General features: G+C 34.1%; 24 protein-coding genes across 29 annotated transcripts in view; 9 read left to right on the top strand and 15 right to left on the bottom strand.

Moving 5' to 3' along the window:
• Positions 1 to 256, bottom strand: part of Bma-klp-12 (Uncharacterized protein) — a gene marked incomplete at both ends in the record, with an annotated part of 21,667 nt that extends 21,411 nt beyond the window's left edge. Inside the window, one exon of the mRNA XM_043073671.1 lies at positions 222 to 256. Within this exon, the coding sequence (XP_042929605.1) occupies positions 222 to 256 (35 nt within the window). The remainder of the gene's footprint in view (positions 1 to 221) is intronic.
• Positions 257 to 3,300: 3,044 nt separating this feature from the next.
• Positions 3,301 to 5,754, bottom strand: Bma-sup-18 (Uncharacterized protein; the record flags this gene model as incomplete). 2 transcript variants are annotated; one of them, XM_001899322.1, is made up of 7 exons in its annotated part: positions 3,301 to 3,486; positions 3,669 to 3,764; positions 4,098 to 4,209; positions 4,512 to 4,632; positions 4,842 to 4,945; positions 5,335 to 5,438; positions 5,560 to 5,754. In XM_001899322.1, the coding sequence occupies 7 exons, from the start codon at positions 5,752 to 5,754 to the stop codon at positions 3,301 to 3,303; spliced, it is 918 nt and encodes a 305-aa protein (XP_001899357.1). The 2 variants fall into 2 exon arrangements, with proteins under 2 accessions (XP_001899357.1, XP_042929604.1); XM_043073670.1 differs by having other exon boundaries at positions 4,110 to 4,209.
• Positions 5,755 to 9,603: 3,849 nt separating this feature from the next.
• Bma-dnj-14 (Uncharacterized protein) lies at positions 9,604 to 11,304 on the top strand (the record flags this gene model as incomplete). Its single annotated transcript, XM_001899323.2, has 7 exons — positions 9,604 to 9,674; positions 9,779 to 9,920; positions 10,085 to 10,234; positions 10,461 to 10,586; positions 10,709 to 10,807; positions 10,939 to 11,013; positions 11,269 to 11,304. The coding sequence occupies 7 exons, from the start codon at positions 9,604 to 9,606 to the stop codon at positions 11,302 to 11,304; spliced, it is 699 nt and encodes a 232-aa protein (XP_001899358.2).
• Positions 11,305 to 13,421: 2,117 nt separating this feature from the next.
• On the bottom strand, positions 13,422 to 20,575 carry Bma-cho-1 (Uncharacterized protein; the record flags this gene model as incomplete). Its single annotated transcript, XM_043073669.1, has 11 exons — positions 13,422 to 13,672; positions 13,915 to 14,118; positions 14,315 to 14,522; positions 14,589 to 14,695; positions 14,834 to 14,962; positions 15,200 to 15,329; positions 15,547 to 15,699; positions 15,997 to 16,145; positions 16,264 to 16,354; positions 16,564 to 16,736; positions 20,392 to 20,575. The coding sequence occupies 11 exons, from the start codon at positions 20,573 to 20,575 to the stop codon at positions 13,422 to 13,424; spliced, it is 1,779 nt and encodes a 592-aa protein (XP_042929603.1).
• Positions 20,576 to 23,895: 3,320 nt separating this feature from the next.
• On the bottom strand, positions 23,896 to 26,042 carry Bma-abhd-14 (Uncharacterized protein; the record flags this gene model as incomplete). Its single annotated transcript, XM_001899326.1, has 5 exons — positions 23,896 to 24,013; positions 24,197 to 24,414; positions 24,599 to 24,733; positions 24,865 to 24,987; positions 25,926 to 26,042. The coding sequence occupies 5 exons, from the start codon at positions 26,040 to 26,042 to the stop codon at positions 23,896 to 23,898; spliced, it is 711 nt and encodes a 236-aa protein (XP_001899361.1).
• An 868-nt stretch (positions 26,043 to 26,910) lies between these two features.
• Positions 26,911 to 27,825, bottom strand: Bma-mrps-25.2 (Uncharacterized protein; the record flags this gene model as incomplete). The annotated part of the gene is made up of 3 exons (XM_001899327.1): positions 26,911 to 27,173; positions 27,444 to 27,609; positions 27,739 to 27,825. 3 exons carry the CDS (start codon positions 27,823 to 27,825, stop codon positions 26,911 to 26,913), a joined length of 516 nt encoding a protein of 171 aa, XP_001899362.1.
• Positions 27,826 to 28,451: 626 nt separating this feature from the next.
• Positions 28,452 to 30,065, bottom strand: Bma-mrps-25.1 (Uncharacterized protein; the record flags this gene model as incomplete). Its single annotated transcript, XM_001899328.1, has 4 exons — positions 28,452 to 28,840; positions 29,264 to 29,495; positions 29,581 to 29,786; positions 29,957 to 30,065. The coding sequence occupies 4 exons, from the start codon at positions 30,063 to 30,065 to the stop codon at positions 28,452 to 28,454; spliced, it is 936 nt and encodes a 311-aa protein (XP_001899363.1).
• A 1,278-nt stretch (positions 30,066 to 31,343) lies between these two features.
• Bma-egl-19 (Uncharacterized protein) lies at positions 31,344 to 48,588 on the bottom strand (the record flags this gene model as incomplete). The annotated part of the gene is made up of 40 exons (XM_001899329.2): positions 31,344 to 31,531; positions 31,615 to 31,784; positions 31,880 to 32,077; positions 32,178 to 32,436; positions 32,778 to 32,883; positions 33,011 to 33,156; positions 33,330 to 33,425; positions 33,709 to 33,913; positions 34,354 to 34,578; positions 34,667 to 34,835; positions 34,938 to 35,029; positions 35,203 to 35,268; positions 35,366 to 35,555; positions 35,903 to 36,189; positions 36,324 to 36,525; positions 36,836 to 36,982; positions 37,075 to 37,235; positions 37,346 to 37,600; positions 37,900 to 38,023; positions 38,292 to 38,435; positions 38,718 to 38,802; positions 38,931 to 39,144; positions 39,534 to 39,626; positions 39,811 to 39,928; positions 40,391 to 40,492; positions 40,614 to 40,737; positions 41,130 to 41,242; positions 41,360 to 41,477; positions 41,669 to 41,750; positions 41,816 to 41,903; positions 42,013 to 42,116; positions 42,375 to 42,526; positions 42,878 to 42,963; positions 43,106 to 43,241; positions 43,658 to 43,764; positions 43,886 to 44,025; positions 44,294 to 44,399; positions 44,582 to 44,745; positions 44,882 to 44,973; positions 48,582 to 48,588. 40 exons carry the CDS (start codon positions 48,586 to 48,588, stop codon positions 31,344 to 31,346), a joined length of 5,661 nt encoding a protein of 1,886 aa, XP_001899364.2.
• A 2,749-nt stretch (positions 48,589 to 51,337) lies between these two features.
• Bm6949 (Uncharacterized protein) lies at positions 51,338 to 52,074 on the bottom strand (the record flags this gene model as incomplete). Its single annotated transcript, XM_001899330.2, has 2 exons — positions 51,338 to 51,477; positions 51,858 to 52,074. 2 exons carry the CDS (start codon positions 52,072 to 52,074, stop codon positions 51,338 to 51,340), a joined length of 357 nt encoding a protein of 118 aa, XP_001899365.1.
• Positions 52,075 to 54,248: 2,174 nt separating this feature from the next.
• Positions 54,249 to 55,431, bottom strand: Bma-lin-33 (Uncharacterized protein; the record flags this gene model as incomplete). Its single annotated transcript, XM_001899332.2, has 3 exons — positions 54,249 to 54,371; positions 54,755 to 55,016; positions 55,331 to 55,431. The coding sequence occupies 3 exons, from the start codon at positions 55,429 to 55,431 to the stop codon at positions 54,249 to 54,251; spliced, it is 486 nt and encodes a 161-aa protein (XP_001899367.1).
• Positions 55,432 to 66,753: 11,322 nt separating this feature from the next.
• On the bottom strand, positions 66,754 to 67,089 carry Bm14432 (Uncharacterized protein; the record flags this gene model as incomplete). The annotated part of the gene is made up of 2 exons (XM_043073668.1): positions 66,754 to 66,877; positions 67,037 to 67,089. The coding sequence occupies 2 exons, from the start codon at positions 67,087 to 67,089 to the stop codon at positions 66,754 to 66,756; spliced, it is 177 nt and encodes a 58-aa protein (XP_042929602.1).
• Positions 67,090 to 68,984: 1,895 nt separating this feature from the next.
• Bma-fkh-7 (Uncharacterized protein) lies at positions 68,985 to 75,549 on the top strand (the record flags this gene model as incomplete). 2 transcript variants are annotated; one of them, XM_043073666.1, is made up of 6 exons in its annotated part: positions 68,985 to 68,996; positions 69,454 to 69,543; positions 69,802 to 69,978; positions 73,591 to 73,908; positions 74,500 to 74,859; positions 75,187 to 75,549. In XM_043073666.1, 6 exons carry the CDS (start codon positions 68,985 to 68,987, stop codon positions 75,547 to 75,549), a joined length of 1,320 nt encoding a protein of 439 aa, XP_042929600.1. The 2 variants fall into 2 exon arrangements, with proteins under 2 accessions (XP_042929600.1, XP_042929601.1); XM_043073667.1 differs by lacking the exon at positions 68,985 to 68,996 and having other exon boundaries at positions 69,520 to 69,543.
• Positions 75,550 to 78,090: 2,541 nt separating this feature from the next.
• On the top strand, positions 78,091 to 79,705 carry Bma-rab-28 (Uncharacterized protein; the record flags this gene model as incomplete). Its single annotated transcript, XM_043073665.1, has 5 exons — positions 78,091 to 78,219; positions 78,385 to 78,450; positions 78,639 to 78,803; positions 79,165 to 79,316; positions 79,534 to 79,705. The coding sequence occupies 5 exons, from the start codon at positions 78,091 to 78,093 to the stop codon at positions 79,703 to 79,705; spliced, it is 684 nt and encodes a 227-aa protein (XP_042929599.1).
• Positions 79,706 to 82,356: 2,651 nt separating this feature from the next.
• Bm2850 (Uncharacterized protein) lies at positions 82,357 to 85,488 on the top strand (the record flags this gene model as incomplete). The annotated part of the gene is made up of 9 exons (XM_001899336.2): positions 82,357 to 82,479; positions 82,570 to 82,779; positions 83,227 to 83,367; positions 83,708 to 83,876; positions 83,966 to 84,096; positions 84,172 to 84,249; positions 84,618 to 84,856; positions 85,000 to 85,184; positions 85,328 to 85,488. 9 exons carry the CDS (start codon positions 82,357 to 82,359, stop codon positions 85,486 to 85,488), a joined length of 1,437 nt encoding a protein of 478 aa, XP_001899371.2.
• A 529-nt stretch (positions 85,489 to 86,017) lies between these two features.
• Positions 86,018 to 88,348, bottom strand: Bm2851 (Uncharacterized protein; the record flags this gene model as incomplete). 2 transcript variants are annotated; one of them, XM_043073663.1, is made up of 7 exons in its annotated part: positions 86,018 to 86,116; positions 86,206 to 86,395; positions 86,703 to 86,831; positions 87,238 to 87,357; positions 87,618 to 87,790; positions 88,001 to 88,079; positions 88,251 to 88,348. In XM_043073663.1, the coding sequence occupies 7 exons, from the start codon at positions 88,346 to 88,348 to the stop codon at positions 86,018 to 86,020; spliced, it is 888 nt and encodes a 295-aa protein (XP_042929597.1). The 2 variants fall into 2 exon arrangements, with proteins under 2 accessions (XP_042929597.1, XP_042929598.1); XM_043073664.1 differs by lacking the exons at positions 87,238 to 87,357; positions 87,618 to 87,790; positions 88,001 to 88,079; positions 88,251 to 88,348 and having other exon boundaries at positions 86,703 to 86,821.
• Positions 88,349 to 88,592: 244 nt separating this feature from the next.
• Bma-mrps-24 (Uncharacterized protein) lies at positions 88,593 to 89,524 on the top strand (the record flags this gene model as incomplete). The annotated part of the gene is made up of 4 exons (XM_001899338.1): positions 88,593 to 88,709; positions 88,838 to 88,969; positions 89,149 to 89,223; positions 89,330 to 89,524. The coding sequence occupies 4 exons, from the start codon at positions 88,593 to 88,595 to the stop codon at positions 89,522 to 89,524; spliced, it is 519 nt and encodes a 172-aa protein (XP_001899373.1).
• Positions 89,525 to 91,352: 1,828 nt separating this feature from the next.
• On the bottom strand, positions 91,353 to 96,677 carry Bma-ntl-4 (Uncharacterized protein; the record flags this gene model as incomplete). Its single annotated transcript, XM_043073662.1, has 15 exons — positions 91,353 to 91,573; positions 91,731 to 92,242; positions 92,392 to 92,479; positions 92,701 to 92,935; positions 93,304 to 93,394; positions 93,833 to 93,948; positions 94,189 to 94,267; positions 94,463 to 94,591; positions 94,796 to 94,968; positions 95,227 to 95,328; positions 95,462 to 95,563; positions 95,653 to 95,761; positions 95,818 to 96,020; positions 96,211 to 96,279; positions 96,648 to 96,677. 15 exons carry the CDS (start codon positions 96,675 to 96,677, stop codon positions 91,353 to 91,355), a joined length of 2,259 nt encoding a protein of 752 aa, XP_042929596.1.
• A 985-nt stretch (positions 96,678 to 97,662) lies between these two features.
• Bma-xpo-3 (Uncharacterized protein) lies at positions 97,663 to 104,583 on the top strand (the record flags this gene model as incomplete). 2 transcript variants are annotated; one of them, XM_043073660.1, is made up of 25 exons in its annotated part: positions 97,663 to 97,707; positions 97,830 to 97,906; positions 98,033 to 98,155; positions 98,230 to 98,362; positions 98,489 to 98,599; positions 98,929 to 99,012; positions 99,252 to 99,366; positions 99,447 to 99,592; positions 99,684 to 99,763; positions 100,010 to 100,103; positions 100,193 to 100,314; positions 100,654 to 100,765; positions 101,047 to 101,175; positions 101,507 to 101,566; positions 101,690 to 101,809; positions 101,972 to 102,066; positions 102,149 to 102,248; positions 102,469 to 102,668; positions 102,753 to 102,831; positions 102,999 to 103,202; positions 103,439 to 103,625; positions 103,762 to 103,940; positions 104,141 to 104,244; positions 104,326 to 104,401; positions 104,506 to 104,583. In XM_043073660.1, 25 exons carry the CDS (start codon positions 97,663 to 97,665, stop codon positions 104,581 to 104,583), a joined length of 2,853 nt encoding a protein of 950 aa, XP_042929594.1. The 2 variants fall into 2 exon arrangements, with proteins under 2 accessions (XP_042929594.1, XP_042929595.1); XM_043073661.1 differs by having other exon boundaries at positions 104,172 to 104,244; positions 104,506 to 104,518.
• An 82-nt stretch (positions 104,584 to 104,665) lies between these two features.
• Positions 104,666 to 106,632, bottom strand: Bm10989 (Uncharacterized protein; the record flags this gene model as incomplete). Its single annotated transcript, XM_043073659.1, has 5 exons — positions 104,666 to 104,753; positions 104,836 to 105,057; positions 105,414 to 105,589; positions 105,681 to 105,735; positions 106,439 to 106,632. The coding sequence occupies 5 exons, from the start codon at positions 106,630 to 106,632 to the stop codon at positions 104,666 to 104,668; spliced, it is 735 nt and encodes a 244-aa protein (XP_042929593.1).
• A 1,834-nt stretch (positions 106,633 to 108,466) lies between these two features.
• On the bottom strand, positions 108,467 to 116,018 carry Bm10988 (Uncharacterized protein; the record flags this gene model as incomplete). Its single annotated transcript, XM_001899342.1, has 17 exons — positions 108,467 to 108,786; positions 109,559 to 109,900; positions 109,997 to 110,174; positions 110,271 to 110,435; positions 110,643 to 111,011; positions 111,155 to 111,495; positions 111,601 to 111,706; positions 112,103 to 112,197; positions 112,307 to 112,455; positions 112,602 to 112,876; positions 112,997 to 113,321; positions 113,469 to 113,563; positions 113,781 to 113,969; positions 114,136 to 114,219; positions 114,496 to 114,944; positions 115,102 to 115,574; positions 115,975 to 116,018. The coding sequence occupies 17 exons, from the start codon at positions 116,016 to 116,018 to the stop codon at positions 108,467 to 108,469; spliced, it is 3,999 nt and encodes a 1,332-aa protein (XP_001899377.1).
• A 3,019-nt stretch (positions 116,019 to 119,037) lies between these two features.
• On the bottom strand, positions 119,038 to 120,902 carry Bma-ced-2 (Uncharacterized protein; the record flags this gene model as incomplete). 2 transcript variants are annotated; one of them, XM_001899343.1, is made up of 7 exons in its annotated part: positions 119,038 to 119,181; positions 119,443 to 119,520; positions 119,619 to 119,753; positions 119,881 to 120,033; positions 120,310 to 120,420; positions 120,521 to 120,602; positions 120,739 to 120,902. In XM_001899343.1, the coding sequence occupies 7 exons, from the start codon at positions 120,900 to 120,902 to the stop codon at positions 119,038 to 119,040; spliced, it is 867 nt and encodes a 288-aa protein (XP_001899378.1). The 2 variants fall into 2 exon arrangements, with proteins under 2 accessions (XP_001899378.1, XP_042929592.1); XM_043073658.1 differs by lacking the exon at positions 120,739 to 120,902 and having other exon boundaries at positions 120,521 to 120,532.
• Positions 120,903 to 121,048: 146 nt separating this feature from the next.
• Bma-set-23 (Uncharacterized protein) lies at positions 121,049 to 122,253 on the top strand (the record flags this gene model as incomplete). The annotated part of the gene is made up of 4 exons (XM_043073657.1): positions 121,049 to 121,186; positions 121,443 to 121,556; positions 121,622 to 121,787; positions 121,988 to 122,253. The coding sequence occupies 4 exons, from the start codon at positions 121,049 to 121,051 to the stop codon at positions 122,251 to 122,253; spliced, it is 684 nt and encodes a 227-aa protein (XP_042929591.1).
• A 1,453-nt stretch (positions 122,254 to 123,706) lies between these two features.
• Bm5320 (Uncharacterized protein) lies at positions 123,707 to 124,724 on the top strand (the record flags this gene model as incomplete). Its single annotated transcript, XM_043073656.1, has 3 exons — positions 123,707 to 123,899; positions 124,242 to 124,358; positions 124,561 to 124,724. 3 exons carry the CDS (start codon positions 123,707 to 123,709, stop codon positions 124,722 to 124,724), a joined length of 474 nt encoding a protein of 157 aa, XP_042929590.1.
• A 7,313-nt stretch (positions 124,725 to 132,037) lies between these two features.
• Bma-lad-2 (Uncharacterized protein) lies at positions 132,038 to 140,396 on the top strand (the record flags this gene model as incomplete). Its single annotated transcript, XM_001899346.2, has 25 exons — positions 132,038 to 132,101; positions 132,460 to 132,574; positions 133,092 to 133,279; positions 133,505 to 133,690; positions 133,837 to 133,974; positions 134,070 to 134,169; positions 134,309 to 134,496; positions 134,692 to 134,826; positions 135,203 to 135,355; positions 135,699 to 135,859; positions 136,157 to 136,277; positions 136,386 to 136,545; positions 136,735 to 136,853; positions 137,131 to 137,264; positions 137,338 to 137,415; positions 137,506 to 137,781; positions 137,858 to 137,981; positions 138,064 to 138,182; positions 138,287 to 138,470; positions 138,544 to 138,663; positions 138,786 to 138,953; positions 139,249 to 139,377; positions 139,486 to 139,671; positions 140,068 to 140,233; positions 140,363 to 140,396. The coding sequence occupies 25 exons, from the start codon at positions 132,038 to 132,040 to the stop codon at positions 140,394 to 140,396; spliced, it is 3,546 nt and encodes a 1,181-aa protein (XP_001899381.2).
• Between the last annotated feature and the right edge of the window lie 2,017 nt (positions 140,397 to 142,413).

The following is a 142,413-nucleotide window of genomic DNA, read 5'->3' as shown; positions in this document are numbered from 1 at the left end:
AAAATGAAACTGAAACAAATGACACACGCTATTTCTTACCTATTTCTATCTTTTCATAGCGGTTTCGTTGCTAATTGCCCTACTTCTGTAGGTGTAAATAAAAAGACAACTTAGCAGTATTTTGAGTTGTTATAGGAAATTAGGCAGAAATTTAGCAAGAGTTCCTTCAGCATTTCAGCCTTCAACAATAACAGTGTGGATAAAATGTTAGGAAATATCACCTTACTGCAACGCGCACACAACTTGAGTCGTCCATTTGTGTGCAATCAGCTTTTTGTTAGTACTGAAAAGTGTTTTGTAGTACTGAAAAATGGCAGTTTTTTCGTATTTGAAATTGTTTTCTGACAAACTTAAAGTCCCGTCACTTATTTTACAATTCAACAAATGGATTCACGAGTTTTTTTTGACGAAAATAGAAGGAAAGAGTTGGATAACTTCCCAGAGAAATATAAAACGAATGGACAGAAAAAGGAATGTATAAAGAATATCACCAGCGAAATGTTAACCACAGATTATAATGAGAATTAGCGAAACACATCTATAGTTTAACTAGTTAAGTAAATGTAGCGACAAAGAATTCACATCTTAACCACTCCATAACGATCATACTACAACAACGCGCTATACTAACCCTTATATTATAAAATACGGAAATATGATAAATAGGAGAATAACTGGCCAATAATCCTTTTTTTTTTTATTCTGACCATTATCCAGCGTTATTCGAGGGCCAACAGTAAGGCTGTAAATGAAGAGAGGGAGGAATTCTCCGGTTCGCAACATTGCTGTCGCTGTGTCCTCAATCTGACCATAGACAATGCAATGGCTACTCTGATTACTTTGGTCACTCTGACAACTCTTCCTCCTACATACCCTGTCCTGCTCTATCTACCACCCTCTGATACTGCCATTTCCCTCCAATTAAAGCTTTCTCGTCACCTTTTCCAACCAGGTATTGTTGCTGTATCTATTAAACTTTCCACGACGTTATATTTTGCAAACAACAATACTTCTCGCTCATCTTCAGGGTTCATTATATTTTCTCTTCTCACACTTCTCACCCAAATGGTGAATACGATGGAGATTGTAATGACATCCATGATGACTCTCACAGCACTGTAGCGAAGAACTTCAAAAATCATCATTGTCATTTCCCAATCTCTCGGCAAAATGAAGCTGTCCTTTCAAATAACCATTTTCATCGGTAATGACATAGTTACAAATGGGACGTATTGCAGAATGGGATTCATCGGGGTCTAATTCTAGCTATTAGACTATCATCAGTCGATGAAGGAAATGTTTTCAAAAATTTCGAGACGATTTTACATTCGCAGTGGATGACCACTCCGTCATTCCTGTCCCTTCAATGAAAGATAATGAAAGAATTGAATTTGACTTTTTTTGTCGTTATTTGGGTATTTGGCTAGTGTACTTTGTGAACGTAAAACTTCACTTTCTTCAACGGATCTGACAAAGTAAGGCTGAGTTAAAATAGCGCAATAACAAACAGAGAAAACATCTGTTCATTTCATTCAGGAAATTTTACGAACATAAGAAGGATATAAAGGATAAAGGAGACAAAAAAAGAAAAAGAATGTATGACTGCTTAAAGTAAATTATTTTATGACAGCTTCACATATATTTTATGCCTCTGATTATGAAATAGAATTAAGAGTTAATAGAAGGAACAGTACGTTAAAAGTAGCGCTGTCATCATTGATTAATAAACACGATGGAATGAACGTATTTTGCTTACCTAATAAACAGTCATATATAATAATGCATAATAAGACCACAATGTTTCAACTAATTCTGATAAATAGAAATTTCCTAAATCAACTTCCAGTCTTAATAGAACGTTATAGCAGCTAAAATGGCGGAAAAATTACTCCTTCAATCTGTAATACCACCAAGAGAAGAAGGACAAATGGTCTAAAAACTAAAAGTGAAGATATACAGACACGAAGAGACAAATGTTCACTGAATGATTTGATGAGCACTGAAATATCAGCGAATCTTTTATAAGTGTGACGAGTACTTACAGAAAATTAACGTTAAAAGAACAATTACGAAAGCAAAATTATTTAAGAATTACAAAAATAAAACTATTTCTTCCCCAGTGTTTCGTTTTGCTTTTTGTTGCAGTTGTTAAATCTTAAACTTTCTGTTTGTCAGCTAGAATTGATGTTGGTGGACGATTCCATGAGTTACTTACGTATGCATGAGCAAGTTAACAGAAAAAAATAATGCTTCAGCGCAAAAAAGCCTGTTGTTTTTCAGTGAAGCACTGATGGTAGTCATTTAATATATATATAATCGGAATTCTTTATGGTACCAGCAACTTTCTTGAAAAACCTAACGCATTAGAATAGAAATAAAATGATGTTCATAATTTTTTTTTGCTACAACGTAAATGCCATTTATGACATTTTTAACACGTAAAAATATTTCCAGCTTTGAAACATGGAAAACTGTATGAACGGGAATAGAATACGTCGAAAATAGGTATAGGTGAGTAACAAACAGGTGATTGGATTGTTTGATGAATGTTCGTTCAATAACGTACCGATAATAGTACGTTAGAAAATTGTTCTCATAGATTAATCAGTTTTGGAAAGTGCTCTTTAAAGTAGAACGAATTACTTTATCTATCATTTTATATATTTCGTGTCACTCGGCAAAAAGATCAATAATATGAGCAGGTTATAGAACAATTAATGTATTTAATTTAAGAAATTCCAATTTTTTAATTCCATGTTTTGTTTAAAACCCAAACAATAACATAGCGTTCCCCATTTCTGCATTAATAATTATTATATTAATCTTTTGAATTACTTTAGAAGAAACTGTAGTTAAGATTCAGCCAAAAACCTTGCAAATCAGTGTCTTTGCACCAAAATAATCAAAGCTGCGTGGAAATTCTGAATACCATCCATTATATTAATCTTTTTCTGTGTGATAAAGTGTTATTGTTTAAACTATTACAAATAAAATGTTATTGTTTAACTATTTGCCTCAATTTATTCATTGACAACCTGCAGATGGAATGAATGTTTCATATATGCAATAAATAACGTCTTACTTCAGGATGCAAACCCAGTTTTTTTTTTAACTAGTATTAATTCTGATATAAAAGGATTATTAATTCCAATATAAAACAGTTGGCTCATTGAGTAATTCTTCCTCATTATATCCTTTTCTTTATCTTTTCATTTTCACCAGACACACTCACTTCCAGAAAATATGAAAATTTTAGGGTTTTAAAAACGATTGGATTATTACAGGAAAATAATAAGGTCGTTATACGTAACATCGAATTATTTCTTCAACGGATTTACGTTTAAGATCAGGTACGGTAACGTTTTTGGCTGGAAATCCAACCGGTAAAAGAAGAAAAACCTCTTCGTCCGGTGGTCTTTTCAGGTGTTTTCGAATTTTTTCACCACCGTATAATGGATAGGTGATTGAAGTAGCTAGTCCTGCATCCTGGAAATATTTTTAGATTTCCTAAAAAAAGTTCAGCAATTGAGATCATTGTTAGCACCAAATTAAATAAGTTGCCTGGAAGATTTTCAATAATTTAGCACTCAATCTCTAAAAGGCAATTAATAAAAATATATAGATAGAAATTAAAGTGAAGCAAACTTTTAATAATACTGCAAAGTAACCTGAAGAGCTGCGATTAAAATGCCAACTGTTATACCGATACTTATTTGATTGTAATGCGTTGAAGTCAACTCATTTGAATCATTGATCAAATGAGCCTGAAACTTGAATAGATGGTTAATTAAGTATCTAATAACTCTATAAAGATAAATTAAATTTAGCTATTCAATAATTTATAGTAGATAAAAAAGTAAAATATGTGAGAAAAGATTTTTTTATTAACAATAAACGAAACAAAAATTGGATATAATTGAATTTCTTAAATGAAATTTTGATGTGAAAGGAATTAAAACTTTTTTTTCATTCTATTCGTAAGACACTTTTATCACGCTATCTTAGCTAGGAATTAAATTGGCTTTACTTGCAATTCTTAACATGAGAACTGGTAATAAATTAACATTATGCTTTCAAATAAAGCGAAACAAATTAACTGTAAATTCTACTTGTTTCATCACCACAATGAGATGAGGGGCTTCAGTAAGATATGGTTTGGACCATATAACTTTCAGTTCTGCTATATCCAGCACCCAATCAGCTCCCATCCTGAACAAAAACACTCTTATCACTGGACGATATCATCTCTCTCGATGACATAATAAGTCGGATATTAATTCAGATTGAATATCAGACTTTTAATTTGTATTTTCAATCGAATGTGCATGCCTTTGTTAAAATTATTTAACTGACTTCCTGTCCAAATATATGTTTTTATATGATTCCTGATCACTTAGACGTATAGGACCCATTAGATTTCCTGTGAATCTTTATTGTGAATCTTTATCAGAATTAATAATCTACTTTGCAACAAAATTTAAAAGTTAATCAAGTCATAAGTTTCCAGAAACTTTTTGCTATAAGTGCTTCGTTCTTCCTCCTCAATAATCTTTCTTATCGTAGCTTTTACTCCATAATTACTGATTACGCAAAACATCCATGGTTGCAGATTGCCTGCACTCGGTGCGGTACCTAAAAAAAATTTTCAAATTTGACAGCGAATCCATCCGAATATTGCCAAATTTCTTGGGTTTTCAATTTTTTCGATTCCGTTTTGAAATTTCAATAAAATTACTTATACTTAAACAAGTCAATTGCTCTTTGGTATCCCCTTTTGCATATTAATTGTTTTTGCGGTATTTAAAAAGCTGATTAATTTCAATTTGATGATTTTGCCGTACCTGCTGATTTGATGATATTTTGAATCAGTTTCGAAGGTACTGGACGAGGACTAAATTCTTGAATACATCGTCGCATCTTCATATTTTCATAGAACAGCTGAGACCTTGGGTTTTTTTTTTAAATTGAAATTTCAAGTTTCAATTGGATGTTTTCAGGTTTAATTCAGAAAGTTATTATTTTTAAGAAATGGAAATAATGGAGAAACAAGAAAGACTAAGTATTATAAATATACGAAACATTATTATAAAGTTTGGTTGCAATAACTTATATTAGCTATAGTTAGGTAATGTTGTCATAAGATAAGGCTTTTTTGGATTTAAAATGAGATTTTATTTAAATTAATTAAATTTCGAGAAGGCTAGTTTAATTGGTGGACAAATCAAATGGAATTCTTCGATAACTGAAAATATGCATCTCATAAGGTCCAACTAAAATAAAATTCTGTCAGTGCTGAGCAACATTTAAAACATTTTAATAGGAAAACTAAACTACCTCAATAAGGCTTCATCGTCATGCAGACGCAAGCGATGGTATGGTACCTTCTTTATGCCAAAGACCTCTCCATAATTCACGACACTTTCGATAACATCGCCTATCTGTTAAAATTAATTTTTAAACTGATGCGCATAATTGCCGTTTCTAAAGTATTAATGCATGCTGTCATGACTTTAGAAATATGATAACATATGGATGCCAGCATTTCTTAAAAGCTGACACCTGTTTGTCAGTCACTGGTGCTTTCGGAATGAATTTTCGTTCCTGTACCGTTACAACCGTATTTTGCTTCCGGGCTTTAGTTAATCGGAACAATGATATAAGTTGGGCGATGACAAATGCAATCACAAGTGTTAAACAAAACACATTGGTGCATGAATGTACAACTTCCCATCGCCAATTACCTTCCGTTAACATCTGCAATATTATGAGAAAGTTTGCTTTCCATCTTTATTCCTTTATCTGCTGATATTTATTAAGTTATAAATAACTACTGAACGCGAGAAAATGCGTGCCAAATAAATGAATCGAACTAACAGCATCAATTTCTTTTTCATCACAATACTTGAATGATTTTTTAATGAAATGGTGACTGTATCTAGGATGATTAATTTTGATAGAGAGGACTTTTTACTTCTGAAATATTTTTGCGCTTGAATTTATTCATATATTAGTATATGTTTTAAAAAATTCAATGGCAATTTCCGTAAAACGATTATTTGATGCGTACGAGAATAAATGGAAATTGTAATAATTTATATATCTCATTTTTACTGTTAAATTTGGAAAGGAACAAACATAAAAGATGGATTTTTGAAAAAAGGTCATTCAACTGATGGGTGGAAGAATGAAAGTGAAGGCGACAATAAAGATATGCTTAGGTTTGTATTAAAATTCTTAATTTCAATTTTTTTAAAATTAAAAAAAAATAAATTTTAATATATGAGAAAAATACAAAGCAGAATTTATAAACTGAGAAGAAATCTACTTCGCAAAAATATTCTTTGAGAAACTTTCACTTTCCCTAACTTTCAACAAGCTATTTATCAAAAATTAAGCCGAAACAGAAAAAGGTGTATTTTAAAATATTGCACAGTTTTACTACTGCAGCACACAACTTATACAACATCTTGCTGTCACACGTATTTATTCGATAACGCCCGAACTGCTTGTGCATTTAGTGTAATATAACTACTGCAGAAGGCGTCATACAGCTTATCTTTTAGAAGTAGATGCTGATGTCAGCTGTTTAATCACTCAGGTTAGCACACTTGCTAATTGAACTTTTGGTAGTGTAAATTAAATCTTAGCCGATTGTTGTGTGTAGTACCTTCTCAACTTGGTTGGAATTCTCAGGATGTATGCTACGCTATATTTCAGCACTCTTCAGATGCTGTCAGTTCCATTTCAAGGTAAATTGGATCTAATATAAAATACATATAAATTAGGTTTTATTTTAATTAATGAAGCTATTCTTGCAATGAAAATTCTCACATACTTTTTTCTCGCCAGGTAATAATTTCGTATATTTGAGGAAATAGAGAGGAGAGAAAATGAGCAGAAGAATAATGAAGGTAAGCAAAAGAGGCGATAAATTCATATTATAATACAATAAATATGCCTTGCACAATTTTTTTTGCCATGTTAAATTAGAATAATAAAGTAGTGCAAACAAATTGATAAAACAGGTACATTCTGCACATATTTAAGTAGAAAAGCAAAGCAAGAAGGACAAATTAATAATAATGCTGCTAGGTTGGTTCGTAAAATTGGCAAAGTACTGTTTTGAGAAGTTGGATGATATTCAGATTTAATCCATTGTTTCGGTGATGGTATGTATCAGTGCATGGGTTGCAACCCTTGTTTAGAACAGAAATTTTTAAATGAAATATTAGGAGGGATCTTATCACTTTCAGAGCATGCAAAAAGTGATCGTTTTAAAATGATTTTGAGTAATTTCATTACTTCACTCCATGATTTCCCTTTAATGTTTTTGTCTTCAAAAGGAGTTTCATTAAACTTGAATCAAGCAACTCTTCTTAGCTATGCTCCATTTTCAATTTTAAGTAACTATTTGAAGAATGGAAAAAAGATATGCATTGGAGATGGTCCATGAAATGTTCAAGTTCATGCTTTTTTGAAAACAGTAAGATAGTGAAGCGTCATCAATTTACAAACTAGAAGATATTTGTCCGGCAGGAATCTTAAATTGGATTACTTTTTGCAAGCTGCACTGCCAATGATAAGAAGAATAGAGGAATGTAAGGAGAACAGAGCATAACGATCATCAATATAAGAGAGAATAAATTGAAGTTGACGAACCGTAGTTGTTTAGATAGAGGCATGTGGATGTGCAAGCCGAAGCTTTAAGCATCCACCGCACGCATATTTATTTATGCGCAGCAATAAATTGCACATTGTAATAGTGTACATTACATCAAGGCTCTCTCTATTCGCACCTGTTCTCATAACTTTAAGCAAAAACTAAAGAATGGAAGGGAAATGCGTTTTTATTTCAAACTGCATAAATGAACTTATCTCTTTTGCCTTTCTTAGCTTCTACTCTTTCTCTCTCTTCATCTCTAACTTCATTTCATATTAAAGTAATATTTTGTTTATTTGGATCTTAATTTTAGATTCCTCTCTAAATGAACTCCTCATCGCTATGGTATCTCACCTTTCAATATCCTTTTTTTACCTGTCTTTGCTCATACTATTCTGAAAGGTGAAGTAAATATATCGTTGACAATGTCGTGTCATTCTATCAAAAGCTACTTGAATCTTATTGAATGCCAAGAACTGAAACATTCTTTGGGAAGCATTTCTACTTTTCTTCAGGAGTTTCTTAATTAAGAAAATTTAAGTAAGTTGACTGTCGAATTAATGCATTATTTCATGATAATTTTTGAGAGTTTCAGTCATATTTCGTATTCACTATTCATTTAATTTATAATGAATCTTTTCAAAAATTTGAAAGTAATGTTTCGCATTGATCTATTATTACAAATGAGCCGTTGTCGGTGCCCTCAACTTTTGTCAAACTTATTTTTTTTTTAGCTAATTATCATACCAAACTTCACATTTTATGAACACAGAAAAATGAATCAAATGAAGGCATTATGATTCACTTTTTCCATTTCTCGTGCGAACACATTTTGTACATCATATAATGTTTTTATTTAAATGCGCCATGGCAATATTTTTGGCTTTCTAATTTTATTGGAGTAGACTTTAGTTATATACAAATCTTGCTTATCTAAATACCTTATTATTAGCACAATAATAACAGCTAGGCACATATGGTAAAAGTATCGTAGAAGCTTTAGTCGAGATCACAGAATGCCTAATATGTTATCTATCAGGCTTTATGTCCTAATGAAATTTGGTAGCATAGCTTGACGTATCTAACTGTCCAAAGTAAAGATTACCATAAAATACTCAAAGAAATAAGCGTGGAAGGACTCTACCGTGACCACATTATGAATTATCAAGAAGAATTAATCCTTTTATTATTTCAGTACTTAATTGAATGAAAATCTAACAACCAGTGAGAGTATTCCACTCCGGGAAGTAAAAACAAAGAATTAAAATTCAGTCCTCTAGACGAACTGTTCTGGGATGTAAATAAAATATAAAATATCTAAACAGCTTTCACAAATTAATAAAAAGCTTTGTTCTCCTTCCTCATGTATAAAACCGGTCTTTATTCATCGCTGATTTCTGACAGAGTTCACCATCCTATTATAGGGTTGATGGATGGTTTTTCTTCATTTAATTTACGATCAGTTTTATATTGCTTTTGTATTACTTCTCTCTTGCAGTCAATCCCCACTTATGATTTTTATCAAATAAGCATTACACAAACATATGCCAAAAAGTAAAATACAAAGACGAAATGTCCATGTGCACTGTCACCGTAACACTGTTTGAATATAACGGGACCGCATTTCTTCAAGTTGGAGATGTGTGGGTAAGAAGAAGTTTTTCCTGCAACTCTTCTTGCTGTTGTCGTTTTCGTTGTCTTCGTAGAATGACTTTGTGAGATCGCTGTAACTTACTCTGGTGACATTGTCACTGTTTAAATCCGAGAAAGTTTGCTGACGTTGCCGTCCTCCACTTATTCTTTCTGGTATCTGTAGCTGTACTTGTTCATTTCATTGAAATTATTTTATTCTTGCGTAATATTTTTTTATTCTTACCACTACCTACTTTAGACATGCAAGTAATGTAAATGACGTGACTATTTATCGTTATTTATAGCAAGTCATGGTATCACCATCAGACTTGGGCGAATCCGACTCACAAGAAGATGAGAGGTCTAATTCAAAACAGAAGAAGTAAGTAATGAGAATTCTGTTTTTATATATTAAAATTCTCTATATAATAGTTTGAATGAATTTGTTGCAAAACCCTCCAAGTATTCTAATCATATTGATTCCAGAACAAAAGGACCTAGTTTGTATGAAATTTTGGGTATTACAAAGGATGCGTCAGATGATGATATCAAGCGTGCTTACAGAAAACTAGCCTTGAAGTGTCATCCCGACAAGAACTTAGAGAATGATCCGGAGAAAACTGAACGCGTTGGTTTTGACGAACTTTGAGCTGATTTCACTTTCAATGCGTATAATATATAAGGAATTCATCCGTTTAGAATTTAATTTGATGTAATATTTGCAGATAACTTTAATGTAAAACAGGAAAATGTTGTTCATATTCAAGAACTCTAATTTCCGTCATCCTTCAGTTTAAAGAAATCAATCATGCACATGCTGTGCTGTCGGTACCAACAAGACGTAAAGTATACGATAAATATGGAGACGTGGGTCTGAAGTTAATGGAACAGTTTGGTGATGACGGTGCTGTAATCGGTTTAGCTTTCAAGCCCTGGTTTAAGGTATAGCTTATTCAAATAAAAAAAATTTTTTTTCAATAAGCAGTAGCGTTTATTTTACATTGAACAAGATATTTTTATCTTCATTTCATACCTGATTATGTTGTTGTGTATCTGAGACATGAGATTTGTTCCATACTCACAGAACAAGTAAGGACTCTTCGATAAGCCATGATTAGAAAGTTAGAGGAGTATGTAAACAAACAGTGATTTGTTATGGTTTTTTCAGTGGGCGTTCGTCATTTGTGGTCTTTCGACGTGTTGCTGTTTCTTTTGTTGCTGTGGTTGTATGTTTTGTTGCAATTGTTGTTGCAACTTTTGTTGTGGCAAATATAAACCAAAAGGATTTGATGAGGTTTCCCTTTGTTTCTTTACTTTGAAATATTATGATGAGTACTGCACTGAGGACTTTTTTTTTTCTTGTTGTTGTAATGTTATACTAAACAAATTAGTAGTGAATTGATCCTAATTATCCAGGAAGGATATATGGGAGAAAGTGATGCAGAACAGGAGACAAATGGAAATGCCTCAGTAATTGTTGGCCAGCCAGAAGAATCGAATATGTTGCCGAAAAGTGTAATTTATCTGCATCTTTGCTGTGAATTTCAAGAATCTTGTAGAAAATTATGTTTCTTTTGTTTTGATTTTATTCCATATATCCCTGTTCAGTGTTTTTGTTGCTCTATTACATCTACTTCCTTTTTCAGAGAAATGGCGATGGAAGCCTACAAACTGCTGAAAGCTCAAATGAAAATCTTTGTGATCATCCTGCAAATTATCCAGTAAGTTGTCATACAAACAGTGAAGCTGAAGCTGATCCTGAAAATTGAATGACTTCAGGTTGGTGTTTGCAGTTAATTAATTACTTAAACTGTACTGACATCGTTAACCTTGAGTTTCATTTGCTTTAGCTGCGAAAGGGAATTTCAGAAGCACGTAAATGAAGTTTTTCCTTTAGTTTCAATTCTTTTATATTAAAATCAACTTTCATTATGTTTTATTGTTCCGAAGTCTTTTTCATTTATTTTAATTTACAGTTGACAATGTTTTTAGGAGGTGGTGATGTAAGATGATGTTTATAACAAAAAGTCTTGAATTGAATGCGAATCATTCACGCTCAAATTAAAATAGTAAATAGTGGTAGTTAGATAAATTGTTTAGTAGTCATAGTTTTTACATTTTTTTTTCTTGATTTGTTATCATTATTCCCTTAATTTTTTAATGAAAGCGTATGAGAGTTAGTGTTTCTTATCTTTTCATCGATTTTAACCACACAAAGCTTAGTGTTTGCAACTGTTTTTGCTTGTTCCAGGTTATTATAAATATTCCAAGTGAAGTTTTCTCTGTGAATTTTTCTTGCTTTCCTAATCAGGAATCAGTTAAATGGTCCTTTGCAGAGTTGCTTATTTTAGTAGTTGGTTCATCATGTTTACTTACGTTTAATCATCATAGCATATTTGTTTCTCTTTGTGTCTTCGACTGTTGATATTATAAGGTGCAGATCTCACTAGATGTGTGAAACCTGAATTTGGATTTAAAAAAAGAAAAATGTGATTTGAAAAGAACAGATTTGTAGATTAAATTTCCAACCAGTAATCGGATATGTTTATGTGCATGCGAATTAGATATGTACGTGTGAGTAAGTGCATTAATGTTTAGTTCTATCCAAGAGATTTTAATATGAATTCTGTGGTGACCCCACTTTGCGTTTGTGTTTGCTGTCGATTAATGCTGTATGCAAGATAATGTAAAATTTATTTCTTTCGAAAAAAATTTTGAGGGATATTTTGCATCGTTTTGCAGATGCCTTACTGATCATTTAGATTTCTCTCAGGTTATTTTCCCAATCTGATGGGATTTCTGTGTTTCTGGAATACTCCTTTTAAGTATTTCCCTCATTCATTTGCTCATATTCTCTGTAAATACATGCATTATTAGTAGTGATGATGTCTTTTTCATGTTATCATATATTGCTCTGTATTACAGTCTAATTCGAGTCTAGGGAATTGAAATGTCCTGGAGATTGGATGACATTCAATTTAGCGTTATAAATTACAGATAATGAATTGAATTTTAGCGGGTCGAAATTATGTCGACAGATCATGTTCCTTTTTTTTTCCTTTTTTGGATAAGAGAAATACATACGATTAGCATAATGGAAAAGTAGTGATAAATGAGGAAAATGTACAGAATATGTGAGCGAAAGCATGATAAATGTATTGTGTTGGCGCTGGATAAGCGAGATGATATTCTGCAAAGAAAAAAAATTTCTTTAAGTCACATAATGAGTAAAAACCTGTTTGGTAATGTAATCCTTCACTTGGCAATAAGTAAAAATTGATCATATAGCACAACCACTTAAAAATGTATTAATCTTGAATTTTAATTGGATTTAATGTATAATCTCTTAAAAAGTGGGAATCGCCCCCTAGTTCCGACAACTATTCAACACTGTTTTCTAGGTTTCATTTTCATGCTATGTCGTGTATTCCATTGGATGTAACTCAGGCACTAATGCGTGCTCAGTTTCTTTGTTTTTTATTAAGGATTAATTAATTAATTATCACTCGATGTTGTTAGGGATCTGTTACCTTTCGATGCCTTATTTATTGTCAGATAATTACGATAAGTATTTATTTATTAATCCGTGTAAATGCATTGGACATTTGATTGTTTTATGATTATATTGTTTTTCTTCACTGCTGTCGTTGTGATTATCAGTCTTGAATAACAAGTAAACAATGAAGAAGACATTTAACGATATTTTATATTATGTGACATAATAAGGATCAGAGTGTATCATGGTAAAATCATTATTCGTGATTTTCACAATCTTTTAAAACTTTGTATTAGTTCAAAACGCTAAGAGGAACTAAGCTGTAAGAATAGAGTAGAGGACTGGTGAACTCATTTCCAGAAAAACAAGCAGATCCATCATATTTGGTCAGGTACCTTCTGTGAATGATTTCTCGATTTGAGCTAATTGAGGTTTGAAAATTATAGAGGAATATAATGGGAGCTATGAAATAAAACTTGTGTTTTCATATTCATACAAAATATCGGTGTTAATAGTTAATGTGATTCAGGGACGTTTGCCACAATGTGGCAGGCATTTGACTGACGGACAGATATATATCCTTGCTTTCGAAGACTTCATTTCCTTGTTGGATTGTGGTGACTGGCTTATATACTATATATCTTTACTTAGTGTTAGGTAATCTTTGTTATTGGAGGGTTGTAGCGTACTTAACTCTGTGATCGTTAACGTTTCAGGTGGTTTCAGAAAGTTTCTTCTGGTGTAGTTATCACCTGAATCTTTTGCTCTCTGCGCATTTAGTGTTTCACTGCTTACGTTAAAACTGACATCTGAATGCAGCGCAATGCGTTCGGGTGGTATATTAACGACACACTTCAAGAAATCCATTCCGACTGGTAATATTCCTAAATGTCAGCAGTTGGTAAATTCAAATATGCAAATTTTCTGATTCAAAATCGCAGACAATGAAATGAAACGCTGCGGAATTGAAAACATTAAATAAGGAGATCTATCTTTTCCGTGTAATTGTTCTGGTTAAATACTGAACAATTTGAATTCCATTGTTTAAGGCTTTGCAAATGGTTTCGATGAACTAACTAGATTATACTAAGAAAATGGCACCAGTTTTTTCAAAAATTGAACTAACCATTTGCGAATAAATATTCGGAAAGATAAGAGGTTCCAATGCAAGCGATGAATGAGCCCAACATGGCCATTGTTCGAAACGGGAAGAACTGAGTCCCTAATATCGTACCATCTTCTTTAATCACTTCTTCGTACATAGGGTAATGGATAAATGCTGGGAAAGAAAGAAGTGGCTCGCCTCCAGATAGCCTTAGCAATAATCCCACTGCAAATGATTTGTTTTTAACTTTATATAAATAAGCAGCGCATAAAAAATGTAATCGGAAACTTAGATTTTACTTAATTTCTGGAAGCTTATAGCTTCGAGGAACATTGTGAATACTGGACTCCAGAGACTACAGTTCGGCATGCTTTTTTTCATTATCATTTCGACAAAAGGGATACATCAACAATAAACCTACCGATATAACCAGTGACTGATCCGTAAGTATTGGAGTGCTTGAAATATACAACACAAACAAGTTGTGGAAAAAGTATAACGTAGACAAGATCTGCACATAGATACCATAAGCCGTAAATGCTGTTTATTGTAAGCGCCATTAAAGTTGCACAGAATCCAACTGCTATAATTGCAATACGCATCACACAAATCACCTCTTCTTCATGGGCCTGAAAAAAAAAAAAAAAAAAACTTCTTTAAAAACATATATTTTTTAATATAGATGAAAAACCTACATTTGGGCGGATAGCCAGCTTCCATATATTGTGTGCAAACATAGATGCTGCTGAAAGAACCGAAGAATCAGCGGATGACATTACTGCAGCTGATACTGCACCGAGTCCTGAAATTTATCTATGGACTTCAGCTGACAGTTTTTGTACATTCGAAAGTATTTAATCGAAATGCAATTAAAACGAGATTTCTATAAAATCAGATCTAAACATAATAACTTAAACGTTAGAGCTAATATTAAACTAGCCGATGAATGCAACCCATTTTGGAGTCAAGTGCTGAAAAACTAGTGGCACAACCATATTTGTCTGATCAACAAGAATTGATTCGCTTTTTGTGCCATTGTTCCATGGATTGTAATTGGTTAACCTCCAATCTATAAATTTATTCTTCTAAATTACTTTGTCCTCTCATAAAAGCAACTTCTGAAGCGTAATTCGAACAATGTGAACCAAAAACATTTTAACTAAGTAATAATGGAAAAACTAAAGTCGTAAGCCTCTTCTCGAAGATTAACCTACGATATTGCTGAAGAAGTGGTGCGTTATTTCCAGTGAAGTGATTACGCAATTACAAGTATGTGTAATTTAATATAGCTGACTCAAATATTAACCAGTATTTCGAGCAATGGCTCCGATTAAGGCAGGTGGTATAGCCATCAAAATACAACCAATACCCGCCACAAATGATAACTTCTGCGCACCTGATGATGATTTTGATGATAGTACTCGTTGAAAATATACCTTAAAATTATGTGTTCTATTATTTATCTAACATGAATTAGAAAGGAAATTTTCAGAATTTTCAGAAAAAAAGTTTGCCGGAATGTTTGTGTCTGAAAAAGCATATTCGTGAAAATCAGAGGACAATTAGAGTTTAAACTACCAAATTATTGAATTTGGTTACATCAAAACTTGATGTTTTGGGAATTTAGAAGCAGAGAATAAATAGAAAACTAGCCTGCCAGGGGATACCACCAAAAATAAGTAGCAGCATGCAGTCTATCCACAGTGTCGTTTCCTTAAATCCGCCAATGGTACCAATCCAATCCGCTGCATTCCTTGATAAATCTTTCGTTTTATCTTGCAACAGTGATGCTGGTACACAAACCCACTGTAAATGATTATATTGTTCTCTTGTAATCGTAACTTCAGACTATCATTCATCATCACTGAAGCTATTTTGAATGAATTCGTTCTTTGGCTTCTAAAGGAGACAATAAATCGTCAGAACCTTGTCTTCATTTTATCTCTAGGTCTAGACTTAATTATTTCAGCAGACTGGCTAGCAACTTTTATAAAAATCACAGATGGAAATTATAATATATATTACTAGAATCAATGAATTAAGACTGCAAGAATTCTCTTGAAAATCTTTTTGTCTCAATAATTCAACTGATCTACAACGAACCAAGCCGACGAATATGCAAAATAGCTGTACAACATCCGTGTATGCAACAGCGTACAAACCACCAGTGAAAGTATAAAATACTGCAATTATTGCTGATATTATTACTGACAATGTCATATCAATCGCTAGAATCACTGATAATGTTGCTCCTGAAATCGAACAGTGAAAAAAGAATCCTTGTGAAGGAATTACCTGTAATATTTCCAAAAGAAAATCTTTAGAAATATGCAATTCGATTCAAAATTGCGTCATAATTTATAAACTAACCAAGAGCTGATAAAATCGCAGCTGTCCAGAATACTTCCCCAAGAAGAGCAGGGATGAACAGAAGACCACCAACTCTTTGGCCATACTTCACCTGCATGAACAAAAATTTATCAAGGAGATCAGGTTAATTCATCTATAACCTGATCCAAGGATGTTTTGTGACGATCATTTTCATAAACTTAAATTAATTTTATAATGATTATAAAATTGCCAAAGTTTTCTATGGAAATAAGAGAATGCATGACTTTTTCCACGTCCAATAATTTAATAATAAATTATTCAGAATACCCAGCAGCATACCTGGAATGGATCCAACATTGTGATATAGCCTTCATCACGCATCTTTTTCGCAAAAAGTATGCCACCAATGACTAGTGATAATGCATAACCGAATGGCGCTTGACATCCTAGAAGACCGCCATTGTAGAGCGCTTCTGCAGTACCATTGATATAAGCTCCACCAACCCACGTTGCTGTAAAAGAGATCAGCAATAATTCGTTAACTTGAAGTGATACCTGCTAGGAAAAAGTAATGATTAAAATTGTTATAATAGCAAAATTTGTTAAGGATAAATGATATTATAAAGTATTTTTGTTCTAAATGCGATTTCAAGATTTTAGTTTCTCAGTGTTATCTTACTTTCTGACCTGAGTTTTTGTCCACAACGTTAAGGAGTTTCTCGAAATTTTCAATACCTAATGTTTTCGTAGTAGTTAAAAAAAATGAAAGAATACGTCAGTCTGAAATCCTCTAAGTAGCTTAGTTTAATATTATTTCAATTTTCGCTTTTGCACTTTAATTTTAAAAGTGACACAAAATAAAAAAGAAGATTAAGTAGATGTAAAAGTAAAACACTGTTTGCAGCTTCTTTCAGATATCTTTGAATACCAACATCTTTTAAAAATCATTGCCGTTTTGAATTTTGGCAACAAAAAGCTCATTTCTCACTTTTTTTTTTTTTTTGATGTTGTCGATAGTGCATAATTTTCCAGACTAAAATAACAGATCTGAATCAAAGGAATGAATGGTGAAAGACTTTGATTAACACTGTCTTGAATTTTGAAGGAGGCTCTGATATTGGAAAAAGAAATGGGCGTAGATTGAGATCATAAATTTTGTCGCCACACTATTCTCTAGAAATTGAACAGCAATTCTTCAAAAGAAAAAGTTCTAAAATTAAATAAAATATTTATCGTATATATAATTTGCTTAGTTAAAACATTTCTGAGTATTATTATTTTGTTCACATTTCTAATACAAATTCTCGTTTATTCTTCAGGCCTAAATTAGAATTATCAACACCTCTTCATAGCATTTGTCGTCAACACTGTTAGCAGAAGCACTGCTATTATCAGAGCTAAATTTTTGTCCGAAATCAATGAATACTTCTACGTTTTGATATAAGTATATTCATTCAGCATTTCCTTACCTTAAAAAATCCATATCTTCTATTGTAGTATTATTCAAGATCATAAATTAAAAAAAAAAAAAGACGAACAGTTGTAAATTTTTATTTTTTCCTCTAAATAGAAATAAATTTTCTATGTAACAATATGTGTCTTAATCTGAAAGTTAAATGTATTGCGATGCAGAAACTTTTTGAATATTTAATGTCAGAACGTGAAGCATAGGTCTTTCAAATTTTCATAAATTCTATAACTGCTGAATTATTATCAGCAAATTTGTTTTCAATATATTGAAAAAGGAACAAATATAAAAAAACATAAAAGATGCACTTAAGCGCCCTCCCAAACCATTAATGTTCACTTCTAAAAAACTTTCTAACTTTAAGAAGACTAGTGACGCAAGAATTAAACATTAAACTTATTGAAAAATGACTTCAACAAGATGGTTAATAATATCTGTTTTCTTTATTTTTTTTGCACGCCATTGTTTTGTCTTCAATGATCGTCTGAGGAATCTCATTCATTTTTCAAAATTTGTAGAGTGTAAACAAATATTTATAGGATTCTATGTTCACGAGCGACGATTACTGAAGTTAATTTTCAAATATGGAACTTTGTCAGTTTTCACCAGCCTATTCTTTTTTTGCATTTTGAATATAAAATTATCTTACGATTTAGTATGCTTGGAAAATGTTATTGTTACTGTCATTTCTTTTGCTGATTGAAAGAACTGTAATGATCTCGAATAAGATTACATGAAAATGCAAGCTTAAAAAGTGGTGAAAACAGTTGTTTGTTTGTTTGCTGGGAAAAAAAGAAAAGGAAAATTTTCAGTAGAAGTGAGATGGAAAGACTATAAATGATCTAACTATATGGAATGAAAATGCTGGTTAATCATGTCTGACTTATGTTTTCCGGATGAATCCTGAATCTGCATCTTCTAAAACTATTCTATCTGTGATGGTATTTGTTGCCTTTAGTGCCACTACTAGTGCTGCTGCTGCTCTTGTTGTTGTTGATAACTGCAAGCAGAAATAGAAATAAAATCTAAGAATTGATCGCTTGCAGTTGAATTGTTTTCCCATGAGATATTTGAGATTCTCTAAAGCCATTTACCACAAATGCCATTTAAAAGTTTAATACTAACCAACTAAAACATATATATATATATATATATATATATATATATATGCTATATATAAGCCTTAAAATACAATCCATTTCATTTCCTACTCCAACTTTCTCCAAAAACCAAATATCGCTCCCTCAACTCAGATAAAGGTGACTTCCAACAAATTTTGCATGTTATTTATGGACAGAATCCTTAGAGAGCAATAATTTAAATGAAAGTATTTTTTTTTTACGTTGATCACCTTGAAAGAAACTTCCTGAAAGGTGGTGAAAATTGGTACATACTGGTTATTCAGATACTAATAGATTTATTCTGATAATAAATAAATTCGCATAACATTTGACCTAGAAACTCTGAATTTTGAACTTTTTTTCATCTAAATAAGAATAAGAAATGCCTAGATGGAAATGGAAGATGAACACAATGATTATGAACATATGTATATATATATTTTACTGATTTATTTTCTCGGAAGAACTTTTTAATTATTCAAAAGGTTCGAATTCACTGAATTATTGCTGCATCAATTTCGTGTGTGTGTCTGTATTGAATGAACGAATGAACGAATGAACGAACGAATGAATGAATGAATGAAACGAATGAATGAATGAAACGAATGAATGAATGAAACGAATGAACGAATGAACGAATGAACGAACGAATGAATGAATGAATGAAACGAATGAATGAATGAAACGAATGAATGAATGAAACGAATGAATGAATGAAACGAATGAATGAATGGAGTATTTCAATCTCTAAGAAATTACAGAAAATTTTCTCATTATTTTATTTTCATTCGAATTGAATACAAAATCTCAAACAATCTCCCTTACACAGTAAAAAACTATTTTACCAGTTATTTAAATTGCAACCCTTCCATTAACCAACAGACATTCTCATATGAATCCACACTCATTATTTCTCTTTGATTTATGAATAATTTGTATGAAATACTCAACACCAAACAATTCAGTTCATTAGAATCGACATAATCTATTGCCAAACACATCAGAAATATGCTTTATTTATTGCCTAAACTTAAAAAGATATATGGTATGGAAATAAGTATTTTCAATCACCGACAACAAATATTTTTTGATTGAACTAATTTTGTGATACTTTCAATTTATATATGAAGTATTTTTCAGACATACAAATGACGAGTTTCCAAATAAGTCTTTCAGGCACTGGAAGAGAGTGAGAATAACTTGTTTGTTCAAATATTAACCTTAAAAAATGAACTTAAATTTTCGAACATTGAAGATAAAAGTTTATAAAATAATTATAATCTAAGACACCTTTTCCTACATAAAAACAATTCCATACACAAATTTTTAAAAATAGAATAAATCAAAGACGACCAGCATAAAAGATTATTAGCACTTACCTTACCAATTTTTCATCAGAAAAAGTGGAGAAATTCAAAAATATGATTATTTCTAAAATACGCAAATTTCAAGAAAAAGCATTTGCATGATTTTGGAACGTAACAACAGGACAACAAAGATCAATTATATTATTTGCTATATTTAATTAAATTTTCGAAATACTCGTAAACGTTTAAATAATCAAAATTGAATGTTTACCAGTCATCGTGAAGATACCTACTAAAGTACCAATATTTCGGCCTGCCAGCATAACCTCTTCAGTTTGCTCACCATCAATGGACATTGAGTTGACATCTTTCGCTTTTCGGCCAGCCCAAATGCCGACAATAAGAATCAGCAGGTAAAAGAATACAATAGCTACAACGCCCAAGTAATCAATCATTTTTTTAATTTAGTGTTGATAATCAGGAACACCACCAGCTTGATGTGATTTTTTCATTTTTCCTGGCACAGATTTCTTTTCGGATTCTAAAACTGATTTATCGTAAGTCCAGATAATAGATTTAACAATCGAATTCATTCATATTTTTAAAGAGAAGAACTATCAAACATATTACTCCTGAAACTAATTAACCATTTATAAATGAGCAAGCAATGATTCAAAAATCACGGAAATACAAAACGTCTGAAAATTATTGAAACTGTGTTTGATAATTCATCTGCTAATGTAAGTTATTTCAATAACTGCAAGCTTGCAACTCCAAATTTTCCCAGCTTTTTTAATTGGGAAAAAACGATGTTTTTGAACTGGTTCAATTTCGTCTTCAGTATGCCTAATTTGCACTTAGCATACACATACAATTAATTTATATTCCTCTTATACTCAAGAAGATTGAAGTTAGCGTGATGTCACTCTATAAACATTTAAAGGCAAACAATCAGTTCTATTGAAATCCGCCTTTTATTAGCTTCAAAACCTTTTTATTGAACATAGTTAAAGCACACGGATTTGTTGAATTTATGATTATCCATGCCTCTTTTTAAGTTTGAAAAAAGGAAGACATAAAGGATAGTCCTGAACTCATTAAAAAGTCCGTAATTGTTGTCAAAATAATTACTGCCTAACAATTTGATGTTCACGTTCCAAAAATTGAAGATAGAAAAATATGCCTTCGTCCTCCGTTTTCTCTCTCTTGTTTGAGGAAAAAAATCACATTTTAGTCTTAAAACATTGGAATTCAACAAACAGTATTAACCATCAATTATTTTAATAGTAGACATTTAAGGAATGCCGTATCCGTTGCTTTTAACAAAACTTTTCAATTCTACAACAGCATACATCATCAACTTATTAAAATCTAAAACATAATTTGTCAAATTATGTCGTACTGTGCCAAATGATAGTTGACAACATTGGTGAGTATGTTATTTATAATAAATAAAAGTTTTTATCTCAATTTGCACAAAGCAACAACATTTAGTCATTGAGGAACTAATCTTTTATATATAAAAAAAGGTAATTAAATTCTACAAGTTAAAGACAAAACGAATGAATATTGTTTCGATTCTCATGTAAAATGTTTACATGAATTTGAATGGTATATGAGACCATTTCGTTCCTTCGACGATGAAAAATGATAATGGCTTAGGATAAACAATTCATACCGAAAGGGAAATTGATCAGTTGCTTGGATACATGATAAAAAAAAAATCGACGAAGAGAAATTTCTGAATTATGTGTTTAGAAACAAATGAAAATTTTCTATTTACTGAATAGTATAAGTTGAAAAACATGGATGTAATTAGTTTGATTCAAGCATTTCTTTGTTTTTTTTTTCTTGCTAAATCGTCACTACGCAACTTTCAGAGAAATTTGAAGCATATATTTCTTGTTTTTTTTTTTGAACATATGAAAATATTTGGGAAAATAAATGCAATAATGGTTTTGTGTAAAATTTCGAGCCTTTGCAGTACGAGTGACGAAAGAACCTGAAATGCTTTGAGAATTCACTGGAAATTCAGTAAGAGAACTTGGAGGATTGAAATTCATGGGAATTTTTAGATTAGCATTTGCAATTATATAAAATGTAGTGTAGTTGAAAATATTCGTTCAATTTTTTACGCAATACTACTGCCAAAGAACAATTGAAGTATTAAAAGGAACAGGAGAAGTGACAGTGATTGACTGAATCTTTAAATCTGAATAAGCTTTAGGAAGGAATGAAATGATTGTTCTATTTAAGGTACAGAAATATTTTTATGGCAGTATGATGAATGCTCATTGAAATATTGAGAATTGGGTGAACAAAATCGGTGAGTGAAAATTTTCTGGAATGACTTAGGGAAGGAAGATGGTATATGATGGAGGTAAATGAAATATTCATCGCGTCGTGTCCATTGATGCTCTAACTGAAGGCACGCTTCTACATCCCAAAGAAAAGGGACTCTAATGAGGTGAAGCTTGAGCTTAGTCCTTCCAAAGCACAGCTCCGCCTTCTGCCTTTTATTTAGCTCTTCTTTCTTTCCCTCATTTTTTCTATCGTGAATCTCATCCACTGTCCAGTTAGTTATTCATATCCCTCCTATATATAAATTTCAAAGTAGCACTGACCAGATCAGATAATGATGAAAAATAGTGCACTCATGTACCATACACAAGTGGATAAACACTAAAACGCTCAAAAGAAGTAGGTGTTTTATTTTATGAAAGAGGATGGAGACGGAGTTCAAATTCCTATTTCGAGCACTCACTTTTTGGCGGTACAAATTATTCAAATCTGTACCTTCCTGGAAGTCATTCACAGGAAGAAAACATGATCCAGTGCAAACACCATCTTTTAGATATTTACTTGGATAAAATATGGAAATTATAAAATTCAGAGAATGCAAAGGATTAAGTAGTAACGGATCGGAGGAGAGGAAGAAAAATCTGTGTGCAGTAGGCGTAAGATGTGGCAAGCCCCAAGCAGCAAGGAAAAGGAGAAAATGCCTCAGCGATGATGTATCCCTTTTGGCTATTCCAATTCAATTATTCCATTCAATTCAACATTTTAAAATGCTTCTTCTAAGCTGAGTTGTTTACCACTTAAAAAAAAAAAAAAAAAAAAAAACCATTCTTTACCGCTAGTTGAGAACTTCTATCAGTTTCTAGTCAATGATTTAAGTAAATAATTTGCCGTCCTAACTCATCTCAACCTTTCCCTAAAGTCTTCCTCAATTTTAGGAAAAACAAACTGAATTTCGCCTTACTCCATTAAGAAATTCTGGCCTTCATGCGTTGTGTTAACGAATTCAACAAACGGCGCTCTAGAATCTCATTTCCTTTTTTATCAAACTCATCAAGTATTAACCATCTTAATCAGCCTCTTCCCATCGTAATATTCAAGCCTTATACATCGATGCACAATTCACTTCATCGATTTCTTTAAATTTTTGTCAGCAGATGGTTATGTAATGCTCATAGCCATAAAACTGTTTAAGTCTTTAAATGCTATAGTGAGGGGTCGTGACCTTTCTCTTTGACTTATTTCTTTGAAACAGAAAAACATTACATACATATAAGCACACACAAATGAACTGATTTATTTATACAGAAAAGCGATAGAACTCCTCACACGCACAAACATTAACTCAGCACTAACATAACAGAGCTGTTCACTGATGAAACATATCTACACAAACTGAAGTTTCAAAACATTTATACGGAAAATTGCAAAAAAAAAGAAAAAAGAAAAAAAAGGAAAAAAAAAATAGGGGAAGATATTACAATGAAGGATCAGCGAAGGATTCCATAGTTTCAAAAAAATTAAGACAAGCTGACTGAAATGCAACTGGGTTACTGAGGTAACAAGCATGTCCTGCTGACGGTATTCTCAAAAGCCTGAAAGAAAGATTAAAACAAGATGATTATATTTATCATTAGAAAAACTGCGCCGAAGACTTAATTTCACGTGCACTTAGATGGAAGTAGAAAATACACAGATGAAAAGAGAGAAAGAAATATTTTAAAAGCTTTGATTCAGCAAACAAATGTGCAAATTTTCAAAAGAAAAAAAAAAGTTACTTGGAATTCGGTAACCTGCTGAGACTAGAGGCTGCACTAGGTCCGAGACTGGTATCACTTTCACCCCAAATTACCAGCACTGACGTCCTAATACTTTCGGGATTTATTGGCATTACATTTGTGTTCGATAGTGCAACTGCAACAACGCAAATTATCCGATTTGTTCCAAGTAATGGAACGATATACTGTCCGGCCATACTATGTCCAATAATTATGACCTGTAATAACAAAGAAGAGATAAACCGGATAAAAGAAATTCGATTATAGCATTTACAAAAACCAATCTTCGAAGAAACTAAACCAAAACAGCTTAATTTGGTTGAAGAGAGCAGCAAAAACTTGTCAGTAAACATTTTTCATCATAATATCCCTCTCCCCTTTCTTTCAGGAGAAAAAAATTACAGTTTCGAGCTCAAGGGCATGCATAGCAAGAGGAATTATCTCAGCTTTTTTGGAATCTGAAACTGTAGGTCCACCAGTTTTACCACAACCAGGCATATCAAACGCTAAACATCTGTATCCAGCAGCAGAGAATACCTGAAAGAGAATTAATAAGCTATATTAATATATAATTTTCCAACTTATTCATAGAAATAAATTGCTTTTAAGAAGCTTAAGACATTTTAGATGGAAGAAAAGTCATCAACAATCTAACATCTGAAAACGACCTGCATCGTGGAATTTTCCAACCATGTTGATGATGAAAATGACTGGCCATGAATTAACAGAATTGTTCCTTTATAAATAACTTCTTGAGGGGGGACTGTTTCTCGGAAAAATATTTCGTATCCCTAGAAAGAACAATATTTCTGAGGAATACTGGAACCGCCATAACTAAAAAATTTTGTTCCTGGATGACTAACTGTTGTGTTAACCTCTACATAACAGTGAAACTATGTTTTAAAATCAAAAAAATTACGTAAATCTGGTTCCACCGCCCAACAGACGGTGATTCCACATTCTTAAAGCAAAAAATGAGTATGCTTTTAGTCAAGTATAAATAAAGAAAATTTTGAACATAAAACGATTTTTTCTGCTCAAAAAAATTCTGAAAGTTTTTTCTAGTTAATATCAGAAACCAAACATTCAAAAAACATTTGTGATGCACAAATAAGCATCAGGAAATTGACAAACAAGAAAAAGTGCCCACTGTATCAAAAAAAGGTAAGAAAAAAAAAAATCTATACATAAAGACAACCAGAAATATCTCTGCTTTCGGATGGCGAATCCAAAGTGTAAATATCGTTAAAATAAAAAAACTGACAATTCAGTCGACCTGTATCAAATTAAGTATCCACTTCTTTAAAATTCGCTAAATTCTTCCAAATAAAGCTTAAAAATTGAAACTGATCATTAACATACCACGCATTACCTCAAGAAATCAAATTATGAAGTGGTAGGTTATGACAGCATTTACAAAAAGTATTTCCAACTCATTTCCCCAGAAATCTAATTGATTTAAAAGTTCACCAAAGGTAAAATATTCAATAAAAACTAATAGAGGTATGTATGAATGTATGCATAAACCTTCATTTTATGTTCTGCTTCTCAGTACTGAAGGACAAATTAACCCAAACTTAATCATCAGTATCTATTTGGTTTTCGTCAATATTGGAATTGTTTAGAAAGCAATACAGCACGTACACGCATAATGACAAAAAAACTGATGGATGACAACGTCTTTTAGGCTTCCCTCGAGATTCTTACACACATAAGCATAGGAACTTACCCCAGCAAGAAAAGTTCCTTCGGTTGGTCTGACTGTCTTTGAACGCCACAATACTCTGTTCGGAATCGGCTTTTGGATGTCAAGTGATCGTACGATAGAGTGTGCATAGGTATCCATAAACTAAGTTTAAGAATAACCCATAAGCCTTGCGGCTTTCCGTACGCTACCCATAAGCTTTACGGATTTTCGTAAGGCTTATGGATTATTCTTAAACTTAGGATAGTTATTCTTTTTTGGATAGTTATTCACGCTCTACATTACGTCATACCCATTATTTGATCATTAATGAAAATGAATTGGGGAAAACTCTTGATTAGATAAAGAAATAATACCGTCCAGGCAGTGTTCAGTAACATTACATCACATCATATAAACGGCGGTAAGCTGCACATTGATGATCACCCTTATCTATAGGTTCTTTTTAGTTCCAAAATTAAACATAAATTAGGAACAAGACATTCAACCAAAATAAAAACCTCGAAAAAAAAAAAATAGTGACAAACCACCCGTTGAGATTTTAGCAACACCTGGTGGAATGTCCTGTTTTGTTTCTAATTTCTTCTTGTCTTGATGGATTACTCCTTCATAGCTCATTAATAACAAAAAGTAGGGGAGACATCCGAAAAAACGGCACAGCAGGTTTCTTGCAAATTATGTAAATAATTTTTTATTTCTCAAAATAATGGACAAGTCACATAATTCCAATCCTTACAAACTCTGGATGAGGAAATCGCTTTCACAATACAGTACTTGCTTTTTATGTGTAATTTACTTATAGTTCAAGCTGTTGAGGCAACAATACTTCCATGAATTTATCGGTCACGAGGTAACTGGAAGATCAGCAAATAATGAATTAACTCAATGCTTCATCAAATTTTTATTTTGCCTATCTAATAATAGTCTTGTTGCCCCTAAAATCCAAAGATTATCGTAACAGAACAAAAATTGGGCTCACATAAATTGCAGAGTAAAAAAAGATTAATTTCTAGATATTATGATTCCATCGCCACTTCCCTTTCATATAATCAGGAGCATAAAGCAGTGAGGTACATGGATGCTGGCCTTGTATTTCACAAATACATTCCCTCTTACACTTCCTCCCAAATAATGACTGATCGGTCCTCAACATTTTCTCTAAACGTTCTCGCCTCAACGAAACTTTCGTTTTACCCAACGTTGTCCGAAACATTTCCTCAATTTCCTCGCGGGTTTTGCCTTCTAAATCGAACAACACTTCACGACCATCATCTGCAATACTCCATCTCGTTCGGAAACACAATTCTGGTGAATATTCTTCCTTAATCTTACTATTCTTATCATAGTGTCAAGAATATTAAGTTACGTAATTCACTATCACAGACAACCCACTGCATGTAATAACAAAGAATGCAATAAAAAAAAAAAAAATTAGAAATACGAATACTAAATTTGATAGTAGTATATAATGTCATTTTATGGGAAACCATGTTTTCAAAAACGATAATCCCACAAAAATTGAGGGAATTTCTTAAAACTGACCTAAGAAAGCCTTCCCAAACGGTACAATGCTAATGTTGGTGAACCGCACCAACTGAACATATGGATTATTGTACTGTAATTGAGCCCAATGCCAGAAAACAAATTCTATAACACCTTTATGTCGTATGTCATCTCGTGGAAACTGCTTATAACCGATAGCAAATACCTGAAAACACACAGATCCACAAAATATTGGTAAAATGATAAAGTGAGCATTCCGAGATGACAGGAATCCCTCATAAAATTTGCACTGAACATACAAATGCTTAAGTAATTTAAAATGAAGAAAACCAACCTTTACACGGTCCCTGAATTGTATTGTACCTTGTTGAAGATACAAATACGTACGCCTTAACGGTACTGTGCCAAGCTTAAATGACATCAGAGACAAAGAACAAAGAGAGAGAAAGAGGGACAAAGAGAGAGCTAAAGCGTTTCTAGCACCGTCCAGGCAAGCACTCGAGAACGTTAGTACTGCACTCACAGCCTTTAAATTGCAATATAGTAAATTTTGCTTTGCAACATGAACCTTCAACCCTATTCTGTTACTACAGTTAAATCACGATATGCTATTCAATGTAGATTCTAAATTACGAAACTTTCATATAACAGTTCTTCCCATGACATTTCCGTATTCGTGTAACCCGTTTACTTATATCAGCTGATAACAATTTTTTTTTTTTTAAATAACATATATAAAGAAGTTATGAAATAATATATGAAACAAACAACTGGACAGTGCTGAAATAATTTTTTCCATTTCTTAATTAGTAAATATTAGAAAATTAGTAAAAAAAATATTTTCGTACAGATCTTAGCAAAGATATCTCATTAACAGTGGTAGCGATTAAATGACGCCAAACTCACAATGTATATTATTGAAACTTTAATCGAAATAATAAGACATTACTGACGATTAACACCATTAGAACAAATCAACAGCTAGAGCAATGGCTAATAGTCATGGAGCTCCTAAACTTAACAGAACTCAATCGCTATTATAAGAATTTAGGTAAGATCAACTACAAAATTAGAAGTGCGATTACATCTACAGAACAATTTATCCATACGCAGTAACCACAACTCAACATTATTTGAATAATATGACTGTTTTCTAATAACAGAATATGCAAGAACATCAACTAGCGTTGCAGCAACATTTGGAACCAGATAATCGTGATGGCTTAAAGCAATACTCATTTGACGACATAAATTATTTTCACTACGTCTGTTCAATAGCACATCATCTATCAATTGTAACCAGTAATCCATGTGAGTACAAATATCTGCATGCTCCGAAGCCGTTGGATAAAGAGAAGTCAGTGTACCAAGTAACTTCCAAACTGAAATATGCTCTGACACCTTCGTACCATTTATTTCGGCAACGAATTTTTTATCTGTAAAATAAGGTATTAACAGATGGGCAACAAAGTATATTAATACAATCTTAGCTACAAATTTACATAATCTAATCACCATTAAAAGCAAATGAATAACACATAATTACTTTTTTCTGAAAAACCAAAGGCTCATTCGAAAATTAGATTTGTTTCCTATCCCTATTCATGGAAGGGTATCCCGTTAGAAAACTAAACAGAAATGATAACTGGGAAAAAACCTGCTTCAACAAATCTGAGAGGTAATTTTTCTGTTGAAAATTCTATTTTTCATTGTTAGTATAAAAAAGTTCCATAGCCCTCAAATCCTTTATGCAAGTCACATCTCTGTAATAAAAAATGAGGTAAGAACTTAGAAACTACCGTATTACGCAGTGACGAACATTGCTGATATGCTTACATAGACAAGAAATTACAACTTACTACTAGATGGTTGCAGTTTAACAGTACAACGTGGTGCACTGATTCCATCATTTAATCCTTCAAACCGTATCGAAGTTCCCATAGTAACTTTCGCTAAATTTTTCAACCACAGCTGTTCAATATCGCCAACAAGTGTGATCCTACTCGTGGGATATTTTACGGTTTTGAAAACAGTTAGTGTTGGAGAACAGCATGCACCTATTTCCTCTTTTGATAAAGTATTGACTTTACTCTGGAAAGTAAATCATGTGAGTTCCTGAAAATTTTGTTTTGCTGTCCAAAAATGCGGTAGTTAAAGTTAGAGTTATAAAGTTAACCTTCCTGAATGCAAACTGTTGTTGCAGAACACTAGGGATGGCCTTCGATTCTTTAAATGTTGTCTTAATTTTTACTGAAGATGAAGAACAGTTTACTAATGTCTTATTCAAATCATCAATAAATGCTGTAAGCTGTTCAACGAGTTTCAGCTGATTTCTGTTGATGATTTCCCTCAAACTTTCTTCCATTGCAAATTTGACACCACCTGTAATATTCCCTATCGATTTTCTACATACAATAGGTAAATGGGGACCATAAAAAGTTCTGAAATACTGTGAATGAACTTCCAGAATCCCAGTAAGTTATACAGCAACTGTAAAACTACCACAGTGAATATAATAATATAACTCGAAATGGTAGGATTAAGTAACATACCACCAGTAGGGAGAACAGCATGATAATTCTTTACTGGATACATCACGTCAGAAGGACGCATATTTTCATGAAAGTTCAGATACGGTCTAACAGCATACATCTGCTGCATCGTTCTCGAAAAGACAACCTAAAATGATTATCTTCCTAATCACAACAAATGTAAAGAAACAGCGCTTGAATGAAAATGAGAACGAATCCACACCAAACTCTCTGTATGCCAACCGTCCACATATCATCATTTCCGAAACAACCACGGACTTTTGCAGCTTTCCGAAACTGACCTCCCTAAAACTTATAAAAAGAATCCTGAGTCGCCGTACCATTCAGGACTTTTTTCGAATTTAATCTTTCCCAAAGAGATTATATAAGTATGCTCCGATTATCTTCTTACTTCTCTCCCTCCCTCCTCCTCCTGTTTGACATAAGCAATGTTCAAGCAAAGTTCTATAAGACGTGAAAAAGTGCCAAGTCTTAATTCATTTCGTAGTGAAAACGACTCATTCTCACTGGCGATGTTTCTGAGGCACTGCATCATCTGCTCTCAGATCATTTTTGGAGCAGATAAGAAGTTGAAAGTTAGACTTAGATTGAATTTAGTAGAGTCACGTGGGGCGAGTTCATACTTCTACCTTTTTGTATTTTGCATATTAACATGCATGTGGTACGCGTTTATTTTTTTGATAGCTATATATACAAATACTTATTCATATCTGCATCATGCTTCAGGGTTAAAACGAATTCTCAAGTGGGCCATTTACAGCAAATGAAGATGACTGTATCCAGTTTGTAGATACCTGAACTACAGAGTTCATTTTGTCATTTTACTCTCTTGCGACATCTTATTCTGAGAGACTCGTATTTTAATTTTTAATATAAGTTTCGGTTTCGTCTCAGCATTTCTTCGAGGGTACGATATTACGTCAAACCAGTTTATTAGCACCATATTTGTTCAGAGACAGCACTCTCGAACGCTTCAGTTTTCAAGATAAAACCACTACAAGAAAAATCTGTACATAGTAGCAAGTGAAAAAATGAAAGGACACTTCAAATACAAATTATTATATTTCTATGTGTCTTCCTGTTACAAGTTTTACATTTCGTATTTTACATTATCGAATAGCCTTTAATGTAACTTGTCATAAAAGGCAGACATTTATTTAAAAATGAAGGGAAAACTTTGGACCACAGTGAAATGAATAAGACCTGTGGCACCAATCCGAATCTTACATCACACAAGAACATAGAGGGTGTAATTTGTTGAGCAAATCATTTTCCATCGGCTTTCACCAAAACTTTGAAGGACAACTATAGCCGTCCATGCAGCTTATTTCAAGAAAGCAGAGAAAAGTTAAGAAGGAATCTTCCAGATAGAAGCACTATTCCAGAATTATAACGTCGTAATAAAGAGATCGTCTTCAGGAGCTTCTTGTGACGGTGCGGGTCTCAGAAGCGCCCGCGCCGAATATCTGTTGAAGTCTCGTACTTCGCAACGCTCCATACCAAGGTGTTCCATGTAACGTGCATCTGCCAGTGTTGCCGCTGCACTTTCAAGCTCAGATTCTTCCAGTGAATAGGCTAAAAGATACGGTAATTGTTTCTGGTATTCAAAAGATGTGGAGAATACAAAATCACTTTTTTTTTCGACAATGACACGTTACCTTCTGCAATTTCTCGTCGTGCCGCTTCAACAACACGCTCATCCATGTATCTACCCAATGCCAAGGCTTCACCAACAAGACGTCCAGTTAAGCCCTCTTCATTTCTATCTGGCCTTAACACTGGTCTGTTTGAAAGAGGTAGCCGAACTGATTTCCCATCTGGTGCTGGTCTAAATGACAATTAGGTATCCGCTTAGCAATCTGAACTATTTCGGAATTTCTACGGAAATTACCATAAAGTAAAAATTAGCTAAGGTTAGGTTACCTGTATGTGCCTTCAAAAGCTTCACTTATATCGGCTGGCACACCAGCAATGGCCATTGCTTGATTTCTTGCTAGCATGAAAGGTTTTCTTAAGCCTTTCCCAGGCCTACCATTGTTCATCCACGTCTCATCATTTCGTAGTCTATTCGTGTCTCTCCTTTCGCCCCATTCCTCTTCTTCATCTGTATCCAAAGGCATGCTGTGAACAGAATTTATTAATTAACGTTGTAATGTTTGATCAATATGAAAAGTTATTCTAGACTGTGGCTTTTAGAAATTCTAAATGAATTCAAACAAACCTTCTGTTGGCCAGTATATAATGACTTTCAGCATTAAGAGCCAATCGTGACACAAGTAAATCATTTTCTAATAATTTTTGATTAAAGGATATATTTGGAGAAGGTATTTGAGGTAGGCGTCGTTGTAAAACACCACCGTTGGAACGTGCCGAAGGTGGAATATTGATTGAACAGTTAGAAGTTAAGTGGCCATGGGCTGTTACTGACACCATGTCATTATTACCATACAATGAACGTGTTGGTGATAGTTGATTGTTGGCTGAAATTATTAATATCTTTCAAAAGCATAGTTATGCTTCCTGCTACAGGGAAGGACTAATAATCACTAGCGAGTAAATGAGCTTGTTTTAAAATGTATCTTTTCAACAAATTTCAAAACTTAGTGTCACCAAAATTCGACAGCAGGTAGACAGTTGCAGTGTATATCAGTTGTACTTTTCTAATGTTTTGATAAAAAAATATCGCACTTTATATGTGATTTAAATTTACTTATATTTAAATTTAACTGTGAAGTTGAGATCTTTCAAAAATACATGTTACATACGTACTGATTTTTTAAATTCAAAAAATAAAAGTTTGATGCAAGTTTAGAAAGCACACCAGTCATTGAAAGTGATCGAGTTGTTCGGTCTTCACGATAAATTTGATTCGCTCGGGCCGAACCACCGAGTGCCGAAATGATGTTGTTGAAAAGTGAGTGTGGACGCTGGAAATGAATTTTCATTTTTTGTTGAAGTTAAAGCTCATTTTCTCAACAGTAAAGTCTTCCCAAAAAATCCAAAAGAGACCCAATGTGCAAACAACAAAATTTTAAAAAACCAAATGAAAACAACTCTGTGTTGAGGTTCTTCGACGTCTAACGTGAAGTCAGTTTCCAAATTGCCAGAAATTGCTCGCTTTAATTCTGGTCCAATTTCATGCAGCGTTCGCAAGCCTGCTTGTAAAGCCATTGCTTGTGAGGTCTGTTGCGGCACTATTCCTTAAATTAAGCATAAATCTTATTGTATACGAACTCATCTAATCATTAAAAACTGTAATAAAATCGCTTTTTCCTCAGTTTCATATCACGGAATTTTTCTGATCCCTTATGCTCACAAAAATTTTTGTCTGTTACTTTATCTCATGAAGAAAACAATATTAATGGCTGCTTACCTTTGGATTCCAGTTCTTTTCTTTTTTTAAATCTACGAAAATAATCTTGAATCAGAAAAGTGGCATAAAATTTTCCAACAGTAACGTCATCGTCTCCTGAAGTGAAGGGAACTTTTTCAGGGGTAGAATTCAATTTTTAATTCAAATTTCAACATTTTTTGAATAACAGTACCCAAAAATATTACGTTTCAATAGTTGAAGAGAAATACAACATCGTTTTATAATTTTATATTCCGTATAATTGCTTTTTATACCAATAGATGGTAAGCAACAACGACGTTTTTCTAATAAAATATTTAGGAATTTGATTTTAGAATAAAATGCAATAATAACATAAAGTTTTAATCCAAAATTCATTAAACTGTAGTAAAAGCATCACTTCCTGCAGGTGGCACTACTTCATCCAACATTTTCTGTGGGGTACGCTTCCAAATTCGACGGATGGCTGATCGTAATTGTTCATTTACTTCGTCGATATTACCTTCTGTGTAAATTTTTAAATTTGTTCGTACCAGAGCAAACAGTGTTGCATTAAAACACACTGTGCCATCTGAATTCAGTGGCATATTCATTGACACCAAACGCTGCAACCTTCCCAATGTAATACTTAATAAAGTATGGTAAAAAAATTTATATGAAGTTGAATTTAGCTGTGAATTCAGCTCTGGCCAACTATATAATCGTTATCTCATCTAAAATACTCTTCCCTCAAAATATTCTTTTGCGACTGCTGCTTTTCTCATAAATTTGTAATATAAAACACTTCCCTTTCAATCAAATGACGCTGGCAAAAAAAGAAACAAATGCAAGCTAATTCAAGCAAAATGATTTGGATTAGGTAAATTACAAATAAGTAATAGTTAACGAAGGAGCTCTACTAAAAAAGTTCAAGCGCGGATAAGTTGAACATGAAATCACTACCAAAGTATTTATATTGTAGCGAGCAGTGAAATAATTTTGGTGACCTTTTGGGTAAAGATCAATGAAATTGAAGGTTACTAAATTTGGATTTCATAAAAAATACCTTGCAAGCAAGTCGGTGTGGACAAAGTTTACCAAATCCTAATGGTGGTGAAATTTTACGTAACAGAGTAACGACATCCAAATGCTTTATTCGTCCTTTTGCGTCTGGATCATATTCTGACCATAATCGGACAAATTCTTCTAGGTGATGTGGTCCAAGGATACTCCAATCTCGAGTTAAGTAGTCGAAATTATCCATAATAACTGCCACAAACAAATTTATGACCTTTAAAAGAGCTTGTGCAAAAAATTAGAGTTAAAGTTAAATTCATTTTTTTAAAGTTAAACGTTTCATTTTTACAAGTTAAGATTACCAAGAAGGAACAAAGCATGAAGAATGAGATGAAATACGGATAGGCGAAATCCACACCACATTTCGCATCTGGATTTTGCTTGTAGTCATCACTAGCCGGATCACATTTCACTTCATCTCTGTCCGAACAAGAAAGCATTATCTCTTGCCAAGCTTCACCGGTTGCCGACCTATTACAATTTTATACATTAGACTTCCATATTTCTACTAATCATGCTGAGAGAATTCAACTTTCGATAAATTAAATCTGGCTAAAATTGGCAAAAAAATACCGAAAAAGGACAAGTACAGCAGCAGGAAATGTGTGAAAGTTGTTGTTGCGATGAATATGCGTCTCATCATTTAATGCTACTTTCCCAAATACCTAAAAACACTGATTACTAACAGGATTTATTGATTAATAAAGTTTAATGTTAAAGAAAAATGCCACCAATCTTGTTTGCAACAACTTCAAAATTAAAAAATAATAGGAACACTTTAAAATGAACAACATCGCATTTGAGTCGAAAACCATTTAAGTTCATCGAAAAAATATACCTGCATCCCAATAACGGCATAAATAAAGAATAACAAAACGATTAGAAGAGCAACGTACGGCAGCGCCTGTAAAATCAAAAATTAATAAGTGATAAAATTAGATGACAATGTTCTTAAACGAAAGTGAATTCTTAGGTTCTTAAAAAGCATGTTAAATGCAAACCTGGAAACTCTTCATAAAAGTCCATAGTAATGTTCGAATACCTTCTCCTCTACTTAACAATTTCACCAACCGCATCACACGGAAAAGACGAAAAAAATTAATGCTTATGATATTTGAGCCAGGCGAGAGCTTCCCGTAAATAATATCAATAAATGAACCTAACACAATAACAAAATCAAATGCATTCCACCTGCAAAATGGAGAGATATAAGTTGAATATTCAATATTCGAAAGCTCAGAAACTTGCAAGTTATTAAAATGAAAAAGCACTGAAAATGACAATGTCTTGCTTGCTCCTAGGTTGGTTACATCCCCAGAAGTTTCAATTAAAAAACTATGTGTTGAAAAGCCAAGGTCAAGTAAGGTTAAATATATTGGCTGACACATGAAATATCGTTTCGCGTAATCCTGTTTCCATCAAATACACGCAAGACCAGTGCCAGGCTCAAGGTGAGAAGGGAGAACAAATGACTTGTTTGTTTATTTTACTTTCTCACAATGAAAAAGAAAAAGTTTTGAAACGAGCAAAAATCTTACCTGTCTCCAAAGTAATTTTTGGGATTTAAGGCGATGATTTTAAATACTGCTTCAAGTGCGAAAACTCCCGTGAAAATAAGATTGAGCACATCGAGTACGTGGTCCATGCCAGGATCTGGAGGATAATGTTTCATCGCCAGCGTAGTCGTGTTAAGTAAGATGATGATGAATATGACATATTCAAAGAACTGCGACGTTACGAACCACCAAACACGATATTGAAAACGATTGCGAGGTATATATCGCCGATGTGGTTTTGCTTTTAATGCAAATTCAATACACTTACGCTGAAAATATAGCAATCAAAAATTTAAATGATAAGTAAGAGGAGGCAAAATGTACACATGTGGCTGAAATGTCAAAAGATTTTCCACAGAATTCATGAAATGATTTAAGTTGTCAAGCAAACGCGAAATCTTACTTGATTTTTGTCTAGCTCACAATTTTCATATTCTCTTTCTCCTTCATTTTGGAAAGTAACGATAACGAAACCAACGAAGATGTTCATCATGAAGAATGCAATAACAACAATGAATGTGATAAAAAATATAGCAACCGCTTGACGAGCATTATATACTGGGCCATGGTCTTCTTCGTTGGAGTTTATGGCCACATACAGCAGACTGAGATCATAATTATTTTAATGCGATCGACAAGACTAACCTGACCTCTATGCATCATTTTCTATTTACTGAGACCCTAACACGCGTCGAATGAAGCCAGTTCCACTCTAGTCTATTCCACCCGTTATTTCAAAATCGCAGACGCATCATTTCAGACAAGATGTTTTCTTAAATACTTTTTTCTTCAGATTTTTGAAGAATACAAATAAAAGATTCAATTCAATAGAGTAGTCATGGAAATTCATGGAATGTTAGTTATACACGTTTTTTGCTGGAAAATTGTAAGACCAATTCAAAAAATAAAACTCACTCAGGCCAACCTTCAAAGGTGGAAACAACAAATAGCGAAATCATAGCGTCACCAACGTTATCGAAATTAAAATCATTCTTAATCCATTCACGTCTCATTCGCAGAGGTTTCATAGGATCACCATCTTCATAGGCCAGAAATTCACCTCTATAATAAAATATAGTTAATCAAATAATTCACTGATAGAAGAGACAACAATATTTTTTCACTCGATTTCTTTTAATAAAATAGGCATCAACCTGCATTCATATTCAGTCATCTTCGACTCATCAGTGCAACGGAAGAAAGTACCCTTGAATAGTTGTACGCCAATAATGGCAAACATGAACTGCAGCATGAATGTAACTAACATGATGTTACCAATCGTTTTTACCGCCACAATAACACACTGTACAACGTGCTATAAAAAGGTTATTTCCTTATCGTTGAAATTAAATCTCTTCTCAACTTTTAACAAATTTCTAGTTTCGTACTTATCGAAATGAAATGAATTAGGGTAAAGCATGCAACCTTAAGGCCTTTGGCTCTATTGATTGCCCTCAATGGTCTCAACACTCGCAGAACTCGAAGGATTTTAACAACAGATATAGCGTCTGATTTGAGGACGAAAGATACAAGAGACACAGCGACAACAAGAATATCCAGCAGATTGAACGCATTTCGACAAAATGAACCTTTGTGAAACATTAGTCCATAAACGACCACCTTCAGCGTTATTTCAACAGTGAATACCGTGGTGAAAAAGTAGTCGAAATAATTCAGAATCTATAAGAGCATAAAAACTTCACAGTTCAAGAAGACAACACTTATACAGGCTTTACTTTTTTAGTAGTATTATTCTATTTGGTACTACACCTACCAAACAGATACGAAAGAAATCCAATATATGGGACACAAGTCATAAGTTACCAATATTTGAAATTTGGAACTCTTAACTATATAATCATATAGCATATTTAAACTATATCATATGAACTTGATAAGACAGTACTCAAAATTGCTAACAAACTAGATGACAAACAAACATAACCATACTGTATTAAGTAAAGCTGAAAATAACCTACTGTATTACGGGGTGATTGGGCTTCTAGAGGATCTTCTGCTGCAAGCATTGCACTGGACACGAGAATGCATATCAACACACTGTTTGTGAAGTAGGAGTGGTTGACAATTTTATTACAAAATACTCTGAAACGCTTTAAATGATCCACAAAATAAAAAATATGTTTTAGAAATTTAAAAGAGATAACAGTACTGACAAATTCAGGTATCAGCAAATAACAATAAAGTAACTTTCCCAAGTAAAACAAAGGTATATTGTTATTCCACATTATATTTTTTAAAAAATTCATTCCGATCGAACTTCGTACTTCTCGGCAGATGTTCATATGTTATTCCAGTGAGATATTGAGGAAATTTCTCAGTTTTAATGTTTATAAAGCATTTAAAAGTTCACCGAAAAGGATTGGTATGAGAAAGAATGAACAGTGATGAAGCTTTCGGGATAGGTTTTTGTTGTTTGGCAGTAACCAATTCTGACATCCGACGTGGTCGTGCAGTTATTATTTCGCCGCCTTCCTCTTCTTCTTCCATAACTATTCTGAAATTAATTTTAATATAATTCTGAAAATTTACAGGATTTGAAATTTCGCTCATAACTTTAGCAAAGTTAACTAAACATTATCTAGGTAATATCACTACATAGCTAATCACGTAGGACATGTTGTATGCAGAACAAAACGAATCGAAGTGATTCTCGTTTTCAAATAACTTAAAAAAAAAGACAAAAATGGTAGCCCCAAATTCGTCGCTGATAATGCGTATTAAACGTGTCATATTAACCGAAGATTTCAACAAATATTAAATGTAAGCTGGGAAAAACCTGCTATCATCTCTCGTCTCCTCATTACCATTTTCATCATATTTTTCATCCTCATAGTCATCTTCCGCCACTTCTTCTTCAACTTCTGTAACACCATCTTCAGTCGACTTGAAGTGAGAATATTTATTTATTAATGGGCTTTAGAAAATTGTTTGAAAGTTTAAATCAATGCCCTCAAATCATCTTAAAATATTAAGGAAGATAAAAGTATACCTGCTTGTTCTTCTTCTTTCTCAGCATTTGTTAAGCTGTCTGCATCGGCTAAGTTATCAACCGCAATGGCAAGGAAGACGTTGAGCAATATGTAATTACCACAAATGAATAAAACAATAAAATAAACGGAAACAAGCACGCCCCATGAGCCAACACCGCCAAATGATGCGATACCGTTATACATTACTGTATTCCAGTCTTCACCAGTTAGAATCTAAAATATATACTAGATTAATAAAAATACAAATTATATATATAGCATAATGTTATGGAATTAATTAAATTTAGTTTTGTGTAAATATTAAACTCGAATTTCACAATTCTGTTCTGTCATCACTATATTTTATTTCAATACTGAATTAATTACCGCTGCATATGATAACTGACTCGCTTTCAAAAACATAAAAGAGGAGTTCTGAGTGCACTGGGACAAACAACACATTGTTTTTTCAAATGTTGACTAGGATTTTACATCTCTAATTTCACTGTACTTCATTAAGTGGTAATGGTCGGTGCTGCTAGTAGCGTTTGGCTTACATTGTCTAGTCCAAGTTTTTTTTGAATTGCTCACTAGAAAAAGAAAAAAAAAAAGTCAATAATTACCTGAAAAACAGTCAATAATGCTTGAATAAATGTATCGAAGTTTGCACGTGGTTTAGGATTCATTGGGTTGAAATTAAATTTACCACCAAATACCTAGAATCAAAGCATTAAATTTATACTAAGCATCTGAAGTTAAAGTTTTGAGAGCCTACGAATTTTGAAGCTACTTTGAAGTTGTGAGATAACCTCAGTCGTATTTAGTTTGCGACTACATCACAAATAAGAAGATTCAATATCACAAAATTTGTGGGAATCTTAAGACCCATCAAATTATTACCTGCATTCCAAGTAAAGCGAAAATAACTATAAATAGAAAAAGGAGTAGCAGAAGTGACATAATGGAGCGAAGAGAATTGAGCAGAGAAGAAACAAGGTTGCGCAACGAGGTCCAGTACCTGCAATTCATTCGAATGTTAATTATCTAATTCACTCTTCTAAAGATCCCGACATCATACTATAATACGAAAAAATAACGCCTGAGTAAGTCAGGAATATATGATCCGAAGCATTGGATAAGCAGAGATAATAATGTTAAATGTTACTTAATGAAATCTGAATTTAGCTTAACCAGGTGGTATAAGGAAGCTACATAAAATATTATGTTTGAGATTTTCAAAACAATAATTTGTGTGGATTTTCCTCAAAGCATTGTAGGCACTCATTCTGTGATTTTTTTCTGGAAGAATATGATACGAGTCACGTCAGTGTTGTGGTGCTGCAATCCTTTTAATTGAAAATGTATCATTCTAGAAAATCCAGCAATATAGTCTAAAATTTTAAAAATAACTAACTCCAAAAATTATGCAAGCAGGAAAATGTCTATTCAATAAGTCAAAATATAGTTAATTCCAACTTACTTGGTAACTTTGAATATTCTAAGAAGACGAGCTGAGCGCAGTACAGAAACACCCAACGGCTTCATCAGATCAAAATACACAAGAACAAATTCGACAATAGAACTGAGAAGAAATGTAAACAATAGAGTGATTTAAACATATTAAGAATCTTAATTTTACAAAACTGAATAAGAACAGCAACTGAACTACTGGAAATAGAAAAGGAAATCGATTATTCACGAACCTTATAACAACGAAACAATCAAATCTGTTAAACTGTGACGTCGTGTAAGTTGTCAGCCCGAGTGAATACATTTTCAAAATCATTTCCATTGAAAACAATATAACAAAAAATAAATTTGCCACTGCTAAAACAACAACTTTGAAACTATCACTTCGTTGAAAAAAAAAGGAAAAAGTACTTTCGCGTAACTAAAAGTTGAAAAGCTTTCAAACCAATCCCCAAATAAAGCAATTGTTTTTCCCGTCTAGCAAATTTAATTACCAATTAAAATGAAATATTATTTCATTGGAAGAATAGATACCATTCTCATAAGTCATCTTTATGTTCTAAAAGGAAACTGGGATGTAGCAGGACCCTTAAATCAGACTAATCAATATAGAAGTTACCTTTCATGATCATTCAAGCAATACTATTAATGACTATTAAAGTTTATGAGTTTATAGCAAGAATGAGAATGAACCTTTTTTCCGGAGGAAGTGACTTTTCAAATACTATTAATAAAATACAAAAACAAACTTTGGAAATGATCAAGCCATGGTTCCTGTTTGTAGTGCTCGGTGGTTAGAACAAGTGTATTGAGCAATACTAGAACAATCACAAGCCAGTAAAATGTTTGCGATTTTACTAGCCTGAAACAAAACTGAAAATATAATCAATCTTCGATGAAATGATCTAATCATTATTTAAATTACAAGGACAGAATAAAACCAATAAATTCAGAAGCAATCATTAAAAATTCGTCCAACCTTCGACAACCACGTCGACATCGCCGATTCAATTTCTGCATTCTACGTAGTCTTTTCTTCCACCATGAAGGTCTGGAATCATCTGTTTTCTCATCGGTCTCTTCATCAAGCTCTTCACCTGTAGCATTTACTTTCAACTGTTGATGATTGTTTCTCATGCATAATCAAACCAATTTTTTTTTCAAGTCAATCGCTTAAAAACAATGTGAAGACACTTTTGAAAATAATCTTTTTTTCTCTAATAGTACAACAACATAATGTTTTATAGCAACACTGAAAAAGGGTTTGAAAAGGGCTTAAAATTCATACCGTTAAACTGCTGCTCATCCTCCTGTTCATCATCATTAACGGGTTCAATATCCTCCGCCTGATTAATCCAATCCAAATAACCCTATAGGTTTAGTATTATTATAGCTTGTGCGATTTATAACCACTAAAAAAATTCGAAAAACATACTTTTAAATCTTCTTCAAGTTGCTGTTTTTCTCGAAATTTCTGGAAAAGGCCACGAGCTCTTGCTTTTTCCCTCTCTTTGGAAAATTCCCTGAAAATAGAAATTTAATCCCGACGGATCAAATAACAACAAGTGAGCTGAATAAATTCCAATAGAAGGTACAAATAAAAATTATACGAATGTCAAAAAGTATACAAACCCCGAAAGTACACCAAGCACCAAGTTCAGCACGAAGAAAGAGCCTAAAATAACGAGAGTTACAAAATATATCCATGGCCATTCTCGACCGACTGCATCATTAACCTGAAATATAAACAGCCTCTAAAATTCGTAAGGGTAATTTTTTATAAAAAGGTTATTTGGAAGACAACATGTAAAAATCTCATCTAAGTTTTGGCTTCGAAGAAATATGAACTGTAATATGAATCGTGAAAATATCATCAGTTGCTGATGATAATTTGCTAATTTTTCGAGATAAAATCCATTGATTAAAAGACTACAATTTTTTTCTTTCATTTCCAGTAATTATAATTCAGGATTCGAATTTGACTATTCACCAACCCAATACATTACATCAGTCCAGCCCTCAAGTGAGACACATTGGAAGACAGTCAACATGGCCAGGCCAAAATTGTCGAAATTTGTTATTCCATTATTTGGTCCTTGCCAAGATGTGTTCGACGTACAGACCCAGTGTACACCTTCGTAGTGTCCTGTTCAAATTTTATGAAATTGGAATTTTGATAATGTTTCAATCATAAAATATATCATAATTTTAGAGAGATTAGAAGTCCGTCAGGCAAGTAACTTATTTGAATATTTTCAATGTTAGCAGTAGGTGAATCCCTCTTGACAAGAAACTGATGGAAGTATATGACTTGTCATTGCATCACAATCCAAAAGTTTTCATATCAAATTGTCAAGTTGTAGAGATCATCCTAATGATTTCATCCATTAATGCAAAAATTTTGTAGCAGTAGTGCTAACCCTAAAGAAGTTTCATGATCGGTAATAATATTTGAATTCTCTAATTTCAGATGAAATTTCAAACAAAGTTTAATTACCATTTGGTTGGCAGTGGAATGCAGAAGATGCAAAACCACATGTTGAAGGCGTATGCTGCGCTAGCTCTCCAGTCGTTGGGTCAAAGCTAAAATGAGCTATTTTTTTTTTCTTTTTAAAAGAATATTGAACTGGAGATGGGTTTATTACACAATTTTATAGCAAATTCAATTTTTATTTCACGTAACTTCAAATTTTTAGGAAAGCTGCAAAGTTTATAAAAGAATAACCATGTTGAATGAAGTTTGCCACAAAACAATTCCAGTCCAATTATTGCGTATATGATAATAACAAACATGACTAATAGTGCGATATGAAGCAATGGAATCATAGCACGAAGAATTGCGTTTAACACAACTTGTAAACCTTCAACTTATTTCCGTTTAAATCAATGAAGCTGATATTTCTGCGCATTTTCACTTTTTAAATAATTCGTAATCTATGCTTTAAAATATATTTTAAATTTCTATTTCCCTTCATCATTTATAAACCAGCCACATTATAACGAATCGATGATGTAATACACGACAGAATATTTCTTTAAAAAAAAGCCTTTTTTCATATTCACTTCCCTTTTTCTTTTAATTCTGGATCCCCAGAGTGGAAAGAAAATGATCAACTTCTAGTATTTATTTTTAACGAGACTATACAGTATACTATTCCAAAAACTTGAATTTCTTTTTAAACGAAGTGTAAAATGTGCAATTATACTCAAATAATTATAATAAAATGTTTGCAAGCAGATCCTTCTAATTATAAACATGCGAATGTGATAAACTAACTAGGCACTCCAGATACAAGACGCAAAGGACGCAATACTCGAAATGCTCTAAGCGCTTTCACATCAAAACCTTGAATGTTCATCCTGGATAACGCCGTGCTCACTAGTCTGTAATCATAAATTAATCATTTTTACTCATTTTCTATTAATAATAAATTAATATGACTTATATTCGCTAATCATGTGGATGCTTTCTCGACTTTTTAAGCAGCTCGGAACGAAACTTTACCCAATAACAACGATGATGAAATCGAGTATATTCCATGCGTTCCTGAGGTAGGCACCAGGATGAAATAAAAATCCTAGTGCAATAACTTTTAACACGCATTCTATTGTAAATACAACTATGAACAAATACTCTATTTGCTCCTGCAATTATAAAAATATTAATTACATCTGATAATTCAACCATGTTGAATTAGACTTTTCCAAATTTCATACTAGCTTCTTTTTTCTTCATCAACTGGCTTAAGATCAACAGCACACTGTTTTTTTTTTTTTTTTACTTAGTTGCTAGTTGCTTGACCAATACCAAAATCTTTACCAATTAACAGTGTCTGAAATTCTGCTCTCGGTAAAAATGCTCATAATAATAGAACACATTTAAGATCAGCAATTTGAAAGATTATAAAATAACCAAAATAATATTTTTCGTGTCAGAATCTTGAGCAGGATAGGGTTGATAAACAGCCAACGCGATGCAATTTGCACATATCATCAACAAAATTAGCCATTCAAAGGGTCTGAAATTTGGAATTTTACGGTAATAAATTATATAATACAATATATTGAACTGAAAAACTAATACAAATATGGAGAAAATTGGGAAATAAAAGGACAACAAATTTTGCTTGTCCGTAAAATGGAAACAGTGAACAAACGTTCTCTTCCTCCTGTTATTTTATCACCAATTAAAAGACTTCACCTCCATTCAACAATGGTTATACAAGCCTTCCTGAGGGGGTTCGAGAGTGTGAGACACAATAGCGAGCGTTCACTCCTCTCTACTACATTATTTTGTCGCATCGGTTTACGTTGTTGCTGCCTTTTTTTTGCAGCTTCCGATTGCGATGTGGCTGCAACTGCCGCCTGAAAAAGTATGAAAATATATATATAATTTAAAGTTATATTATATATTACTTTCCTTTTTTTGAACAGCAGAAATTTTTCCAAAGAAATTCTTTCAAAACTTTATGTTTTATACCAAGAATACAAAAAAATTCACTTGAAGCGTTTGTTGCCACAAATCGGATTTGTGTGGATCTTCCGCATGATGGTCGTCCTCCTCCGTTGAGGACGCCATCATACTAACTAACACTGAAATTTTAATAATTATTTCAAGAGTAAACAAAAAAATGTAACTGGTACCAAAAAGATGTGATTTTTTCTCCAATGTGTCATACGATACAAGAAAATGTAATGATGAGAAAGGATAATTAATGGTTGGAAGTAAAAACTGTCAAAGCATAGAAATAGTTCTATCAGTTTTTGAAAACTTCAGCTTTTCAGTAAATACAGAGAAAAAGCAAATCGATTGAAAGGAAAAGCTGCAAAGAAGCAAGACAAATTGAGATCCCTGAATCCATACACTAACAGTTTACGAGAAAGTAAGAGAATTAAAACCTGAAAAACTAAAAAAACGAACTGTATAATAAGAGTTGACAAGTTAATAATTCTTGCTATATCTATACTCACTATTAGTTGATTTTTGACAAATAAACTTGACTTTCATTTCATTAGTTCACATTTCATTTTTTCACAAATAAAATATGGAAGAAATGAAATTTGAAAATTAAAATGAGAAATAGGCGCAGCAAAACCATTAGTGTTGAATGTTAGAAACGGTTTCGTTTTTGAAATTTACCATGAATCGGTAACTGACAGGAAATTGGTGGGTTTTGGGACCAAAATGAAGGCAGCTCAGGTTTTGCTCAAGTTTGAAAATGTCTCAAGATTTCTGAGACTTTAAAAACATGCACTTCACATTCCCAACTTATTTAGTAAGAGTGTAAGTAGACTTCAACTGGTTTGTGGATGAATTGGATACACGTAAAGTATGGTACAAAAACGGTGATTTAATGTTATTATGATAACGGAAAGAATAGTTTCACCCAATTTATAACCAATTGCCAAAGAAGAGAGTATCATGAACACTTTAAATCTACGGATATCTGAGACCCAAAATCATATTTATGCTTTGTATTCTAGAAAAAAATATTGGTTAATCAATGAGGGTGATCTTAGTGATAAAAGTGGAGATATCTCTGATTTCCCTAAAATGAACTCATTGCCGCAGTGCTTATATATACAAATTCCAAATCTTCTCGACAGAATTTGTATCATTTTGGAAAAATGAAAGATGTGGTTGAATTTCGATTAGATAAATTAAACATAATATTAATTAATTATAACTGCTATTTCTCTTTTTTTCTATCAGGCAAAGGGTTGAATTTGTGCATTTTTTTTTTTATGTTAGAAAATTCGCATATTGCGAATTGGAAAAGTCAATGTTCAGCGTAGCAGAATGCATTCCTGTGCAAATATTTTTTCCTTACCATAATAAATGAAAATTTTTGGAATACTCTTGAAATATCTAAAAATTTCTAAATGAATGCCTTCTGATTAACTCCTCTGAAATCTCTCCGGTAAGATGATTTTAAGCGAAACGGAAGGAATATTCGCAACTATTTTACAATTCTTTTCAACGGCCTTTTTTTCCAATTGAACATTTTAGAAGTTTGGAGCATATTTTGCAGACAGCAATTAAGATAAAAAAAAAAAAAAAAACCACTTTATACATGAGTGAGGTGAAGCCCACACTTTTTTGGAGTACAGAATTTTCGATGTTATCAAATCTAGATGGTTAAAAAGTTGTTTACTTAATTTTCAACTTCTTAGTTTAACTCTATTTTATAGGTGCTTATTTTTGCTGATGGAAATTACCAAGTCGACGAAAAGTGACTGCACCAAGTGGTAGTGAATAGTTGGTGTAAGATGCAAACAAACTGTGATATCGTTAAAAAAAAAAGGGATGAAGAAGCAGAAACTTCACATGACAAGTGCAGGGAGAGGGTTTAACAAAGTCAGTAGTAAATCAAACCAAAGTCTAAAACTTGTCAACACTGACTGCGGATACATCTCTTTAACTATTAGATTTAGTCGCAAATGGGGTACAAATGGAGATATTATACAGTTATCAAAAGTGTCGTAAACTATAGAAATAATCATTGCAATCCATAAACTCACTGATAAGCTTAATTAATGTGTTTTGGTTTTCAAAAAACAGACACACTGGTCCTGCTTGGTATAACTGTTGCAAAGCAGTCCGCAATTTTCCCAAGTGACAAATTATTTCGAAACTCATTCCTAAAAAATTGCAACTGCAATTTATGAAATGTTTTTTTTTTTTTTTATTAAATATGTTTCCGAAATGAAATGAGATTCTACTATAAAGGTATCAAAATTAGTAAAGACTTTCTCTAACAAGCAGTAATCAGGATTTTAATACAGAATTTTTTTTTTCTTACGAAGTAAAAGAAAAAATATTTAAGCATGGTTTTCAAATAATACGTGCAGCCAGGAGGACATAGTAAGGACAGCTGAAAGAAAATTGAATCACTGAATCCCCCTGAGGAGAATGTCCAATTAGGTTGACCGGAACTATAAGCTTCCTAATTACCACAAGTTCTGTTCCATACTGAATTGTCTTTTTCGCCACTGCTTTTGATAAATGAAAATTCTAATGAAATACCACGATTTTTTTCTCCCTTTGTTTCCCACTTTTTAAAAAACATCGCAATTACTGCAAGTTGGGAATTTTTTTTATCATAATAAATCGAACACAGAAATTTAATGTCCTAAACACATTCAAAGGAAAATAAAAAAATGCTGAAAAATAGTTCTCAATAAAATTTGAAATTAAATGAAATCCTCTCTCTATACATATATATAAGGTATGAGAAGAGTATCTATAATTTATTGCAAGTTAGTTACATAAACGGTGGTAATATCGAATATCGATGAATATCTGACAAAAGATTTGTTCACACAGTTTCTCAGTTATGCAACAGAAGAATCTGATCTAATAAAGCGAGAAATCAGGTGCTATTTCGATGACTTAAAATGGCTAGGGAATACGAAAGGTAGTTTTTATCTGTTATCTCTCGCCAGTCAAATTTTATAAATAGCATAATTCTAAATTTCCACAGCCAAATTCCAGAACGTTAGGAATAATTAAAATCGAGAAATATTTATATCTAAAAATCTGGAGAAAAGTAATTAGAATTTATTTTCAATTCAAAAATTCAAAGCTCAGAATTTACAAAGGCATTTCCAAATGGAGAAAGAAATTCAAAAACAGTGCATCAATTGAACTATTTACTGATAGCGCTAAGAAGCATGATTTATGAGTAAATGATTAAGAGATGCTGAGTAAAGGTGTGAATTACTAAGGAAATCCTGAGATACCAAATTAAGGAGTAATTTGGAACAGCATATTACTTATACAACTTACATCCGCAACTTACATACGAATCATATAGGCAGTATATGGATTTTCTAACCGCGCTTTTTCTAAACATTATATATATATATATATATATATATATATATATATATTGAGAGCAGAAATTAATGACGGAAATATAAAAAAGGTTGAGATGAACTGGTAGATTTGGAGCAATCTGGGATTGAGTGCGAAGTAAATTATACTGGTTGATTAGTTAATATTCCTTCCCATCGCTAAATTATTAGGGAGCATTTTTCTATTTCATTGCAAGCACAAATACTGAGAGAAGTAATTAATGACAGCGTTATTAATACTGGTACCAAAAAAGATGTAATGTTAAGGTAGGAAAGTAATGGAATAGGAAACAATAATAATAGTAATAACAATAATAATAAGCAGTTAAAACAGATACTCTTACCCGACATGTAGAAGGGACTAGTTCATTTGTTCTCGAGGAACAGTTTCTTCCACCAACGAGCTACCCGACGAGCAACGCAAACTCTCCCCCTCAGCTATTGATTTCTGAGGGAACAACACGATCAGCAGTAGTAGCAGCAATGAAGGCCGCAGCAGTAGTAGCAGCAGCACTTCTAGCATAAAGCTAGTAAAGTAAGCTCTCTTCACCAACTCGCAAATACTTGATTCTGCTACACTCGGTGGGGTGGCATGTCTATATCCCTGAAAGTACGCTGAAGCAACGGCAGCGCTCTTGTCAGTTTTGCCTCAACTGCTACTGCTGCTGCAGTCGTTGTTGTGTTGCAAGCATGCGTTCGTACTGCGTGCTAAGCTTGCTGCTATCTAGCTAGCTATCTGTGCTGTCCAGAACCACTGCTAGCTATTCATTTAGACACATCTTTCTTCATCCACCGATATTCTCCGTTTAATGAGAGCGATGTCGGCAGCAGAAGCACTAACCAAGTAGCCAAAGGCCTCCTTTCATTAGCTAGCAACGCTCTCCCTCTTCAAATGACGACGATTCTGCTAACTGCTAACTTCCTCCCAAGTGTCTTCTTTTCCCCTCCAGCCTTCACTGCTTCCTCGCCAACACGGTGAATGGTTACGGCGATCGCTGAAATCTAACATAGCGAGTACTGTCGGAAAAACCGGATTATAATACGTATAAATAAAATTATATTAAATCCATAGAATTAAAGACTGTCTTGTCTGAACATTCCTTGGACAAATGTCTCAGGTCTCAGTGTCACGTAAGAAATCATTTATCCAATATTCATCATCCATATAGCTGAGTTTATTTACATTGTTACTTAACTTGCATTGTTTGTTAACAAAGAACACGTGCTGGATCAGCTCCTCATTTAGTTGACCTCTTTTGTTTGTCGGTTCCTTACTAACTGTAAATTATACTCGAATTTGGCATCGTTTAGCTGACCTCCTCTGCGATATTTCAAATCATGCGTCTTGTTATCAGTTAATGCTCACTGTATAAGAAGTTATAACCTTTATTGAGCAATTCACTATCTCCTGCAAACTACATCTTTAAGCTTTCTAATATTGTTCAGTAACTACGATCAATGATGATCTTTATCTCAGTAAAATAAAGATTGATCAAACGTCGCTTTCTCTGCAAAGCAACAAATATAATCTACTGAAACTATTATCAGAGCCTATTTGACAACACCTTTATAGAGCCAGTTTGCTTGATGGGTGACTGTTAGGTGGGCAAGCTGTTTGGTATACTGGGACTACCGACGCAGGAATGTCACTTCCTTATAAAATGTTCTTGGTGAAAGGCGCGTTGGTTTTTGCATCTTTCATTGGAACTTTCCTCCCACAACTGAGCTGGGTGCAAGCCAATGTTGATCTCCATTTATGCCGGTCTCGTTCTTTTTTCACTTGTTTGACACATAATTTGTTACCAAACGGACGCAGATACATTCGATTTCAGACACCAAATAGTTGTTATGAAGAAGAGCTGACTCGAGCAGATTGTAAAGCCGAATAGTTGTTGCTTTGCAGAGAAAGCGACGTTTGATCAATCTTTATTTTATTGATAGAAAGCTTGAGGATGTAGTTTACAGGACAGTAGTGAATCCCATATTGCTCATTAAAGGTTATAACTCCTTATACTACAGTACCCCATAACGCATGATTTCAATGCCGCAAACGAGATCAGTTAAACAAAGTGTTAACCTCGTCATCAGTTCTAGGTGATGAGTTGGCAAACCACAAAGGAGATCAGCTAGACGAACCTTGTGAAATTCTAATTTACTGTTAGTAAGGAACCGGCAAACAATAAAAGAGGTGAATTAAATGAGCTTATAATTGTAAACAATCTAGTCGGGGATAAATTTCAAACTACTTCCTCATTTTTTCCGGAGACTACATCCTCATTTCTGCAGACTCCATTAATCGTACCTGTCTTTCTTTCAGGTATAATATGAATTTTTCTCACGCATCTCTTCAAAACAAGAAAGCGGCAGATAAGCAAAGCGACATGAAGTAATATGAGGGCTACATAAGGGACTATACGACCTTCTAAACCACAACACTTACACCATCAACATCCACATTTCCATCACAAGCTTCGATGTAGAATGTCAACTAGCTCCCAATTATCCACTGTGCTATTTAAATCACGTACAAGAATATGCATATCTGCACATTTCAAACAAACAATGTGCACTACCACTTCAATTACGGAGCAATCCGGAGAATATTTTCGATATTCGCCCAAAAATTTCGCCAGGTTTGAAGACGACATAACAACGGAAATCATTAAAACACTGCCAACAATCTCCAACTTTAAAATGCATTGCTTGGTCTAACAAACATCACCTGCACCGCATTGTCAACCTTTATTCAGACTTCAACTAAATTTCACTTAACAAAATAAGTGAGCTCCCTACAGTATATTTGAACTCTCAGTAATACCAAAAAATAGTACCGTCCCTTTACAAATTTTTTTTTTTTTTCGCAAGCATTACGAAGAATACAATTCTCGTTCTCATACCTGCTTTAATTATGGGGACCGATAAATTAATGAATTATGAATATAATACTTGGAGCTGGTATCATCCGGAGAAACCAATTCTGTTAGGTTATTGGGATTCTCAAATATGATGCCATGTTGTAAGTCACATAAATATATGTTAATGTTCTTTCCTTCATAAAACATCAATTTTGAAATAACAAAACAAGGATAATGAAAAAGAATCAATCGAAAAGACCGAAACCCATATCTTCATCAGACTCCTCCTCTTTCTCTTTCTTTTCCTCCTTTTTCGCTGATGAAGCTGTGACAGCATCTTTATTATCTGCGAGGGAAGTAGCAGCACTAGCAGTAAGTGTACCACCTGATACAAAAAAATATCAATACAATGCTACTCATGCCTACAAAAATGCAGTTGAAAATCCAATTACTTAAGTCCAGGCGATCCGTAAACACTGTTTTAAAAAAAAATTCTCAATTTACCATCTGTTAAATATATACTATGATTCTAGAAGTTCCATGAACATTCTCAACTATTTTATGAGCAGGAAGTTCTTCTCCAACCCACAACAAGGACTGGATTCTTGACTGGGATTCAGATCCATTAGAAGACATGTATTCTTTCTTAAAAAGTGACTTGAAGAAGTATCATTAAATCTTTTTATGAGGTCTCCAAAGGTATGTCGAGCAGCTAACTTTTAGAAAAAACATAAGCCCAATGCGTAATTATAAACAAGAGCGAACCGATACATGGCGGTGCAGCTGATATTGATGCGAGGTACTTTGATCCTTCCCTTATCAATTCATCCAACGTTTTCCCTTCCATTTTCTTAATAACATCTTCAACTTTATCATGTTCGCAATCGACACCTACTGATCCGAGAATATTTCCGATGTCATTCGCTGTTACATGATGCTTGGCTCCCATCGCTGCCAACATGTAAGCTGACACATACCTCATGTTTATGTAGTAAATAATTCCTGAAATGTTGAGGAGCAGTCTTCTTAAAAACTTCTTGAAAAGGAGATATGTTGTTCGACCATGCAATAAACTGGAAGTAAAACACTCAAAATCGGACTTATACAAAGTCTCCCACCCATTTACCTGATGCTACACTTAATCACCTAATTATATCTTAATAATAATTACTCCTCACCACTGCTACATACTACAAATAATGTCTTTATGTATATATATATATGTAAAGATAACTGAAATGGATAATACTACCCCTTCTGAGTACCATGTCTACCTAATTTTCCTCCTCCAACTAGCTTTATACTTACTAAGTCCTTCAGTAAAAAACATTTAAAATGTATATGTCACTCTAAAAGTCCCGCTTCTTACCAATAACAAAGGGGATGAACTAGAGAAATGAATATCACAAATACGAAGAATAAACCAATGCGAGGCTCGTGCCCGTTTTTCCACCAAACCACCGCAAACAGAAGATTCATCTGCATATTAGATGAAAACGTCTCTTCCTAGCCACAACAAAACGCGAGTTACCCACCTCACAACACATGCAGAGCTTCAGTCACCCCATCATACAAGCATAACACTCAACGGCAAACGCTTGACCTACGTTCTATTTCGCAGATATTGCTTGGCCCTGGTCGTACCCACGTTGAAAACCGTTAGTCCCAGAGGTACCTTAGCACCAGCTACTTGTTCATTGGTATTAACTGTTAGGAAATGAGGTCGGAGAGTGGGGTATCCTTTAAGATGGAGTGATCTTAATGGCGACTACTAAGAAGTTGATTTATGAATAATGATAAGTTCGATAAGTGGATATCTACGGTATAAATAAGCTTCGCATGTAATGAATTTAAAGTAGGTTCGAACTATCGGAAAATGTGAAACCAACTTTTCTATTAATGCTGTGCATAAGAATAAGAAAAATGTACTTCGCAACATGGCAGAACATCTGTTGAACATATAACGGATATGACCTGTCATCACAAACAATAAAGCGGGAATGTCCTACAGAGTAAAGGCAACGTGATAAGATACAGCGCCCCTATGTGTAGGTGAAAGTGTCCGAACATTCTCTGATGATTATGAAGTAAAATCCGTGAATATATTTAAAAAAGATGGAATTTGGAGCAGACGACACAACCTTTCACGTCAAGCCCAGCTAGTTTTGGTTTCTAGGAAAAAAAACGAAGCATGTTGCATTGTATCTGCGTCCTTGCTTTATTGCGTTCATTTGCAAAATTTACAAGGCTTGTTTTGAAGTGACTCATGTTTTGTCGTGTTAACATTTACTAATCACCAAAACAGAAATCACTATAGAACATTTTGGTGTGCAGACCAGGACTTGGAAGAAATCAGAATAGCGGAACACTGTTAATATCAGTAAGCGATCGAAGATTTCTTCTACCTGGTAGCATCAGAAATTTTGGAAGGTTGATTAGAAGCTCAAAGCTAAAAAATCATTCGCAAAATAAACCTTGTCCAGTTGAGTAATTGCCTAATATCATGCTTTACCAAAGAAATACATATACCCAGCATAAACGAAATTTGAGTTCAACAAAAAAACTCCTGCGCATGCAAAGGGCTGTTAACACTGAACTTTAACTTTACAAGTGGTTAATGGCAGTCTTGACATCCAAAAGAAATAATATCAGGCACACAGAACAAACATATCAGCACCAATTTATTTGACAATACTTCAGTCTATTTTCCAATACTATCATCTTAAGTCAAACATTAGCGTACCCTTACTATGCATAAAACAACCACTCCCTAACGTAAATTACGTAAACATTATGACATTTATATAATTGGAAGAAGGAAAGTCACTTAGTGTAAAATGCATGAAGTGGACTGTACCATAAAAATAAAGGCCCATGATGTCAAAAAAAAATTCAAGGTTATATAATCTCAATGCAGATCAAAATGCTTGCCAAGTACACGAAGCTGATACATTGCATGCAATTATAGTTCATGTTTTTATAGCTAATTCGGATCTACTTCATTCTCTAAAATAAAATTTCTTGCAGGAAAAATAAAAAACCGTTAAGCTTCGAGAACACTTTTAGTTCTAGCTTAAATTAGTTCAGCAAATAATGAAATTATCAACCACAGATTCACCATGCGTAAAATCACTGAAGGAAACAATAAAAAAAAAGTTAAACAGAAGACAAGTCTATAGTCCCGTTCGTGTCTTGAAATTCTTTCCAGTTTATCGCCAAATTGTCAATTTTCATTAGACTCAGCAAAATAAAGCAGCTTCCACTCGTCGGTTCCATTACCTATAAGAGTGAAATGAAAATTTAAAATAGATGTTACCTTCATTTTTGTGAAATCTCATTTCTAGCGAAATGATTTAATAACTGCGAGGTACTAAATGAGATGTCCTCAAATTTAATAAACCACTGAACATCATTATCTTGTTATTTTAGTGAGAAAACTAGTAAGTGTGTGTTGCTTAGCAGTGCAAGAAATGAAAACAAATTTTGGAAACACTTTTACAAAAACTCGTTTCGACTTCTCAAATAATATTAAAAGGATCAATCATAGATGTACAAGTTTTTGCAAGAAAAATCCGGTGAACGCCCTTTGAATCGAATAATCAAAATAAATGGGAATACATTATTTAATATGTATGGGAATACAGGCCCATATAAAAATTAACCTCAAACTCTGCTGAATCAGGATTCACATTGCTTGGAAATTTCCGAATGAAGCATGTATAAGTATCTACACGGTTTGTATTGCCTTTTTTACGTCTTCCTCGCCGCTCAGTTTGTACATCAATGGAAAATTGTAATGAAGAAGGTGTTAAATTAAACATAGTAAAGGTAGCATTTGCACACATTTTCGAAGGATCAGATGGTTTCTTGAAGGCGCTTATAAGTGATGCAAAAAAATTGCGTCGCTTCCGTAAGCCACCGATTCTGAACAAATGAAAACAAATACAACTATATTACAATTAGAATTCCACTTCACAAGCGATAACACCATGATTTACGCCACCAAATGTATAACTTTAGTATCTCAAAACATTATTCTTGATCAAATCACATTCAATGTTTCAAGTCCCCAGATAAAGAATCTTTAAATTTCTGTAAAAAAACAACAGCCACGCACGAACCATTTTCACTCAACTCAAATACATTCGAAATCTTATCATAGAGAAAGATGAGTTCAAGATTTCATATTTACTGTGTTTCCCAACTAAATCTGGTATACGTTATCATTAAAAGAGAACCTGAGGATGAGATCGACTTTGGTACCGGTGTCACGTGATACAGAAACGCCAGCACTATGTACACCTACGCTACATATTTCCGATTCTTCACTTTCCGACATTTATAATGTCCTCTGAAAGCATAAGGTAGCTTTAGACTTTTCACACCTTACTCCAGTCATTTTCTTTTAAAAATAATCCAGGGACTGCCTATGAGCAATTCAAAAGCCATCAGAATAGTAGAATAGGGCAAGTCATTTTCTGTGGAATTTCTCTTACAACAGTAGCCCCTCTTCATCTCATGCGTGAGTTACGAATAGAACTAAAATCTGCAATATTGTTCAAAAATCTTGTGATGCACTGAATGAGGATAAGCTCACGTGCTTAGAAAAATACAGATGTGCGATCCTCATTTTGATCAAATAATCTGAAAAATAAAAATACAGAACTTGCCATAAATCGGACCTCTACAAAGTTACTTCAATTCGTTCTGTTGTAAACCATAGATTCACAAACCGATGAAAGTGAAAAACACGACCAATCAAGGCTGAACAATCTTGCAACACAAATGCCGACTTTAAGTATCACCAAATTGCAGCATCTAGTCCATAATGATGTACAATAAATTCGTTATCAATTTTCAGCAGTTCCTGAATATGGATGATGCATGGTCAAATCTCGACACAAAAGAAAAATACAGAAACGGAACTTATAAACAAAAATATAGGACCGTTGTAATGTCAAATAATGCTTATAAACAGTTTTAATTTGTGAACGTGGAAGAAAATAACTTCTCACTTCCATAAAATATTACAATATGAAAAAGGTGAGAAGCACATATTTGCTATGCACAAATTTTTTTTAGAACCAACAAAAACAAGACAAGTGAATTTAATTACCAAAAGTGATGAAGATATTTCATTTTTGAGAAAACATGCAGAAACACAGACCTTACAAGAATTACACATTGCGACAGTGGAAATATCTGTTTGTTAACGAACATAAATGAGAACACTCAAACAATAAGCTATATGTAAGATAAGAACACAGGTGAGAGTCCTTCAAAACTGACCATACTACCGCACCTATTATCATTGGTAAAAAACAATCGCTCAACCACCTTCTATGATCTTCAAAGTATGATATATTTGAATAAAGCATAAAAGTTCAATATTTCACACCTTACACTATACATCTTCATCCCTGCAAACATCAGACCATATCCATCTTCCTGACTTTTCAACAATTCCAATGAGACAGGCATACCTTATAGTCGTTTTCTCGCAAACTTCCAATCCAAAATGGAAAACAGTTATCATACAAAAGATAATTCTAATGTTATATCTACTCGCGAAAATTTAAGAGCACTCATAAACGATATGTAGGAGAGCTACGAGCGCTTTTTGGTATTTCCCAGTTCTTCAGTAGTTTGCGTATACACGACCACTTCATTCTTGCTACTTTCGTCTTTCAATGAGCTTACACATCCCAGACAAAACAAGTCTCATAAATGATTCACTCTGAATATCGTTGATAAAAAAAACATTTTTACCAACAATTCATAAATGATTCACTTTGAAAATGACCTCTTTACATAAATTTGCTTATCAACCGAAGTCGTCGTCAACTGATTATCTTCTCCGCATGCTTTATTACACCATAGAACAAAATGAATGGGAAACATCTAATGGTCCATAACTGTTTCTAGTTTTATTAGACTAATTCTTAGTAAAATCGAGGAGAAAATCAATGATAAGTGCACTGAAACAAGCAACTTTTACAACGGAAATGTTCAGTTAATTATGATGGAAAGTGGACCTGCACAGCGGTACCAGATCGATCGACAGTCCGTCAAATGAAGCAAGATGGTCGGTCATTCTTGAGTAACCCATCACCGAATCTCGTAAGAGCAACCGCAACCACCATAACAGTACCCCGGGTATACATCGCTTAATCATTCTGCTCGCACCAATATTTCCGCGCAAGGAGCCGGTGTCTAACACTACACACTCATTGAAAATCGATTTTTGTAACAAATCGTTGGAGTGGGTGGGACGACCGAACGAAAAGGTCGCCACTCCTTCCTTCATCCTTCCGACAACTTATCTGTCACCGCTGACTCGGCAGGTCTAAGGCTGGGAATGAGTGTACCACTTTATTACTGTTGATACGCAACGTAATTTCCACCTTTACGCAATTAATAATCCCACAATAGCAAATATCTACAAGGTGAACAACTACATGACCTTTCGCCTAAGACAACAATGTTGGAGGAATGGGCATGCATTTTGCAATCTCATCCTGCTTCTCCAAAAGTCCGAAATGGTTCATCCATCACTCCCCGTCAAACAACAAGGGACCATGAATGAACAGTCACGTGAATGGTGGACTTCCTGGATACTCGGTGTCAGTTAAAGTTCAAATTGTAAGGATGTTAAACTGAAGCTGAAAGAAGCATGGTGCAGCAAGTTACAACGACACGTAGAAAATGGAAAAGGATAGTACTAATTCACCCCATTCTGTAGAACTCCAGGACAACAAAAATTGACTGCAGTACTGGACAAAAGGTAAAGGCATAGGGGAAGTCATGAGTGAGTTCGGAAGAAATAATATGAAATCAGATACGGTGCGAAAACAATAGTCCGAAAATAATGTCTGAAAAAACTGGAGGAGTTGTAAGGCTGACTAGTACAATAGTTTTAGAAGTGGATAGAAATTTGCATAAAAGCGAAAAAAGGAGTAACGAAAGTTACTCCTTTTTTCACTTTGGTGACAATTCCTTAATTGGAAGCGACTGTCGAGAAATTTAAGTCTTTGTTATAGAACACCTTTTCTTGGTTGCAGTTTGAAGTTGGGATAAACGAATGTGTTCTGAAGGAGTCTGTCATAACGATTTTTATTCGCTGTACACAAATACTGATCTATATTGGCAATATACTAATAATTTCGTAGAGTTTACGAATATGAAGTGAAGAGGAATTAGTCAATTTTTAGCTTGTTGATACTAAAAAACTGTTTTAGATAAAGGTTTAACTTCTTATACAGTAAGCATTGGCAAACAACAAATGCATGATTACAGTGAATAAAGAGCTGTCTATCAGATGACCCTTACTCTTTATACAGTAAGAGGTGAGTCTCAACATTGTCAATTGCTCATAAGAATGATTGACAAACCTTTGTAATATTTCGATACTCCAAACAGATTTGGTTTAGAACAAAGGAGGAATGCTTAACATATTAAACAATGTACTCTTTCTTAACAAATGAAAAATTTTAGATAGTGCAGATAAGTTTAGTTAGAACTGGAAGATGAGCGTTAGATGAATGATTGCTTATATGTGATACAATTTGAGACAGTTTTATATTTCCCTAAAGAATATTCAATTAAAATAATGTTTAGTTTTATGAATTAGTACAATTTTCTTCTGATGGGATACAATTCATTCTGAAGTGACTTCTTTATAATGAAAGATTCACCATACTTTGTTAGTTTGGTATGACTTCGTAATTTTCTGGTGTAATGCCGCAACCCCTCACTGCTAGCAGCCTTTAAGACATGATATGAGCTAGTTTAATTTCTGAGTGTCTGGGATGTTTTGATTATGAATTACCGTGTTGAAACTACTTCAAAACTGTTCCACACTTTTGAATCACAAATAAATGTTACCAATGGTAATTGTAAAGGGTTTATTGTTGCGTGATTGGTGGAATCTCTTCCACTTGAGGTTAGCTCTCCCGATCTTCTTTACTTAGTAACTGATTATTTCATGTCCTCGCTTTATAATTTCAAGGTAATGATAGTTTCTTCCTTGTGGATCGTCGACCATTTTTGGGCATTGTCTTTCCTTATCTTGCGATTGCCATGCTCTGCATGATCCGAGAATAACTGTTTCGAGCATACCAGCATAATAATCAAAACGTCCGACTGTTTCTTTGATGATACATAATTTGATTTCGTATTATCGTTTAAACTCTTGTGGAAGTGTTTAATTTAGATCGAGTTTGTTTACTTCACTGAGTTTTCGAATCTTTGATTTTGGTATTTCGACTCCTTTTATCAAAGTTTCAGACTTCAGGCATCAAATAACTTCGTCACGAAATAAGGTTTTGGAAGTGTTTAATTTAGATCGACTAAATAATACTAAAAAAATTGAGAAATCTGAAGAGATTGCTAGCGAATAAAATCGTTACAATAGATCCTTCCACTCAATGCATTTCACTCATGTCACCTCAACTCTAGCTACAAGAATCAGACGCTTTAAGTTTCACGATGAAAAGATCATGCTAGTAAAATTCGGAAAATAAACTATAAAATTCCAAACAATGCAGATGAGTACTGGATAAAGGATTTCCTTATTGAAACACTTCTCTAAACATTATTCAATCAAGACAATCTTTAGCCTTATAGATTAATATAATTTTATTTCATATCATTATTGTTATTAATATTATAATTCGCTTTTTTCCGACAGTAATAGCTGGCGAATTACTGTTGAAAACAGACTCAAGGAGTTAACATCAATTTTGGCAGATGTGGTGTTGTTCACCGAAAACACATGAGTTAGATCTGTGCCCGAAAAATAGTGGATCGAGTTGACAATAATTAAATATTTCACATCTAAGAATAGCATCAGTGAGTAGATGAACTTTTTTGATTGAGGAGGGGTGGAAGTACGGTTACAAGTTCGAATAAATACATCAATAACCCGCTCATTAACAATGCTTAAAATAATTGAACGGGCCTATGTTCAAGATGAAAATTCAGATTGGAGGATGAAGTTAAGATCAATCAGTCGTTCTAAAGTGGTAATTTATATGGAAGACCAAAGCAAAAGAAATCCAACATGCATAGTAGTTATTCAGCAGTCATATGTCAGCGAATATGGAATATAGTGGATTGCGAAGTGACATAATTTTGTGATATAAAAATAATGAACTGAAAACGAAGGAAATTGGAGAAATGAATAACGAACGATATCATAACAAAGAATATCTCAAACTAATAGCTTTTACTATGCAGCACTGAAGAAAACAATTTCTTTTGAACATTGGAAAGATGAAAAAAAATTTTGTACAGTGACATTTCGTGTAAAATATTTGTTTATGCTTTTAACAGGAGAATTGATGGTTAAACTTGAAATACCACAAAGAAACAAAAGCTTTATTAACTGCGAATCATGAAAGCATTCTAGTGATTTCCATCGATTATTTATAATTGGTATGTGTGATGACTTTTACAAGGCGAGAAGACTTTCGGGAGGAGGATATTCTGTCACTTTACTCCAAAAAAAAAGTATTGTTTCAAACTTGTAGCGAAGTTCCAGTTCAAAAAAGAAAGGAGGAATAGGGAGAACAACGGGACAAATGAATAACTAGTTAAAAATTCTCATTTTTAATAAATATTAATTTAAAATCACTGATAACGAAATGAATAAATGATATTTCCAACCAATCAGTTGATGATTGACTGATTTCTACTAAATGAACAAGGAGTTCTTCGTAATTAAACTACTATTCACGCCATGCAAAGATAATACAGTAAGCAGTATAAACACTGACAAATCGTAGATCAAAAGAAAAATATTCACAACAACACAATATTAAATGTAATCGACAAGATGCTGGTGTTACTTCAATAAACACTTGATTTGGAAGCTCTAGTATTTCATGGTTTTACGAACAGACCTTCGAACACTTAATTTTCAAATAACTGCTGTGTGCTTAGCTATTTTACACCGCTTTGAGAAGTGCAGTGAAATAAACAATTTAAAATATATAATCCATAGGGATATCATATATACTAAAGTAGTGCTCTCCGCAAAAGTGATAGATAGTCAGTCTAAAGCATGACCAAAGCAAACGTGTGAAGAATTCAACCTAAAAACTGACAGGGTAGTTAGCTATGGTGCTTGCGCCATGAAGGAAATACGAGCCAATTTCATTTGAAATATATTTAAAGAGCTATGAAATGACAGTTGAATAACAGCTGTAACATTACAGATATTCTGATCGAATAAATTGCAACAACATTTTAATGTTTGTGATATAAGTTATGCAGAAACGTGATCGAGGAAGAAAGCTAACTGTAATAAGTGGCAATCACGTAAACAACAGAATATATAATATGCAGATTCGATAGCTTCATAAGGATATTTTCAGAAAAGTTGCTGCACGTTTTGCACTTGAAGAGAAACTTGGCATTGATTATTTGTAAGCCGTCTTTTTCACGGCTAAGAGACTCGCTATACGCAGTTCAATAAGTGGGATGTACATATATTTCCTTAAGCAATCTGTCTTCCGTGAATGCTCCAGCTGTATTTTGAGTTTTCACTTTTCTTTTTGGCTGTATTTCGATGCATAATGCTACATGGTCGACGTTCGATTCACTAACCTTTAGGACTGATGTTCTTGGTGGTTGTATAGTGATGTTTGTATTCTATTTGAACTTTCCGTTTCATATTAAAAAGAGGTAAGTTTCGTCTTCTCTTAGTTTGTATAACCTCGGCTGTTTTTCCATCAATTAATGTTTGATAATAGGAAAACAGTATAAATGGCCTCCAAACAAACTATGTTTATTAATTTTTGCTAAAATAAATGATGAGGAATAACTGAACGTTAAAACTGGTCAGCGACATTTCAAAGTCACTACTTGATCTGAACCGAATATTGTAAAACTGTTGCAGTTCATGGTTATGATTCTATTTACATAAATAAAGGCACCTACCTATCTTATCGCTACCAAATTTCTCAAGCTGTTTAGCAAAATTATATCTTCTTTGATCAAACAATCGCATTATGTAGTCTAGTCGATTTTAATAAAACATAGCAATTTAAATAGCTTAAAACTGATGAACCTGAATTTCGAATAGCAATAAATAACAGTGAATTGGTACTTAACTGTACCTTAACTGTCTCTTAAGAATTTACGCTACCTTGGAGATCCGCAGGAGAAGTTCTCAACAACCATTTCAGCTCTTGCAAGAAATCACTTTTCACTCTACCAGTTGAATAATTCATGTAAGATTAACTTTCTTCCTGATGAATTCTGATACAAACCCAATCCAGCCAATCTCTCTACAGTTGATTGTGTCACTTCCTTTCTGATTCTGTAATACACCTCAACTATAATAACAATATTGCTATTATAGAAAATGGAAAGAAACACCAATCAATAGTTTGTTTCAATCTTCATATTACTGCCAAGATTTTTGATACCTCCTGACTTTTCAGATTTCGAACGTTTTGTTCCTCACGTTCGATTTCCAATTTTGTTATTTTGTGTGGACACATAAGTTTATTTTCTTTCATTTGCATTTCCTTTTTTTTTCCGAAACGCATTTGATTCTGTTTACCTATGGCTATCTTTATTACGCCTCTTATTTTCCAGGCAAAATCCTCCTTTTCATGGTGCGGTCACAAATGTAACTGTGTACTTTTGTATAATTATGCATTTCCAGATCTTCAATGACTATGTCTAAATAGACCGATTCTTTTGACAGAAAAACGCACTAGACAATATATTAACGTAAATAGTTGATAAAGATTTTAGCCGGTAAGTTATCAGAAACTCCAAGATGTTAAAGAAAAAAAAACTCATTGTTTTTGTGTTGTATTTTTTCCTTGATTACTTCAGACCTAAATTATCTCTCCTAATCTTTTAAAAGTCTTACAGAACTTCTATTAGCTCTTCTATTCGGATGCAATAGGTTATGAGATAATCGAAAGTTTTTGTGAAAATTTAGTTTCTATTAATAAGATAAGTAGAAAATTATCCCCTCTCTTCATCTGTACTATTGTTATTTTTTTCCCATGAGTTTTTAATCATTTCTTGTGACATGGTGACATTTTCCCGATTTATTTAGCTTCAACCTAGTGACTATCAATTTTTCAGCTGTCCTCCTAATAACTGAAACTCTCTACCTGAATTTTCTGAAATGAAGGATTTTTAAAACCCGCTGTTAAATAAGCGGAAAATTTAGGCTACTGAGACAATTGTCATGAAACTGAAGTAATTGCAGTTTTTAAAATCATGGTTTGAAGCAAACTAAACTAGTGATACTTGACTTAGCTTCGAATTGCCGAGTTCTTATTAGGTTTTGCATTATATTTGTATAAGCGATACTGTCCCAAGCTTTTGTGCTGTCTCTCCGCTGATTCAAGTTTGAACGTCCTTAGCTTTGAGCTTCTAATCAACCTTCCAAAATTTCTGATGCTACCAGGTAGAAGAAATCTTCGATCGCTTACTGATATTAACAGTGTTCCGCTATTCTGATTTCTTCCAAGTCCTGGTCTGCACACCAAAATGTTCTATAGTGATTTCTGTTTTGGTGATTAGTAAATGTTAACACGACAAAACATGAGTCACTTCAAAACAAGCCTTGTAAATTTTGCAAATGAACGCAATAAAGCAAGGACGCAGATACAATGCAACATGCTTCGTTTTTTTTCCTAGAAACCAAAACTAGCTGGGCTTGACGTGAAAGGTTGTGTCGTCTGCTCCAAATTCCATCTTTTTTAAATATATTCACGGATTTTACTTCATAATCATCAGAGAATGTTCGGACACTTTCACCTACACATAGGGGCGCTGTATCTTATCACGTTGCCTTTACTCTGTAGGACATTCCCGCTTTATTGTTTGTGATGACAGGTCATATCCGTTATATGTTCAACAGATGTTCTGCCATGTTGCGAAGTACATTTTTCTTATTCTTATGCACAGCATTAATAGAAAAGTTGGTTTCACATTTTCCGATAGTTCGAACCTACTTTAAATTCATTACATGCGAAGCTCAAGTGCGAAACGTTATTTTATGTTTATTGTTCTTTTTTTTTTTTTTTTTCCGGTCGAACTTGTTGACTGTTGAGACCGAAAGGAATGTGATTATCCTAGAATAGAACAATCATACTTTGGGAGAAAATGCCTTACTTGTACAGACTTTAATTACTTCAAGTATATCTTTCGCTCATGCCAGCCTCCCACTACCATTTTTAACTGTTAATCCATACTAATGTCTTAAATACTGTGTATTATAATTCTTGAAGAATCATATTTCAGGATTTTCAGTATGTGATTGCCTCCCACTACCATTTTTATTGTTCAACAATAAGATTCTTGGTTTCGAAGTGTTTCCACTCTTTCTGGAATCCGAAATGGTTATCCTTCTGCATAATTAGTATTTGCTAACGCCACAGTTGGTAATGCAAGAGAAAGGGAAGGTAAAAGAGTTAAATATGTGGAGGGAGATATAATAACAATGCTACCATCAATATCATCAATATCATGAGAAGCTCGATGCAGGCAAACACTGACAACAACAAACCGGATATTGGGAAATACAGAATACGGTTTATGGTATCAGCCACCTAACGTTTCAATTCAATCACTCCATTACTCAGATTATCGCTGCCTCGAATCATCAGGATTTAGCCAACTAACCCATGGCAGTTAGAATTTCTGAGAATACGTCTCGCGCTACTGATCATCCTTTTCCATACTGTAACGCGATATCGAGATCAATAAGTTTTCCCGCCTACTACGGTACCATCACCTATAGGGTGAACACAATGCTTTATAAATACCATAAATGTTAACGTATGAATTTGTCCTACTTCCCATTAGTATCGAAGGAATTTAGAAATGCTATTTCAGTAACAGTTCAGTTTCATGATTTATAACTATTATTATCTACTATGTTAGTATAGAAAGGCCTTGTTTCTCTGCGTCTTTATTATTCGACATGTGAGCAACGATTGCAGTAGTAGTATTCAAAGCGTCTTTTAACCACGTAACAAACGTATAATCCCAAAACTCTGTTATTACATCATCGCAGTCATTACTTTAATTCATATATTTTCATTTTTTGGTCGGGAAATTACGAACTGCTTGAAAGCAGCAAAGGATGGTTACTTATTTCTAGTTCTGTTCCCTTTTCAACTACTTCGCTTCATCACAACAATGGAGCGAACAAAACCTACTAGAAAGCCATATATTTCTAAACTATCTAACCACAGCGACGGGTAAAGGCCTTTGCAGTAGTGAAAAATCATTACAATAGAAAAATCCCGCTTGTCTATTTTAGAGAGTTCTTGAGATGAAAATTCTTTCTTTTAAAATTTTAGGAACATTCCAGCTTGTCCGGACAAGAGTAAAACTTTCTGGCAAACAGGAACTATACGTATATTTCTAATTAAAAAGATAGGTAAATCGACCAACTTTCCTAAAACATATCTTTGCTTCCACATCTTTTGGTATCGAGTAAGCTATGATACCAAGAAAATAGGATCCGGCTTATTTATAAAACAAAAGGTGTTAGCAGATTGTAAAAAGACAACCATGCTAGTCAACATTGAGAGTAAGAATGAGCCAGTATGACACACGAAATTTCCCCAAGTTACAACAAGCGCAAATTCGCTGTTTCTTTATTTGTTCCAAAAAGTGACTACTAACTATTTAAAATAAAGTGTCAAACTCGTGGATAATTATGATAACACATGGACTTGAAAGCTAAAGGAATAACAACTTTTGATAAAACGGTAGAAAGGAAATGTGTTATTTCTTGAAATGTTTTAAGGCATGCATTACTTTCATGATAAATATAAGGACTTACTGGATAAAGACACAATCACCTATTAGCAATGAAAAGAGGAGATTTCTTCAAAATTTGACTGTCAGTGTATTATTCTTTTTGGAGCCTTGGCAGGATCATCTCAGATTTTGCTGAATAATGAGAATTTCTTATCAGGAATCAAGAAATGAGCTCATAAATCGACCATTTTATCGGGTTGTTTTTATGTAACAACATATCAACGTGATAGCGACCATTACAGTGACGGCCAGTCGCTGCAGATACAAAGAAAACTTTGTAATATACTAATCAGACAATGGGAAAACTGAAATGTGAAATGAAGCTTACTACATTTCAAATTATTCACTATCAGCGATATGGACAGTAATACCACTTCTATCATAATCCATATGGTTATATCCATCAATATCATGACCATTATTTTCATGATTACTGTTACCGTTAAAGCATATTCCTTCTTCTATGTTTCGCTCTTTGTTTAGTTGTGTTATTCATTATTCATCTTCATGATGCCTTTCGGAGTCATTGGGAGATTTGGGAGACTATCATTTAGAAAAGTGAGTGATAAGGGGGGTGGCAGTGCCCCTATCAAAGCAAGAGCTTTTTGACTGCAATTATCATTACTAACTATTATCAAGCAAACTGTTCTGTTATGCAAACAAGTTATTTACAGCATGCAGGTTGATGTGAAGTCTCGGCTAGTGACAGCTACGCTACTGGAGCAACGAAAAAAGTGAGGCAAAAAAAGGAGACAAACAGGAAATAGTAGATAGCACAGCACAGCACAACATACACACATAGGTAAAATGGGGCGGTGTTCATTTTGCTGTACTAAATAAACAAGACCACCCATGATTACATGATACTACTCCACCTGCTGTTGCTGTTTTGATGTTGATTACGCGGTTGGCTTGTTTGCTTCATTGTCATCGTCCCTCCCTTCCCCACACTTTTATTGTCTTCTTGACATTTCTTCTTTCTGTAAGCATGACGTATTACGTGAAATGATCAATGCGTATTGTCATCCAGTTAGCAAACAGGGAAATGTGGTTTGTTAAACAACAAGTTGGTGAATGTTGCCTCATTGAGCAAATAATAACTAAAGAAGCGACGAGAGAAACTTTCCAATAAAACTTACACCCTTTTATTAAAAGGTCGCCAGTTTTTGTTATTATATCGTGCAGGTCCCATTCCCATCAAATGAAACTGTTAATGCCACTGAATGAAAAAGTACTGCGGCTTGGATGCCTGAAGCGTTGTTGTTATGCGGGGATTTTCATCGGAGATGGCAGCTTTAGCAGGCATGGCATACCGTGATATTGGCTCTGATCTAAAATAAATTTGATGAATAAATAAGTGTTGGAGTGTCTTGTTCACAATGCAATGTCTAATATAACTCTAGTTTTGATTTATGGAGTATAGTGAATCTAATTTTTTGTTTACGAAAAGGAAGTCATGTGACCCTATATACTAAATGGAGGAACTACACACCTGGTGACATAATGTGTTGTTTAGGATGAAATGAGAGTTATAAGCACGTATTGAATGTTGGGTATTAGTTGTTATTATATCATTGTTATTGTTGTTGTGCTGCTATTGGTGATGTCGTCGCGTAATTTGTATGTGGCGCATGACAATAGTGAGACATAACACAGAAATATGATAAGAAAGGGAGGAAGCAGGAAAAGAGAGGAGTAAACAAATGGGTAACAAGTAACAGTTATTGAGTGAAAAGGAGGCAACAACGACAACAACAACAACAGCAAATAACTCGTCACGCAGCTAGCGTCATCTTGTGCTTTTCGTCCCGACCAACTTCATGATCCTTAAGAACTGCCACTGATATCGCTGTCTTATCCACCGGATTCGGAATCCCTCCATTCTGGAGTACTTCTTGAGATAGTCTAAAAGTTGCAAGGTTTATTTTTCAGCATATGTCCTATGCATTTTGTACTATGGTAATCGTCCTGTCGTTGCTTTTTTATATTTATATGTTTTCCTAATTCTTCGGATGCAACTTCGAGCACATTCACTAGCATCAGTGGACTAAGAATCGTCTTCTCCCCTCAACTCCTGACTTTCACGTATGAAATACTGATCCACACTTTCCTATTTTTATCGTGGCCTCTGTTTATATCTTCATTTCTGTCTGCCATCATCTCTCTTAACGCTTCAGGAAGCAACATTCACTTGGATCTGGATTTAATTATTTACTCAACTTCTACCGGAATTTCGTGACATCCATCAACTATCGTTCTAGCATCAAGAACAACACAACATTTGCTAAACTGAGTGATTCATCCCTTATCGCCATCCATACGGTTTATTTTCCTTTTTTTTTTTTTTCCCTATAAAGGACAATTTTTATTCCAACAAAATACTTGAAAGGGAAAGGTAAGAAGTAATTATGTTATTTGTTCGGAAATGTTTATGAAGGATCCATAGACAACGGTACACATAGATAACAGACTTGTGTACACACGTATTTGATGTATCTGTGTGTGTATGTGTTTATGTGTGTGTGTGGGCGGCTGATGAACGGGCTGTTGACAAACTGGAGTTGGAATAGGTAATAGCAGCGCGGCAAAATGAGAACTGATGAATACACGCATTTGGAAAAATACACGCAGGGAACACGCATGCACGTTTCTTACCGACATGTTAATGGGTACACGATAAAGATGCACACACATCTGCACATACTTGCACATACATGCACATACGGACACAGAATGCTATATTACTTATGGTGGTGCCCCCTACTGCTTATTTTACTGCTGGGGTCGGGGGAGTTAAGGGAGAAACGAACATGCAGGGAGTGGCATCCCCTTGTCCCTTCTCCAGCACTACGGAGGATTGTCTGACGTATGGCAGTGTAGCATGAACACTCATCTGTTTACATTTGGACGACGGGGGGGAGGAGGAGGTTGAAGGGTAAACAGGGAGTAAACAAGGCTTGTGAGCCTATTGCACTGCTGCTTGTGCTGCTGCTGCTGTTGTTGCTGCTGCTGCTGCATTCGCCAAGTGAGTTTGTGCAAAGCGCAGCTGCCCCCTCCGATCCCCGTATCTCTGCCCGCCCGCTCTCCATGGAACAATCGGTTCGTTTTTTACTTAGCAATAAAAAAGAAAAGGCGGCCCCTCAGCCAGACCTTTTTCCATAATGAGAACTATTGGTAGTTTTTGACGAGTTCTCATATAAGCATTACATTACTTTACACTGACACCGGAAGTGCCTTTTTGTCTTTATGAAGATTTTCTTTTTAGTATCTTTACCGGATTCTAAAATTAAGTCACTGCATAGTCACCGATTGCATGCTAGGACGAGAAACTGCGTGAAAGTTGGAGTTCAATTTTTGAAAATTTAAATTTCAGAGGTGTTGGAAATGCTGTAACTTTCACAGTATCTCATGGCAGAGTTGCTTTAATGAGTCTAACACGGGGGAAACAAGAGAAAAGGGAAGAGTATCTCCTTTTAGAAACGAGGATGGACGAATCTGTTTATGATTGCATGACGAATCAACTAAATTTAATCTAAACAACTCGATCTCTTTCCAGGGGTCACCAAATATTTCAACCAACAATAATCCAAGTCAAGACGTCCTAACTTACGAGTTAAACGCGATGCAACACAATGAACAAACACAGGTTGGCCGGGTACTTTACGTATTTTACTCCTAGCATAACGCTATACTATTTTCATTTCTTTGGGCATTATGGATTGTCACATTTTTAAAAGTAGGATCTTACCGCCGAATATGATCGTATGGAGAGTCATTTTCCTATATGCACTTTTCCAAAATATGGTAATTTTCTAAGTTAAAATGATATGCGGATATGCCATAAGGAAAAAATGTAGGAAGAAAATGGGTAGTGCTTCTCCGTAAGTATGGTTTTTTTACCAAGGCTGAGCAAATGTTTTTGCTGGCATTACACGAACGCTTGGCTCAGCAGCTGCGACCTCAAACAGAACTTCAACGGATTTGGCAAAATATGATGCTTGGACTGCCAGCTTTATTACCACCACTGGACTTAACAGCTTTGCCGGGTACCAGCCAAGCTTTAATGCACCCACTGTACCAGGTTAGTTGGTATTTTAATTTTTGAAAAGTTTTCGACTTTCAGGAAGCACCTTATACCTGTAGTAATAAATAATCTTGTTCTTCATGACTCAGTATCACCAACGAGATAGTTGCATTATCGTCCCAAACATTTCTTGTGCTCTCCTAGCTCCTGATCTACTCATCCTCTTTCTTGCTTTCCTTCTAATAGATGGTCATAACAAACAAGCGTATACAGCTGGTAAATATATGCATCAAATTTTGTCGCTGATCTCTGACTTTTGCTCATTATTTATCTCTGGGAGGTAGGAATTTGTTGTAGGATTGATCGTTCTCGGGTTTTTCTTACACTTAAATACATAATTAAAGTGCTGCTATCATCCTCATCTCGTCATGAATTTATTAAGATCTCATGTTCCAGTTGCCAAATACTTTTGTGGGGTATATGGTCACTTAAAATTGCTTCAGGGAGAGAACACGTGATTTAACATTGAGAAACTCAAATTTAAAGGGATGAAATTAAAATTTTCGAGGAAATTAGGTTCACTTTCGATGTTTTTTCTTTTTTTTCTCAATGTTAAACGATGTCAAAATCGTTCCAGAACATGTAGCACTTTTGTATTTACTTATTCCATATATATTCATGCTGTTTTACATTTTGACCTCCTAATTCCAGTCTATCGGTATAAGTAAGTTTAAAGAAGTCCTAAATAAGCAATTAACAAGGAATTATTACCGTAATCTTCAGATATTATATTTCCTCTTCCTTTAAATGCACTAAATGCATTAGTCACATTCTTCTTGCATCACTTTTTCAAATTTAATTGCAGTATCACCTGATAGACAGTTTCTTAGCTTTTTTTATATAACATTAATTCGTATTTATTCATCCATATTTTTATAATGCCAGTAAATAAGTACATAACACACAATCCAAGGAAGGAACTGATGTACTAAAATCATAACCATATGTGATCGGTTTCTGTCCTTAAAGATTCGTCCCTTTTGTATATTATTTTGGTACTCTTAATACGTAATAATTAGATATGAAATTGTGATTGGTGGAAATCACATGGTTTCTATCAGATGTGAAGTGAACGGAAATATCGGGAAGCATTGTGATTGTTCAACATTTATACATATTTTGAGACAAATAGATGAGTGACAACAATTCTTGCATATTTTAAAGATGGAGGAGAGGTTAAATTATGACAGTAGAAGAGATCGAACGGTTATTGTTTATCATATAGACGCATATGGATTGTCTTTACTTGATTAGTAAACAATAACAATATACGAAGAGGGGAAGTAGCGTAAATGAAGTAAGCAGGCACATTCGGTTGTGAAATAAATATATGTACACATTTTACACGCATCTATAGTCCGCCTCCTTTCTTTCTACGTTCTTCTACACTTCTCTTCTAACCGATCCTCCTCGTCGGTTTATTCTAAAGGTCGTAAACATTTGTTCCTCACTTGGCTGGAATTTATCTTCTTAACAGTTTTGAAATGTGTTGACGATTTGAGATACAAACTTGATCTTTCCAACATTTTCGCTAGTGGGAGTTACCATAATAACCTATCACTGGATCCTTTTCTTTTAAGTTTAGCATTATTCGGCACTGTGGTATTACATGCTAATGGTGATGATGTGAATGATATCAATTTTTACTGAGGATAATACAGTGATGGAAATGTTGGTATGAATAATATTAATAGTATTAATAAAAATAATGGGAATAAACATGGTATTTTAGTGGTCATATTGAGGTTGTATAGTATGGTAATGATGATCATATCTTGATAGTATAATAATTATAATGATGTAAGTATTAGAGGGAATATTAAGCAAATAGAAGAAGGAATTATTGTAGTTGATATTATTTGTTTTATTAGAAGAGCAAGAGAAAAATTGCAAAACAACAAACACTTTTAGAAAAACAAAATGCAGGTTTAAGATGGGTACTGCAATATAACTTATTCAATAAATTGGTAGGAGGTGTATAGTTTTGCGATGATTGAAATGAATAACGGTGTGAAGCATTCGAAACGGATGAAAAAGAGTGGAAGAGTATTGGATGAATTCTACGCTACATTATACCATGAAAAATTTGTTTTCGTTCTTCCTTTTTTTTCTTTTACGTAAAATTAATAAACAAATAGAGATGTAAAATAAAACGAAGTCATTTTCTAACTCCTATTGTATTGCTTATTTGGAGTGTAGTAAAAATTACGAAAAAGAACAATTTTATAAACATTAGATTCTCTGCGACTATGCAATTCATCTAATAAACTACATTGCTAGAGTAATGACAAAAAGAGCATAGAGAAGTAAATCACTACCAAAATATGGTATTTGGAGTTTCAATAAAGTTTCATTTTTCAATTTGTTTATAGGTAGTTGGAGTGTTCACTTCCATGCTCAAGTGAAAGCGATTAATTCCATTGCTCGCACATAATATTTGTTAAGTTATGCCCATATTAAGCAGGAAATTAGCTAAAATCCTTAAATGATCAGAAAGCAGGGCTTTCTTGTTTAGTGAATAGTTCAGAATTCCACTCGAACTTCCCTGGATATCTGCGCGCAATCATATATGTCAAGTGCTTTCTCGGAAGTTTTGATGAGTAATTCACACTGTGTTACAATAATCACATTTTCAAAATTTCGGGAAAGTCTCTGAAAGCAGAAGTGCTGCTGTATTTGTCTATCAAAATTTTGGAGCCATTTCATGGACTGCTTATCTGGATTAGATCGAAAGAAAATCTGGAAAAATGAAAATCAAACAAAATCGCCACTTTACATTTATTGCAAGAACAAGGATTCATTCTGAATATCAGCATCGCAAATGAAAGAAAGGGATACACAAAAAGGCGAGGAGAAGATTGATCGACGAGTTTATCTTAAGAAAAAAAAGTTTGTTCCCAAGATTATTGCAAAAACTATGTGTGTATGTATGTATGTGTATTTGTGTTTTTTTTTCAAATGTTTGCCGCTGCATGTGCTTCTCTTTTCATCTCATTCAATATCCAGCGTCTTCTCAGTTACCCTTGCATATCCATTTACTTTTACTCATGAACTAGCCATTCAGTTTCTGGAATGACTTTCATTCTCTTACCTTACGAACTTTCTTCCAAACCACTACGAATCACTGTGAATAGAGTTTAATAAATTGATGTTATAGAATATGATATTTAAATGACATGTAACAGAAGCTGGAAATTTTTCGGCATGAAATATTTGAATGTTTTCATTCATTAACTCTCTTTTCAGTTCTGGGAAATGAGTGACAACTAATTTTAGGATGATTTCGTTCTTCAGTTGGTGCAGTAGATTATCACAAACATTCATGACGAATTTTTTTTAAATAAGCGTGTATCTTCTGTTTACTTGAGATCAGCTTTATACTACTATAATCTCTACAAAAGGGGCAACCGCGAGAATGGACTTCAATGTTTTGTAGGTAATGCAGAAGCAGGATAAGATAAATTTTCGAGAGCATGCTAAGAAAATGGTGTAACAAGGAAGGGATACATAGTTGTGAGCTGTACGGGACCGTTAATAAGTGTAAAAATTGCTTGGTGTGCTGGCGGTTCCTTTGCAACATCTGGTCGAATTTTTTTTTTTTACTTTCAGCATAATCTCTGCATTTGGCCACAATGTGACCAGCCATGTGAAAATTTCGCCACATTTTTGCATCATTTGGCAACGGTGCATACGCTCGACGAACGATCCGCTCAGCAGTGTCGAGCTCAAATCGAGGTAGTGGATAACCTAGAACATAGGCTCAACAGGGAGCGTACTCGCTTGCAGGCTATGATGCAACACTTACACATGAAACAATCACCTGATACCACAACACCAACATTAGGCACGTTGCAGCAGTCACAAGATTCAACATCCATCCCATCACCAACACTTGCAGAGACAAAAACTGAATCTCTGCCCGATCAGGTTGGTCTTCCACATCGACATATTTCTTTCAGCTTTCTGAACTTTACAAAAACTTGTCCTTCCTTGGATACAGAGAATCGAATCCTGTTGCTGGTGGTACTGTTAATTCAGTGATTTGAAATTATTGGGTTCTGTTGCTGTTGGGTTAAGTAATATGTATTAATTACATTCCTCAAGTTCACATTAATTTGTAGAAGATCAGTTAATCTGATAAGTGCACTAAACTCAGAAATACTCAAAAACTACTTTACATCTCGTTAACTTCACACCAACAGCAGAAAAGTAAAAATCTGTGAATTAATTAGCAGGTAAATAAGTGCAGAATTTGTTGCCTTTCCGTAATATTAATCGGAAAGAACATATTGACAGGAAGCTCCGAATTCATGTTTATTGGATGTTTGATTAAAGTTGGTGACTTTTGTTATCCGACTGAATTTTATTTAATCGAATTACTCCAGGTTTGGCGGAAAATAATATTCATTTTTCCTTGCAAATGAATTTGGAATTAATTGAGTATTCTTAATATTAGATAAAAGGTGCACATCGAATTTTGAAATCGAGTAAGAAGTTTGCTAAGATTGTTTTTTTCAGCAGCAAACAATCACGGCGTTGTCATTACCAAGTGTGTCAAACGTTGAAGGTTCACAACAACAGCAACAAGAGGAAGAGCAACGGCAACAACAGCAACAACAGTCCCAACAGTGTCATCATCGTGCGACTCCAACACCACGGCGGAAAATCAACGACAAAGTTGTTTTACATATTTCAACCGATATTGCACGAAACCGCGAATTTTATCGAACACATGATGTTCGTCCACCATATACATATGCATCTCTTATACGCGAGGCTATTATGGAGTCCAAAGATTGCCAATTAACACTTAACGAAATTTATCAGTGGTTCACGGAAACATTTGCATACTTCCGAAGGAACGCTGCAACTTGGAAGGTGATATTGTAATGGTTCATTTTTACTATTTGTCGTGGAATCCTAATTTAAGAAATTTGAAGCTTCATATCTTATAGTTGTAAAATAATGTGTTAGTAGATGCGACTGAAGCCGTTGTTCTTTACTCACACCATATCTAGGTAATTATAAATTGTTTCACTAATAGTTACGTGGTTTGTTACTCATGCAAATTTTTGTAAGAAATACGATTGTCTACATTTTAACTTTCAACATGAAAAAAACAAAAATATGTACAGTAAAAATTTGCTTTATAACTGTTAAAAACAGTGGAACTGAAAGTTGCCGTGAATATTAAAAATTTTGCAGAATGCAGTGAGACATAACTTATCGTTACATAAATGTTTTGCACGGGTTGAGCAGAATGTGAAAGGTGCCGTATGGACAGTGGATGATTCAGAATTCTACCGACGACGGCCTCAACGTGCGCATACGTCACGAAGTACGCCGTCAACACCGAAACCTGATAACCCGTTAAGTTTACTTTCCACAGCAGCTGCAGCATCTGCAGCAAGTATGATGATTGCAGCCAGCGAGCATCCGGAAGCAGTGCTTCTTTGTGATATCAAGCAAGAAGTATTAGCTGCCGAGAATGTTACTCCAAGCTCACTGCAAATGTTCATCAAAGAAGAAAAATCGAGCCCGAAGCTTGAGGTTGGCGAAGAATCATAGTGTGGTATCCAGAAATGTGCCTTCTAGAAATTCCAGTTTAAATTGTATGAATTCTACGAATGCTTTCTCTCTGCACCTTTCTCGTGTTAAATTTTTTATATTCAGCAGTAATAATTTCAAGGAAAATCTGTCATATTTACGGTTTCAGCTTAAAAGCAGCGATATATATATATATATTTTCTTTTTTTTTTTTTTGAAACGTTTCTATACAACTTTTCATTTAGTGAAATTTGATTCGATTCGTTCTGTATCCTACCTCATTTTTTCTCCACCTGCTTGTTTTTTTCATTTCCTGTCTGATTTCATAATTAATTTCAAACATGGCATTAAATAGTATATTTTTTCTCACAGCAGCAATTTCTTTATTTTCTATCAGTTACTTTGAATTTATGAATTCAGTTGCTGACATATTATTAAGATTTTTCATATCCTCTTTTATGTGGTACAGATTTTTCTTTCGTTTCTGGCACACAAGAAATGACTAGATGTGTAACTTCCTAGCTTAAGTTGTTTAATAGCATTATTTATTATTTCTATTCCAATCACTAATGCTCAAGTTTTGGCTTAAATTGTAGATTTGATTAACAAGCAAATTTTGTTCAGCTTTTGAGGCTAATGTTTTGTACTATCTTGTTGATCTTATCATACTAATTCTTGTGCGGGAATCATTCTGCAATGCGCTTGCAATTGGTGAGTAATTAGTTTTTCCTTCGCTGAAATTATCAACACGCCATTTTGTCTACGAAAAGGAATGAAATTTGACTCCAGCTATTTCTGGAATGTTGTGAGATATTTGTGGTTTGTCAAAGGGTCACTGAGAGCATATCATTGCTCTGCAAAATCCTTTCTTGCGCATTTCTGGAATTTCTTAAATAGAGTTTCAAGTCACTATGAACTTTGGATGAATTGCATTTTTTTTTTCGCCGACTGCCCTGTTGAGAACTGCTGGAAAAATTGGGGCGGGAGAGTCTGCTGAAAACGAAATGCTTAAATATTAAGGAACAAGACCAAAAATTGCTTTGATCTGGATATTTTCATACCTTGCAAATTTAGGGGTTAATCAAGGTGGAAACATGAAAGCAGATCTTCCAGAAGATGCTCATTGTGATAGAAGAAACCTGAGTTGGCGCTGTATGTATAAAATGCCATGTAAACGAACCATTGAAGACGAGTTCTGTTGAATTCTACAGTTTACTATCGGGTCTTTTTTATTGTGATTGTGCTCTCTGATCTTCACCGTTTTTCCTTGTATCTAACTTGGTTTTCATGTTCTGTATAGTTAATTGAAACTAATGTTTTCGTTATTTGCCACTTTTTTTGAAAAATACTGCTTATTGGCACATTTTCACGCCCCTATACATTAAAAGAAAATCGATTCGAAGCAGTCTTGAGATATATTCCGTACACTTCAGATGTTTACATAAGTTGAGAATTGTATCTCTTGCCAGCATGCGGCAAATTATTTTAGGCGACATAAGTTTGGAAGATAAATTTAAACGATATATGTAGATGACTTGCCAAAAACCGATAATTTATAAGGATAAAGGTCGCATGTATTCAAATGCTCATTGAGGAAATGTTACTTTAGATTTGGCTGAGAGTTGGTCTACGAGAGACTGTACATTCCTGGAGATAAGAACACAAATAAGGAGAAATGCAATACTACCAGGTAGGATAGAAACTGGAATCATCGAAATTTGCCTCAAGCTCTCCTAACAGTTTCCTGTTAAAGTTGTCTCTTATTTCGAATACAGAATTCATAAACAAAACTAAGCAAAAAGTGTATGAAGTATTCATGTAAACGGGAGAATCTTTAACAACCGTATACAGAATATGGACGAGGTGCCTTTTCGTGTCACTCATAATTATAAAAGGAAATGCTATTTGGTAGAGGTAGACTACTGCTTTCGGGTATTTACCACATTTGCATGGTAATCTACATATTTTTTGATTTGTCAATTAATGGCGAAATAGTTGTGGACAAAAATGGGTAGGTAATCACCACTCTACCGATGTCCAGGGCGTATGCCATTTAAAAAGTTCTGTAAATGTCGAATTCTTTCTTGTTGGAGGTAGTCGCTGCCGCACCGTATGCGACATAATATTGTGAGTAGAAAAAGCATGGAACCGTGTGAGAAAATTTCTAACTGGCAAGGAAGCGGGCATGCAGGCGTTACACATTCCGTTACCATGGATGCAGCGCATGTAAACGATTAATTATAAATTTTTTAATTTCAGATTCTAGCAAGACTCTTCGATCATAGAATTCTCTCAAACTTTTTATATTCGAGATATCGTCCGTTTCTGCTTATTCTACTTTTTGCTTTGGCAGTGGCGCCATTCAAGAACGATTAAGCATATTAGACATAGATTACCCAAAGGTCTAAAATCTCATTGAGCACACTAGCATTAAAAACTTTTGAATTCATGGTTCAAGTATTTTATGTTCTTGTTATATCGGGTTCTCTTCCGTTAAATCAAATACTGGGAGATATAAAAATGAAAATTTATTACTACTGGTAAGGCAAAACATAAACCAAGATGGACTGGGATGAAGAAGCTCCGGTTCAAAAAATTATCAAAATAGTGGTATGTGGTGATGGTGCTAGTGGTAAAACGTCACTCTGTGTACGATTTGCTCAGGATAATTTCGGACGACAGTATCAGCAGGTTTTGAACTTCTCCATGTTTCTTAACATTAGCCAAATGTCTGTAAATTCTCGAGGAAACGGTCTTGTAACTTACGTAATATAAGTAATGTTCAGTTGATCTTCATTTGTTGACTTCGGAAAGCTCTTTTTTGCTGTGTAATGAATCCAGCAATCATGTTTGCAGACTATTGGCCTGGATTTCTTTACCAGGCGATTAACTTTGCCCGGCAATGTTTCTGTTCTATTGCAGGCAAGTTAATTTATTGTATCTCACATGTTTTATTTAATGTATAAAGTTCCAAGCTCCATCTATAGAAGTAGCTGCTACTGAACCTTTAATATCGATAAAATGATATAAATAAAACTGTTCCATATGAAATCTTTATTTCGAAAACTCAGTTTTTTATTTGGGTATTATGCTACCATCATAGTTTGTAGATTTGGGACATTGGAGGACAGAGTATCGCAAGTCCGATGCTTGAAAAATACATCAACGGTGCACATGGCGCTGTTGTTGTTTACGATGTTACCAACAGCTCAAGTTTTGAAAATCTTGAAGACTGGATAAATATCATCAAGCAAGTTACCAAAACTCAGGAAAGAGTAAGCGATATAAAGAAAGCTCTCAAATTTACATCATGCAAATTACATAGATACTGATTTTTGTTTCCTCAGAAGCTGAGAAAATCAGATGCTCATACTTCCTTAACTTCGAACTCACAAATCGGTTTAAAATAACATCATTTTTGCACAGATTCTGAAATGGAAATCATATAAAATGAAATATATTCCATTAACTTCGCATTCCTTTATGAGACAATTAACAACTTAAATATACGCATCAAACACTATATTTCACTCTAACAGTTTCTCGAACTTTTCGCTTTATCCGTCATCAACTTCAAATTCAGTTTCTTATAAGTCTCTAAAAAAGCTTGTGGCTCAAGTTTCTAAAATATTTCAGCCAGTGGTACTAATGCTTGTTGGTAATAAAACAGATTTGGAACATCGTCGAGTTATTCGCATTGAAAGGCACACCAAATTCGCATTACAGTATGGAATGTCCAGTTATTACGTGTCGGCAAAAACTGGTGACAGTGTTACGCTTATGTTTAGGTAAGTTTTAGAATTTTACTTTACTTGGTCTTGATCAAGCAAGTTACAATTCAGATGTTGTTCCTTAGTCGAAGTAGATCTTCATTTTCTTTTTTTATTATGCGTACTAAATATTTAGCATATGGAAAATTCTTTAAAGCATTCATTACGCATGTTTCTTTAACCAAGAAAAAGACCTGTGTAATAGTTCAATCATCAAGAAAGCGTAAATTTATAGGAAAACAGCTGCTGAAATCCTCGGAATCCCGTTAGAGCAAAGCGATACAGAAGGAGATATCATTGTTGTGAAAGCTTCCGTTACAACACGAACGGAAGACGAATCACAACCAGCACAGCAACAACTGCGAGCTGATCAATCTCGCAATACAACTGTTTGCTCAGTGATGTAACTCCTGTACTGTTCCTATGTTTACTCTGTACACAGCCATTATACAGTTATTTTTTTGCTATAGATATTCACATAAACTTTCTTTTTTTTGCCAGCACACCAGGACTTCGGTATAGTACTCTCAGGACTACCACCTATACTCAAGAAATGTGATCCAGTTTTGTGCTGTTGTACGTGTGTCACTGTCAACGACTGAATCTACTATGTTATCTCGATAGCTCAAACTTTTGGAGAAAAAAAGAAGTTGGAGGAAACTGCAATCCACTTTTTTATACAGTCCATTTTTCTCCATTAACAGATGTGACAGTGTGCTTGATTCTAACTATTCAACTCAGGGTTTAAGTGAAGTATAGAGAAGACCAGAAGGAGAGAATAGGACATCGTTCATTACCACATTTCCCAGATACTAAACACGACTCAATCACTAACGCACACCACCGGACCGACCAATTTCATTATGCACACGAACTGAACACAAAACCCTGATTTAGGTGATTTCCGGGATTGCTGTTTCGGAAGTAAGGTGCACAGAGTTCTACTTTGAAGTCTTGGACGTGATGAGTTCAGTTGTCGGGTACGGTGAGTTACAGTGGGATCTACGTAGGTAATGTTTTTGTGACAAGACTAAAGCCTTGAGGGGTGATGTCAACTATCATGGCGAATAGTTGGTTAAAAAGTTGCGACTCTCATGGATCACCTATCAAATTTCCAGAAATTGGATTTTTATTTGTTTATTTGAATAAATTTGATATGAAAAATCGCTGATAGCAAGCAAATAAGTAAGAAAAGTTGAATGCAAGCGGTATATGTTTTGTGAGTTAAAACTGCCAGGTATCAACTTTCCCGATGAAGTTTATCTTCATTGTTCTACTCTTAGGTCTTGTTATTTAAAATCAAGTTTGATCCTTTAATGTTAACAACAATTTTTATTAGCGGTTGTGGATTGATTCAGTGGTCGTTATTATCTTGTCTTATTTTTGAATTTTCTAGATTACGCATTCTTCAGCATTGTGTTATTTTTACTGTGTATGGTATTTTTGTTAATCACACACAAAAGTTAGGAGACATCTTTTATTGCGAATCTAATGATGTTGATCGACTTCGGTTAAATAAAAGTATTTGGAGCTTTGCAGAAAGTGCTTGAGGAAATAGAATGGATAGAAATAAAGGAGGTGAATGGAGAATGCTTTCTATGGTTTACTGAGCATGAATCCCACTAACTTATTAGACAGTAATCTTATTATGGAAATAAGTAAAAGATAAAGTACTATATTTTAAAATATCATTAAACAGTACACATCGCATTTAGTGAGAATAACTTCAACGGTAATTTAAAGCGCAATTGGTCGTATGAAAGTTGCGAGCAGGCTGGAGCATATTTTCCATAAAGTTTTGCTTTGGCATGATGGGTATTGTTAAGACTTAATATAAAAAGCTGCTAGGGAGAAGCGTTTTAGAGAAACTGGAATGACCGGATACCATATATTGTCAAAACTGATACTCTTTCGTTTTACATCTTATAATATTTTGTTTCAAAATTGTTTCATGTGTTAAGTTTAAAAACACCTCGTCTCTTTTTTTTTTTTTTTTTTTTTTTTATTTGGTCTGTGCTTTAGAAATGTAAGAAATGTGTGTTCTTAATTTGTATTCATTCAAGATATTTAAACAATGGATAAGAAATTCTTCCTTGTGATAAGTGATTGCTTGCTGGAGTCAGGTAACAGTTTAGTTTTACTTTGAATATGTAATGTTTTCCTACCGATAAGCTAGTTTTGTATGATAAGTTGCCTTGTTTCTTCATTATTCCATTAATCTTCAGATCCAGTTCTGGAACTGTGACGTTATACTTCGCAATTAGCAGAGTGAGGAATAAAATGAAAAAATAGAACGTTTACTCTGAAGGCACCAGTTAGAGATTTTGGTTATATCTTACAACTTTTGATTAGACTGTAATGAGTGGAAGGTACAATACATTCCATTGGTAATAAACCAACTCAAGAAAATTAATTCTTCTTTATTTATTTCTAATTTACCTTCTGCTTACTTTTCACTTATCTTTGTGCTTTCTGTATTGACAAGAGTTGTTTTTCGGACAAAAATTTAGTTTAGGAAAATTGAAATACATTGATGTCATTTTTTAAGTTTGTTTTTAAAAAATTTTTATTTATCGGTTTGTGAATTCATCTGCTCGTAAGTTGCTTGTATATTCGGTTTTTCCATTCCTGCGTTCCGGATTTTACTTCTGCTCAATTTCCTGTACGCGTAAAATGATTTTTCAAATTCTTTCTCGTACAGTTTTGTATAGTAATTTTTGCTCTTGCTCACAACATACCCTGTGATAAATTCCATGAGGTATGTTATGAGTAAGAAAAAGGATGTCGTGAAAACGTCCTTTTCAGTTGTTGCTGCTGGGTAATGGATTTATTCAGTGGTTTTTCTCGAGGAAAGCTACTGCTTCCATTCAGGTGTACTGATGAGTTTCAGCATTTTAGGATAATTTATGAGACTTGCGCAAGGAAACCGGGTAGATAATTTAACGCATTCGTAGTGATAGCGTAATTCTACAAAAAGTTTTTATGCTTGTTTGTCATAGATTACAGGATTCTGTTCGTTGATATAAGAATCACTGATGAGTTTTGATGAACTGGATTCATGGATGACGAGTTAATAGTACAGTCTACTCAAAAAAACTTTTCGACTGAAGAACTCTTAAGGCTTTTAGCCTATTGCGAAGGTGAAATCCAGGCCCGTGATATTGTAATAGCTACTTTGAAGGTGAAATTTCTTTCATTACTTGATTTCCATAATTATTGATCCTTTGAATATTTGTTGGTGCTAGAATACCACTAGTTTTAAAAACTTCAGTCAGAAAAAGCGAAGCAATTGTTACATGAAGCCAAATATGGACAACTTGCCGGCAATGATCCAATCAAAGCCTTGCAGCGTGATTCCGGTTTTGTGGTTGAGGGAAATGAAGTTGATGAATCTGCAATTGGACATATGTATGAAACCCAGCTAATGCAGCTGGAACGCTTAATTACTGTGCAACGGCGCTGTCATAATCACTCGAAACAGGTCAGTTTTAAAGTTAAAAATGGCAATGTCATTCAGTAAATGTACTACTGTTATTAATGTTCATTTAATAAAGTTTCTTTTTTACGGGGAAACCTGTTTTTGTAAAAAGAATTAGGACAAAACAGTTAGAAATATATCAATGCAACTTTCTCTACTGATAAACAGTATTTCTAACAGTTGTGGTAGGTAGTCCTTCTCTTTATGATAATGATAACACAAGTCACAAGGAAAGCTCAGCTTAGTCTACCAAAAACTCACCCAATTGCTATTGGATTTGAAGGAGTTAAACTTTGGAATCAAATTTTACAGAAGCGTAGAAAAAGGATTCATACAGAATGGAAAGTTAGTGAATCAAGAACAGTGATAATATCAGTATAACTTATGTCTCTAATTTTTTTGTTGTCTTTTAATGGTATTTTTCCAAGCATTAAAGCATCGTTGTTTTAGATTTTAGCAGCTACAGAGAGGCGGCATGCACGTATTCTGCGAGAGTTAGATGAGGAAAAGCAGCGTTCCGCAGCAGATGCAGCACAGGGCGATGATCTTTGTGTTCTTCTTGAAAATGAACGAACTCGTCTTCGTCAGCAGGTGCGTTTTACAAGTGCAGAAGTATTCTCTTCTTTGTTCGAATGAGACCAGTTCTTTATTTTTTCCTTCCTAATTATGTTTTTTCTTGCCGAGTAAGTCAAGAAAAGTAAAAATGAAATTATTTTAATATACAGTAATTTCAAGTGCCTGTTACATAGGTCATGCTTCCAGGCAGCTATATGCTGAACAATTTCAGAGTTTCTTGTGTGTTCCTTTCTGGATTGAAGTAATTAGATTAGATATATAGACAACCTTATGTTTTCTAAGTATATCCCGTTTGACAAAATCTAAATTTAATCGTGCTTCGTTTGATGTAATAAGTACCAGAAGTTTTTTTAAGCTGGAATATGAGCAAAAAGAAGGTGAGAAAGCTCATAAGGAAGTGGAAAAATTGGAGAGAAAATTGAGGGATGAACAGGAACGTCACAAGTCGATGGTGTTGTTCTTGGTAAATGAAAGAAAGCAAATGTTGTTTGAAGTGCATGAGTTGAAAGTTCAAAATGGCCGTGGTAATTGTGTTTTCTAATAATAATAATAATATAAATTCACGAAATGAGACTTTATTTCTTTGTATCCCTAGTATCGCATATGTTTGCAGGTTCGTCCTATGCTCAAGAAACAGCATTGCTTGCAGAGATGCGAAAGGAAGTAACTGCCCTACGCTCAGAAAGGGACCAACTGCGTACAGCATTGGATACAGCTCTTTCCGAAGTGCAGTCTCTCAAAGAGGTCACCTTATACTTTCTAAGTAATTCCCGGTGATGGATTAAGAATTTATCCGATTCACATTTGGTAGGTTTTCAGGTTGTAAGAAATCAAGAGGAGGATTTGTCCTTCATGCGTACCAATATACTTGCTAACACGCGAACTTATGCAAATAACGTGAGCATTTATTACAGTTTCTGACAAAATTATAAATTTAAGACAATTTCGTACTAGATTTCAGCTTCAAAATACATTTTCTTTCCTAAAATTTTAATATTTGTCTTGTGAAATGGCAAATTTAAATCGATTTTGTTCCACAGTGATTACTTTTATTGGTATTGGGACATAATTTATAATTAGTACAACCTTCACTCCTATATTAAAACCTATATTATCTTATCTGAACAAGGAAGAGATCTCACTGTCTCGAGACCCACATAGTGAGAGTCTGGGATGCGAATTGAGGCCTTGGCCTCAGACTATATCCTTCGATCAAATGCCAGGAAAACTGCCTTCATAGAAGTCTGCTACTTATCTTTCTTCAGTTACGATTTTCCGATGACGGCTCTGTGGTTGTAGCAAATAAAAGTGTTTCAAATGTTCTGCCACCGTCCAAAAACCCAGCATCAGACTCACTGCCAGCAGTCAGCGATTTGAGGCACCCAGTACGACCCCGACTTACCACTTCTTCGACTTTTCCAGCAAGTAACCGGATTTTTCAGAGTCGTGTTCCTCTTCCATGTTCTCTATTAGCCTCATCAATTGTTCCACTTTCTTCGGCAAAGTTAGCTTTTTTCCGAATACACTTTATCTCCTTAAATATGTTGGCAAAATAGATTAAAGAGAACTCCTTTTAGTTTCATATTCTTTTATTTTTGTCGCAAATCTCAAATCTCTCCATAGTTAATATTCATTATTCGTTTTAAGGAAAGGACAACATTCTACGACAACTTTACATCCGATAACACTGCGCGGCAATGATAATCATTCATCACTGCATGATCGCGAAGGAATGTCAAACTTATCAGATTCGTCCGAAAAAGTGAAAAATACATACTCGGCTGAACCTGAAATTGAGCATTTGGGTGTAGTGATCGAATCGATGAACACAGGTGCGTAAGTTCAATCTTAGTTATAAATCGAGTGAAACAGCACTTTCTACACAAAATTATGAATGGATTTGAATTTCCGTGATGTCAAGAATCTCGTTTCCAAGGAGTTGTTACTTGCACGACATATAAACGCCGGATTTCAGGTAAGCGAAGCGCCTCTTTGCCACGAAATGGCAAAAACGGGGTTATTGTTGGATCACAAACACGTAAACCTGTTCCATCGAAACCTCCTGTAAGTGCCAGACGTAGTACAATTTTCAAAGCTCTCGGTGTAACAACGCGAAACGGCAGGAACGGCACATAAATTAATCCTGGAAACTCTCTGAAAGTTGAAGAGCATTTATTCCCGAAGGCAAAGCATGCATTTTCATAATTCTGAGATAGGACCACATATTCATGTTATATTTGCAAAAGTTAGCCTTACAATCCTTTACATATTGTAAATATAGACACGTTCTGCTATTTCAACTTCAGCGAGTGGTGCCTATTCTCAGATGTAAAATATTTTTGAACATGTTTTGTGTGCTTAAGCCTTCAGGTTTTGTTTTCAGAGCTAGAAACTATTTGTAAATAATTCCATGTGCACTATAACTGTATGACTCTGCAGGGTCGACTCATTAGACAGCTTACCAAATTACATGTGGTTTGTGTTTTTACTTGTACATGTAATACCATTAACCAGTTACTGGTGAACAAAAGACCACTTTGATTAATGCATTAAAATATAGAAATAACAATTTTTAGCGAATTAATTTAAAGAAAACAAGAGTATAAAAAGATTGGGAAATAGAATTTCTTCATGGAATTGATGAGCTTCCTTGTCGCAAAGAAGCTTATGCACTTCTTTCTCTTATGAGAGACGATATATTTTTCGGCATAAGAGCTGATTTCCAAACTTCTGCTTTGGCGGCCCAGTTCGTGATAGGGAGGTCCTAAAATTTTTTTGTTCTAAATGGTGGTTTCTGGATGACCTGCAGAAGATATTTTGAAATATATTATGGAGATTTGACAGTTGACTCGCCTTTGAGCTGTTGATGCATTGGAGTACAAAATGACGGCACTGCCATCCATCTGTGTGTCGGCTTGTATCTGATGCAAAAATACACCAGTTATGATGCTGTTTCTCAACGTCAAAAGAGTGTCCTCTTAAAAGCCATAATCCCACTGTCCTATTACAGAATTTACAAACTACAGTATCGTCCAAATACTTGCTGCAATAGAGATGAAATGCAGTGATTTCTTCTTGGAACTCGAAACATTTCAAATATAATTTAGACTTTTACTGTCCCGAAAGCAGGCCAAAACTTCCAACAACTTGGAAATGGCAACGGTTGTGTTTAAACACGCTGAAACATATGTTTAGATGACCAGATAATTGATCTCTGGATTGTACAAAACTTTTAAAACTAGTACCACAAATCTTTTTTAAAAATATTGATAAATGTGATTTTTTTTTACGTGCTTGCGTTACCACCAAACGATCAAGTTATTACACTTTTAACAAAGAGAAAAACGAACCTTTTTTGCCAGCCAAAGCAAATCAGTGCTTTGCATTTTTGTACAGTGGTTTCAAGAACCACAGTTGATGGGATTTCGGGGACATCCACTTTAATTTGCTCAAGATTAAGCTTCTTCATGATCTCACACCTGGAATGAACGGTTCGTGCTAGTTATATAATTAATGTTGATAGTATAAATTTATGTGGTTGTAAAGTAATATACTCCCAAGACCACTCGTTCCATCACCTTCGTGTTGAGTTTCTGAATGCCCGTCAGCAACAAGGAAAAAATCTTGATTCCATAAGTCAAAGGGTGTCAAATAGTAGTGATGAAGGGACCACATTTTGCATGTGAAATATTAAAGAAGTTCATTCATAAGCCATCAGTGGAGTCCTCTCATGGTCTAGTTAAAAATTAACGGCACGAAACTGTACTTTCAGTTATACTAATTTTTACACCATAAAGATATCGCTGGGATTTTTAACTTAGAGTGTAAAATTTCATTCTTCCTTTCATCACAGTCATTTGAATTCATCAACAAAACAGTTATTACCTGTGATTAACAACGTCTTTGCAAAGAGCGTTAAGTGGTATGGCATCGTCCGTACCGGAAGAAGTATATCTATATGGACATGTAACATAATGTTTCATGGTAATCATGGAAACGAGCATTCTAAAACATATTCAATTTCATATTTTTTATATGCTTTAGTGATTTTATAGTGACTGGATTTAACAAATTTCAAACATTATTGATAAAAACGCGACGTCTTAATTGTTCGAGGAAATAATAAGATAAACATGAATATATTCGAGAGACGAATAAAACGGATAGTTCAAGGAGATAAGCTTTGTGAAAGACGAATACACAAATCTACAGAAGCTTAACTTCCTTTATGAGTATAAAGAAAGTTTGCAAATGTAAAGAAGGACCTGACTGATTTTTGATAAACAGTAACATCAGCATGCAACAGTGAGGGTATCATAACACTCATATATTGACCACAGGCCTCACACCGCACCATCTCTGGGGATACACAAACCCATCCATGTGATGCAAACAGCAGAGGCGACAACTTCCTTGGTTTCCCAGCCCACCTCATTGCCTGAAAATGGGGTTAGTTTTAGCGCAGGAATTAACTACGTTATGAATGGAAAGCCTTACGTCGTCTCTACAGTGAGTTGAGTTACACACCATAACATGTCTTGGACAAAAACATCATGTTATAATGCACAAGACAAAGTTTTAGTTCAATCTCATGAACCATTCGAATCATAATCCGTGTCATTTTATAAAAAATTAACTTTTAGCATACAGTGAAAGAGTTCAATCGTCTTCTGACGCGTGCATCCAGCTGATCACATGCTGATCGGCATCTTCCATTCGTAGGTGATCTGAAAAAAAAAAAAGCTCTAAAGTAAACTCACATATACGCCGGGAAAAGGCTTGTTTTTTCTTTTTACATTCATCCTTGATAAAAATGTATAATTAACCACCATCTACCGTAAGTATACTACCAGCCCTCTCAACAACTTGAAAGAAGTTCACAAATAAACCAGACATACTGGCGTTGCCGAGCGTGTGTTTTTTCATGAGCTTGCTGAAGAAGTTTCGAAGCATTCCGTTTTAATCGAGTTAGCTCATCTTCCTCCTTCATATTCATTCAGTTGACACTAACATTCGGCTTTACGACAAACATCCCCGTTAACCAAGCGACATTGTCCAACAGCAAGCAAATCAACCATCACCAATCAGTACCAGAATACAATGTAGAAGAGAGCTGGTAAATGACACCACGATCATATGACCATGTTAGTGTATCTATTTAACATCTGGTAGCGCTTGTATGTTCATTCATCATTTCGTTTTGTTTGAAGTTTGTAGGTTGCAGACGAACTTGGAACGATATGATTCTGATCTGCATGACAAGGAGTTCACTTCGAAATGTCGAGAGCACTGTTAAGCTTGAAAGGTTCATGTCGACATCGTATCCACTTCAAAAGAATACCGCTGGAAAATATAGGGTATCTTTGTTGTTGTATTAAGCCAGGGACAGTGCCGTTGTTACAGAAGAACAGTAGTATATTGCCATTCAGAAAATCCTTAACTGGTTATGTTTGTATTAGTGATAATCAAGATAATTATCTTTCAGACAACAAGTGGACGAAAGCAGATGATTACATATGAAATGGCTCACCGACCCCATCATATTGGAGTTAAAAAATCATGGTTAACGTGGCATTCACAAAATTTGGAAACGTTTCGGCAGCGTCAACCTATCGTGGTATGCTGTGTTTTAATGATGAGATGTCTGTTGGTCTACAGATACCTTTCTACAGATGCGAGAAATTGATTTATATTGGAAAAAGTAGTCAAAAGGACGTGATAATTGCTGATTATTTGATTTTAACTTAGTCATTTCGATATTCAAAACTATAGCATTCAAGACTAAAGTTGTTTCAGATAGCACAAGATGAGATCATTCGTCGCTTCGTACGTAGTTTTTTCCCAGACTACATAACCGTTGATGGAAGTGAGGTCGGTTTCGTCACTTTTAAGTGTAGTTTAAATTTCTGATTAGTTCAGCATATGAGCTTGTGTCAGCATATAGCTACTATTTAAGAAATTTATATAACTTTTTCAGTTGGTTATCAAACGGCAAGGAAACTGTATTCGTGTAGCGGGGTTTTTCCATTACCGGAATAGATTGAATATCCGTGAAATATATTGGATGTTTGGATTCGCTGAAGAATTTCTCTCAATCTTACTCAAACAACCGATTAAATTGGAGATCCAATTCGTGGCTGACGAAAAAGCCTTAGCTTATAATTACATATGATTGTTGTGAATTTCGTTTTTGTTTTGAGAGAGCTCTGGTTTGGAGGAAAGGCTAGACGTCATAGGGCAATTGTGATTTGTCAATTAAGAGTCGATTACTGATGGGATTTTCTTTAATTGTTGGTCCGGGAGGGATTCGCTTGAATATAGATGGCAGTAGTGTAGAATAACATTGAAACATTTGGAGATAATTTTTATTAGCAAGTATAATAGGATAAGAAGTGAAGATTGACATCGAGAAATAATGCCCCTCTCTAGTCCTCTTCTGACTTCCCAAATAAATTATATAAATATATAGAGTAGAACTGGTTTACATTCTGATAAAGACTGTAAAGAAAGATCTGATTACAGCTTAACGATTGAAACACGACTGGTTATGAGATCGAAAACATTGGCATGTGTATTGGTTTCCGATAATTTAACCATTAAAGATGAGCATGGTAATCAAAAAGAATGAAAAATTAGGTAAATGATTCGTCATATTCGACACTGTAACATGTACTAAATTATTTACGCGGTAACCCACTTGCGTGAAAAATATTTGTAGCACAATTTTATTATAAATTATTTCGAGCTTCGCGACAATGACTGTTAATTATATTTCTTTTTTGGAATTTTATACAGTTAATTAACTTAGTATAGTTTAGGAATGTCAACTCTATATAAGAGTTATTGCTGTATCATGATCATTATAACGACGATTTATACTCTGTAAATCAACAAAACTCCAAACTTCTCTTACTGCTGCCTTTATTCACTTCTGATACTGAAGTCGTTCTGGCAATTTGAATAAGTCAACCGCATACTATTACTAACAAGGACTCAAGGAAACCGGTCAAACATCCTAAAATTTCATTCAGAACTTCGAATGAAGATTCTGGGTCTTATTTACCTCAGCATGCCAAATTCCCCAACTTAATTCACAAGAAATACTACTCTAGCCACTTACTAAACTGCTCCTTCACTAATAAGTTTCCGCTTTCGAAGCAATACGGAACAACTGGCAACTTGTTTAATCTTGGCAGTCGGGTGAATCCCCAAATCACAATTTTCATAAATGACATATTTACTAAAAATAAAGCTCGGGGAACGGAACGAAAATAGCGCAGCCGAGAGTTGCAGTTCCTTTTCGAAATTCACCCACAACTCTCGCAGTAAATAACCTATTCAAAGATTAGGATGTAAAGAAAGAACAGCAGTGAATGCTGAAGATTTTACTAACGGTAGAAACTTTTGGAACACAAACTATTCAGAGATAATGTAGCCTGCTCGCTACATCATCCACGCGAGACAGGTTGGAAGAAAAAATGTTATACATTACAACACTTCCGGTAAGAATAAAACATGCTTGATCTGAGGAGGTGAACAAATAATACAAGCACTTGAGCACACTAAATTTGATTTCTTTTATATTTTGCACAACAGTAAACTTTATCACAGTACAGGAAATCACAAGTTCTCTGCAAAATAAAGATAAATAATTTCGATGACGAACCAACATACCATACAAATAGTAACATCCAAACGATGGCAAGAGACGAGTGGCCGACCATAGTTTTAATGATGAGAAAATTAACACAAAGCCCCGATAGGGTAAAAAGATGTAGGACCATGCACTACAACACTTTCAATCGACAAAAGCAGTCGAACCTCTGTTTCAAATTGCACTTTGAAATTTAGTAGCTGCTATACATTATGCTTTCAAGACCTCGGTGAAGCACAAAAAAAACGGGATACCATAAAGAAAAGCAATCTAGTAGAAAAAAAAAATTCTCCATAGAAATACAAATCATAAGCGATAACTAAAATACAACTAGATTCATTTTATTTCATCGCTTGGAAACGTATGAAAAACCAGGCGGTGGCATCATCCATTGTTGTGATGGATGTGAGTAGGAATTTATGGATGGTACCGGTGGAGGAGCAGGTGATGCCATTGAATTCAAAAGCTGTGCTGACATTGGCATTGTTTGATCATAATTTATGGATGAAGGAAATTGACTGCTAGTGTGTTGCATTTCCATGGGTGATGTCCGACTAGGTGAGTAACCTGCAATAATTTTACCTACTTAATTTTAAGCTTAAAAATAACCGCTCCTCCGATTAAGTAAACCCGTAGACATGCAATGTTAACAATAAGAAATTCCTTGTACATGAATACCGACTCAAAAAGTGCACCTGGTTCTGCAAATGCAAAAGTGACAAACCTGCAGTATTAAGATCGGGTACGAAACGAACATTTACATTCGGTAGCAGCGCCCGAAAACCTTCTTGCCACTCGTGAAGCTTAGCACCATCAATCTGATTTGTTGTAGTCAAAGAAACGTTTGACTGATACTGTGTATTACTGCTGAAGGAGGGGCATCGCTGTTGTTGTGCTGAATTGAAAGCCAAATTAGTGGGTGGATTTACGAAATTATTCACTCGAATCATCTGCGGTTTTGAAGGTGGGAAATACGCATGTGGCGAGTACTGATTAGTGTAAAATACTGATGTCAGCTGCTGGTTGAATGTCTGGGCGGTCTGTGAGGAAAGTTTTAATGGCTGTGAAAAATCGACATTGACGTAACTGTTCGTTGCCGTTGTTAAATCAACATCTGTTCCAAGTGCATTTTTCATCGACATTGGAGAAGCACCATTCGAAATACCCATCGAGGGCCAACCACATTGCAGACCCAGTGACATCAGTGACGACGATACAGACGTCATTCCACTAACACTAAAAAAATTTTTCAAATTCGCAAACTACTAATAACGATGGAACATAAAAAAACCACAGACCATTTAAAAAAATAACAAAGATATTTATATACGAAATTTACGAAGCAGATAGAGAAAACACGAATATGGAAAAACAACAATTGTTACTTCTGTGTTGAGCACTGCGGCAAAATCGTTTTTTCTTCCTCCAACAAATCTGCTAGACCTTTCGCGGACTCCGAAATAGGATCAAAGCCTTAAACCTCCTTATTTTAAATCGCATCTTAACGAATCTGATACTAAACTCATTTAGTAGTGATTTTTAGTTCGTCTATCCAAATTACGGCGAAATGTATTTGATGCTTAACTTTCTAATATCGCTAGTTATAAAATATTGCTACAAATACAGCCGTATTAATAAAACGAATTCCCAAAGAACAGCTAAAGGATTTCCTAGAAATAAAGTGAAAAAGCAACCTAAATCATCATCACTATGTACACTAAGACGTGTACTCTTCGGCAACATTCTAGTTTGCGAACTAAACAATGGTGTAGGGAAATCTGTCGTCGCATTCTTTGTTGTCAAGCTGTCAACTTTTCCACAAATTCCTAGCGCCCGTTGCCAATCACATGGTGTAGTGTCCTTTACCGACTGTGAACTATGGTTGTTCGGTAACGCTTTCGTATTGTTCACATCCACTTTCTCCTTAGTCTATAAAAGCATCAAAATTTTAGTAATTTGAAATGATGTGAAAAAAAAAAAAATAATGGAAAATTCTCGTAAGGAACAGTAAAATATCAGAAAAACTCCAAATAATCTAGATTTAATGAAGCTATCCCGTAAATTAAGGCTGCGTGATTAAGAGAAACAGTACAACAAACGAAATGCCTCACGTTCCACATAGCTCACGGCTACCGTAGTGTCAAATACTGTCTTCCACAGAAATACCAACTACACTCAGAAAAATTAAAAAGTGAGACTATGCCACGTGATGACAGTAATTACCAAATCTGTTCCATCTATTAAAAGGTCATGTAATTGACAATCAACAATGCTAAAAAATATGAAAAGCAACTAACATTTAAAAACATTTTCTCTATTGAAGCGCACGTAGTGGCCGTAAGCGGCATAACACTTTGGCTAGATGAAATCCATTCTGACAACCGAGATCTAAATTCACCTAACAATAAACTGAACCCTTAATTTTTACAACTCAGGATTTAAAACAGAAGAAGTTTAATCCCACAGCATTTTTCAGAAAAAGAGTTAAAAACTATATCAAAACCTAATAATTCTAAAAATGATGTCATGAAAACACGACCTTCTAAATTCGTTCTAGGAACACCAGTCAGCTACTTTTTTAACCAATCTTGATACCTAGCCCTTTTAAAATTTCTAATGTCCAGTTTTCCAACTAAACCAAAAAAAAAAAAAATTGAAATTACAAAACAACAAATATAGATATGAAAACTGGTTCCGCCTAACTAGTGTCAGTTATTCTTAACCTCTGCCTGTCTTATATTTGATATATCTGAAATACAAACATCACCCAACAAACAAAACAAATGTCATATCTATTACACGTTATTCGTGCTTCATGAAACTTGCCTTGAACCAATCCCCTCATTAACTTTTCCTGCAGGAATCACTAATGGCTGTTCAAGCATCGCCGACGATGGTATGTCATTTGTTATTTCCGAAGTTTTCTCAAACTGAGATCGAGCCTAAAACTCCGCCCTGAGAAATTCAAAGTTAAACTGGCAAAAAAAAGCAATAAATCAAAGTGACTGCTTACAATCTGAGACAAATAATTTTAATTCCTGTTCTATCATTTTTCCACTTTTTTCTCTGAAAAAATCAACACTGTAGGATCTCCGCCGAAAATAAGACAAATAGAAAGAGAGTTATTAAAACAACAGAAGTAAATAACATTAAAAAGAATCAGATATCGAAATATGACTAACTTCGTTTTCTTTATCTGCCCCTTTATTCTTACTAACCAATTTATTTGTCACAGAAGACAACTGCTTTCCTAGCACCTCCCTGAAAAAAAGAGAAAAAAAAAAGTTATAAATCATAACTGAAGATTGGCGATCATAATTTATTTTTCCAGAATTAGTTAATCATTCATTACAAAAATACTTTTCGACAGCAAGAAATTCACAAATTTATGACCATTTTAAAGCTATCAACTATTAGCAAAGCTTGCCTCAATGCAATGGTAAGTTCTTTACCTACCCATTCATTTTGTTTAGAGTTATCTTTATATCACTCGATGATGATTTATTCTGAAAGAATTTCCCTTTGTCCTGCGTATTATCCATCGGTATTGAGCGAAAATCCGGTTCACGCTCTGCGCTTTCACTTCTAAAACAAAATAAAAACAATTAATTCGGAAGACAACATGTGAAATACAAACAAATGAAATCATCTAAACCAGCAACCAGGAAACAGCAAAATTTCACTAAAACTTCGCAGTCTTATTCGCTGCATCTTGTCCCAATCGTTGTCATCAATCGCTTTTTAGAATGAACAAACAGAAGGCATGTGCTGCAACCATACAACACTTACTTTGATGTCTTTCCACCCGTATGAGTCATAAACGACGTCCTTTCACCTTGACTTTTCTCCCTGAGAGTTGATTCAATCAATCGTTTTTCATATTCCGCATGTCGCCCAAGGTGCATATCATCTTTGGTAAAACTGACTTCAGTATCTGCCACGTCGTGCAGATACATACATTCCTATAATAAAGCAGAAATCCTCACTGCTACAATCAATCATCTACTTTTAGTTTATAAAACTTTCTACTTTTGTATTCTTTTGATACCAAAATATTAAACAAGAAATCAAGAAGCAAGCACGTGAATCTCGTTCATGAGATCCATATAGAATAAACCTATGTATATTCGCCATATCATGAGAAGTATCAGTGAAAAAAACTTAGGAAAAGTCAGGACAAGCCAGTTAAGTTATATAACTACATCGCAAAACAAGCAAACCGGTTTATAACAGGGCTGACTGCGAAGGAAATTTGTACAATATTTAGTTGTCCCAAGTGATGCCTTCACAATACGTCCATCTAACTGTGCATTATTAACAGCCTACAACAAAACTGTGTGAAAAATTCTATAAATCATAAAGATCCATATCCTCTTATGATATCACTTCTTCAAAAGACCTTACTTAAGCAATTGACCTTCACATAATCTGACAAGCTAGTGTCAAAATACAAACCTGTATAGCTCTAAGTGCGTCTTCATATCTCGCGTAAGTTACATAAGCTGTGCATGATGCCGACTGTGGACCACTCAGTGATGCTGAAGAACCCACAGCAACCTAAAGTAACGGAGTATCATACATATAATCACTAATGCACTTCTATAATCTTCTTTTCAGTGATACAAGACAACATTAGCAAGATTTACCTTCAGTATGCGGCCATATTTTCCAAAATACTCAGGCTTCTTTAAAGTTTCTGGATCTGCAACCCTAGCCGACAAACCTACTACATATACGAGATTCTTTTGTAGCACCCTGAAATATTTTCCATAAGTCTCATTTCTTGAGAAGTTCCACTACAAAAAATAAACCTGTATGAGGATAGATGTTTCCTAGACTCGCATATCTTGATTTTCTGCAGCTGTTGTTTTTGTCGCTTTTCTGTTTTCATCTTCTGGACATCTGAAGCCGTCAGAGGTTTGAAGTTCACAGGATCTTCTGGATACGGTTGTCTACATGCCGGACATAACCCATTCTCATCGGTTCGCAATCGATGCCAACAAAATCTACATATCTGGAAATAAATCTGATTATTCCGTCAGCGTATCTCGCGATAGTAGTGCCATTATGGGCAAAATATGGTGATAAATGAAAGAAATATGCATATTAAAATAGTCAGCCCGTCTACCTGGTGAAGACTAACCATACTAGAGCAGACCTTCAACACATTTCAAAAACAAAAAATAAAAAAACTTCATCCCTACTTGATATTCACATTTGCAAGGATAGAAATTGATATCATCGATTTCGAGTGCTTCCATGCACAAGGGGCACTAAAAAGATTACAGTTAGAGCCACTGCAAGCAAGTCGCATTAAACCTTAAGAATGAGGTAAGAATGACACAGTATTTCCTAGAGTAAGCTCGACAATGAATATCAACCAACAAATACTTCATGAAGTACAAATGAATAAACACGATATCTCTGGTGACATCGAACAATTAATAATAATATCAATAATACTTTAATAATGTATTAATATTAATAATATTAAAAAGCCTAGTCGGCTTATCCAAAGAAGACTAAATGATCATTTATGTATAAAAAAACCACGCTGAGAGGTATACGATAGTGAGAAGACAAGATTTTAACTCACCATTACTTTACTACGATCAAGAAATAGAAACGACAAGACATATACCTCTTTATCAGACTGTTCATCACTGGACATCGTCTCCCCGCTTCTTCAGCAATAACGCACTTCGGAAAACTACAAAGAAGTTCTGTGCTCAATGAAAACTATATCTAACATCACAGTTTTTATGTGACGATCGTTATGATAAGACTCGTTATGATGTTTTCTCACAAAAATGACTCCCAATTCCTTCACCAGAAAAAGGTTTCCAAGAACTTCTCTCTTTTTGAACAAATGAAACATGTAAACATGTTTTACAGTTTACATATAAAAGAAAAAATGTATCCTACTATAAAAACGAAAGAGGATGATGTTGTTCCTAGAACCAACTCTGTCAGCCTTTTTCGGATTACCAGGTCTTCATCTGCATGATGAGGTTAATGCATGTTTTGTTTAAAATGAAAAATTCAGGGTACCAGCAGAAATGTTTAAAAATAGAAAACAGACTGGGATTTCTCGAAGAAATCCCAATCGTTCTTGTTTTGTCGTCCTCGAACGTGATAAAACAAGAAAATGTTTCCCAAAGCAGTGCAACCTTCTCAACCTATACCCCGCCTCCACCAATAACGGTAGAAAACAATACCATGATTAGTTATCCACACTTTCTTAGAAGTGCCTGGCACCAATCAATTACAATATTTCACCCCAATTCCGTCTTTTCTGCTGTGAAACTTCGTGTCTCGCTGTGCTGAGGAACGATTCGAAATAAGGCTCAACAAACGGTAGCAGGTGTCTGGTGCTTTCCACCTCCGAAGTGTTCTTGACAAGTCGGAGCTCGGTTTTCCACAGTCTTCCAGCAGTTTCCTAGAAAGCACTGACTCTGATAAGTTAGATCTTATTTCCTATAAGCAGAGCAAAGCGATTATGAATCCCGGAAAGGATATTGTTGACTTTTTGAAAAAGATTTTCTTCGATTCTTCTTAAATGTATTTAATAGATTTATGCTTTAGTTTTTCCGCTTCAACGTTTAGGTGTATTGTTCAAGAAAGTGACATTCATAGATTCTGTGGTACTGTTGATTATGATTTCTATTGCTTCATTGGCTAATACTGCACAGCATCACTTGGTAAGTTATTTTAGTTATAAGTTATTTTAAAAAGCTTTAGGGTGTCATCATAAAGCCATTTTTATAACGGATAATTTGCATCATAGCTGAAACAAGTGAACATACAACTTGTTGATTTACAGATTTTCGAATACATAGAAAAGTTGAAGAACGAACGCGATGGTTGGAAGAACTGCATCGAAAAAATCATTAGTGGCTGGTGCGGATGCTTATTAAAAAAGTCTTTTTTATGAACTAAACCGGTTTCATTTCTGGTATTTTTTTATATAACAGCAATGATGGCTTGATTTTTCTGAACAGGTATCGTCAAAGAAACAAATTTCAGTGATCCGGAGGAGCATTTTATGCTTCTGCAGGTGATTGAAACATATTTGACAGTACGCTATGCGGATAACGATCAGGATCAGGATATTATTCGAAGATGGATGTATGGATGGTTGCGTCGCCTGTAAGTCCAACATAAGATGCGCCGTTTTTCCAGAATGATGATCTTATTCTTTAAACTGCAAATTTTTATTCCAGAAGTTCACCTGAAAATCTGCCGTCATATTTGGTGAACAAAATGGCTCAGCTCTTTGCATTGGTTTTTGCCACCGATTTTCCTAAACGTTGGCCGAATTTCATGGAAGAGGCAAGTTTCCTTTATATCTGTGCAGTAGGTTTAAAATGGCTTAATTTATTAGTTTTTTGGTCGATATTAATTTATATCGACCAAAAGCTTTTTCTGCTAATGTAAGTCAAAGAAAGAATTGTTATGATTGATTGTTTTCTTTGCCTGTAGGTATTTTTCCAACAGATGGTATCATCACCTGAAATAACGGTCTTTTTCCTGCGTACTTTAATTGCTATCGACTGTGAGGTAGTTGATCGAGAGATCCGGCGCACCAAGCAGGTATTGCAATTTGAAGAAAGGATATGTTTGTTGTTCTGTTTCAGAAATTGTTGTACCTACTTGGGTACTTTTATCTCTATGTCAGTAGAAGTGCAGAATTATTCATAATCACTGTCATCGAGATAGAAAAGTAGTAATGCAGAACAAGCAGAGTAAATAAGCAAGAAACTACATAAAGATTTCACTTGGACTTAATTTTTTCGTTCTACATAAAATAAATTTTAAAAAAAAACATGCGTAATTATTGTTAAATTTGTTTTGTTAGAAAGTAGTTATTTGCTTAATATCAACTTTCACATTGCTTTTGTTTTGATGTTTCTTTCTTGCAGGAGACTGAAAGAAATATGCGGATAAAGGATGCTATGCGTGATAACTGCAACTATAGTCTAGCACTAATATGGACTCAGATACTAGTCAGTTTAACCAGTTTTGTTGAACTGCTACAGTTCGAAGTTTTTGTCATTATTTCACCATATTCTACGATTTACGTGCTGGAAATTAATTTTAAACTGCAAAGTGAATTTTATTATTACTAGCACTGTTCTGAAGAACAAAGTCTCTTATTTTATAAAATCCGTAAATAAAGTTTTTTAATCAAAAATATCAGTACTCAGATTGCATATGATTTGAAAACTTCGTTCCATATCTTTAGGCTGAAAACAATGATTTGAAGACTCGAGAACTTTGCTTGGATGTTATTGCTTGTTACATCGATTGGATTGATTTGGAACTTGTTGTCAACAACACTACCATCCCATTTATTATTAGTAGCTGTTTATATGCCTAATAACTTTTAAATATTTTTACCCTATGTCAAAGTGGGTAGATTTGTCATGATGATCTTTAGATTGTTTGAAAAATGAACACACTTGTGAATCAGCAATATCAGCGATCAATGCAATGGTCACGAAAGGTATGGATGCTGAAAAGAAGCTTGTACTGACTGCATCGCTTTGCACTATTTTGCGTGAGAACGGGTCATTTGATTTGAGAGTAAGCATTACCAAGTAATTTTGGTGAAGTTTTCTTAGAAATACTTCATTTATCCATCCTTCATGGATGAAATACAACAGAATATTTGCAGGAAAATGATGCTGATGACGTTTTGAGAACTGGAGCTCTCATAAGTTCATTAGGATGCGCTTTAATCGATTGCCATACATGGTATCTTTTTGATTTCCCACCAAAGTGGTACCGCATAGCACACTTTGTTCAATTCAACTGGTGATATCAACTTAAAAAGGAACGTAGTAGTTTGAAGACGCTAAATTTCACTTATCTCAGTATGCTTTGATATAAATTCTGAACTGAAAATTTCTTTGTACAACATTTCCTAGACTAAAAGAGCAAAATCCGTATACGGCAAGGTAAAATGGATTAAGTACGCTTTTTGCATAAAATAGTTTTCAGCTTTTCAAAAACTGGTGATGTAGAAAAATCTATGCAGTGTGAAGTGCTTCTTCAAGAACAAGCTGATATCGCTTTGTTATGTTTTTCTAATGAGGTCTTTATTTTTTATAATTTTGTTGCATTCGTTCACATTTGCTGTTATTTCAGCTGAAGTACTTTTTATAGAGAACTATAAAGTTTCAGGATATAGATGCGTCTGAAACTGTTGTCGAGTTTTTACGGCGTTATGTTTGTATTCTTAAAACTCAGGAATTTGAGAAGCGTCACGACTTCACTAGTCGAATGATTTGCATAGCCATAGATAGGTTAACTTATTCGTTTGTAAACTACAAAATTCCATTAGGTAGTTAATAGTAAATTTCATTAGGCAGTAAACCACAAATTTTTATTAGGTAGTAATTTATGTTAAAAATTTGTCTTTTCTATTTGAATTTATAAATGCATGCTGCATCATGCTTCACGTTATTGTCTGTCTAACCAAAATGATATGTGCGTACACATAGTGACTGAAATTTGACTTATTTTTCTTGATTTGCCAGTCGAAAAGTTAGATACGATTAAGGATTAAGGAAGTCATTGGAACTAATATTCTGATATTCTTATCACAACTTTTTGCAAAATTATAAATAATTTTTGTTTTTTAGGTACAAAGCAGCAAGTGATGTTGATTTAAGTAATACGGATGGTGAGGTTGTTGCTGAATTCATGGCGTATAGAAGGCAACTTCGAAATATGCTTTCAGCAGTTGGGAATTTTGTACGTTATTTTCTTATTGAATTTGGGCGAAACGACTAATCAAGACTTAGGAGTAAGAGAGAGAGAGGGAGAAAAAAAAGACCGAGGAGTGCTGAAATCAAATCACATCAGGGTGCGTGAAACAGCTGTGGGTAATTATGACAATATGCAATATTTTAACCGAGAATAACTTTCATTTTGTAACTTAAAGTTGCTCCTAGATTATTAAACTAGTTTCTTTGTGTTAATATTTGGATGCTCTCGGTTATTTAGTTTCAAAAGTCGTTGGTTACATAGTTTAGGAACCGGAACCGATATTGATGAAACTGGAGCCATCAGTGCAAAATGTATGTGAAAACTGGAAGCAGTGCCAAATGAATGTTGTTGAAGCTACGTTAGCACTAGTGTATGATCTTGCCGACTTCATACACGTATATTATTTCATATGCTTTGAATAATTCGAAGTTTACTTTTGAATATACAGAATTATATCCCAAAAAAAAAAAAAAAAAAAAAAGAAAAACGAAATGGTTCCTCACTTAAAAGACTTTTATGTTGTGTTATTTTAGTCATTTGTCATAAATTCATATATGACTTGAGCTAAACAGTTTATTTTGCACTTCAACAAGTTATTTTGTTGGTAGACATTTCTTTTTACTTATAAAAATTGAAACGATACGTACTAGGAACTAGTGTCAGGAAAGTGGAAGTTAAGTCAAGTCAATCTAAACTATGTGAAATAATGTGTCCTTTTTTTTGCAGACAAATTTCGGAAGTAATAGTGGTTTAATTTCTGAGCGTGCAAAAATATTGGCAATACAGGTCTGTTATTCATTAAGGTTTCGAAATTACAAACTTTATTTTGACTATGCCGAACAATGCAATAAAACGTTTTTGTATGTTATTCTCTTTGAAGCCGTACAAATATCTACGTGTTTCATTTAGATTCTACAAAGTACAATAAATCATTGTGGATTACCTTGTATCAATACATTATTCTTCGAAATTGCTTGCCGTTATGAAAGGATCTTACAAAATAGTACTGGTCTACTGCCGTTAATACTGGTTTGGATTTCAAATTTCGGCCTTACATATCTAGTAAACATTTATGTATATAATGTATGACTCATTCAGGGAATGTTTTTCAGCTCAGTCATATGTTTACGTGGATTTTCTCTTCATTGCTATATGCTTACTTAGACAATCATTTCTTAGTTTTCATTTCAGGAAGCATTCTTGGATACACGTGGTATTCGTCAGGCTTCATTACGATCAAGAAGTCGCATTATCTACTTATTTTGTCGCTTTGTAAAAGCACATAAGTAAGCAAAAAAAAAAATTTTTTTTTATTGAAAAAACACTCAAAAAAATGTTTTTATTAGAAAAAAAAAAAAATACTTTCAGGCTTTTCGTGGGTAGCCAAGCTGAAAATATTCTCGCACAGTTAGAGTCATTTTTCACCGTAACATCCGAAGAAGATTACCAACTCTCGAAAGAGGACCAGGTCTTTTTTTTTCGTTTTCCGTTTTCCTTTATATACTGTTGTAGGGTCTCTTAGTTTTTGCTTTTTCCCACCAGTGATGTTATCCTTTAGTTAACTTATGTTTAAACTAGCAGTTTTTTAAATATGTTGAAAATTTTTAACTGTTTCCAATTATCAGATCTTCTTTTCTAAATATATTTGAAGCTTTTAGAATCATTAAATAGTTTTGATTAAATTCCAGATGTATCTCTATGAATCTACATCAGTGCTAATTATTCACAGTAATCTACCCGTTGAAAGGAAACAAGAATGCATGAAAATTCTCGGTTTATCATTGCTTCAAAAATTCTCACGTATAACGGAAAGGCTATCACGAACAAAGAATGTGGATGAAGTACAGCAGCTTCATCAGCGATTTGCTGATGTTATTGGTTACAGCGCGTGAGTTTTTGTTTTGAAATTGTATTATTTTGATAATTATATCAAAGAACTGATCATATTCTTAGAGATTATTCGTATTTTCAGTCGTGTTACTAAAGCATTTTCAAACAACTACACCATGCAGTACTGTCAGTGTACTATCATTTTCATTGAATTGATGGAAGTACGTTCTTCATTTGCTTATCTTATATCTTAATATGTTGCATGTCCTGTAACTGCGTAAAACAGGCTAAGATCCATTATGAAATGAAAACTTTATTCCATAAGCTATGCTATTGTTCTCCAACATTCGTAATTATTGGGACTATAGTGAGTTGATATGATTATTAGGTTTTTCTGGATAAAGTAACTCCAAATAATGTCGAAGGATTGGATGCACTGAGGCAGTATCTTCATCGGATGATCACTTGTCTTGATGGTGAAATACTAGCTATGTTACCAGCTATTTGCAACAAGTATCTTGATGTCGATTTAGATCTTAAAATGATGCATGACTTTCTTATTTTACTGCAGCAAATTTTCAGCAAATTTAAGGTATGTTCTTATGGACTTCACTGTTTGCTTCAAAATTGATTTCTTTCACTACTAGATGTTAGGTAAATTCCCACTATAATGTGGCCATTTTTGAATAGTCAAACAGTTCACAAACAAGTAGAAATTTAAGTTTTCCATATGGTCATATTTTGAATATTTAAGCAGCGCTTTCCTCTATTCTCTGTTCTTGTTACTGTTACTACAGAGGGTGACAACCCTTACTTTTGTCATTTCAGAAACGTCTTTTGGAAATTGGCTTGAATATCCCAGCTCTGTTTGATATTTTATGGGCTGCACAAAGAACTTCAGTTGATACATGCAATGAGAGCCATGTTAAGGACATGGTTTATTACAACCGGGCCTTTCTGCAAACAATATTGAGCATCTTGACACATGACCTAACTGTTATGTTGACAGACTGTGGTAAGTAATCACAAAAGTATATCACTGCGTGGAAATTTTTGACAAAAAGTAACAGCTGGTTAATTCATTTCCAGATTTCATCTTATTTGATTGAGGATAATTGAAAAATTTAACTCTTTATAACTTTAATTTGAAGGCGTCGAATTTCTCAACAAAATAGCCGACTCACTAATTTCCTTCATGAGCTTAAATGATGTGCCAACACAGCGGATGACATTCCAAATCATTAGTAAACTATTTCTAAAATTGTCGAACGATGGATCAGTTGCCTGTATCGAGTTTTTATGGGAGAAGGCGGTTTGTGGTGCGCTTCAGGTAATTTTTTATCCATGCAGATTTGGCAAAATGGGTCGTAATTGAATCTTAACGCGCGAAAGCATTCTGTTATGTTAATCCTGTTTTTCTGGAGACTCTTCGATTTTATCAGATTTTGTGTATGGCCTAACAGTACAAGCAGTTTTTTGTCTCTACAAAATACCATTTTATAAGCATGACCTGGTCAGTATCGTTTGCAGACTCCTCTTAACGGAAATCATGACCTTACAGACGCTCAGTGTATTTTGCTCCAGCACGAAATCTATGTATGTTTACAAACTCTACGGTCTTGTTCTTTGGAAAGGTGAGACGTACCGGTTGGTTTTACTGCTCTGATCTAAATTAAAATGAAGTTTAACATTGTTAACCACAACGATCTTTGTAGGTTCGACCAGTGTTTACAATTGTCCCTTCCTGCACACTTTGCCCGAAATTTTTGTCAGTGTATGTCTAGTTATAAGGTAAGTAACCTGATTTATTGAAGCTTAATACAGTTTCAGTGTAAGAGGTTTACATGCTGTGACAGAATAACAATATATTTGTTATAAACTAGAAAAAGTTATAGGGTAAACAACTAGAAAAGGCGTTGGATACGCAGTATGCTCAGCTAAGGCGAATGAAAGCGGATACTATTGCACAGTGAAGAATTAGAAAATTAATCCAATTTCTAAAATAATTTTATCATATGCACATATTGTTATGTGGCGTGAAATCAGATCACATGTTTATCTGTTGGTATCCTGCAAAAGGCGAAAAGACTTTCTGAAATCTGATAAGTGAGTCCTTGTCCCATCAGTTCTTTGCTGGTCATTCCTAAATATTACGTCTTCCAAATATTTTTGCCATAAATTGCACGTCACCAGAAATATAGATATGTCTTTGCAAACGCACTTACCGTAAAAAACGCTTAACAGACATTTGTGGAGAAACAGATATCAAGACAATGTCGTCCCCACGTATCAGAGAACACGGTAGATGACGTTGCCATAGTGTTTTTGTTTTACCTTCCCTATCCTCGCATTGGCTTTCAGAATACTGGTATGGTCCTACTGCATGTATACTTTTGGTGGTTCGACGTTTCATATTCATTGGTGGATTGAAACTCTCATCACCATCTCTATATTACTTTGTTGATTTACGCTTATGAATATCATTAAATGCTCACTAAACTTTGTCAGTTATGAATAATGTTGAATCAGGTTTAAAGTTTTCAACTTATATTTGCTTCTTGAAAGAAACCACATATCTGTACTCGAGTAAACACAATTACACCTGGGATCACGTTAAGTAAGCACATATTTCAGGAGAACATGAAAGATTTCACCTTGTAGCTTTACGGCCATTTTGGGACGATTATTTGATTATTTACTTTTTTAAAATTAATAATAATCAGTGGGATTTGGGGTAATATGTTATGGCTAGATTAGAAGGCAACACAGAATTCTCGGTGACTTGTGTCAATGTATGACAAACCTTATCAGCAGGTTCCAGTGCTTATCAAATGCAATAATTTTTGCTTGAATGGAAGAGTTCACGCTATTTCGCCCACGCAAACTAATACGTACTGGGTGACCCTGTTCCATGCACTCTTCCAGACGTTTCATTGGTCCTTGCTGATTTGTTTGGAACAAATTAACAGCGCTCCATTTCTATAAGTAGCTGAGTTACAAATATTAAGTTGGAAAATTATAAAATCATTTTCATGTGACTAGCCTTATTGAGGCTTCTCCGCAACTCAACAGATTCAGTTATGTTTCTTCCCCTTTGCGCACACATTTGTGATAGCCGAGCTCTCCTAAAATAAGTTTTGGAAATTAGTACTGTCTTGCAGTAAAATTTCTTGTGGAAGTTTTAAAAGAGCAACAAATGAATGTCAAAGGGACAGTCCTGACTGCTTAATCGGAATTTAGTTCGCCTTGTGCGATTAAGGAATTCCTGTACAAACTTGTAATGAAAAGGAAGTGTAAATGGGGGAAGTCAATTTAACTGATAACCGACACTGGATGGAACAGAGAAATCATATTAAGGCGGGAAAATCACTAGGGGACTTTTTTATGTATATATGTGCAGATATGCAGTTAAGGATTTTTTATTGATTTTCTGGACTTTCAAAGTCTTCTCCTTGAACATGATGCGGCCCACGCAACTGCAAATCTATTTACATTGTGTACACACCTGGCGATTTTGCTATGCATATATCAAAATGGTCAAGGTAAAAATGATCTGACAAACCACATCTCTTTTGCCTGGATATTATGCCAACCTTGCATGTGCTAATCAGCACTGCAGCGATAACAACATAACGAAATGCAAAGTAATGATTAACTTTTCAAATGATGTTTGTTGTATGTGAGTCTTTTTGAATTAAAAGAAAAAATTATTTAAGGGAAGAGAGATGTTTTTAATGTTATATTTGGACATACAGGCAATTACAAATACTCGACGTCTCTGATAAGTTGTCTAAAGTTTAATTTTAGCTTTTACAATAGAATTTCCACCTGGAGAGTCCAGTTGATTTCTTGATGTTTTCCTGAATCTCCACTTTTTGTAATTGTGCGACAAATGCGGCATTTGTGCTGCGCAAGTACTGCTCAAATTCGTCAACTGATTTAAAACCCTTGGACTCGATGAAGGGTAGTTCAAATTCATTTAAAACCTTCTCAGCGTTAAAACTCGAAGAGAAGATATCCATTCTAGGGCTAACCTGCAATAACAATAAGAGAACAAATGACTTTTGTACAACAAATATACAATTGAATAAATTTTTATGGACAGGAAAATGGATTAGGTGACGCTACGATATGGAAGAAAGTCCACGTCAAAATCATCCAGAAACTCTAGAAATATCATACCCACAGGCCCCCCATAATTATATCCGAAAATGTTAAGATAATCATTTCTACAAAGAAGTTGCTTTCACAAATCTCGCTGCTACATACCTCTACTATCAAACTAATGACATATACGACACACGCTTATATTTATTTACCACTAGACGCATACACTTCCACTGCCAACGACTTGATACACTTTAAAATTTGCTACACGTAACCGGTTGCAAAAGCATTTCAATGAGCCCAATTACTGTTTCTCCCACTGGCTCTTTCCGAATTCAGGGGATTCGTAAAAGGTTGCTCTTTAATGGCTCCACGAACACCTACTAACAAATCCGAACCCACGATGTGTTGTTCTACATAATCTTTCTTCGTTGAAATCTGGCCTGTTTGGAGGGCTCACCACTTCCCATATTAAAACAATAAAGGGAAAGAATGTGAGAAATTAAAATCTCAAAGTACAGTTTCTCGCGTACAGTTTTTTTTTCTACAAAATATGCTTACATATGCGGAATGCTTTATGCTCCATATCTACATATTATTTCTGAACAGGCTCATTACTTTGAACACACAACTTAATATTAAAAATATACAGTTTCTCCTCGAATGAAAACTAAAGACAACGAACAAGTTCAAAGGTGGACAAAATGGACAAATTAGATCAGTTTGAGATTAGAATACTGTGTATGTGTTTGCGGATCTGTGTAGGGGCCAGTACAATGAAGAAAAAAATGATAAGACGCGTACACTGTCTGGACCTGTACAGAAATATTGTACAATCTGTAGGAAGGAACTTATCATAGGTATAAGAAAATTTAGAACTGAAAGAACCAACCAATAAATTCCATCCTATTTGTAGTGACAACATAATACCATACAAAATAGGACATCATTACATATTATTCATACAATACAAAATATTTGTAAAAACAACATTTTAGCAGCATATTTCAAAAAGTTACAGAGGAAAGCACCGCAACGAAACAGAAATGAATGGGGAGAGGATGAAAAGAGGGGGCGGTTAGCAATAAAGAGAATGTTTTGAGTTTAAGGCATTTGATGAATAAAATAATTCATTTTAGGAAGACCGCAAAGAACTAAGCTATAAATATAAATGGTGCAAAAAAAAAATGGACACAGGACATTAAAAAAGATTACAGATCTGTGTTCTTTAACAATGAAAAAACAAATTAAAAAACAAAACGAATATACTGAAACTGTGATTATCTCAAAAGTTCATCATACTTATTTTCAATAAAAGCAGTCGAATTGAATCTATTCACCCCACTCGGATAGTGAAGCAAATTATTTCAGATCGAAACAGCAATAATATTAAAATAAACCAAATTGTATAAAACTAGTCAAAACTGTTCACCACAGTAGTAGCTATTTACTGCAACAGAGACACCACCACAAAGCAGCAGAAAGACATGAAACCCGCGCTCAAATAAACATAAACACAATAAACAGACGACTTTGCGTTTCCACTTTCTTATTTCGCGACAGAATAACAATTTTTTAATAAATTTAAACTTGAGACTAACTCAAAGTTTTAATTAGAATCACTAAGCAATCCTTTAAAGTTAAATGTGTCCCGATACTTTATTAGTTTAATAAAACAAACTAAAGAATTGTCGCTCCTTGTAGAAATGGAAAGTGAAGACGCCATAAAAAGGACAAAAAACCATAATTCTAATTCGGCTTACTGATGCTGATCGTGGTTTTTAAACTATGCGAGTGACTGGCGGTAGATCCAAGCCATGCCATGTGTGAACGAGCAGTGTCATTGGAGTCGACTGTTGAGTGATTTTTCACATCCATACTAAAAAACCATGGATCACTCGGAAGAAGCCGATCCAGGACCGGAGTTACCAAAGGTCCACTAGCAACCAATCGGGAAAGTGCATCAGTTTGACGTGTCACAGTATTTTTCGTGCCCCAGTCATTTAAACGGCTGATGACGCTATCAGCTTGTGCACGCAGTTGCTCATCTTCTTCCTCGTCCGATAATTCTGAAATTATCTCACCTTTCATATTAGTTCCAGACCAATTTTAGAGATATCAAATGGGAATGGACTATACAACAGTCGGACTTCTGTTGTTACAATCATTGTGTGTTATTAAAAAACGTTTTTACATGCTTATTACTTTTTGTTCAGTAATTTATCTAATAAAAGCGTTTGTTTAAAAGGTAAAAAAAGGAACATATATCGTTTTAGGCTTTAAAAAAAGTTAATCCAACAGCAAAATCTAGCAAGTTAAATGATGCAGTTCCTTACTAGATAAATGGAAGAAAAAGATAGATATACATCCAAATGTAACAGAAATAACTCGGAAATGTTCACAAAAACTTATGGCTCGAAATTATGATAATAATAATAATAAAACTAATCGAAAAGCTAGTATCAATTAGAGGATGAAAAAATGGCTGATAAACAATAATAAAACATTTTTGCAGTTTGCACATGACAGAGACTTCTAATCGATAAATATGCATAACAATTCATTACATTGTAATTTCCTAAAAAGGTATAGTCCAAACAAATGGAAAAGCCTCTCCTCTGAAACTTATAAAAAACTCGGAAACAGGCTACTACTACTATACTATTACACTCTAAATTAGAATTGCTCATACTGCATTTTAGTTCACAGCAGATCCCGTAACAGATGAGAACCAACATATAAGATTGTGCATTAAAATATAAAAAGTCTTGAAAAAAAAAAAAAAAAAAAAACCCCAATAAATCAAGATTACTTAAAAAAAAAAAAAAAAAAGGAATTTACCTGAATTAGGTGAGAATTGTGCGTTAGAACTGACAGCTGCTGAGATCGAGTTGTCGGAGTTACAAGATGACACATAGGAATTTTTAATCACAGATTTTGGAATAATAATAGTCATTTTTCGGTTATAATCCACTCCTGCCGTTCGTTTGTGTCGGTTAAGACGGTCAACATCGCCCTTTCCAAATCCTATTTGTAATTTATCCATCTCGTGCGGTGCACCATTCGATATCTGGTCCACTGTTGGTCGTTCGGAATCAACCACATGCTCTTCTCTATTTCGACCAAACCGAATTTTCAATTTCGGAACCTTCAGAGGGGGCTCTCGTTCTTCATCAACACCACCTTAAATTTCGGGTAAAAAAACAGAAACCTTATCTAAAACTGGTAAAAGATCTCCTGGATATTAAAAAGGCCAAGACACAGCAAAGTTGTCACTACTTTTTGGTGTTATATGTAGAGATATATGATTCGTTCGCGGATCTGTCACTGACACAATATTATTTCTACGCGTTATACGCATAAGAATGCGTGGATGAGATGTGTCATCACGATGCAAAGCAGCATCATCCGATCTCGTATCATCCAAGCCCGAACAACTCGGCAGTAAACCATTTACCTGAATGTAGAAACTAAATTGTCGTAAAGTCATTAATTTCAAATTACCTGTGAAAACTGAACTAAAGAAAAATGAAAAAGCAAAGCTTTTACAAACCGCTCCACTATCAGTCTTCATGGGATCACAGTGCTTCCTCTTCTTCTTCTTCTTCTTCTTCTTTTCTTTATTCTTCTTATTGCTGCTTTTGTTCATACAGTTTTTCAAACTGACATCAGTTAATGCGATTTTTATTCGAATTGGAGGTCTCTCAAAATTTTCACCCTAAACAATTACTTTACATTCAAAGTGCTCCTTGTTCACGAAAATCATTCTGCTTTAACAGTAGCTTTCCAAATGACACTCAGAACACTTTACTCTGAATAATTCTTCGAAAGATGATATAGACATCACGCATTACCAATTTAAACAGTACTCCTTATAAGATTCAAAGACTTGCTCAAAAAAAAAAAAAAAAAAAAAAAAAACGACCTCGATTTTACGTTCCAGAACTTGTGAACTATCGTTTTCACAACTTCCTATTTCCGCTTCACTAATTTTACTGCTATTTTCTATCGGAACACAGTTTTCGATGCCCTCATTTTCCTCTGCGATGACAGGTGATGAAAGTCTCTTTAGTGTAGTTGCATGTGCTAAAGCGATGACCGCCTCCACTTGTTCAGTTGATTTAATAGCAGGTACTGTACTTTTTACAACAAACATTTGTTCAGCACTGACTGGCGAATACGACTCCTGGTGTGCGCTTACTGAATCTTTCCTCCTTCGTGAAGTGCAACAGGTGATTTCAGGTAAATCCAGTGATGGACTTGAGTCAACCCAGTCATTTGTGGTCAAGTTTTTCTGGAAATATATGTTACTATTTACTCTCTACTGCTACTTAATAGTTGCAGCAATGAAAACATAAAATTAACAAGCTTTGAACAGTAAATACTTGACCAACTCCTCGAAAGATATTCTATATTTGTCACGAGTTAAGAATTAACCTCTCCATTTATTGTGATAACATTTCCTTTTATATCGTGATCATTTGCATCTCTTTCTATATTGGTTATTGTTGCAGTCTCTTCAAAAATCAGCATCTCTTCAGTTACATCAGAAAGCATCCTTTCTTCGTCGTCAGAACCTGTGGATTTTGAAACTGGAGAATCTTCGTTATCAGACGCTGTGAATGGACTAACAATACGAGCAGCAATTTCGCTCTCCGAGAACGTGTGATAATCAAAGTGTAATTTCGGAATAGTTTTCGGTACTAATTCCTTTCGATATTCTTCTACATCCATGCCATTCATACGATTGCATATTGTAGATTTTGCAACGAATTCTTCTATAAAAGAGATTTTAACAGTTCAGATATTCAGCCCAAAACCCTTGATGTAACAAATGAAATCCCACACCCCAACTTCATTAATTTTGTGACATTTTTTTCTACCTCTGCCACAGACAACTGCCATTCGCTTTTCATCATGCAACAGACGACGTTCATGTTCGGTATCAAGTGAAAGTAAAAGGCACTCATCCGCTTTAGTGTATCCCTCCTGAAAATATTATAAGAAAATCATTTATCCAATTTTCCTTTTCGAGCTTTTCGAGCAACAAACAGAACGTTTCATGATTTGAAAATTAATAAGGAACTTCATTCATTAAATTCATAATTTCTCGAACTTGGATTAACCTGACTCTTCAAATTCCATCTTTTATTGTTATTCTTCTGATGAATGTTCTACTCGTCACTGTAGAGAGAAAAACTCCAGAACGTACATCACATTAAACTTTAAAAAAATTAATCTTTGCGCCTAAAACAACGTATTTTTCATCAAATGACAGATGATTAACTGACTGTTTTCTTAACTTGAATGAAAGACTGAGAAAACTACAACTTCCCAACTGGTACACCAGCGACTAAAGTATTAGTTTTAAGAAAATTAACAAACCATGGCTTCTTTACACAGTAGAGATCGCATCCGTTGCTCGATAATATGTCTTCTGCTGTTTAAATGCACAAAATGTCGTAGGCAGTGGTAATCAACTGAAATTGCTTTATGAAATTAAAACAGTTTGAAGTTAAGCGAGAAAGTACATGTTCTTTATTTTGGTAAAAAAAAAGAAAGAGAAAACTCTCATCATTAGAAACGTACAAGTGTCTATAATTTCTGAATTGAAATCAGGTTCTGAATAGACATGGAAGGGAAGAAGGCGTTGAAGCACATCTGAGAGATCATGGAAAGGCGATGACACGTCTGGATGTTCCACAGAATTATGGAGTGATAAAAAGTAATCGTTGATCCTGAAATTGTGGATGAGATAGTATAAACACTAGTAAACAAGAATCCAAGCAATTTGTATATTTTGGTCACAGTTTCCCGTAGACTTACCGAATTTCGTAAAAGACGTCAAAATCAAAGAGGATAATAGAGGCCATCTATCACAAACCTTTTAGTTCTTTCAACTTTCTTCTTCGCAATACACGCCGCGGTTTCAGCAGACGATCTAAGAGTTGGTGGCGGAAATAATGGCACCGGCGGAGGGAGTGGTTCACAGGGTACCTCACGAACTACACGATGGGAGCGATGTTGTTCAGGTTGCAAAATAACAGCTTGGGGTACAGTATTTGGCACTGTGTGCATATAATTTTCCCGTACTTGATTCTGCTGCACTGATGGTTGGTTGACGGCCGCTCGGTATGATCTATACTGCGTTGTCGACACCTCAAAAGTAATAGCAGCATCAGTCATCAAAAAGTAGTCAATGGAGATTAAATTTTAAATACTAAATTCAAATTTTGCACTGAATAGAATCATGAGGTTAATACTGAAAACCCTTCATACCTGGTGAATTTGACTGTTATTGCGAACATTGAACTGACTGCTCTGGAGGGTTTCATGAACCGGAGTATAGTGAGTCGAAATTTGATATGAACTGTGGTAAGAAATCGGAACTTTTGCCGGTGTTGCTACTTCATAATTCGGTTGCTGTTGTTGTTGCCTATGAGTTGGTTGCTGTTGCTGCTCGTAGCTTGTAGAAGGCTGTACTTGATGCACCACTACAGATGCTTGTCCACTATTGTGATTACTCCTATTATGATTCCTTTGTCTGGTGTGTGCTGTCAAAGTCATCGGTTTGGGATTTACTGCCGACAACAAATCCTTATCCCTTAAATGCAAATAGGTAGATAAATAAGGTACAAAAAAAAAAAAAAAAAAAGGAAAGGAAAAAAGCAAGTAGAAAACATGAGAAAAAATAGACAAAAAAGAGAAATTAAAAATGCATCGAGTCTAAGTGAATTATAGAATAACATACTTATGCTGCTGCGCAAGGGCTTCAAAAAATATCTGTGCTCGCTTATTTTCAAGCTCCTTTATTTCTGCTGAATGATCAACATTATATGCAGTTTGCTGAAAGTAATTCACACTAAACAGACATATCTCCAAGATTTAAAATGTTATTATATGAAGGATGGAGAATTTAACTTCGACTCATCACTGACTGCTTTATTAAATGACAACCTGCAAGCATAACAAAAATTTCAATGCCAGAGAAGTGGATCACACACGACTGAAATGCATAAAGCTTAGAATCTAAAACTATAGTATATAAAACTAGAAAACTTACAAGATTTTGCAAGCGCGATATTTCCTTAGAAAGATTAGCCACTTGTTCGCTGTTCTGTACACTCAACCTCATTTCAATCCCATGCGATGGAGGCAACAACTGATTTATGGATGCATCAGTTGATGCTGCAGCAGCAAGTTTGTTTGCTTTTATCAAAACAGATCCCAGAGTGCCACCCTGACTATTATTCTAGAAAATGAAATAGATTATTCACATAAATATGCAACAAATAAAGTACTGTGAAAATAAAACAGGATCCTAGGTTCTTCCTTATCGAAAAATATTAGAGGAAAGTATTATGAAGGAAATTACACTGTTATAATACAAAATAGTGAACAGTTAAAAGTTTAAAGACCTTTCTGCGTCCATTTCGAGGTTGAGAATTCCGTTGTTTTTTGGTGGTTGGTGGAACTGAAGTCACTGGTTGAACTGTTGTCTGCTTAAACAATAAAAAATGTATACCACCTTCATTACTATCGCTACATATATTACATGCGATCGGGCAGAGTTTAGAATAATTAGGCGCTACGCTACAAGAAATGATGGATTATTCAACGTAATATTTTGGTATATGCGCAGCTGCATCCAAGATTCGGCCGAAGAGTTGAAAGGGACTAGTGACGTTCTCTAAGAACTAACCTAGTTTATCTTTTCCAGAATGAACAGCTAAATTAACTGAAAAAAAAAAACTATTTTTCTCTTTGTAAAAACTTACAACTTGCGAACGAGAAATAGCTGGTTGTGATAATAAATGCTGCATAACAGAGTGGCTCTGTTGTGGCGCACCGGATGCAACGCCCACGGTAAGTGAACGGGGCATGCGGGCAGCATGTACGATTTGTTGTGGTTGCTGCTGCTGCTGGATCTGATGGTGCGAATGATTCTGCATCACATGTTGTGTAGCGACTGTAGTAGGTTGAGCATTGTTAACAGCCTGTCCATTTCCTATGGGGTGTGCAATCAACTGCGACTGCGAAACTTGCGCTTGCGACAGGTTTTGACTGGTTCCTGCTGGTTGCGCCTGTGATCGACAAAAATTTGGCACTACAGCTATAACTGTTCCTGCACTAGTCTGAACTTGTTGCACTTGAGCCTGTACAAACCACTGTCCATTAACAGCTTGCACACATCCGGGAGGATGCTGTTGAGGTTGAATAACTGTTCCTAAACATGCATTAAGATGAAAATCGATGTTAAAAAACAAAACTCCATGAACTGATCAATTAAGTCGAGATCTGTGTGATCCAGATTAGTACAGAAAAAATACTAGTGCATTAGAAAAAAATTCAGTTCCTCCTTAAATCATAAGCCAAGTGCATACTTTTTTCCCTTTGTTCGAGTTGTACAAACGATGCAAAATCTCCATTTTGATGGAGACCTGAAACAGAGGGCTGGGTAAACTGCAATTCCGTTGGTTTAGTAACCAGAAGTGGAGAACTGGAGGGTATCGATAGGACGCTCAAATCAGGATTTAGTTCATATTCGACACTGGTTAGCTCGGATGACTGGACTTGTGGTGCAGGTTGCAAAATAGACTGCGAAGGCCCAGGAGGTACTGAAGGAATACGACTATTGCTTAAAGTGATGAAAGTCTGTTGCTCCGCAGATATTGGGGACAGTTTGGGTGGAGGCTCGGAAGGGTAAGGTTCGCGAGTGGGGATATGGCTCAGTGGCGATGGACAGGATCTCGTCGATACAGTAAGACCAAAATCGACAGTTCCAGTTGCAGGAGGACTACTACATTTCAAAGTTTCATCTTCTAGACCCAACTGTAGCCATTCATCTTCATAATGCCTGCAAAATGAATGTTGCTTACTGTAAGAGCTGTATCTACACAAGCCACTTAATTTTAACATCAAGAACGTATGCGAAACTATGAAGACTGTTCTAGATATAATAAGCTTTATCTACGATACTTAGATATAAAGTAGATATATAACAAACAAAGATATACTGGCAAGGTATTAGATAAAGTTTATTACAAGTCTATTAATATATATATATATATATATTAATCTCATAAAAAACATGCAATAGATCAAACTCTTGATATTTTAGAATAAAAAACACTTCGAATTTTAGTGCTTCATCACACAATTAAAACTATTAGCAACTACTTTAAAGATGGGCATCTCGACAGAAATACGCTGAATGAGAAATCAAAAATTTCGATAATTATGGGGAAACAACTTACTCGGAAAGATCATCAAAAGGACGAAACCCGCTCGAAGACATCATATTCCTATGAATAGCGTAAGGAATCACTCTCTTCTTCACACATTTTCACTAAAGAAAATGAGCATTAACAACAGTATTAAAATTAATTTTCCACAATGATCCAACGAAGCGGAAAAAGTCACGTCATCGGAAATTCAAGTAACGTGAGTTCCTGAAAAATGAACCGGACTATAAGAGTATTTTCAGATCTATTTTGCTTGCACTGAAACTGAAACATCCTAAAAACTATCCGCCACTGTACATAACTCATTATAGTTTAGAAATGAAAAAATCTGCTCAATAAAACAAGATACTAACAATTCTCCTCAAAATCAGAGAGGTCAATGTTAGCTGCTGTTTGTTTTGTAGGCGATTTTGCCTAATTAAAGTAATGGTGTGAGCAATATATTTAAAAAACACAGCCATAAAAAACAAGCAAGCATCGTGCTTAATACGGAGATATTTACCAGAAAGCAATAAGGGCAAGACGGACCACTGAGGCAGGAGGAAAATTACAGTTTCAGTAACGCCTCCAACCAGAATCCAATTGCGGGAGATGTTAACATTAGCTTTCGCTCACAATATGTGGATGCTATCAAACATTTCGGCGCAGAGGTCAAAAAAAGCACATGCTTATTCTTAATTCCCACTTGCTAAATTCATTATAGAAAAAACCTAAAAAAGAAAAATGCTCAAATTGATCCTTCGCTACCACATTATTTATGTCCCTTTTGCTACTTGTCCTCCCATCGCTTTCGCCCAGCCAACAAACACCAAACTGCATGAGATTTTTATTCGTCAAGACGATTTTGAAATAATTTAACAAGTTCCTACTCACCGCCTCAAAACACAGAACTTCCTTTAACAAGATTTGCAAAAATTATACTCATCTTACTTCACAAATCTTGGGATACGTAGATTCCCATTACTTTCGATGTAAATCGGAAGTTTTTAAGCATGAAGATTTCGACATTGCAATAAAAAAAATGCACCTACAGTTTTGTTGAAGACAACATACAAGGTAAGCACTTAAATGACAGTTTCAACGCAGAACTTACGTATTTTCCTAGATTACAGATCATAAAAGCAAAACAGCAACCCAACAATTTATATTTCACAGTGATATACTTCAGTACTTCGATCAGTGTTATGAAGACAGTCCATTTAAAATAGACAGTATTCAATTAACAAGTGCACAAAATTATATATCCTGAATAGTGCATCAAGAAATTCACGATCCAGCATTTCACACATGCCATACGCTATATTAGGAATTTATTCCTATTTTGTTTTATAGAACAAAATAAGCAGGAGAGAGAACTGGGTACGAGCTAAAGGAAAGCAACAACTGTAAAATGATCAAGCTGTGTAAAACACCGAATTATCAAGAAATACTAGTAAAGGGTCTGACGATCACACCACTGCGCACTTCATAGCACACTTGACTATTTGAGCACAAGTAAACTATGGCATATAAAATACGAAAAACAATTGCAACTACTGTAGTGATGAAGACAAGCCTGGATGATAACCAGATCACCTTTAATTAATCTAAAATTTGTTAACATATACACACGCAACGCGCCCGTAACGCGTATCAAGACACCTCCTGGCATACAGCCAGACAACAAACCTCACTCAACTCCTACCACTCTATTTAAACCATTTATCAGTTTTGTGTGTTGCAGCATTACATCCAGCAGTTACTAGATGGCGACGTGCATGTCAGCAATTAATCAGCACTTCCAGTAATGAGGATATTCCCGACAAACCTATGGTATTCCGACGAGTAGCGAATTTGAGACGACCATATCCTACCCATATATTCATCTCATAATCGAACATGTTGGAGAACGACTTAGTGGTCTAAATCCAATATCAGGCTTGAAGGATGACCATTTCGTTCAAAAATTGATATAACTGATCACAAAATATAAAAATTTTAAGCAGCAACTTCTTAGGATTATGGCATATTAGTTCGAAAATACCAACTGATTCCAAATACACCAATTTCAATTTCCACGCACACTTCCTAACAATCCACAATGGCAGTCAGTCAGCCCCCTATGCGGAAAACCATCCTTTGCTACGGGGCTAAAAACTGTTCACAACAACAAAGTAGCTCACAGAGCATCACCAGCGCGGTTTGAAAAGATAAGTAGGAATACTGCACTCCAGCAAATCTAGACTTCTACCTATTGAATTACAAATCTATTGCCACACCATATAAACAAGATTGAAAATAATTACGACACTTATCATACGTAATTCAAAGTTATTTTTAATTTACATCGTCACAATACTGTCATAAAACAGTGTTTACAAATGACAGTATTGCTATACTCCTCAGTCTGCTGTAACATGAGGAAAGTTCATAAGATAGTAGGTCAGCATCCAAAAAATGAAGTTGAAATTCTAGATTTAGTACACAAAATAATAAGCATCAACGAATTCACAAAGTATTTATTTCCAACATGCTGTTCCCTTCCCTTCTTGCTCTGCAGTAATATGAAGCAAGCTATGCGTGCTAGACAGGATGAAATGTGACTTCAGAATCAACTTGATTAAAAATGTTTGATTATCACTATGTCTGCACTAACATGCTAACAGACTTTGCACTCCTATTTTATTCTTAACCTTTCCATGATGTAATATAATGTTACAAAAAATAATCTAATTCATACTTTTCCTGCAAGTACATTTTAAGTGACAAATAAAACCAAGTGTCCATTATTAGAAGCCATACTATCCGGCTCTATTTATAAAAATTAGAATACACGTTAGTTGTGTTTTATGCACCATAAGTCATAATAAATGTAAGAAAAGCAATCAGATAAAGATTGAGAAGTAGAAATACAGAGAGCTACCAAATTTTTCATTACCATATATGTTATACATAACATACAAATCAGATGGTAAATCCATTAAAAATCGTTTGAAAACAATGAAGAAAACCCAGAGAAAGTATAAAATACTGAAAAGCAAAAAACCGCAAATAATTACAAGAAAAAAAAAAATGAAATGAAGAAAAAACTGTCTGCTATACGGGAGTAGGTGTTGCTGCTGTATCTGTGTCGCCCACAAATTCCACATATGTAAACGGGAAAGTACCTTTCTTACCATTCAAGATTCCTTCGCAAATGCCGGACGGATGTAACTTGGTTACTTTCAGCAAATCACCTTTCTATAACGAAGACCATTTGAAATTACAATGCATAATGCAATGAAAAGTAATCAAGGAGCATACTTTATTCTTAACAAGGAAAATGAAACTTACTGCAAGGAAGATGTCCGGAATACTGCCCAAAGAGGCTATCAGTGGTTGTGCGAACACCAAGAACAGCAATGAAAAAAGTAATCAAGAAACACACTTTATTCTAATCGTTAGACTACTTCGTTCAATCAACTTTCCGACAAAGATGTCAAATTTTAGAAAAAAAGGAACCTTCAAACGCAACGCTTCCGTATCGTACACATTTGGTCGCCTATCCAGGATTACACGCGCCAGTGTTGGCATGTTTGGCTGTAATGAAATAAGTTTATGCGAACCATGAAAAGTTAGTGATAACAACTATTACACTCATATATTTACATGATAATAAAGTTTACTTGTGTGCTAACCGTTTCAGAAAGTTGCGCATTGTTCAAAACATCGTCATTAATATCACTAAGAACGGAAGCACCGCTTAAACGATTCTCTGACGATACTAAAGAATCAGGACTGTCTCTCTGCATTAGAACTTCGTCAAATTGTGCCTGGAACTAGAAAATTTGAACTAATTAGAAACTATTAGGTGTACGCTAGAACATGTAGAAATTGCATGTAGAAACCAATGAACTACAGAAGCATCTCCATGAATGAGAACGTAATTGAAAGCCTCACCAAGTAATTTCCAGGGACAAGGCCAACATTACCCAAAGCATTTCGAGCTTCCCACCATTCTTCCTGTGGTTTTTCGATTATATCAAGAATTTCATTCTTCTCAAATGACAGATCCGCTGGCTCTTGTCCCTCAAATGAGTATAAAGCAATCATCTGAAAAAACCGGACGTTAAAGAAAAAGAAGAATGGAATTACATACTAGATAAAGATAAGAAAGAAGGTTTCAGCCCTTCTATTCATCATTCTCAATTCATTATACGCTTTGGTAAGATCAAAATTCACATGCTAGCCAAAAAAGAAACCGAGAGTAAAAATACTGCTATGGATAAGTAGTAATACCAAAGAAATTTCATTCCAAAATTCTATTTAACAACAGAAAAAAAAAAGAAACAAAGGATAAAACAAACGAAAGAAAATGAAGGAACGTACCCTATTAATTGCGGTTTTTCGGAGCGGACACACCAAACTTACATTCGCCAAAATTCTCATTTTGAAATGGTTAAGCAAGGCAGGAATGTCAACAAAGTACTGATCGGCTATCTGCAGTTCCAGTTATAATTGTTTACAGTACAAACAAGCCAACTTCGAGAAAATATAACCTTAATAAAATGTATTATTCCTTGACAAATTGTATACCTACTTTCACATTCATTTTGCCATTATCCGCTTCAACGGGCTCAATTAGATAATGTCGGACCTGCTGATCACCGGACAGTTCTTCTCTACAATAGTGAAATCTGTACAATGTTATGGAACTGAAGTGAGAGTAGAATTTCGACCAAGTGACTGAAAAAATATTTAAAGTGAAGTAACGTACCATATCCGACTAAATAAAACTAAAGTACATGATGTTATTACCTAACGCTTAAAGCATAGCTTCCCGGAGTTGTAGAATCTCGGATAAGGAATGTGCCGAGATCAGAATCGGACTGACATAATAGTCGTGTTGCTTCCTCTCGACCAACATGGAAATAAAAATTCCTCCAAGAGTAAGGATCGAACGAGGACGACGACTCCCTCATTCCCGAAATACTCACCTCTTCGTCTTTTCCACCTCCTACACCATTTCAACGGAGTGGGTGGCCCGTAACTGGTAGTGCTTGAGGCATTGTGCAAATTAATGTAGACATTGTGGGTCATTCTTGAGATTCTCGAAGTTTCGATTGGGATGGAATATATTCAAATAGAAAGTTTGGAATGCGGTCCGGGTGGCAATTCAGTGAATTTCGAGACGGTATATAAAGGATGTAGCTGCACGGGACCATGCAAAGCAAGTACTGGTTGCACCTGTCTTCTGTACAAACAGGCAAGTCTTACTTTGCCACACTATTATGTTGGTATTTCTTTCTTGCATAGTTTTATCTGAATTTTCGAACTTTTTTGATAGTTGTTCTTGAAGTTTTGTAAATTATTGAAATTTTATGCAACTCATTCGTTATATCAGAAAAAGAACTGCTGATAATCAATAATTCTTGTATTTTATCGAAGAATTGCAGTGATTTTATTTGAATGATTTGCTGAGAAATTTTCAGGATATATTCATAGACCAAATTTTCATTAAGGATGTTGACAGCAATTTGCCAATTCTGGAGTGTTCTACTGAATGTTCTTGTTCATTCTTTCCGGATAAGTGTAAAAATAGATGTGTACAGTTGGGCTGTTCACTTCCTCTCAATGTTAGTTTTTGTTTTAGATTCGAAAAAATTTCCTTTATCCTATTTGGAGTTCATCTCAATTTCAGATCTTTGATGCTGGTGAAAAAGGTTATGGTTTACAGTGTAGAGAGCTAATTGAAAAAGGTCGTTTTGTTATTGAATATATTGGAGAAGTAATTGGACCAGATGAAGTGAAGAAGCGTCAATCCGATACAAATTATGTTCTCACCATTAAAGAAATTTTCCGAGGTAGTTAATTTTTTGTTATGGTATCTCAATAATTTGTTTAAAAAAACTGCTCTTGTTTGTTTTCCTGTGTATCCGCTCCAGTTTTCTCTTATTTTTGTTAAGTTTATTTCTTTTAACCGGTCTTGAAATTGGAGGTTTTTCTTTAACAATTTTATCTGTTCCAATAAGATTGACTTATTGTATCATTTAATGAATGAATTTAGATCACACTGAAGTGACATATATCGACCCATCAATTCGTGGGAATCAGTCACGATTTATAAATCACGGTTGTAATCCTAACTTGATAATGATCCTTGTGAGGTATGGTACTCCACAGATACACGTTGGACTGTTTGCACTTCGTGATATAGCTGCTTACGAAGAGCTCACCTACGACTATGGTGCCAGTACCTCAGAATTTTGTCTCAAGAAATGTTTATGTGGCAGTACAAATTGCCGGTTGTTTCTTCCTGCTTCTATTTTATAGCATATCGCTTGTTCCGTCACGTATCTCTTTTTAAATTCATTCATTTCACTTGATCGATCACCACTTAATAAACTGTAGCACTTTTTCTTTTGACTGCACGGCTTCATTCCAAGTTTAATTGCACTGCTGCTGTGTTCCAAAACATTGCAAAGTTTCTTTTTTGCACACATGGATGAGGTATTCTAGCGAAAATACCGCCAGGGAAGTAGAAAAGTTATAGAGGTCCCGGTAGCCCGCTTGGTTAAGAAAACATTTTGTTCATCGTTGTTGGACTTTTTATTTGTTTTATGGTCTTTTAGTTAAAAAATAAATGCTTTTGAAACACAAAAAAGTGAATTCATTTCTACCAAAATTTTTGCACACGCAGAAGAGCTGTAATATCTATAAAGCGCTGGATTGTATCTTCAATGTACGGTTTTGTAAACGTTGACAGACAAAAATAAGATACGGGAAAGTTATGGTAAAATTCAGGCTTTAAGAAGTCCATAGTGTATGGAAGTATGTATTTTTGAAATTATCCACTAGTTTTTGGAATGAATTCTCGAATCCCGAGATTACAATACTTAGCATCTCAATTTTGGAAAAAGACAGCGAGAAAGTGGAAGGAACACATGAGACAATTGAAAGACCGAGGAAGTAAAAAAAGTTGCGATGACTAGCAACGTAGTTTCAGTATTGCTCTTTAGTAGTGCAGCACAGAGTGGCCTATAATCCGTGTATTATATAATCCAGTTTTGCCCACAACGCTATAAATTTTGATAAATTCTACTAACAATGTGTACTAGTCGACATGAACAATTTTTTAATTTATACAGAAAGACTGAGAATATACTTTTAGGAAGGGAATTTCAAGCTGAAAAACAACCTGTTAGTTTTACGATGCATATGGAATGAGATTTATGGTTGGGAAGACACATTTAAAATGATAAAAAAGTGCGAAAAATATGTTAATTAGCGCAAATGTAGGACGGAGATTGTTGGACGGGAAATTATAGCCCTTCTTTCATCAATTATTTTTCCACTACTAACTACGCAACAAATAAGATATCAGCTTTTAGCGTAATTAGCTCTGTGGAAGTTTACCCCATATAAATACCGCGGCAGTAGACTTACCAAATTATGAACTCTTTTCAGCGCAATAGTTTTATATTTATTCTTCCGTTATTTCATTCATTAGCGCAAAGAATTGCTCAAGTAATGATTTGCTACAAGTTTTAAATGTTTGTCTAATATAAAGTTCTCAGGGATTTTTTAAAAATTTAACTTCAGTTCCCGCAAAAATTATGAGGAGGTAACTGCATTACTATACCAGTACATAAAATGGCATTTATTAGTTTTGGAGAAAAGTAATTTAACATAAAACATCCAAATTATTTGGATGCCGATCTGAAATATTTAATATGTAAGATAAAAGCTTTGTCTCACTCAGATACTCCTTTCAGTAGCATTAACAATGAAAAAGTACAGGACGAAATTGCTCATAGTTTTACTGGTCACTGTGGAAATAATTACTTGTGAAACGAAATCAGAAACGATCGCAGTTGCATTACTTCCTTCACCAACATCTATTCTGAATTCACATGCTTCACCAATACCTGTTGAAATTACTCCTATACCTGCTGATGACTTTAGTCCAAGATTTGATGGTTTGAATTCAAATTTTGCTTTAATACATTTTAACAACACTATTATAATGAAAAGGGAATAGTTATTGGTTTCATGAGAGTATCTCTGAAGGCGATCTTACGTAGTGTTTTAGCGATGGCCTTACAAGAAAGGACATTTCAGCTTCAGCAATATTTTATATCGCTTTGCAATTGCTATGAAATTAAAGTTTTCTTCATCACAAGGACTTGTTTTGCTTTAACTGGAAATACTGCTGGAGTAGAGTTATTTTCAAATTTATAGCTTTCATATTTATTTTAACTCATGTTTCTTTCCAAGTTAATTATTAATAGATTACATCAATTCAAGTCTTTTTTGTTCAGAATTTAGACGTATCGATGCAAACGGTGATCAACAAATTACCTTTGCGGAATTTATACTAGCTGATCGGCCATACATTGAGGATAAATCACGATTGTATCACAGACAAGATTTAAATGGTACTTTTTCCTAAAATATCTTTGTCCAAAATTTTTCTCAGATCCAAGAATGAGAAATTTTGAAAATTTTCACCGGTAAAAATTCTTTTCCTTGAAGCGGATTTCATACCAAAAAGACCACTGCCCACTTTCTTAAATTTTAATTATCCGTGATGCGTAATGATTTATTTTAATATTAATGCTATTTGTCTTATTTCGCTAGGTGATGGTATTGTGAGCAAAAATGAGTTCGCTTCTTACTATCGAAAAAAAGAAGAAGAACGTCGACTGAGAGAAGAGCAAGCGGAAAATTTTTTCAAACAGTTGGTGAGTCTTGAAAAAACCTTTCTTGTAGTATCAAAAAAACTGCATTTTGATGATTTATAGTATGATTTGGGCAGAATAGCAAATTAAGCATGATAAATCCAAACATTCCCTATTTTTTTAGAAACACTCGACCAATCTAATTTCTTTGTCTTTGTAGGAAGTACCGTTTACCCAACCATTCGGTTTTGGATTCCCACAAAATCCATTTTTCCCATCAAATGATCGAACTATTCAAGACACGATGCGCAACACATCTTCAATGGCAGTACCATCAAATAAAGAAAGTAGCAATGGTACTTTGCAGTTTTTACTTCAATAATTTATCTGTGAAATTTATTTTTAATTTATTATATGGTTGTCATACTTTGTTTCCCTACAGTTGTTCATCTTCATCCTTTCGCCTTTCACTTTTTCTTTCTGACAAACCTTATACCCTCTCAACTTTTACATGAAAAATTTTCATTGAAAACATCCATTTTCATTACAAGTAAAATAATGAAGTAGTTTTCCTCGGAAATGCTGATTTAAATTGATATAACATATTTGCTATAGATCGGCAGTACCAATAACAAACATTAAGATTGAATTAACATTGCAATTTATAATAAAATGAAGTTGCTGTCGTGCATTTTAACATCGCTAAGCACTAAATAAATGTTAACAATGCTTTATATAGCAATCCATTGATGTCTTTTACAAATCATCGTAATGGTTTAACTGACTTATGATCTTATATCAATTCATGTACTATGAGCATCTATCATGTAATGTCTATTGCAACTCATTATAGTAGCCACCCATTATAATGTCTAGACAACCCACTGTACTTTGATGATATCCATTGTAAAAGTTACTCACTATCATGTCTAGACAATTTATCCTTTGTACAAAAATTTCTAATTATAAACCACACCCACATCTTAACACATACAATGTAAGATATAATTGCTGTGTAAGGGTTATCCTTGTTAAAAGATTTTAATATATGTGTAATTTGTTGCCAAGAACCAGACGAGTTCAATTTCAATTGTTCTCTATCAACGTATTGTCTTATTACTTCTGCTAATAAAGAAATTGATTTATTTCTCTGCTACCCTACGTATTTACACCTACATCCAACCAATCTCCCTGGGATCAAAAACCTCTCCCAAAATTAATAATTAAACGATTAAATCGTCCACGACAAAAATTTGCTTCCACGACAGTTGCCTTGAAAAGTTGATATTAATAGAAGGCTTAATTCGGAGAAGCCAATTAGAAAAAAAAGATAATGAAAATCTGATAAAGTTTATCATGTTCTCTTTCTTATGTCACAAATATATGATAGGCAATAACTTCAAACTGTACAAATTGTTTGACTCCGGATTTGATAATGTCCTGACTGTTATACCATCGGTAATAAATTAACTCTTCAGATAAAAAGTTCAAAATCAACATCTAGTGTAATTATTTATTAGGAGATTGCTAAACACACTGAAGTTTTGCTTCCCACAGAATAGATCATGCAAAATGTTATGAAGTTCTTCATAGCATCTATTAGCATCTATCTGCAAGCTTCTCTCAGTATGCACATTTAATGCCCCAATTTTTTCTATTTTTGAAACGAAACATTTTTAACATTACTTTCACTTGTGGAAAAAGTCTTTTTTCTCTATTTAGAAATTTCGGCACCACAAGTTTTCGAATTAAGTCGTAACAATCTTATTTGTTACGGATAGTTATGGAATATCAAAGATATTGCTGAGCTTTCGAAGATGTTATTGACTGTCACCGATTAATAAGTTATTTGCAATTTCTTTGCTTATTAAGTTGGCTACTTCTTTTTCTGGAATCATTTTAATGGCGATATAACATCTTATTTAGGTTTATTTAGATTATATAAGCTGATTTTATTTGGGACTGAAATGCAGTTGAAGGTCTTTTTTAATGCCTAAAATGCCAGAGGTACAGTCATATGTTTTTCTTTTCGATTTCGTCTTTACAATAAATTCGATACTCATCAGAAGATGGCCGCTCATTTTACAACTGTTTCCCACTTCAAGGTAACATCGAAGTCCTAAATTTTGACCCTCATTAGTCTTTATTCCGGAAACATTATTCCTAATTTTCAAGGATTGTCAGTAGAGTTTCAAAAACAAACAACTTTTAAATAAATACGAACTAAAACTAGAAAATAAAAAAGTGTCGATAATTTGAGCGCATTACCAAACCTGATCATTTGCTAGAAATTTATATTCCCAATTTACCAGACCCTTTAAAATGAGCCAATTAAAAGTAATTTGTAATTACATAAACTTATAAGAAATGCGCGATCTCAAAATCTTATTGAGTGCAGGATTTTGAAATCAAATCTTGCTTGGTTTTCAGCTGTTGGTTTAAAAATTTTGAACGTAAATAATATTTCTGTTTTTATTTTTTGCCTACTATATAATAATTAGTCATATTTTTAAATAAAGAAGAACATCAATTATTGCAAATAAATCATTTAAAATATGTGTTCGAAAGTTCAAAATATACAATAATAACAAGCCATCAGAAATTACTAGGATGCTTCTACTTTTTCCAGGCTCAAGTAAATAATTCGTGAGTTTAGGTGACTTACACTAGAGTCCATTTTTCAATATTTATTTCAAATAACATGTAATCATAAATTTCTGAATTGTTACATTAATGGATCTGAAAGGAATTCAAGTTGTTCACTTTTTCATATTTTCGAAAAATGATGACGTATACTCTGCAATTTATGTAAATATTTCTTCACTGGTTTAAAAGCGCTGAAATTCAATAGCTTATTATGGTTTTGTGATATACCCGCGTGCATTCAATTGTAGAATAGAGCTTGATTACATATATTATCATCTATCTGTCACTATATACAATGCTGATCATTAAGATTTTTTGCTACTTTTTAAATGCTATATTGTGAAATTTTAAATCGCAACACATTCCTTTATTTTATATTACGTGACACGGCAGTCTACTTTTCAATACTTATTTTTATGTTGAAGAAAATTAGAGAAACATTAGAAAAAAATTCAAGGAGACAATAAGGCTTATTATTATTATTTCATAAAGGTTTTCACAGAATAAGAGAATGATAAAATAGAGAGATTCACGGAATGCAAGACATCAACGAAAGAATTGAGCAGTTAGTTATTCAACAAGGAGTTGGAAGTTCAGCGAAAGACTCAAAACAACATCGGACGCTATCACTTAACAAGTAAATAAGACTGAAACAATTGAAAAGATGGACTTCATATCAAGTTTTGTATAAGGAAGAAGCTAATCTTTACCGATTTTATTCAGTTCACTTATATAAAATCTTTGGGATTTTCCTGATAATTCGGTTTACCAAAAAAAAAAAAAGAAATGTATTAAAATGGCTTTGCGTACAGTCATAGAAAGAAATTTGTGGACAACAATTGAAACTTCTTTTTTTAACTAGAAAGAAAAGAAAAGAAGAGGGCCCTATTACTTCGTTATACTATAGGATTTATATATCAGTGGGTAAATTTAGTTTCATGCTGATGGTCGTCAGTTTTTTCTCAACATATCCTAATTTTGAAACTCTAAATTCCTTTGTACCTTTCATCTTCTCTCTTCTTCCAGTAATGTAGTCTCTTCATCTCTAATTTATGCTCTTTGTAAACTTACTCCTTATAGTTTTGTTTGTTTGATGTTGATTTGAATGTATATTCTCATTTTGACTATAATTTTTTAACTTACCAGAGTGTAAATACCTTAATTTTCAAGTCATTAGCATAACTGAGAGGAAAGCAGTGACAATTCCACCAATTTCTGATACCACTATAGATTTCACATAAATTTTTATTTGTATTTTGAAATAGGTTTATCACATTTCAGCTAGGAAAACTGAGGATTTGAGGTCAGAACAGATTTAGCTTGACAAAACATGCTACTGTCAGCTTAACAATGAAATATAATTCAAAGGAGACCATAGATATGTAAGGAAAAGACATTTCAAAAAACACAAATCACGCCGGTCCTCAGTTACCAATTATAATAAATAGCATTTCAGTATTTTTTATTACTCATTGTACTAATTCTTGCTTTCAATCAGATCAAAAACGATAGGCTTTTAGTAAAGCAAAATATATTGGCAACATCATTTACTGAGATTTAGCCATGCTGTTCCAGAGCCTAACATTATGTTGCCGGTCCTCTCCGCCTCTTTGTTAAATCTTATTTGTTGAAATTTGCTTCTGGTAAGCTAACATAAGGAAGCACTGAGTTTCTCCATAATTCTTTAGCTAGTAATCCAAACCACACGTCATCATATTGCTTCCCAGCAGATGCGTCAAATTTTGTCGCTTTCTACATCTTTTCAACAAGTAAATCTGGTTTAATCTCCAGTTATTTAAGCAAGCTTTTCATTAGCTGCACCATTATAATCTTTGCTGCTCGTTTTTTAATTTTTAACCTGTTTCCAAAATGCAAAATGGTACTATTTCCGTTAATTTTTAGAAGGCTGATATCAACTGCCAAATAAATTTAAATATTTCGCAATTCCTCATCTTTTTTCTGAAATTAATATCGGCTTTACCTGGTGACTCAAGAAATTCAGTGGTTTCCAAATTTTGTCATCAAGAAAGGGGAACAATCCATTCTGCTTTCTTTAGGCCCATTAGCTATTTGAATTATAGCTATGGAATGACTTGTAACTACTTGACATTTCACTCTTAACCCATTGTTTAATGTAAAATCTTTCAACTTGCTTTGTCGTGAAGGAAATTATCTGTAATTCTGCTTTTTAGCTTAATGTAACTCACGTCGCCAATATAGTTGAATAACTTATGAATAGTAATCTAAATGATCATTTAAAGCTGAAACAGCGTCAGTCAGAAAATGTTTTTCTTCATGCAGTTCCTTAGAAGCAAATTTCTAGTTCTGTAAACTCGACGTTAAAAAAAAATCTCGTTTTGTCTGATCATAGAACTAATCAAGTCTGTGAATAATTTCTTTTTATTTCAACAATCTGAACTTTATCCACTCCACTTAAATTTCAGTCTACTTATCATTATATCATAATATCTCTATTGAACTACAGAAAGTTTCATCACTGATGAAATTCGTTCCTATTTGATCTCAGTGCATTCCTACAAAGCAAATTATTTCCAATTAAATTAATGATAATTATATTTACTTTCAACATTACCATATTGAAAAATCAACCGGCCTTCTCTTATTAAATAGGAAATTTTATGTACTGCAAATTCAAATCAAGGCCATGCTATATTTCAAGCAGGAATCAGTTCCATGTCTTAATTAAGAAAAAAGCAATCGTCACATACTGTTTCTGTTTACGATGCATTTTTAAAATTAAAACTTATCCGAAAAAAATGAACATTTCAGTGAACGACTTACTTGTTAGCATCGTTAGTCTTAAACCAGAACAATAAGTATTGTCTGACGATGATGTAAGTGCATGAGCGAAGGCCTCGTTTTCTAATATTACAGCCTGAAAATAACTTCTCCTTTCTTTCCTAAGTTTTCAACAATCTGAATTTGTGCATTGCTAACGCTTTGTTTTGCCTCACAAACTTCAATCGAATACTGGCCATGCCTTAACTCTCACTTGCAATTAATTCCCAATATTCCACATTTCTTCTGACTCTCTGATTCGTTGCTCAGCAGAAAACAAAAAAACAAGTTTTGGATTGATTTCTTCTATTCCAATGTTTGTTTAATAAATTTATTATTTATCTATTTGTATTTATGTATTATTACCAATTATTATTATTATTATCAATTATTATTATCATTAATACCAATTATTATTATTTTTATTATTATTATTACCAATTATTGTTATTTATTTATTGCTGCTGCTTTAGTAGCTTTTTAGTTAATAGTTTTTAAAGTGAATTTCTAAGATAAATTAGATTGTATAAAACTTTTAAAATAGGTAGCAAATAGGAAACGGACATATATTATTTTATCTCATGAAGAACATTTTTTTTTTTCTAATTTGTAAGGTTAATTAGGAGTCAATCGAATGTAAATGAAATCAGGCATTTATTTCTTAGAAGTCGCTGCCTTTGGATCGCTACCTTTGGATTTCATTTTAACTTGAATCAGTTGGACGGTCTTCTATGGTGTTAAAAAAATGGATGACTTATATACATTTCATACCTTAAAAGAAGCTGAGAACTTCTATTACCACTCATATCAAAATTTTGAACGATCTCAATATTCATAATTTTCAGAAGAATTCAACTAGAACGACCTGCTCATGAAATTTATATGCAGACCATCACTTATTATATATACAGCAAAAATTTTTTCCTTAAAAATAGTTTTATCTGGAGCCTTTGAAATGAGTTATGCATTCTGGAGCAAAATCTGAAGAATATTTCTCAATTTTTATAGGAATGAAACAGTTGAGAAATGAGTACGAATGTTGTGTTCATTTAACAAATAAAAATTTTACTTTATTTGTTTTGGAAGTATGAAAACTGGAAGTAAAACTGAATCTCGAACTGAAAAATATTCGTTTATGTTACTCCCTGCAAAAACGCACCTTTAGGAGGAGAAATTGGTTTTTCTTTTTTTTAGAAAGAGAAAAAAAAACCCATAGTTGATATTCTAAGCTAGAGACTTTGCTTATTTCAAAGAATTAGTCAATTAAGAGTGATTTAGGCGTTCAGTTTATAACCACCGATGGATCTACAATGAAAGGCAGCGAATTTCCCATGAAACGATAAATCTAGTCTTTTCCTTGTTGAGACTTTGTCTTGTTTGTTGTTCCGTCTTAAAATTTCTTGCTTAATTCAAAAAAAAAAAAAATATTAAAAACATCTGTTCTGCTTTTTAGTGAAAGGCAACAGCAAGCATTTTTTTACCGGAATACTTAATTACAATTTTCAAGCTAAAAACTTGGTGAAAAAAATTTTTAAATTAGGAAAAAGATAACTGAATTTGGGGAATGAAAAGACACATTGATGTCCAGACTAGAAAATATGCTTTAATTTTGAAAACTTTCAAAGTTAGGAATTTTAAATTTAAACCTTAGGAATTACTGGTTACGTCCGCAAATGTTACAACGAAATTGGCATTTAAGAAAATCCCATTAAGAAGGATGACTTACGGTTTGGAAAAGTTTTGGATCTTCACATTTGAGGATTACATGAAAACAGTTTAGTAAAACTTTTTTTAAACTAAATAGCCGGCAATAAATTTTGTTGGGACAAAAATTTTTTTACCGGAATACTTAATTGCAGCTTTCAAGTTAGAAAATCGATTTAAAATTAATTTTTAAATACTTGTACTCTAAATTTGCAATCAAATTTTATCTTTTTGGTCGCTCTATCCTGTTTTTAAACAGTTGTGTAGCGACAATATCAGTGACCGGCATGATTACGCTATCTATTCTTTGGTGTTCGCTTTTTCAATTTATTGCTTTCAGCCGTACACTCGGTTTGTTCATTTTTCAAATTACAATAATACAGCAAAAGAATATTTTACTTTGTAGCAATAAGTAAAATGATTAAGAGCTTAGATTAATATAAGTGTAAACTGGTCTTTCGGAATTTGAAATGATGAGCGATAGTTTTGATCTTTTATAGGAGAAATATGTGTGATCATTTTTTGGATGAATATATATATAGAATTTTAGAATTATATAGAATATATATTAGTAATTATGCATAGACACAGCATAAGTTTAGTTTTATAATGTTATATTAATACTTAAGATGTTGAACCTCTGATAATCAAAGCTAATGGTTAGCTGTCATTTATGTTCACGTCTTCTTTTAAGCTGAATAAATTTTAGGTCCACCAAAACTAGATCCAGAAAATGGTGGAGAAGTATGGTTTCAAGTGAATTCGACCGGTATCGCACGTGGTAAATTTATTCTTCCGTGCTATGCCACTGGTAATCCAGAAACGTCAGTTTAAAGTTTCCTTTAGTATAAAACCTTCATAAAATCTTGAAAATTCCAAAGTTTCTGATTCTTTAACTCGAAGAATTATTCCTTTGTTTTTGAAGAAATTTCCTAGATAATGCTCATTAATGGCTTCTTAAAACTTGGCTTACTTTATTTTTTTCCAAATTGGACCTGAAATGGCTATAAATGATATATATGAAATTAGTCGTATTTGATGTTTTAAACGATTCCCTAATATGAGGGAAAAACAGTTCTTCACAACAATAATTTCATCTCAAATCCATGAAATAACAGAAAACTTAACAGTTCCATTGTATCTAATAAAATTAATCCGTCGGAATAAGCAATTTAAAAGGAAGTGGCTTCACATAGTTTTCAGTCGTATATCAAAAATTTTTTATTTAAAATCTAAAGTGATTTTGGTCATTTATGATGAAATTTTGGATTCAATAAAAATAAGGGTATTGCTTGCTGATCATTCCCAAATTCGTAATTTTTTAATTTATTGCTTTTCCAGATATGAGTGGTTTAAGGATGGAGAAAAACTAAAAGTTGATGGTGATAGGATTGCGTGGGAAAAACAATTCCAAAGCGGTACCATAATAATCAATGACGCTCGAGATGGAGATCAAGGTTATTATCAGTGTCACGCCTCCAATATTTTTGGGATTGCTGTTTCCAATAAATTTCACGTGCAAATTGGAGGTAACTGCTTGGAGGTACATTAGAGATGATTTAAATAATCGGAGAGTACAATTTTCTGATATTTCGTTTCTGTAAATTATTTTTATAAGACTTAGTGTTTTCATAATAGTGTGCATAATTTTTGTGCTTTGGATGATTTAAAAAAGATATAATTTATAGCTTTCCGATCAAAATTTCTTTCTGAATTTTTAAACGTTCATATATTCAAAACTCCAACAAATTTAGTTCTTGATCATTTTGTGCCCCGAGGTGTGCGTCGATTGATAGTAGACGAAGGACAAAGCTTAAGTATTCGATGTGATATTCCGTATGGGGTGCCAAAACCATCTGTTTTTTGGCTTTATCGCGATACACAACGAACAAATATGATCGAAACTATTCGATACAAACATATTGCTGTCGATACCGAAGGTTTGTTTATAACTTCATTTTCACTTTCTAAAATTACAATCAAAGTTGTTACCTCTTTTTTTTTTGTTGAAGACTTTTTTCTTTCAATACTTAGTGCTTTTCTTTTTTTTTTTTTTGATTTTTAATTTGTGTCACCATTTTTGTAGGTACCCTTCATTTCACAGCGGTTAAAAAACATGACGGGCGGCAAAATTTAATTTACCAATGCGCAGTGACTTCTCCTGTACTGCGTGGGGAATATCGTGCAGGCAACGAATTCCAACTTATTGTCAATCCTGCTAAAAGTATTTCTGATTTGCATATTTTAAGTTGGTAGTTTCAAATATTTAAATTTTCATCTATCTAGATATATTTTTGAACACAAAAAGTCATTTTGTAGAAAACAATGGAACGGCTATACATAAGCTGTGGTTTAGTCCAGAAAAAGTATCTGTCAAAGTAGGAACCAAACTCAAACTGATGTGCATCTTCGGTGGAAGGTGAATTTCTTACAACTTATTATTGCTCATTGTCATCTGATTTCATTTTTTTTTTTTAAATAAAACTTGCTCCAAGCACGTTTAAATCATTGTTATTTGTATAAAACAGCAAAGTGTTGTTAAATTGCAATGAATTCAGGCCACTACCGAACATAACGTGGAGTAAATTAAATGATGATTTGCCGCTTGCTCGCTTAAAAGATTTTAAATCACAAGAAGCTGACTACGGTAAAGCTCTGATCATCGAAAATGTTCGTTCAGAAGATGCGGGGATATATGAATGTCGATCACAGCATCTATTTCATCAGATGCATGTTACTACCAATGGTAATTACCTAAAATACTAAATCAGCATCTTAAAATTGTTGAAATTCAATCAAATCGAAGGATTTTCAAGAGTCTTATTCATCAATCAAAAAATTGTAATAAAATAATTAAACAACTGGACTGATCAGATGTGTCCCTTTTTCTTAAACCTTTATTTAAATCTAGGATTAAGATTATATCTGAAATTTATTTCAGCAGCTCCATTTTGGATAGATAAACCACCGGAAGACATTGACGAACCGGAAGGAAGTAGCGCTGAAATCCATTGCACAATATCGGGCATCCCAACACCCATCATTCAGTGGTTCATCAATGGTGTACCTTTACATGGTCTGATTTGATGTTTTAATGTACTTCAATATTTTTTGAAAAGAGATTTCATAGGAACTATTGACCAGTCCTTAAAAAAAAAAAAAAAAAAAAAAAAAATGTACATAATACTTCGAGTTTCTGTTAAAATGATTTTACAAGGTGTGAAAAATCTTATTTACTTGCATTTTACTATTTGTGGAAGAATTATCTTTTCTAGAAGGTTAGTATTTAGTATTAATTATTGTGATGTATAACAATCGAATTGTTTGTTACTGCTCCACACATCTCAGATTCTGATAATGTTGTGCGATTTTAGATTATTCACTCTTTCTAGTTTAACTTGGATTTGACTTCAGTTTTGTGACTTAATCATCAGTTGTAATAGTTGCTATAGAGTTGGCAGACAATGATCGACGTATGATTTTAAATAGTGGTCAGATATTACGAATCGTAAACTTGGATCATGATGTTGATACAGCCGTATATCAGTGCAATGCATCGAATCCGTTTGGATACGTTTTTGGAAATGCTTTCGTGAATGTGCGCGGTAATACGACTGAATTGTTATGACATTCGCTTGCTTCAAATCGTAACTTTATCCTATTCAAATCTGAAACAACTCATTCCATTCTGCCATATATTTCGAACATGGAAGATTTTTTCTTTTTGCTTGATAAAAAATACTTCGCGTAATTTCTATACTTTCTGATTATGGGTAAGACTGACGTGAAGCTATCATTTTAAACTCTACCATTGTGAATTAAAGGCGCTGAACAACACAGACGGGATTCTCATTTATTGATTTGACAAATATCTACCTAACTTAAAAATTTATAACCTAGGAGAATTTTATAAAATCCAAATTGAAACCAGATTTGAATTGGTTGTAGCTTATGCTCCATATTTCAAAATGCCAAGTCACCGTATCTGGAATGTGGTGCGTAAATCAACCGTAGAGATGTCGTGCGATGTTGAAGCAGCACCGAAAGCAGTGGTCAAATGGGTAGACACTAATGATCATTCCATTGCTGTTGTTCTCGAAAAAATCAATGTTAGTCTGCTTACATTATTAATTCTAACACAAAATTTGGCGATATCTTCTGTAGAAAGTGATGCAAAAGTTTTCATAATCTTTTAAATTTTTAAATCTCTCAATATTTCCGCCTTCTGGTGCTGTGTCATTCATGAAAGTACACAATAATTTATGCGATAATAGTTCCGACAGTATTCCTGCAGACATAAATATCCAAATAACCTGAAACTGCTACTTAAAATTAATTGATGCTCAGATGATTTGAATTTTTCTTACGATTAAGTAGCAGTCATTGAAATCCATATTTCTTTCCAGATTTTCCCCAATCACACATTGCGCATATCGCAAGTAAATTCGGCTGATGAAGGCCTTTACTATTGCAATGTATCGAACAAGTATGGTATCAATCGAGCTGTTAATCAACTACAAGTTTTCAGTAAAGTTTTTCCTAACTAGTATTAAGCCTAATTATTAAAAAGCATTGATCAAACATTTTTTCCTTTTTTCTCTTCAATTAGTGCTTTATTTGCTGTTTATTTATTAGATCCAACACATTTTATTCGTGTACCAAGTCCAAAGAAGTCAATATTGGAAGCGCATGAGTCAGTGGAATATGTGTGTGAAGCAGTTTGTGATCCACGGCTTACGATTGAATATTCTTGGACCCATAATGGAATACCAATTAATGATTCTGTCCACTTCAAGTGTGTTCTTTCTGACAAGTTTTTGAAGTGTTTTGTTGATATAATTTCGGAAAAGTTTATTTCTGGATCCATGATAATCTTTTCTATTCTCATTAACTTTTGTTTTTTATTTTCCATTTTTGATTATTCAACCTACTGAGTTCTGAGTAGAACGAAAATTTGAAATACATTAAGTTTAAAAAATTTCAGGCTATTAAACAATTCTCTGTTAATCGTTAATGCTCGTGGCTTTCATTCAGGAACCATTGATTGTATTGTTCTTACCGATGTTGACGTCAAGATTTCAGGAATTGAATTAACTGTGCTTGGTGCTGATTTATTTTCACCTTCCCTCATTTTGTATATTTTTTTGAAAAGTTTTCAAAAAAAAAAATTGTTTTAGAAAGTATTATTTTGCTGGAAAAGAAAACGGCAAAACTTGCCAAAACAAAAAACTGTGTATGTGAAAAAGTAAAAAAATAAAAATTTTTAAAATCCTTCTTGAATACTTGAAAATTCTACTTATTTCTTATAACTTTTTCTGTATTATAGATAGGATAGATCAAACATTTGTTCACATTTCAGTTTAATTATCCAAATTTACAGATGTGCCTGCTGCTCCAATAATAACAGGAATAAACTGCAACGAGCGAAGAGCGATGTTAAGGTGGCGTCGACCAGATGACCACGGTGACCAAATCAAACAGTTTCTCATTCAAATGCATACTGAATTTGAAGAAGTGTGTTCCGTTCGAAATAAAATTCCGTCTAGAATTCTTCATTTTCTGAAGAAAGCCATGTTTTCAACTTCAGGGATTGTGGCAAACTGTTGTGGAGGAAGAAAATACTGCTGCCGATTTTTATCAGGCTGATATTGCACTTTCACCGTGGGTCAGGATTTAAAATTTTTACTTTGAGGCAAAATACAAATTAAAAATAATTTCTTGACTGTAGATTTATAGACGAACAATTGTATTTTAGGTAAATTATACATTTCGTATAATAGCTCGGAATTCACGTGGTGAAAGTGAACCCGGCTTCAAAGAAGGCATAGTGTGTTCCACGAAAGCTTACTATCCATTTACAAATCCAAAGGATGTCCGAGCCGAAGGCAGTGAACCAAACAATATGATTATCGAATGGAAGCCTATGGATAAATATGATTGGAACGGACCAGGATTACAGTACATCGTCCGTTATAAGTTTAATAAACCAGGGGAAGCTTGGACAGAAATACGAATTGAAGATCCTTTAGCCGTAAGTGGTTTTTTGAATATTATTTGTTTAGTCAAGGTGATTGCAAAGGAATCGCACATTTATTATAAGTTTTCAGAATTATACAGTTATTCGCGAACAGCCAACATTCAGAGAATATTTGATTCAAGTTGAATCTCTGAATAGTTTTGGTCGCGCAGTTGTGAAACCAACGAGTGTTAAAGGATATTCAGGAGAAGACAGTAAATTTTCTAGAATTTAAGTGCGGAAGTAAAGAATATTTTCGGGTTTTAGAACATTATTATAAGCATTATGTTTTTGCAGCACCACTGTTGTCGCCGATTGATTTCAGCGTGTCTGAATTCATAAATTGTACTGCTGTTCTTCTTATATGGAAACACGTGGATCGAGACAGTGTGCGTGGTCATTTCAAAGGTTATCTGGTAAAGTCATATTTTTTTAACACTATTAGAACAACGAATAGTCAAGATATGAGCAAGTCACAGTAACTTTCTCCTCTTAACATTTCTTTATTTTTTCGTTCCAGATTGACTATTGGGAAAATGAGAAGCCATTTGCTATAATGAATGCTGGAGCTGAAAAACATAAGAATGAGACGATTCTTTATGATCTAAAGCCTATGACAAACTATACGGCACGTATTAGAACAGCGAATAGTCGATACCTAAGTGAATCTCCATCAATAATCAAATTTACAACTCCTGAAGGAAGTAAGAAATATGGGATTCTCGACCGCTGATGTGATCTCAGTAAATCTGTTAATTAATATTATATATGTTTTAGTTCCATCCAAGGTACACAATATGAGAGTACGAGCAGTTGGAGCAAGAAGCTTGTATGTTACATGGGAACCACCGCGACAACCAAATGGATACGTCCGCGGCTATTTCATTACTTTTGAAAGTACGATATTTTTTCGACTCTTGAATTCCAGTATTGAACAATGGGAGTTATTTAGGCTTTCTTATCACTAATTGTAATACGTCTTCAACAATTTTTAAAGAAGCAGTGAAATAAATTTTAAGATTCCTCGACAGGCGTAAAAGAAGAAACATTTGTACTAAATCGACAACTTTATTATTTAAATGAAGAAGGTGAGCCAGACACTGGCTATAGGGTTTCTGTTTGGGCAGAAACGAAAGGTGGTGAAGGACCAAAAGTTGTTCGCCCAGTACGAACTTGGCCACTTCGAGGTATTTTATCATTCATTTTAGTAATGCAAAAATGTCGGGATTTTAGGTGATGGAAAAAATGGAATGCATAAAGACTGCTAGGATAATTTACTAAAATAAACTCTTCGTGCAAACGGGAAAAAAACATTTTTGTTATTGTTTTCATTATTTTGCTCTGTTCATCCTGAACTTCACGTATAAGGCTTATGGAACTTCCAGAACATTATATAATATTTGGTACATGTCAATTATTTCCTTCTTCAAAAAATGAAACCGATCTTTCCACACTATTCTTAGTTCTTAAGCATGTTTGCAGAACCGGATGTACCAAATTTCACCGTCGAAGCAATTTCGCCTACAACGGCTCGAGTTCAATGGTTGCCTTCGAATGGTTCCGAATGGGCTATGCCAGGGCCTATTTTTCTTGTCAATTATTCTATTGCCAGTAAGATTTCAATCTAAGAAAAAGTTGAGTGAATTTGAAACTTCCGTATTTGTTGTAATTATTGTAGGAATGGAGAATTCATTTCTCTTTAATTTTAGCAAAATTTAGACAGCAATAATTGGATAGAAAGTGAACAAATAAGTTTGCCTCGAACTGAAGTATGGTTAAGCGATCTAGAAGAAGACACACGATATAAAATGATTGGTATCGCTAAGGAAGGTCAAAGGCAGCGAGCATCCGAAATAATTACCATGCGAAGCCTAAGTCGAGCTACGATTACACACATTTCTCATGGTATGGATGCTTTTATACTTCTATAAATTTCGAGAGTCACTCGATTTTGAATGATATGTGCGTGCCGTGGAAAGAGATTTCACGTTGATGAGAATGTCTAGAGCGCCAATATGTGCCGTTTCTTCATATTCTAATTGTTCAGAAAAAGTGTGCTTGAATGTAAGGACTAAGTCTAACACAAAATCCGACCTGGAAGTCTAGTCGATATGCGAAGATAAAAGTGGCTGGTTAGTATTGCGACACTAGAACTTTTTGACTCTTTGATGCTACGAAAAGTCCTAAATGAAGTTGAAGTAATATCAAGAGATCTATTTACATGCACATTTGTGGTTTTTGCTACCGTCCAATGTAGTGAATGAGGAGACTGACTACTTTTGTTTCATTTAATATTTGCAGAAAGCTTGCAAAGTGCAGCCTGGTTCATCGCAGTAGTGAGTGCAATAATGTTTGCATTATTCACTGCATCAGTAATGTGTTGCTGCGAACGGCAACGAGATAGTAAATATTCCGTTAAACAGAAAGAATTGGAACAAGGCCATCATATCGATATCGAAGAGGACCAGTAAGTTCTTGAATTCTTTTAATAGTAGGAAATTTACAAAGAAATTTTACAAATGGAAAATATTTCCGTATTCTACATTTGCTTGTTTTTCACAGCTATCAATTCATTCCGTCTTTTAAGCATTTCCAGGAATTTTATGGAATACCTGTATGGATTCAAATGATTAACTATCATATTATCGCTTGTTCCATCTAATACCAATAAACCATATCTATATTACATCATTTGCCCCTAATTCATATACTGCCCGATTGATAAAATTCACACTCAACTATGTATGTCTCTTTCTCTATTTACATCACTACGCGGTTTTTATATTTTCAACAGTGAGTATGCATATGAACGATCCAACTAAAGTAATGTCACTCCTAATTTATTTCATTGCATTATTTGTTGGGAAATCAGAAATAAAACAGAACTGTTTTGAAGGGAATGGATTGGTTAATCGGTTGTTTCCATAAAACTGAGCACGATTTTTTGTTGATATCATTCGAAATTAAAAAACCCAACAGCATTTGAGCATTTTATTTCTGCCAGTTATCACTTCTGTTTTCCACTAAGCATTTAGGGAAGCACTAGCGCTATCTACCATCGATCACCCTTCTATGAGACGAGAACAACTCTTGATGATCAGTTCACGCCTTTAGAATTCCTTCTTTTCTCCGAAAGAATCACTGCCTTTCTGTTATATGCTCTATCTAGACTATACTTTTCTTGTTATCAATCTGTAATGAAGCATATGGCAATGAACAATAATTCTTTATTTAAATTGTACAGCACAATAAATGTGGTTTATATCAGTCTCATTTATATCAAAATAAATATTTTAAACATTCAGTTTTCCACGTGTTTCAGAACAATGTCAGGGAAACTAACACCATTACTTCATTACTTCTAACCCATTCACATAGATCGTTCTGCAGTGCGTAATCTGCTTTCTCACACGTTTTCCCAGATATTCAGCAACGGTATGAAAATGACATTTACCATCAAACAAAGCTTAATGAATAGATTTGAAGGAAGAATGACCACTTAATGCGTATTCAAGAAAAGGACCACAAAGTTGATGAAAACAGCGTTAAAAAAACTGAGTTTCGCAACGCTTTTCTTATTCTCAAACGACACAATCAACTCTCGTATATTCATATAACATATTTTTGGATATTGTCTGACTTAACTGCTGAAATATATGCACATCCTGAAATAACAATGCATTGTGCTCTATGGTTATTTTTTTTTTACAAAATAATTCTAAAATGCTATTTCTATGTTTATTTCTGTTGAAAATGCTACTTCTGTGTTTATTTCTGTTGACCATAGTTTTACAATTTTTCTGTTTCACTTTTCGAAATCCTTCTATCTTCGCAGTCGCTTGTTGAATATTTCAAGATCTGAATCGAACATATCTTTACATACGTTCTCCTATATGTTTGTTGTGAAACTGGGGGGTTCAGTCTAACTTCTGGCTCAGAGCAGAATTGAACTTTCTTATGTTCAAGAGCCTTTGTTTCTTGCTGTAATTGATATAGACGAATGCGTTGAATGAAAAGCCTATTGTAATGCTTTTGCAGCCACGATACACAAGTATTAATCTATAGCAACAATACGGTGATAATTCCTAGAGTATCTACAAATGAACTGAAGAAAATGAATGAATTGATGGGGAACTTAAGGGATTTAAATGAACTGAATTAAATGAGCGCGGGAGAGCAGTCGAACTATAACGTGTTGGTACAAAAAAACTATCTAGACAAGTTAATTCCATATGCAGTTAGCACTCACTTGCAACAAGCGCATGATTACATTGAGGTAAGAGCTAGCTATCAGATGATCTTTTCTCTTCATGTAGTAAGGGTTGGATTTTAACATTGTCAATTCCTCCAGGAATCACTATTAGCATGGAAAAGCTTTACAGTATTTCAACGTCGTAAGTAAATTTGAATTAGAACAAAGGAGTAGTTTTTAACATATTAAACAATGCACATACCCTTTGTTGACTGTTGAAATTTTCTAGATAAGCACATAAGCTCGGCTATAATGGGAAGATGAGTCTTGGCATAATGATTGCTTATGTGAGGCAGTTTGAAGTAGTTTTACATTTCTAATGTCCAATTAAGACAGGTTTTAGTATTATGGATTAGTATATTTTTATTTAATATATTTTATAAGTTATTTGGAGG

Source organism: Brugia malayi (genome assembly GCF_000002995.4).
Source record: "Brugia malayi strain FR3 genome assembly, contig: Bm_v4_ChrX_scaffold_001, whole genome shotgun sequence".
NCBI lineage: Eukaryota > Metazoa > Nematoda > Chromadorea > Rhabditida > Onchocercidae > Brugia > Brugia malayi.
Note: the sequence above shows the minus strand (reverse complement) of the source record. Positions and strands in the feature narration are given on the sequence as shown.